Source organism: Pempheris klunzingeri, chromosome 8 (genome assembly GCF_042242105.1).
Source record: "Pempheris klunzingeri isolate RE-2024b chromosome 8, fPemKlu1.hap1, whole genome shotgun sequence".
Lineage (NCBI taxonomy): Eukaryota > Metazoa > Chordata > Actinopteri > Acropomatiformes > Pempheridae > Pempheris > Pempheris klunzingeri.
Window position 1 is genome coordinate 27205765 of NC_092019.1, and position 108895 is coordinate 27314659.

Genomic DNA, 108895 nt, shown 5'->3' on the forward strand with positions numbered 1-108895 from the left:
TTCAACATAGAAACATCATTCATCATAACATCAACAGTTTCACCTCAATTAGGACATTCTGGCTAATACTTTTTTCATGTATAACCGTCATCATTTCTGAAATATTCAATGTTTTTGGGCAGTTTTACTACATTCTATTGAATGGACAGAATGTTCAAAATTTCCACTTTTCATAACTTTCAATAATTTTCAACTCTTCACTACTCATTCATACTATCAATAATAATAAGAATACATTTTATTCATAATGAACTTTTCATTTGGAATACAAATCTCAAAGTGCAACAGTTAAAGACATCCACCGTCTGAGGCGCCCTCAGGAGTTTAGTCCTGGGGGGGCAGAGGCGGTAGTTGTTAGCTAGCAGTTAGGTTTCTGGAAGAGGTTTGGAGTGTAAGGAGTTCCTTAAGGTAGTCCGTGAATGCAGTTGTAAGTGAGAAGGGAGATCTTGTATTGGGATCTGAGGAGGATGTACCAGCTACATACTCCAAACACACTTTCTTCACAATTGCAACATTCATGTAATTTTCAGTCCTGGGATGTTAGCATTAGGGTGTATGGGGTAGAATGTTCAGCGATAGAGTGGGGGACTTAAATTGGACTCACATTACACGAGTTTTAGATTTCCCTTCCCTTCCCTTCCTTCCCAACAACTGGAGAGCTGCCCTAAAGTTTCAAACATATTTGATATTTAGGATTCCAAATCTGGATAATTATGTCACCACTTTCCCAGCCAGACTACAACAGCCAATGAAAGACAAGTCTGTAAGTCCTGAAGCAGCTGACAGCATTATGAAACAACTAACCCTTGAGGCTAAGGTTAGCTTGCCTACTGCTACTGACAGATATTTAAACTGACTGTTAAAATCTCACCTCCAGTTTTTGCTAAAGCACGGATAACCCTGTGTTGGCTGTTAATCATATCCTCAGGAGTGTGATGCATCATTAATTTCAAATATTTTCAGTGTATGTATGTTTGAGAGGAAAGGAACATCTGTTCATATTCTTCAAAATCTGTTCAGATTTTAAAACTTCCCGTGGTGTGAGACTGGCTTTGGAGTTAGAGTGCAGAGGAGGTGAAATAATATAATAATATTCTCTTAAACTTGCTCTTACTCCCACAGTTGTCACTCGATATAAATAATTTATGCATTTAAGAGTTGGAAAATGTGTGTGATAGTAAAATTGTGACTATAAAAACAAATACACTTGTTTTGACTGAATGAGCCTCGAAGCGACAGGAATGACAACCACCTGCTGTACGGCCTCCCATGTTAACTAGGAGCACACATTTTTTTGGAAATAGCTCCAACTCTCACACTTTTGACGCTACAGACATCAAAACTACATCAATGTGTTCAGCACTTTGGTATCAACATTCAGGCAATAAGACTCACAGCGTTAGAGCTATGAGCTGGACTTCCACAGTTGCACATGAGCTAAACTCTCTCTGAGATCAATTCTGTGAGACAGAAATCACTGCACTTACAAATCACCATAGCAACCTTTGAATGTAGCTGATGACACACAGCTGATTCAGATTCAGACGAGATAATTAGTGTAGTTTGTCTTATCTGCTCATTCACATTTTCAGCTACAAACTCCAGTCTAACTTTGAAATGTTCGACATCTTTCATGAATTCTAGGTGTTATTCAACTTTCAAATCCCATTACAACTTTTCAAAGTATTCAACTTTCTTTGAACATTAATTATGATGGAGGTCAATTAGTAAAAACCACTCATTTCCAACCTCTTCCCACTCCTTTCATTCATTCATGCAGAAACTCTACTGTCTATCACATCGATAAAGCATCTCTTGTATCCCGAGACTGAGATAAAGCCTGTTGCCTCAACTTGACAGCTACAACCATATTTGACAGTACACCAAAAACGGTTTTATATCTAGATATGCAGACTCAAAGAGTCGAATGTGTTCTTGCTACTGTCTGAAAAGTAGCAGCTGTAAAATGTAGTGTAATGGAGTGTGACTCCTTGAGTCAGCTGTCCATTACCTGCTGTGTGCTGCTGTTTCCATATGTTGTATTAATTTGAACTGTGACAGAGCAGAGAACGTGGTAGATTCTCTCAGTGAGGCCTGTATCTATAATAATTGTGGATGTTTTTACGCCTCAGATGTTCTCAGTATTGTGTTTTAGATTTTACCGGGATTCTTCACCTGATATTAAACCCTTTATAAGGGTTGATCAACTGTTTTGGAGAAGTGTTTTTCTGTCTCAAGAACCATGTGTTCTCGTTTGCTCTATACATGCCTGATATCACAAATGCTATCCCTAACCTCCCTTTTGAAACCCAGGACCTCAAAACAGCAGAGGCCTGCGCTGCACATAATCTATGTGTTTGACAGGAATGCTGCCCCAGTAAGACCATATAGACTCTCCAGCTGGTCCAGAATGCTGCTGCTTGGAGAACTAAGAGAAGAGACCATATTTCTCCTGTACTGGCTTCTCTTCATTGGCTTCCAGTAAAATGTAGAATAGAGTTTAAAATCCTTCTGCTCACCTACAAGGTTCTTAATGGTCAGGCTCTGTCATATCTTTTGGGTTCGGGGGGTCAGACACCCTCTCTACATTTAAGAGTAGACTAAAAACCTTCCTTAGTGATAAAGCCTATAGTTTAGGGCTGGATCAGGTCTTGGACCAGCCCCTAGTTATACTGCTATAGGCTCAGACTGCCGGGGGACTCCCATGATGCACTGGGGCTCCTCTCTCCTCCTCTTCCTCTCCATCCTGATGCTTCATGTCTCTTTAATGTCTGTTACTAACTTGGTATCTTCCCCCGGAGCCTTTCTGTGCTTTTCTCATCTCTCAGGTTCCTGTGGATCCTGGTCCTGGTTCTCCTGCTGTGGTTCTCTGGTTCCTGTGGATCCTGGTCCTGGTTCTCCTGCTGTGGTTCTCTGGTTCCTGTGGATCCTGGTCCTGGTTCTCCTGCTGTGAGTTACAAAAAAAGTTACAAATTAAATATGAGTATTTGTATTTAAATATAACTCCTTTGTGTTGATTCCTCATTAATTCTGTGATTTTACATTTAAATATTCACAAGTACAAGAAAAAAACGTGATCAATTGTGATAAACTACAGCAAACATCTGACAGCCCTAACAGTAACACAGTGTCTAATGGCTAAACAGTGAATTTGGCAAACTGATAGCGGACTGGCTTGGCTCAGTCATGAGGAGCAGAGGGGCTCTAAGCAGGCCATGATGATTAGAGTACTTATTGAACACAAATGTGAACCTACTGAATGATATCACATCTGACAAACAGTGCATCCACCCTTTAATATCTTATGTTAGTTTAGCCATGGCATGCTGATGTTGACAAAGCCAGATTAATCAGTGGAGCAGCAAACATCGCTGTTTGACCCATAAATAGCTCATTCACTGGCAGGTTGAGTTCCGTTAAATAGCGCCAAGAGAAATCTCATCCATGCCTCACGTGCCACACTATTCCCCTTACCGTAAATATCGTGTACCTCCGCCGCAAACACGTAAAGTAGGGCGGCAGGAATTTGACATCCGGTGAGAGTTCAGCTGAGGTCACTCGGATCACCACATTTTTAATTGCACATTAACAACAGGAAGCATCAGTAAACGAAGCCAAGAATGACGTTATATTCAACCAAATAATAGACCAAATATGAACCGAAGATACTGTTAAGTCTATTATTTGCTCTGCTGAGTAGATTAGTACAACTGTATAACTTAGTTAGGTGTCTACATGTCATCCTGCCAGTTACACTTTTGAATTTACAATAGAAAAGTTAGAAGAGTACAAACATGCTGTACTTGCCTGAACTGACTCCCTGAGGCTGAACTGAAGCTCCAGGAGCTAGCTGGGAGCTCTGATCTGCACTTAATTACATTTTAAAACAAAGTCACAGTGGAGCCGCGGTGCTGACAACACGACAAGCGGAGGGATATCAACTCCAAACACATGATGTCGCCATCAGCCATTCCTACTTCAAAGCTCGCCTTCCACCAACTCCGCGCGGAGGATTTGATTGGTCCGAGTGGAGCGGATAGGTCGCTCCCATTGGGCCGTGCTCCTGTCAATCATACAGCAATGCCACAGGATAGATTAGGCACCATTTGCCACAACTAGTTACCTTGTACATCAAGTAGGGAGAATTGTTTTAATTGGTGGCCAACCGTGGTCGGCGGAGAGTTACTGGTCGGCCTCGTTGAAACCTTCCGCACGTTTTGAATGCAACAAAGTGTGACGTTTGAACCTCCCGTCTCATCAAACAGATGAGGATCCACTGGCCGGGTAAGTCACTCCTCACTAGGTTGTATCCGCATTTGCCACATTTGTTGTTCGCCCCTTCCTGCCTGCCCTCCTGCCTGCCTGCCCGCCCGCCCTCCTGCCCTCCTGCCTTCCTGCCTTCGGACACTTGTGACAGTGTGTCCAGACGCTTGTGGATGGATTTGGCACGGTTGGCACAGAGTTAGCGCGAGCGGCGCAGTGTGGTGTGTGAGGAGGCAGAGCTCGGTGCTCCACGGAGAGCCTCCGTCTGCCTCCGTCTGCCTCCGTGTGTTGTGTCAAGGACACGCCGTGCATCACATGCAGTTCGCTAAGTTAATATTAGTTTAGCAGTGAAATCTCTCTTTTCACTGTCATTTTCTTTTGCCCTCGCGCACACCTTCAGGAAACACTAGGTCGCAGCCGGTGGGTTTGAACCCTGTGCCCAGCAGTAACAGCCTCCATCAGGAGCTGTCAGAAACCACTCAGGACAAGCAGCCTGGTGTTTCACTCGATCTTTCTTTATTTCTGCAAATGAATTTAATCTGTGAGAAAAGCGCGTCCAGTTTATTGGCAACTTTTATCGCGTCATTGATCAGGCTGAGGCGTGAATGACAGGTTTGATAGAGGCGGACACTGCAGGTGAAGAGAGAACCCAGCTTTCTGGATACTTTTTCTTACATCCTTAAACTACTGTGTCTGTCCAGTGTCTCTTTCATGAGCCCGTTTCCGACCATTGTGCTCTCATTGCTGTTTCTCCTGAGAGAGTCTCATCAAACTTCGGATTTCTCCCTCAAACCCAGAAACCATTTTGCTCCTGGAAGCAGCCATGTAATGATGACATCAATAAACCCAAATAAAGCTCCTGTTAAGTTAGTGCTGACATTTATACAATCTTACATGTCTTCTCTATCAATATTTCCACATCCAGCATTGGTTTGGCAGAATCTCAGAGTGGCAGGTGTCACCTCACTGTTGTCTATTACATCATTATCTATGGCAGCAGAGGGATGCGCTGCAACATGGACAGATGAGTGTTTCAGTTACGCCTGCAGCTAAAGTCCAGGCTGCCAAAAAGGTGTCATGGGATCTTGAGGCGGTCCAGATAAGGGTGATGGGCCGTGCTGGTGAGTGTCTCAGTCGTCAGAGGAGAGCAGAGTGTTCGCCTGATCAGCTCAGTGTTACCACATGTGAGTTTGTCCAGCTAAGACGGGTAATATAGAGATGCAGGGGTAAACTGGCTGATGCATAACAAACTCGAACTGAATTTTATTGGCAAGGTGGTTGCGTGGTTTAGGGGAAGGTTGAAATTTGGGCTGTAACACTATGAAATATACTGTAACACTCAGTGTACTGCAGAATTGCAGAATCAATCAGTTGAAGCAGCATCAGTTAAGAGAGCAGCAGATACCCAAACTGTAAATATTAATTGAAGACATGTTCAAGAATCCTATGTTAAGATAAACCTCAATCTCGGTAAGTAACAGATTAGAGGTCAGAAGTGAAATCGGAGCTGTCACCTAGAGTCAGAACACTTTCCAGAAAAAATGAACACTTGCCAACATCAGATTCCTTCCCTCAGCCCTCTGCTTTCCTTTGGTGTCAAGCTCAACATTTTCAAACTGTCTGTTTGAAGCAACCAATACTTGCTAGTTGCACTAGAAGCACTGGTGAAATTGCAGCCTCACAATAAATACTCGTGAGCTATGTCACATTTCACTATGGAGACACGTTTGTGTCAATAGTTTGTTTGTTTGTTTCAGCGAGTGTGTGTTTGGCTGACAACTGAACTCTCACCCCTGCCACACACACTCATACACACTCACACCCACAAACACACATTATCTTTTCCCTCCCACCACTTTGAGGTGTGAACATGCCGACTCCTGTATTGTTGCATTATTGCAGGTCTAAATCACTGTCATCATCTTTGTAAGTTGGTTGTTGATAGGATGTAAGAAATGTTGATGGTGCATGTTAGTTTAAGATCTGATCACTCTCCTTACATTACATTCATGCAGTGGAGTCTCTGGAGGGCTCGTCCCTTCACTTGTACTCACACAGGAACACAATACAGAAATTGAACAAAATATTGTAACTGGATGTGTTTAATGAAAAGGGCTTTAAGCTGCAGATAACTTATGGGCTCAGCTCCAGTAATGGGCTTTTGTGTCCCTGAGAACCATGACTGCTGGCAAAGCTGCACACTGCTCTCATCGACAGAGTTAAGCTCCATGCCAGGACAAAACTTAAGGAGACAGTTCTTATTGTGAAAATACACTCTCAATTAATCCTCCTGAACATCTACCAAATTCACAAAGTCAAGAGTTTGTTAGGAAACAGGACAGGTCTCTCTCTCTCTCTCTGTCCAACCTCCACCCAACACAGACCCTAACCCTAACCCTCAGAGGGGGATTGGATTGATTGATTGACAGAATTTGGGTGTGTTTTACTGAAGGGGAGGGGGGAGAAACCTTCTCTCTCTCTCCTTGCTTCTGTTAAATTTGAGAAAGTAGAACCTCTCTCTAATTAAAGAGATTGGTCTAGACCTGCTCTTTATGTAAAGCGTCTTCTGTTAACGTTGTTGTGAATTGGCGCTATATAAATAAAGATTGATTGATTGATTGAAACTCACAGTCACACCTACGGGCAATTTAGAATCACAGATTAACCTAACCTGCGTGTTGGACTGTGAGAGGAAGCCGGAGTACCTGGAGAAAACCCACGCAAGCACAGGGAGAACATGAGAACTCCACACTGAAAGGTTCAAATGACAAACTTGCCAGCCAGTGGATTCAGACCTCGAACTGTCTTGCTGTGTGGCAAGAATGCTAGCCAAATACCTAATATATAATAATACAATAATAATTGATGATTTATTTTTATTGTTGGAAATCATAAGACATCACCTTGTGATCAACATTTTCACTATTCTCTGACATATTAAACAATAAATGCCATCAAACACCAGCTTTAAATATTGCTGTTACTTTTATGAAAGCTGACAGTAGTGCAGAGATGGTCTTAAGAGAGCAGAACAAGGTCCAGAACCCAGGATTTGGCGTGCAGTGTAACTTTAGCTGGGGTTCATTTTTTTTAACTAATCAGTTTATTTGTTGTCTAGGGTGAGTATTGATGGACTTATATCACTGCTGAAGCCCGGGTTGCATTATCCAGAGCAGAAAGCAGAAAATGACAGCACTATGTGGAAGTTGCTTTATATTCTAACACCAAGGAAACTGAACAGGAAGGAGGTAAGAAGGAGTCAGCTTATAGGTGAGCTTAGCTACTTTAGCCACTATGTTGTGGAGAGTCTCCTGCTACCACATTGATTTGGCTGTTTTCATCTCAGCCTCAGTGTTGTACAATAGAACAGTTATAGTGGACATGTGTTTTCCATGTGCTCACCTGCAGCTGACCCATGCTCTCATCCCACAATGGCAGAAATGCACTTCTTGTGAGCCAGGTTAGACAAGCATGCCCCTTTCACTGCTGTGAAACTGAAAGCCACACACCACAAGCCGGGCTCCTTTTCGAACAGATGCTTTCAGCAGAAAGGAGCTATTACTACCTGCTCTGGTCGTGCTGCTTCAGGAGCTTCTTTTGCGTGCTGATTCAAGGGTAGATTTTGTCTGTGGCTGTTCCCACACTAAGTGAGGAGAACAGGAAGAACTCAGCCACTCTCAGCTGGTTTCAAAATGGCCTCCCTTCTGTGCTTGGAGAGGCACTACACGGGGTGGAGGAACGAGACTGGGTGAGATTTGCCTCTGCTGATCACACCTACTGCTTGTTTTCTTTGGCCTGAACCAGAGTGGAAAAGATCAGTGTGGTTCAGTTTCATTTTCACTTATTACATGCCTAGATTAGCTGCACAGCAAAGCAGAGCTTGTTAACAAAAGTCTCACGACATGATGAATTCATCCATCCATCCATCCATCCATGATCTACACCGCTTATCTGTCAGGGTCTGTCAGGCAATCCCAGCTGACTTTTGGGCGAGAGGCGGGGTACACCCTGGACTGGTCGCCAGCCAATCACAGGGCCAACACACAGAGACAGACAACCACTCACGCTCACATACCTACGGGCAATTTAGAGTCACCAATTAACCTAACCTGCATGTCTTTGGACTGAGAGAGTACCCGGAGAAAACCCACTCAAGCACAGGGAGAACATGTGAACTCCAGACCCCACCACCACCAACCCTGCTTATTAGCACACGAGAATTTCATATCCTCACTGTCTCTTTTTCATGGATCTGACAGTCCATATTGCTGTTCTCCATATACCTGCTCACCAAATCTTTGCTCTGCATTCCATCAGAAAAGTTAATGCCGTGGATATGAAGATATTTGCATACAGAGCAGGGAAGTGAGATCTGATCACAAGTAGTTACTCAAATGATCTCATGTGGAGATGCATTTTAATTTCAGGTGTAAACAGGACCTAAAGGCCAAATCCAAGATGGCTACAGACAAGGAAGCCATGTGATTGTAGGGACAAATGAACTACAAGGATTGAGAATCGAAATGACTACAGTCAAGATGACCGTCACTCAGACCCTGTGGTGTGTGGGTCAGAGGTAGACAAAGGTACAGACCCATGTGATGACTGAGCCATGTGTGGCTGTTAGCTTTGTCTCTTGGTAAAGGTTTAGGCTCATTTATGTAGATGCGCATGCGAGTGTAAGTATAATAGTGCCAGGTTAGGAAAGGATTGGTTAGTTTGCATGCTAACCAAATGAACATTAAAACAGTCAAACAAGGAGGGTGGACGCCATCTTCCTGCAGCTCCAAACTGGCTACCTGCCTGCACACAGTGCTGAAAAGAGCCCAATCAGTCAATCTTAATTTATATAGCTCCAATTCATAACAAGCATTATCTCAAGACACTTTCCATAAAGAGCAGGTCTAGACCAAACTCTTTAATTTAGAGAGACACAACGATTCAAGAATTCAAGATTAAGGATAAAAGAATCCCCACATGAGCAGCAACAGTGGCGAGGAAGCCAGAGAACCACAGCCAGGAGAACTGTGACCAGGATCCACAGGAGCCTGAAAGATGAGAAAAGCACAAAAATGCTCTGGGGAAGATGCCAAGTTAGTAGCAGATATTAGAGGGACATGGAGGAGAGAGGAGCCCATTGCATCACCTTCGGCAGTCTAAGCCTATAGCAGCATAACTACGGGCTGGTCCAAGGCCTAAGCCAGCCCTAAACTATAGGCTTTATCAAAAAGGAAGGTCTCTTAAAAGTATAGAGGGTGTCTGCCCCCCAAACCCAAACTGGAAAGAGATTCCACAGGAGAGGAGCCTGATAGCTGAAAACTCTCTGTTACACACAAGGAACTACATGGTTGTGCACTTGCGCACACTCAGTCACTTCATCGTGCCTCTGATAGACATCAATGCTCTGTATAGTCTCTGGAGAGCACCTTGACTCTGCCTCCATCACTACTTTAGAGGACTTAAGGAACCACCAGTAGGTCTGCGCTCACTCACTAGAGCACACTGTTCTAGTGGGGTAGTTCTTTAAGATATGATGGAGCCTGACCTTTAAGGACCTTGTAGGTGAGGAGAAGGATTTTAAACTCTATTCTAGATTTTACTGGAAGCCAATGACGAGAAGTCCATACAGGAGAAATATAAACTGCATCAATCATAGATGGCATGATTTTAGCAATGTTACGAAGATGGAAAAAGGCAGTCCTGGCCTGAGCAAAGATTCCTTACATTCCTTGGTGCTGGGAGCCAGAGTAATGCCATCCAGAGTAGCTATATTGTTAGAAAATGTGTCCTTAAGGTGTTTAGCCAAGCACCATAACGTCAGTTTTGTCTGAGTTTAGCAGCAAAAAGGTGCTGGTCATCCAGAACTTTATTTCCTTAAGGCAGACTTGGAGTTTAGTGAACTGATTGGAGTGTTTTCTGATGATATTACCCAGATTAAGCATATATAAGGTGGATAAAATTGGTCCAAGCACCGAACCTTGTGGAACTCCATGTCTAACTTTAGTGTGGACAGAGGACTCATTGTTAACATGTACAAACTGCATGAAGCTCATTTGAGTCCTTTTAACAGATCGATTTCAGTTTCTTTTATGCCAATGAAGTGTTCCAGTCTCTGTAACAGGATGTGATGGTCAATGGTGTCAAAAGCAGCACTCAGACCAGTACAGAGAGAAGTCCTCTGTTTGATGCCATAAGGAGGTCGTTTGTAACCTTCACCAGTGCTGTCTCTGTGCTATGGTACGCTCTAAAACCTGACTGAAAATCCTCAAATAGGATCTTTGAGAGAAAGGGAAGGTTGGATATAGGGCTATAGTTGGCTTTTCCTGCTTTCCCTGACTGCACATCCCTGTGTGTTTGTTGGACAAACACATCTACTACAGTCCACAGTCTGGGTGAGCTCCCTGGCTGCTGTGCGACAGCCAGGATGTTTCCTAGATGATTTTTCTAGTAGACAAATTAATTCTTTAGTTGATGTGAACCTTTATAGGTGTTATTGTTGATATTACACCTCTGTCTGGCTGTGCACACATTAGAGAAGTGTAAGGATTATTAGAGAAGTTAATGAGATCTATGATGTCTCTGTGTAGTCATTTCTGTCACAAAATGATATTTTACCAAAATGATAGTCAATGAAACATGAAAGAAATGCCCATGAAAAGTACCCAGAGCCCAAAATGATGAATTCTGATGTCCTGTTTTGTCCTATCAACAGTCGAAATACTCCAAAATTCACTGTATAAAATCTAAAGATTACAAACAAACTGTTAGATTTGAGAGGCTGGATTTTGAATGGCCCATTTCCGTCCACTGGTTAGTGTGAATGGTCTGTCTCTGTGTGTCAGCCAAGTGATTGACCAGTCCAGGGTGTACCCCGCCTCTTGCCCAGTGTCAGCTGAGATGGTATAGTAAATTAATGAATGAATAATGATTTATCAAATTTGTTGTACATCTAGTTTTAGCAGCATTCAGTAATTGTAGTTATTAGATTTTGATGAGTTACAATTTTTTATATTGCTATTGATACAGTATAATCATTGTGCAACCTTTTCTAATCACATTTTCATTCATATCAATATTTTCTTAGGGTTATGGTCCTAATTAATTTCATTACGAAATATTTTTTTCCAGTGTATATATTTTTTGAAGCTGCAGTGAAAGAAAGATGTATTTGTTTCTCATTTATTTAAAATAACCAGAAGATCTGCAGGCAGCATAGTCTTTGTGGTTGAAGTGACAGAAAAAAGCATCAATTACAGAAACCTAAACTTCATGAAAAGAAAATCTAAAGTCTGCCCACACAGTTTGACTGACAGGCGATATCTGAAAGTACACATTAGCAGCAGTGGGTGCTGTGCGACTAAGATGGGGAAAAAATTAAAACACAATCTTCATAGTTATCCTTGCTCAAAGTTTTTGAGGAAATTTATGATTATGTCTTAAAAGTATTTTGTGCAAACTAATCATATTTGTCTGTAAGGAGGGATAGTTTTAAGACGTCTGTCTGTCATCTGTCCCCTGAGAGTGCTACTAAGCTGGTTTATTTAAATGGACAGTGGGGATAAGTAAGAGAATCGTCAGAGAGCCTCTGGGATGTTTTTGTGTGATAGCAGAAGCCACCATTTGATGAAATCTTAATAATTATCTGAGATCATCATTAGTGATACCACTTTGAGTTTTAATGCTGAAATACACTGCAGTCTGTCTTTCAGCTTCACTGTAATGATTTGAGAGAAATTGCTTTATCAGTATCTACATAAAATGTCAGTGTGTATCTATTTGAAACACTTTTGCTATGTTGATTTCATCATTCAATATTTAAAAACACAGATAATTCAATCTTTAAATGCACTTAAACTGTTTTATACACAGAGTTCTTAAAATTTTAGATTTAATAGAATCCCAAAATATGTTTCACTTTCATATCAGCAGCCATCATATCTTTCTTTTACTCTTTTATTCATTTTGGCCGCTTGTATCCGTGATCTCATTCTTTCGGTCATGACCCAAAGCTCATGACCATAGGTGAGGGTAGGAACGTAGATCGACCGGTAAATCGAGAGCTTTGCCTTTCGGCTCAGCTCCCTCTTCACCACAACGGACCGATACAATGACCGCATCACTGCAGACGCTGCACCGATCCGCCTGTCGATCTCACGCTCCATCTTTCCCCCACTCATGAACAAGACCCCGAGATACTTGAACTCCTCCACTTGAGGCAAGGACTCTCCACCTACCCGGAGAGGGCAAACCACCTTTTTCCGGTTGAGAACCATGGCCTCGGACTTGGAGGTGCTGCCCCAACCGCCCCAGTGCACACTGGAGGTCTCGGCTCGATGAAGCCAACATGACAACATCATCCACAAAAAGCAGAGATGCTATCATGAGGTCCCCAAACCGGACCCCCTCCGGCCCTTGGCTGCACCTAGAAATTCGGTCCATAACAATAATGAACAGAACCGGTGACAAAGGGCAGCCCTGCCGGAGTCCAACATGCACCGGGAACAGGTTTGACTTAGTGCCGGCAATACGAACCAGACTCCTACTCCGGTCGTACAGGGACCGGACAGCCCTTAACAAAGGGCCCCGGACCCCATACTCCCGAAGCACCCCCCACAAGATGCCACGAGGGACACAGTCGAATGCCTTCTCCAAGTCCACAAAGCACATGTGGACTGGTTGGGCGAACTCCCATGAACCCTCGAGCACCCGATGGAGAGTGTGGAGCTGGTCCAGTGTTCCGTGACCGGGACGGAACCCGCATTGTTCCTCCTGAATCCGAGGTTCGACTATCGGCCGTATCCTCCTCTCCAGTACCCTGGAATAAACTTTCCCGGGGAGGCTGAGGAGTGTGATCCCCCTATAGTTGGAACACACCCTCCGGTACCCCTTCTTAAAAAGAGGGACCACCACCCCGGTCTGCCATTCCAGAGGCACTGTCCCTGACTTCCAGGCGATGTTACACAGACTTGTCAACCAAGACAGTCCCTGCACATCCAGAGATTTGAGGTATTCAGGGCGGATCGCATCCACCCCCGGTGCCCTGCCACCGAGGAGCTTTCTGACCACCTCGGTGACTTCGGCTTGAGTGATGGACGAGTCCACTTCTGAGTCCCCAGCCTCTGCCTCCTCAACAGAAGATCTGGCGGTGGGATTGAGGAGATCCTTGAAGTATTCCTCCACCGCCCGACGACATCCCCAGTTGAGGTCAACAGCTCCCCACCCGCACTGTAAACAGTGTTTGTGGAGCACTGCTTCCCCCTCCTGAGGCGCTGGACGGTTTGCCAGAATTTCCTCAAGGCCAACCGGTAGTCCTCCTCCATGGCCTCCGTGAACTCCTCCCAGGCCCGAGTTTTTCCCTCCACTAACGCCCGAGCTGCAGCCTGCTTGGCCTGCCAGTACCCGTCAGCTGCCTCAGGAGTTCCACGAGCCAACAAGGTAGGACTCCTTCTTCAGCTTGAGGGCATCCCTTACTTCCAGCGTCCACCACCAGGTTCGGGGGTTGCCGCCACAACAGGCACCAGAGACCTTACGACCACAGCTTCGAGCGGCCGCGCCGACAATGGAGGTGGAGAACATGGTGCACTCGGACTCAATATCTCCAACCTCCTCCGGGATCTGTGAGAAGCTCTCCCGGAGGTGGGAGTTGAAAACCGCGGCGACAGCGGGTTCCGCCAGACGTACCCACCAGACCCTCACGATACGCTTGGGCCTGCCAAGTCACTCCGGTTTCCTCCCCTGCAAGCGGATCCAACTCACCACCAGGTGGTTACCAGTTGACAGCCCAGCCCCTCTCCTCACCAGTGTCCAAAACACACGGATGGAGGTCAGATGACACGACAACAAAGTCGATCATCGACCTCCGGCCTAGGACGTCCTGGTGCCACGTGCACCAATGGACGCCCTTGTGTTCGAACATGGTGTTCGTTATGGACAATCTGTGGCTAGCACAGAAGTCCAACAACAGAACACCGCTCGGGTTCAGATCGGGGAGGCCATTCCTCCCAATCACGCCCCTCCAGGTCTCACTGTCGCTGCCCATGTGAGCGTTGAAGTCCCCCAGTAGAACAATGGAGTCCCCAGTCGGAGCCCCATCCAGCACCCCTCCCAGGGACTCCAAGAAGGGCGGGTACTCTGTACTGCTGTGGCGCAGGGACGCGACCCTCTCGTTCACCGGGGTAAACTCCAACACATCGCGGCTGAGTTGTGGGGCTATAAGCAAGCCCACACCAGCCCGTCGCCGCACACCTCGGGCTACGCCAGTGAAATGGATAGTCCAGCCCCTCTCGAGGAGCTGGGCTCCAGAGCCCAAGCTGTGAGTGGAGGTGAGCCCGACTATATCTAGCGGTTCCTCTCAACCTCCCGCACAAGCTTCCCCCCTAGCGAGGTGACATTCCATGTCCCTACAGCTAGAGGCTGTTTCCGAAGCCCGGGTCGTCGGGGCCCTCCGCCTCGACCGTCGCATAATGCATAATGTGCATTGATTACTGTAGTGATCCACCATTAATATGATTGCTACTTTATTATTGTTATTATCATGATTATTATTATCAGACCATGAGAAACAAAATTCTCTGGTCTGATGAAACCAAGATTGAACTCTTTGGCCTGAATGCCAAGCGTCATGTCTTGAGGAAACCAGGCACCGCTCATCACCTGGCCCTACAGTGAAGCATGGTGGTGGCAGCATCATGCTGTGGGGATGTTTTTCAGCGGCAGGAACTGGGAGACTAGTCAGGATCAAGGGAAAGATGAATGCAGCAAAGTACAGAGAGATCCTTGACAAAAACCTGCTCCAGAAAGACCTGAAAATACACTCCCCTCGAAAAGTATTGGAACAGTGAGGCCAATTCCTTTATTTTTGCTGTAGACTGAAAACATTTGGGTTTGACATCAAAAGATGGATATGAAACAAGAGATCAACATTTCAGCTTTTATTTCCAGGTATTTACATCTGGATCTGATACACAACTCAGAAGTTAGCACCTTTTCTTTGAACCCACCCATTTTTCATGTGAGCAAAAGTATTGGAATTTTTTTTTTTTTTTTTTCCTTCCCGAAGAAGGAGGGTCATAAAGGGCAGGCGATGCCTCGGACTGATCCATTGGCCTCATCGACTGCTGGACTCTTTATTAGATTGTTTGTTCGCTTACACTTGTCTATTTCAGTGAACTTTGTAAAGCACTATGAGACACTCTGTTGTGATATTGGGCTATACAAATAAAACTGAAAATTGAATTGAATTGGAACATGTGACTGACAGGTGTGTTTTGTGGCCCTGGTGTGTCCTGTTACATTGATTATTCAAACAATAAATAGCGCTGAATGTCTACGTTCAGTTTCAGATTTGGGTTTTGCCTGTGCAGACTGCATTTATAGTTAGAGGCGTAACCAACAAGAAAACCAGAGAGCTGTCCATGGGTGAAAAACAAGCAATTGTGAAGCTGAGTCATTGCACAAACATTGGCCATAGCCAGTACAACCATTTGGAATGTCCTGAAGAAGAAAGAAACCACTGGTGTACTAAGTAACAGACGTCGAACGGGTAGACCAAGGAAAACAGCAGCAGTTGATGACAGAAACATTGTGAGAGCTGTAAAGAAAGACCCTAAAACAACTGTTTGTGACATCAGCATCAACCTCTAGAGAGCAGGAGAGAAGATGTCACAGTCTACTGTTCGCAGAAGACTTCATGAACAAAAGTACAGAGGCCACACCAGAAGATGCAAACCACTCATTAGCAAGAAGAATAGGAAGGCCAGGCTGGAATTTGCCAAAAAGTCCATAGACAAGCCTAAAAATTCTGGGACAAAGTTTTATGGACTGATGAGACAAAGATGAACCTTTACCAAAGTGATGGAAAGGCTAAAGTTTGGAGAAAGAGAGGATCTGCTCATGATCCCAAACATACAAGCTCATCTGTGAAACACAGTGGAAGTAATGTCATGGCTTGGGCTTGCATGGCTTCTTCTGGGATGGGCTCATTCATCTTCACTGATGATGTAACACATGATGGCAGCAGCAAAATGAACTCAGAAGTCTACAGAAACATTTTGTCTGCCAATTTAAAGAAAGCAAGATAATGATTCAAAACACACTGCCAAAACAACAAAGGAGTTCATGAGGGGCAAGAAGTGGGAGGTTTTAGACTGGCCAAGTCAATCTCTAGACTTCAACCCTGTAGAGCATGCATTTTACCTGCTAGAGAGCAGACTGAAGGGAGAAACCCCCCAAAACAAACCACAACTGAAAGAGGCTGCGGTGAAAGCCTGGAAAAGCATCACAAAAGCAGGATGCAAAAGTTTGGTGATGTCAATGGGTCACAGGCTTGATGCTTGCTTGTTTTTCACCCATGGACAGCTCTCTGGTTTTCTTGTTGGTTACGCCTCTAACTATAAATGCAGTCTGCACAGGCAAAACCCAAATCTGAAACTGAACGTAGACATTCAGCGCTATTTATTGTTTGAATAATCAATGTAACAGGACACACCAGGGCAACAAAACACACCTGTCAGTCACATGTTCCAATACTTTTGCTCACATGAAAAATGGGTGGGTTCAAACAAAAGGTGCTAACTTCTAAGTTGTGTATCAGATCCAGATGTAAATACCTGGAAATAAAAGCTGAAATGTTGATCTCTCGTTTCATATCCATCTTTTGATGTCAAACCCAAATGTTTTCATATATATTTCAATACTTTTGGAGGGGAGTGTAACTGTGCACCGATGCTCCCTATCCAACCTCATTGAGCTTGAGAGGATGTGCAAAAGAATCCAGGTGTGCCACACTTGTAGCATCATACCCAAGAAGACTGGAGGCTGTAATTGCTGCCAAAGGTGATACACATGATGTACGCAGCCTCTCTATGGTGGTCAGGAAAATTCAGGCCATGTCGGTCAAACTGCAGTAGTAGCTGTAGACACATCCCGACTTCAATGCTGCTTGCAGCTTTAATTTAGAGTTGATACCTACATACCGAATTCAATGTATAATAGTGATAATAGTAATCATAATAAATGATGATATTTCTTTATTTATAAGAGCAATTTCACATCTAGCCAATCATAAAAACAAATTCCGCAAACAAAATGAAACCAATTACAGTGAGGCTAGCAAAGGGGCAGTCAATAAAATCAACTTAAAATAGAAAAAGTTCCCCCATAAAAGTATGCTTTAAGATGAGATTTATAAGAGGTCTATGATTCTGCTGATTTCCTCTGGCAGCTTGTTCCGTAGGTTTAGGATCTCTGACTGCCAATGCTTGGTCACTAGTTTTCAGCTGTGCCTTGGGAACAGAAAAAGATCTCAGGCTAGGTACTGACTTGTATGTAACTGAGTGGTCAGATATATAGCATGGAGAGATGCCATGAAGACCTTTAAAAGTCGACAGTAAGATCTTGGGCATAGTCAGTTTTTCAGAGTTGCTGTGAGCTGGCTGTGTAGTCCAGGTCTTGTGTGTCGACAACAGTGTGTCACGGTCTCACCTTCTGCCCCATCCCCTCCGTGGCTATTGATCCGTCCTCCTCTCCTCGATCGATGATGTCGCCACCCAGCCGGTAGCTGATTCCATCAGTGGAGCTGACGATGGGGGTGGCTGTGCTGTAACCTGAGCAGTCCACCGCTGTGCCCCTTCGGCTGTATTACAAGTACTTGTGTTTGTCTATAAGCTGATTATAAATAGATTATCTGATTTCTGTAAGCTTTAGTTATAAGCATGTGGTTAAATTTTACAGGGACACTCGTTTTGGTTGGGATTGGGCAGTGGTTTAGTAAAGCAAAGGTTTTTTGTTTTTCTTACTACTGCACCTTCACATATTTTTTATTTTTTCCTGTATAGCACATTAGGATAAGGGTGGCGGTCACAAATGTATTTTTGTTTAGTATTAATGATATGCTAGTGCAGCTTAGACTTTGTTCCGTCTTTTTGTTTCTGCGTTTGCTTTGTTGTTGTTTTTGGCACCACCTGCAGCCCTCCACCCCTACCAACCCAGCTGATACTGCTGAGGTCTGATTGTCTTTGGTTCGTGGTTTGTATTATTCATTTGATTTGTCCACTTGTACAATAAATGGTGACTATCCGCCTACCTACACCGGTGTTTTATGTTCCTCCCCTCCTTAGACACACAGGGATGTAACAGCTCTTAAACTCAATTATGAAACATGCATACGTATTTGAGCAAAAAGGAGTAAATTGGTCACTTCCCTTAGATCTTTTCCAGTATATTCAGGCAATTTTTGTCACCTTCATTTTGAACACATACGTTTGTTTTTGACCATGCAAACAGGTTGGACAAAAATATCCTCCTACCTCCTACTGACTGACATCTGCTGAAGACCACAGAAATAGTATTTTTCTTTCTTTTGGAGCTTTTAAAAAGGTCTTAGAAGTCATTAAATTTGTGCTCAAAGTGTGCAGATACCGTGATGGCTCTTAAAAGAGCTGCTAAAATCCATTTCTCTGCTCTGATATACAAAACCAGCTCACAGCGTCAGCGAGGAGTATTTTTGCAAAGAAAGGCACAGCTGTGTTTTCAGTCGATAGAGATTGTACTTGTTGTTTGTCGGGCCGTGTCAGTGCAGGCATTAGATAACGTTTTATTTGATGGTGATCAAGGGCTGACTGGTCCTCACCTCTCGCACAGGCCTCTTCTGCTCTCCAGCCCACACGCGCTTGCATGTAAAACCAAATGCACAGACATCCACCCACTGACTGTGTACACTCACTCACACACACTCCCTCTCTCTGCATCCTTCCTGTGGATGATTCTGGTTGTTTGTTATTGAGCTGGTTATCACATTACAGCTGGAACACCACCAGGCTCAGAGAGAAAGAGTCCTCCCGCTTCCTCGAGAAAGGCAAAGAGGGTGCGATTGGGAAAAACAAGTGCAGAGGGAATGCTAGATAAGAACATGTTAAACCGCTTTTGCACAGCACTCATCAGCATCATCAGGCTTCTTTGCTTTTGTGTGAACAGTAGAAAACCACACATAGTCTGATCCTTACATAGCAGTGTTAATCACATTTATTGGTGGTTGGAGAACAATTCCTCTACACTACAAAACAAAATAGGTTGTTGGTTATTGACAGGAGGACATTGATTATCATTACCTTCCAAAAGGCCACCACTATGTTTAAGGTTTGGTTTAGTTTAGGAAAACAATTTTACTTGGTTATGTCTTCAGAAAGGTTGTGGTCATGGTTTAAAGAAACAGTTAAAATCAGAAGATTTGTTAGCCAGCTCTGTAAGACATTATGGTGCTAAAATAGTGTCAGAAAAAAAGGGATGACACATGTTCCTTTTAAATGTTTGACCAACCCAGTGTTGTTGTTTTTCTTATGTGGACAGTCTTTGCTTTTAAACTAGTCTAACCCCTTACATCAAATTGGCTTGGGGCCACTGACAGTATTGTTATCTTACAGGAGGGCCACTACAAAATTCAAGTACTAGAAAAAATTCTGCAAATGTACTTTTTATTTCCACAATTTATAATTTGTCATTTTAAACAAACATTTGTTTTCAACTTCTAGTACAGGTCTTTTGTTCTTGTTTTTTTTTTTTTTTAACTAAAATAACAACAGTTTATAGACATATCCAAACTCCTTTTTGGCTTTGTGGAACTTTGCAGACAGGAGACAGGAGTCCTTTGTGTAGCTGTGTGACTTCTCGTCTCCCTGGTACTTCTCATATTGATCTCTGTGTTTAGTCCTGTAGCGTGAGGTTATATTCCTGTCCTTATGTGCGTGTCCATTGAACTCCACAAATAAATACTGAAATGTCCATCTTTCTTGAAACTGTCTGTGTTGCTGTGACATTTTTACTGCTCACAGCCAAACAATGACGCATTCGCACCACCAGCTCTCCCTCATTGCGAACCTGTCTGGACATGAGCGGGCACCTTTGTCCTTTGACTTTTGCTACCTCGTCAAAATACGTTATTGTAGAATGATTTATTTTTTTAATTTGATATGAACAGGTAGTGTGCAATGGTTTAAGCATCACAAAAAAAACATTAAATTAAAAAGTATTTCGCGGGCTGGATTGCATTGTGTTTTTGACATTCGGAGGGTGGGGGCCAGCGGGCCATAAGCCCTCTGCCTTACATGAAGGCAAAATAAAGATGCTACCTTTTGAATATATAAATCGGCTGGTTCAGTTGCTACACAACAAATCTAAACCACGTTTGGGTTTATATAACCTTATCTAAATAGTTTTTGTGCCTTAACCAAACCTTAACTACAGCAGTGTAAGATCAGAAAACTGTTTTGGAGTGCACAGAAAAAGTATGATGCTGCCCATAGGGGCGTCATTTCAGAAAACTATCTGACCTTCCAGGTATTTATTTGTGGCTCTCTGGAGGGCAGTTAAAAACAATGTATATTATCGTTTACCTTGGAGAATTTTGGAGAGTTGAATGAAAATCCCTCCTACCCAGTCTTAATCCGCAGGTTTACTAAAATAAAGCCATGTGGTTGCATTGTCTTATACAGATGTTAATGTTATTGTGTCCGCACTGTCCACCTCCTATCTGACATTTATCATGATCTTAACAGATCGTAATAAATGCTATCGTCTTGGTCTACCATGGAAACTGCGAAATTAGTATCAATAGCTTTATAGAGCATTGAACCCTTAACCCTTGTACCATTTAATGCCTTGTTCTAGGAAGAGAATACAACCCTTAGCCCCGTTTCCACCAACATTTCCAGGAACTTTTATTAGCAGGAATTTACCTGGGTAAAAGAATTCCTGGTAATCTGTTTGGTTGATTTGTGTTTCCACTTCACCTCAAAGTTCCAGAACATTTATTCAAATCAGGCTGATGACGTATGGGGGACATATAGTACTGCGTCTGTTGTGGTCCTTCAGCTTCTTATAATCTTGCTTAAGTTTCCTCTTTTTTGCGAATTTGTTTCGGCGTGTGCCCTACATTTAGCTCCACCAGCTTGTCGGCTATTCTTCCACAGACTCGGTCGTGTCGAGTCGCCGACTCGAAGTCCTGCTGAATTTCTTCTTCAAATATGCTGAAAACAGCCTGGACCTCGTCGTCCGTCCACTTCTTGTAGCGTGGTACAGAGAGCAGAGGAGAATTGTAAACGCTCCACCATGTAGACCATGGTGCCGTTGGGGGGCGAGGCGCCCCCCTAATATAATGGTTGGGAAACACTGATTAAAATAAAAACAAAGTGAAGCTTGTAGAAATGAAATAAACAAGTTTGCAGCCACACTGGCTTAAACACAGAAGTGCGGAACGTTGCAAGTGTGTTTCACCAATCAGCGTTCTTCAGCATACAGCCCCACCCCTCAAGAATTCTGGGTAATCTGAAAAGTTCCTCCTCGCTACTAGGAACTTTCTTCAGGGAAAGTTTGGGGTTGACGGAAAGTTTTCCCCCGGATAATTTTGGTGGAAACGCGCCGAGGTTTTTCAAAATCCTGGGTAAATGAAAAAAGTTCCTGCGGTGGAAAAGGGGCTCTTAACAGTGCTGTGCTTCTTTTAGCTGAGCTTCTGAAAGAGCTTGCAGAAAACATGTTCTGTCTATTGAGTCAAACCACAAAACTTAAATGAATGCAGAATTTTCTCGGTCACAACAAGCAGCATGTTAGTGGTGCCCTGTGAATGATGACAGAGAGCGACCAGATTTGGTGGTTAAAAAGTTATGGAATCTTCTGTTCTATCCTGTTTTGCACACCCAGCAAGAATAGATAATCGAAAGATGTTTTTTTCCTTTCACCCCATGGTTTTCTCATCCAATCCAAAGGAGTGCTGTGTTTTCAAATCCCCTCTCTTCTTCCCAGCTTTGCTCCTTTTTACAAACAGATACTCGTCACCCTAAATATCCTGCCTGTGCTGCACCACAGTTTACTTCGCAGTGATCTGCCAAAAGTGCTCAGAGATTCTGCATCGAGTCACCTTGGGTCATTCTACAGGTCTATTATTTTCTCGCTCAAACATGACCCCAGGATTTTAAGATTCACATATGGTCAAACTGACATTATGACTGTACACTGTTGATTGTGAAGTGAAAGTGAAAACCTGGGTATTGTGGGGTTAAATGTTTTTATTCTTGGATTATAGATTAACATTGCAGCATGGTTTTCTCCTTGCTGCAATGCATGGCCGTGCTTTTGGCCTGTAGTTCTGGTGTATGGTTGCATCTGTTATTACTGCCAGACAGCATACGCACTCCCAAGCCACTCAAAACACATGCTGGAGGGTCATAAAGCCCTTTTTTTTTTAATGTACTGGGTGTGTGAGTAGGTGGGTGATACAGTATGAAGGAAGGACAATTCTTTTGGAGTCACAACAGGTGTGTGTGTGTGTGTCTGTGTGTCTCTCTGTGTGTCTCTGTGTGTGTGTCTGTGTGTCTGTGTGTGTGTGTGTGTATGTGTGTGTTGCTCCGGGGAATTATGAGCCAGGCACTAAAAGGAGGAGGAGGGGTGAATGGCTTATGAAGGGTCCCCACTACCCCACCTGTAGCATGTCAGCTGTTGTAAGCCTGTTAAAATGTCAGCTGCTTCTGAGGAGAAGTGTGTGTGTGAGGGTGTCTGTTAGTTAATGTCAGGGAGCTTGTGGGAGTTAGGAGTGGAGGGCTGGCTCTGTATTGCCCTCACCGCCCTATTGCACATCAAACACCTAGTTGCATTTGTGGATTTGTTCGTGCAAAACATGACTGCGTCAAGAGAAATTATGGTCTAATCTTGCCTCTTTCCTGCTCATGTCTTTCCTCTTCTGTCAAACTGCTTAGTAGACCTCCCCCCGACTGAAAAAGTGGACACAAACAAGTTAGAAGATAAAATCTCAAGGACGGTCAAGAATAGAATTTTAGCTACTCCTCGTTCATCTTACTTTCGTTATCAATGATTTTCTTGATCATTTCTTTCTTCTATAAATGTGTGAAATGCCCATTGTATTTTTCCAAAGCCTAAGGTGACATCTTCAAATGACTTTTTTAATCTGACCAACAGTCAAAGAACAAGATGTTGTTAGTATCAATTTCCTATCATTTTGACGGTGAAATTATTCTCAACCTTTTTGGCTGGTAAGCCCGTAAAATTGCATTGTCTGCTCATGACCCTTCCTGTTTATGGCCTTCTCAAAACACAAGTTATGAGAAACTAAAGAGTTATTTTTACTTCCTAGATTGTTTAATTTGAAGAGGTTTTAGAAGGGTGAAGAGGTGGCAATACCATTTTTTTCCACCTCCTCTTCTCTTTTTGCCTGTGATTTGTAGCCGACATGGTACCAAACTGTACTTTTTTTGCCAGATCTATTTGACTTGCTGAACGCATCTGAGCTAATGTAAAACAAACTAATTTGAATCAGGAACCATCTGATCCGAGAATAAGTAAACAAGTCTACACATCTAACCTGACATCCCTTGTCAGTACCCAATACACTATGTATTGAGGTTCAATTCCAGTCACACAGTGTCGTGGAATAATCCTCTTTGTATTTGGCAAATAGGATTGTAATACCTCAAACACTTCATCAGTCCATTGCAAGGCTATCATGACAACATGAATGAGTTTTTCAGCAAGCACACTACTTTTTAGTCTTGTGGTATTTAGCTTCAGAGGCGGTTTATATTCACTTTTGGCCATGGAATAATTTTTTTTCCCCAATAGCACTTCAAATGAGATGCTTTAAAGGAATTTTTTTTCTTCACACAACTTCTTAATCCAAACAACTCTTTGAAATTAACGGCGATGAATATTTGAAACCAGACGTCTGCTCTTATTTTTCTATGTTTGCTAAACATCTCTCCGCTCTCCAGGCACTGGTGTGGGAGTCACAGGTGTTGAGTTATTTATGGCTTTGATTTACATGATAGATTAAATATAATATAGCAACAAGCAGAGAGCATTAATTATGATAACACAGCCAGGTCCTTTTCCCCAAAAGTTGCTTGGCAGGAAGACAGAACAAGCTTGCTACTACACTTAACACATCATGATAATATACTGGGGAGATGTGTATTAAGTTGAAAGAGAGTTGTTCCCAGAGAAATCAATGGGAATTTATTTATTCCATATTAAAGCAACCTTTTTAATATTAATGAAATGAGTAAATTAGTATTTATGGGCATTCTGGTAGAATCATTGTGGTCTTTATAAACATGATACATCAGATCTTCCTCATTTAACAAATCATATTTCCATTAATTTTATTACTATTGAATGGTACAAAAACCATATTGACCTGATATAAGCTTATCAGAAACTGAACAACTCAGTCTGTTAGAGCATTTAACAACTTTTGCTTCAGCTAAAATCTACAGCAAACAAGAACATTCCATTTTTAATAATGCAGAGGCTGTGGATTTGCCTTATTCCTTCCATATACTAGAAGACTTTGAAAAGACTCAAGTCTGACACCCTCTCACATCTAAAGACAGAGTGTGTCACATATCAGAGTTTTTAGTCACTGACATAAGCTTTTGTTAAGACCTTGCATGGTCTCTATTTACAAGACTACAACTAAACTGCTTTTGAGATTTTCCATTATTTCCCAAGTTTATCACATCACCTGTTTTGTTTAAACAGTGAAATTATATAAAACCTTTGTGAGAGAACATGATATATTTCTGTGTTATCTCTGGACCCGTACTACTAAATTTTAAAATGACCAAAACTCTCCTTTAAATTGTGTAAATACAGTATAAAACGCAAAGTAGCAAAGCTGTAACTTTTCTATAAACTGTCCACATCATGTTCTCAGTTCAGATAAAGGGTCTCAGTATACTGAAGTGTGAACTTGTGATGGAGCTCTCTGTTTGCCATGACACTGCTGGCTGCTATGGTGTCTTCAGGTTGTCACCTGAAAGAGACACACAGTTGGTTGGAGGGAGGAGCCCAAGGATCACCTCAGCTGCATCAGGTCACTCAGATGATCTGTAAACCAAGATTCAGTGCTACTTTTAAGGCAAATACATAGCAATATTACAGCACAAGTACAACTACTGAAGGTTGCAGCAGGTCACTGTAGCTCAAAGTAGTCCTGATATATCAGGCCACAAAGCTGCACATCTGATGTGAGGCTTAAGATGCATCGCTGAATCCAGCAGTGGAGAGAGGAGCACTGCAGCAGGAACGCTGAGTAGACCTGCAGTTATGTGTTTGGGTCCAAGACCATTTATTACTTTGTGAGCAAATAATAAGATTTTCAAAGTGGACGGATTTAAGAACCGCTGTGATGTGCGCCACCTTCTAGGTGTGAGAAGTGAGGACTCTGGCTGCTGCATTCTGATCAAGCTGCAGTTTTCTAATTGATTTTTTATTAAGACCCCTGAACACAATAGTGTATTGTAATAGTCCAGCCTGCTGAAGATAAATGTGTGAATAAGTTTTTATCTCTATCTTGTTAAGACAAACATCTTTCAATTCTGGCTATATTTTTAAGGTGGTAGTAGGCTGATTTGATTATGTTTTTATGCAGGAAATTTTGGTCCATTATAACACCAAGATTTCTGGCTTGATAAGTGGGTTTTAATTTCATGGAGTTGAGATGACTTAATCTTTAATTTTTGGGGCCAAAAACGATTATTTCTGTTTTATCTGTGTTTAATTGTAGGAAATTCTGGCACATCCACTCATTGATGTGTTTGATACATTATGATGAAGTATGATACGAGATGTTCTAAGATTCAATGATCCGAGCAAGGGGAAGTGTATGAACATTAAAAAGAAGAGGTCCGAGAATGGACCCTTGAGGAACTCCATGTTATTTTTGTTCGGTCAGATTTGGCATTACCAATTGACACAAAGTAGTCTCTATCGTATAAGATTTTAACCAGTTTAACAGGGTGCCAGACAGTCCCGTCGACTTTCCTAATTAGTCCAATGGTGTTTCATGTATCAAATGCAGCACTGACATTAGAACTGAGATTTTCGATGCATTGCTACTGAGATGGATGTCATTTAATACTTTAACAAGTGCAGTCTCAGTTCTGTGGTGTAAAATCAGACTGAAAGAGATTGATGGAATTATTTTGCACCAGGAAGGTGTTAAGATGCACAAAAACAACCCTTCCAATGACCTTTCCCAGAAAAGGCAAGTTTGATATTTGTCTGTAGTTATTTATCACTGAGGCATCTAGATTAGGCTTTTTCAAGAGAGGTTTAATAACTGCTAGACAGCAGTTATTAAACCTAAGGGCCCGAGGAAAAATGCCTGACTGAAGAGAACTCTAGACAATTTGCAAGACTGTATATCTCTAGTTATGTCTAGCTTGCTCCCTCCAAGCATTAGGCCTAGATTTATAATCTGTTTGACTCCTTTGTTAGAAAAATTAAGTTGAGGATTTTCTTTCTTGTTGCCATTTGAAAATAGGCAACATGCAGAACTGCCTCGTGCTCTCTTTAAAGCAACATAGCATCGCAGCATGCAACTGGACGTCCCACCAAAATTGATGAAAAGACGAGAAGAAAACTGGTCAGGGAGGCTGACAAGAGGCCTGGCTATGAAGAAAAAATCAAAATTTTGCAAAAACACATTTGAAGTCTCCCAAAAACATGTGGGAAAATGTGTTATGGTCTGATGAAACCAAGGTTGAACTTTTTTGCCATAATTCCAAAAGGTATGTTTGGCGCTAAAACCACACTGCACATCACCTAAAGAACACCATATCCACAGTGAAGCACTAAGTATTAGTTTAAGGGTGTGCAATCACATTATTTTAGTTTTTTATTTTTACCCCCCCCCTTTAGCAGACTGCAAAAACCCTGTATTGATCTTGGATTGAAACGTTTTTGATGGTACAGATTTAAATGGACATCAGTGGGTGAAAATGGACTGTGAGTTGGTTTAATCTGGTAAAGATGCAGAGGGACAGCTGTTATCTCAGAGGACCAAAAACCATCTGAATGGTTTGAAATCATTAGATATTAAACATGAGTGCAAGTTAAACAGATTTAATCCGAATGCTGGCACAAATAATGTGGAGTGCTGACAGATGCTGTGAATTTTTTCTCAAAAATGTTCTTCTTGAGAGCTGTATTATGCTGTGTGATTTGTCAAGAGTGTGACAAAAATGTGAAGAATTGCTCAATAATGTAGGTCACAAACGAGAGAAAAACTCAGATCAGAGCCACATCGGAGAAAAGCTTTGTCATTTTTTTAATTCACCCCATCCCCAGGAGGGAGGTAGATTTGCATAATCAGGGTATTCACTGTCAAACCCATGAAAGCATATCATGTTTATTCACAAACCTATTAGTCACTTTGAACAAAGACAAAGTACCAAACAAGCTTGTCTTCAACAAAACCTCTTTAGTTTTTCTTTGTGATAGGATATCATTCAGGTGGCAAAGCTTTCACATGGAGCAAAACACCAAAACATATCATTGCCTTGTCTGCAACTGTTCCAAGTATTTGCAGCTACATGTATGGATGTTTATCATTGCCAGAGTTCTTGCTTATACACTTTTGTGTTTCCTTTCAACACAAATACAGTTGCCTCTGGGCAAAGAAGCTGCTTCCTCTCACCACTCTGTTGATGGAGGAGAGAGAATAAATATCCTTTCTCTCAGTGTTTGTGCCTCCGCCACCTCTCCTCGGTGCTCTACCCCCACCACATGTAACCTACACCACACAGTCTTTGTGAACGCCCACGTTTGTCTCAGAGTAGAGGTAAGCTCATAGACCCCAATTTTAGTATTTAGGCTAACACCCTCTGTTCAATATAGAGGGCTCCCAGGCAGCCATGTACATGGACGATAAATGTGGATGGCAAGCAGAGCAGAGAGAAACTGGAAAATGGGCAGGGAGATAAAGTCTAAGTACTAAGCACTTTTGTGTGTTGTTTGTGGAAGTAATTGTGTCCTTAATGCTGTGACATTAGCATTGTTGTGTTTAGTGGGGGTATATATTTTTCCCATCCATGGGCAGATTTCCTGCTCCTGATAGACGAAGGGAGTTCATTTTTTCTGCTCTCCCCTTTCAGATTTGTCCATGTGACTGTTTCAAGATAAAAATGGCCTTTGGAATTTCTGCCCCTGGTATAATCCATTCGGCTCTGGGCACAAATGGGCCTGCATCCATACATACATTCCCTGCGTTGTGTGGAAACTCAATGACACAACTGTGTCCAGACTCCTGGCCTCCCGTTTCCCACACCCTCCAAGCCCCATCGGAGATTTCAAGGTCAGGAAAGGCCAGAGCCTGAGACTTATTCCTTGGGAAGTGGAGTCACTGTTGCAAACGGACACAGACACAGACCTTTTACAGTTCTTTCTGTGGTCATCTAGCTGGATCTCAAGTTCGGATCTGTGAGGATTTGATTATCACAGCTTTGGACATTGTGTCAGATCATAGCCACCAGCAATAGGCTTTATCAGAACTAATAGGGAGGGGGGATGTGTTGGTGCAGCCAGCGTTTGACAGCAGCAGAGTCATTTTAGAATCAAGTGTAGAGAGTTTGGGCTGAGTAGCACGAGACATTACCAGTGGGTTGAGGTCTCCAACAGCTGAGCATGCAAGTGTGTGTGTGTGTGTGTGTGTGTGTGTGTGTGTGTGGATTTCTGGGTGCGGCGGCCCTGAAGGGTCCAGTGGAACAAAAGGTATGTAGGCAGCTGCTGTCCCACAGCTAGTAGCTCATGATCCAAATGGAGTATCTACACACAAATGTGCACGAAGGAGAGACTGTTGTGCAACAAGGATTTGACACGCTCGCTAGTTAGGCAGCTTGTGAGTCACACAAACACAGACACACACACAGTGTTGTTTTCAAGCTTTTGCTCCGTATCATGTACAAACTACGTTTTGTTGAAAAGTTTCAAATGAATGCCATAGTTGCAGTTTCTATGCAGGCCATATTTGTTGACCAGACAGCTATTTGTTTCCATTCATCTCCTTACAATCTAGAAAAAAACCATATGTGCACTGTAATCTACCAAAGCACGGCTACAACTAATGGCTATTGTCATTACAGATTATTCTGTCAATAATCTTTTTCAAATAATCAGAGTACAAGGCTGAACCTTTGATGCTTTCATTTGTCTGTAAAAATCCTGAAAATATAAATTTTATGGTGATACAAAACAGAAAAGTAGCAAATCCTCACATTTTAGAAGCTGAACCAGAGAATGTTTTGTGATTTTGCTTGCATTTGTATAAAATAATTAAGAGATGAATTGAATAATAAGACTCTAGTCAGCCTATTCTTTGGGAATGTTTAATGGATGTTTTCTCCTTTTTTCTGACATTTTGTCAACCAACTCGACTGATTAATTAAAAAAACATTTACAGATTATTCAGTGATTGAAAAAATTGTTAGTTGCAGCCCTGAAGTATATCAGATTGGCAGTAAATTGCATGAAATGTGCAAAAATAGTGGAACGTTACTTTAAAGAGCCAAATAAGCACCTCAATTGCCAGTGCAGACTATGATGGATTGGTGACAGTTGTTGAAGGCATATAAGAGCAAGGAGGGGGTTGAGTTGAGTGCACTAAGAGAGGGGGGGCTGGAGGGTGTCCAGTGAGAAAGATAATTTGGGGCGTCCGACATGAGTCGTCCCACTAGCAGTTGTCATTTCAGCAGTCGATGGCACATGTGCTGTTTGAGTTGGACCCTCTCTCTCTTCAGGACTGTATCCCTCTGTGATCTCTGGCTTGGACTTTCTCATACTAGAAGCTCATTTCAAAATTAACTGGCCTCAGTCCAGAATCCATGCTTTTTTTCCCTGTTTGTGTCAAAGCACTTCCAGACCGCCTTTTGGAATCTTAAAGCTTTGACGGTAAGTGCAACTAATAGAGATTTTGCAGCTGTGTGGGTGTTCTCTGATGTAATTTGTTTAAATTGATATGAACGCCACTTCACTCAAAACCATTATCATTTAAGAGAAAATGTCATTCTCGATGAATGTTTTTAAGTGTTCACATTACCTCTCATCCGGGTAGAACTAACATTTTTCAACATATATGCGTGATTAAAGCTCAAGTGCTAGAGATGATTTCAAAAATGTTCAGAGCTTTCTGAGCTCTCTAATCAGTTCAGGAGGCCATAGATAGTGTTGTAGATAGCAAGGAGTGTGAGGCGACTTACGGTGTGGCCTGTTCTCCTTCATCAGCCAGTGTGCTGACACCTTCCCCAGGCTGAAATTTGCGGGGATGAGGGGATCTAGATTGCAAAGGTTCTGCTGTGAAGATATATGGTTGATAGCTTGAGTTCTTGTGCTGCTCATAACATCACACATGTTCTTTTTCTTTCTTAATGTTGTGTTCCTTTAAGTACACACACATATAATACTTCGAAGGTATGTATTGATTTGACTTTGTCTGCTGTATCTTGTTTTTTTCAAAGCCAAGTGAGTCAAACAGAAGGTAAAGAGCGGGAAGGTATTTATTCATGGTCAGTAGCCTAAAGGTATTTTTTAGAGCTAGAGCGTATCATTTAGAGCTACCTTATTTTGATGTTCTTACATAAAAAAACATCACTAAAATATCACTTTTACAAACTAGAGATATGTGAGATATATTAAGATGAATCTTCTGAGTGGCTGCTGTTGTCTCTTCAAGAGACCAGCATTTAATTTTGAGATGATGACAGAAAATGAGTTTTCCTGAGGCAAGTTGATCACTCAGTATGGTAATAATATTGTTACATGCACCTGTTGTTGCCTGCCTCATTTTGACCTCTCAGAAGAAGAGTGCATGGGCTCGTGGGTCTTCAAGCAGTTGCTCAATGCTTGTTTTGAAGGGTATCTTAACAACAAAGCCAACCTGGCTTGATCTCCTGTGGCCAGATTCAAATATGTCTCTGATGACCATTTGTATTAACAGTTGTGACAGTCATTCTGTGTCCCCAGCAAAAGACCTGTTTTCTTCAGGAGTTAATCTATTGAAAAGATTGCAGCTCACCTCTCAAAGCAGTAGTGTGTATGCCAGACTCTCTGCTTATTATTTACGAGTGCCTTCAGCATACCTCACATTTCATGGTTAATGATGGATAAATCACTTAAAATAGGCAGGTATTGTGCCTAAAACAGCAGCCCTCCTCCCACTCATCGGCATTCATGAAAATAAACCTTATAGTACTTGTGATAAGAGGCTATATTTAAGTGTCAGACTGCTGTCTTGATCTTGTCTGACTGGCTCTTGTCCGAGGCCTCACTGATGAGAACGTGTTCAACAGGTGATGACACCCTTTTGTACGCACACTGTCCTTAATGTGCACACCCTTTGTCCTCGAGTGTCACATTGATGTCAGCAGTGTTTTGTCTAGAGGGCATAGACCCTTTGTTGCTCAGCAGCAGATTTAAGATGATGGGAAAAACTGAGTGAGGAAACCTGCAAACAGTCTTAGAAAACTCACTGTACGTGTATTCCAAAAATGTATGTGTTTGAAAACATGGTTCAGTTCTTCACGAGTAATACTTCATGAATACAGTAGTATCGTATGAGCAATTTTCACTTTTATGAAATTGTTGGTATTAATCAATCAATCAATGAATCTTTATTTATATAGCGCCAATTCACAACAGCGTTATCTCAAGATGCTTTACATAAAGAGCAGGTCTAGACCCAACGATTCAAGAATTCCCACATGAGCAGCATCAGATATTATATTGAGCAACAGTGGCAGGAAGAACTCCCCTTTAACGAAAAGAAACCTGGAACAGACCCAGGCTCAATGTGGGTGGCTTGCCAAATTGTTGGTGTGTAATTTACTGTGATTAGATGATGCTGTTACTTGGAGCTAACTTAGTTTAGGACTGCTACTAAGGATCTGATTTCACATACAATCAATTATTATATAAAAGGGTTAAGAAATAGTGAAAAAGGCTCACTGCAATTTCCCAGAGCCTGAATGAGTATCAGGACTGAGAGTTTGGAGTATGTTGGGTCCAAATAACAAACCATTTTTTGCTTTTAAGTGGCTTAAACGGTTATTAACAATTACAGTTTTGCTGAATACTCTTCTGTAAATTAATTAACTAATTATTGAAGCAATAGATGGGTTGACTGAATTGATAGTTTAGTTTAGTTTTTCTCAACTAGTTGAGAAACTAGTAGTTGTGAGCAGTTTTTATCAAAAAATGAACATTGAGTGCTTGGGTTTAATGGAATAGAATGAAGTGGCAATCAATCAGAGCCATTTTTGTATGTATTCTGTTGATCTCTGGTGATTTCTGCTTTATATTTTACAATTTCGCTGTGAGCTTTAGCACTGAAAAGATCAGTTGATCAACGTAAAGTAACTATTAACAATTGTGGGGATTTGCTGCCTTCTCTGTTTGATATCATTGTAAATTCAATGATTTGGGGTTTGGGGCCTTTAAAGATGTCATCTTGAGCTCTGAGAACTTGTGGATGTTTTTATGCTGGCCACAGACATGGCTGGAGGTATTGTGTTTTTGGGTTGTCAGTCTGGCTGTCCCATTCTCATGAATGCCTCAAGGGAATTCCTTCAAATGCTGCACAAATGTCCACTTGAACCCAAGAATGAATTGATTAGATTTTGGCGGTTAAAGGTCAAGGTCACTGTTGCCTCAAAACACGTTTTTGGCCATATCTCAAATGGGTTCATATGCTACTTATGACAACATTTCATACAAATGTCCAAGAAGATGAAATGAAGTGATTTTTATATCCGGAAGATTAAAGGTCAACTTCACTGTCACATCATAATGTTCTGCAAAAACACTCCTCTCGCCATTATTCAACGCCACAACTCAGGCGCTGAATAATTCCTGTAATTCTGAATACTGATAAATACTGAATCTGTGACACTAATCTTGGACTTGACGACATGGATGTAAACTGCAACTTAAGTGGTTTATGGCGTCATACAACCAAGATGCAATAATTCTAGTTCATTATTCAATCACATTTTATTTGTTCAACTACATTTGAAGTCCTACTCTGGATTACACAACTGTACAGACTTAATGGGAACCAATGGCCGTTTGGAGGAGACAAAACAAACCGTTTGAAGATGTCAAATTGTAGTGGGCATGTATTACATTTTATACACTAATGATAATTGATAGTAGTAACACCCTTAATGAGCTCATCTGATGTTTTTCTTATAAGCATATTTTATTACAGTGCTATTAGTTTATTTTTTAGCATGGGTTGGTTTAAATCAGTTCCTGAACAGTTTACAGGTGAACTGCTTTGATGCCATTAAATTATCGTAAAAGGAGGAATCTTCTCCTAACTCTAAAATATCTCCCTCCCACTGTTCTACTAGATTGTCTAATCACCACATAACTTTGAGGGAAGGGTGTGCCTCTTGTGTTAAGTGTGTTTACCTTTGACAGTGATGTAACCTGACAGGTCAAACCACATAGTCCACACTGGTGAAGCAGTGACAGGCAAGTCTCAGACTCAACAATAGAATAAAACCACACTAAACGTATTGTGTGACCTGCCAACAAGTCCACTCTGCTCCACATGCTTTCTGAGGTAAAAGACATCTTTGTGTGTCTGTGTACTGAAAAGTACATAGATGAGTTTATGATGGGTATCATCAGGGTATTCTTGTATTCAGGCCATAGGCTGTGAGCATAAAGAGTACATCTGTGAAAATTAGGGAGCCTTGTGTCAATTGCGTGGGTGTGTTTTTTTTCCTGTGTGAGTGTGTACAGTTGTTCTTTTTTACGTATGTGTTTGAGAGTTTGTGTGTACGTGCTCATTAGGCTGCAGTATTGACAGCAGCCTGGTAGTGTGGGTGTGACTCACAAGCCGAGAGGCACAGATCTCTTCACTGCCCATCCCCCAAACCACCAACACCACCTCAGAAGTGCTGCCCTTGCACTGCATCAGCCTCTCTCTCCCCTACCTCTACAAAGACTTAACCATGATTGGTTAAAAAGAGGAGGGGGAAGGGTTAGATCATATTCCACTGCCAGGGTTGGCTGCTTTCACGCACAGGCACAATCGCAGTCACAAGCCAGGCTTCAGATAAAAGGCCAGCAGCTTCTTCCTCTATCTCCTTCCCCTCCTCCACTATTTGTCACAATGCCCCTTTCACTCCCCCTGCAGATGCTTCTGCCATAAAATCAGCCATAGGGTTATGTTGATATAGCAAAGACGCATGTTTGGTGACTGGAGCCTGAGTGTGGTGGGAGCCACACACATGTCCATTGGTTGCCTGGGAACATGTAGCAACAGGCTGTAAATATCCCACAGCTGGTGCTGGCAGAACACACTCAAGGTTGGGCTGCAAACTGAGCCTTGCGGATCAGATGAGGGAATTCAGCAGCCCAGTTAGACGCCAACTCCCCCGTCCCTCCAACCTCGACCCCATCGGCAGTTTTGTTTGTGCCCCAATGAGGAAAGAGCCCATTATACAACACCCCATCTTCCTCCCTCGCCTCTAAAACCCTATTCATGCTTACACTGCATCTTGGTGCTGGCAAACTACATATGAACCTTGGCAGTAATAGCCTCATGATGACGGACGCTACATGCAGATATCTACACTGTAAAGGGTTACTCCAGCAATTTAGTATTGCACTTTTATTGCACCCCAAGTTGGGGGTGTTCAAAAGAGACAGAATGGAAGCAGCAAAGGCTAACAAATCCGAAAATTAACAGATGCTCAGACATTGCTTTTGTTGCTCTGATCACAAAAAATTTAAATATGGAACTCACTACCAGGAATATGTTTCTACATGTAATTAATCGTCCAATGCAGCACCTTGCCAGATGACATTCTATTGTGTTGCTGCAAAAACGGAGCCAGGTTCAACATTTTTGCCATTTAAAGGATTGAGGGGGTTTTCGCCTGTGTTGCAGTTGTCTGTCTGTATGTGACCTCAGTGGCTAATATGGCTCAAGTTCCAAAAGATCCTTGATGCTATGTAATGCAACTCAAGAGCATCATTAACATGTCATGTCATGTTGTCATGACAGCATGGACATTTTGTAATGCAGGCTCTCTGTTTAAAACTAGTTGTCCAACTTAAGATACCCAATTACAATGCTAGGGGCTATTTTCAACTTGAAACAAAATCACATCATTTATACATTCAAATTAAATCAAATGATCATTGAATGTTGCTTGTGGCAGGCTTAGGCAGCAAATGTATGTATGTGGGGTGTACCAGAAAAATATGGCACTATACTCTTGCTACAGCTAACAATTATTACTGACCAACACTCCAAATTAGGACTGTTGCGATAACTTTAATATTGCAATGGTGTGCAAGGTTGACAAGCCAACCACGGTGGATGTTAAGCTACTGCTACTGTTTTTTCCAAATACTGTATGTGGCAGTGGCACTACTGATGAACGCTGACCAGGCCCTGGAGCAGGAGCTGACACTCAGCTGCAGTGACTTGACGGCTGTGGCCATCAGGGAAGCACAGCAGAACTTCAGCTCGATATTAGTGAGAGCCACAGCGTAAAAATGTTAGCCCAAGTAAAGATAACATGATGGATGAGGGCTGAGGAGCACTTACTTACAACAAGAAATGGCACAGTTTTAAATAGATAGGCCTACACAAGCACTCTCTTGTCATTTAGAAAGAAACCATATGTCTGTGTATTCAGGTTGCACTATTGAGCCACGCTAAATCACTAATCTTTTCGCAGTTTTGTTCAGAAAAATTATGAAATTGATTAATTAAAGAATTAAATCTTTGGTCACCCAACTAGTAATAACCAATGAAGTATCAACTAATTGTTTTAGCTCTATCTGGCAAGTTCCCCTAACCAGTACGTGCACATTTCAGCTTCTTGAACATATTGTGATTTGGGAGCATACAGTCATGTTGATCACTCGCTCCTGTCTGCTCTAGCCCTGCTCTACTATCCGCTACCTTTCTGTGCAATCTGCTCAGAGAAGCCTAAGCTTGAGACTGATCAGCACACCACAACCTCCGTCTGGAGGTGTGCTTGGGGTCATTGTGCATTGTGTTGATGGTAGCACTAAGCACAAACCAGATGGGATGGCTTGCTTCTGCAGAATGCTGTGGTAGCCATGCTGGTTAAGTATGCCTTAAATTTAGAATAAATCACCAACAGTGTCACCAGCAAAGTATCCCCACACCATCACACCTCCTCCTCCATGCTTCACGGTGGGAATCACACCATCTACTCACCTTTTCTGCTTCTCACAAAGACATGGCGGGTGGAACTAAAAATCTCACATTTGGACTCATCAGACCAAAGTACAGATTTCTGGTCTAATGTCCATTCATCGTGTTTCTTGGTCCAAGCAGTTCTCTTCTTGTTGTTCTTCCTCAGTAGTTTCTTCTTTGTGTGAATCATGCCTTCATGATTGAATTGCAGCAGTCTCCTCTAGACTACTACTACTTATCTAAATAAGTGGACGACACTGCACTAGTGCCACTGTTGTATAGAGGTTGATTCTTATTTATTCTTTATATTTTTTCTATCTTCTGTCTTTGTTTTACTTGTTATTTATATATTTATATATTTGTTAAGGCGAGAGAGAAACGGTATTTTGATTCTTCTGTTTGTCCTCGTACATACAGGAAAATTGACAATAAAAATCCTTTGAATCCTTTGACTCCTTGAACAGCTGATGCTGAGATGTGTCTGCTACTTGAACTCTGTGAAGCATTTCTGTGGCTCTAATCCGAGGTGCTGTTCATTTGTGGTTTCTGAGGCTGGACATTCTAATGAACTTATCCTCTGCAGCAGAGCTTGGTCTTCCTTTCCTGGGGTCCTGGGATTTCATCATAGCGTTTGATGATTTTTGTGACTGTACTTTAGGATAAATTCTTGAAATTTTTCATCACTGCCTTTCATGTCTTAAAGTAGTAGTTGTAGTAGTTTCTCTGTACTTGGTTGTGTGTCTCTTTCCATGATATGGATTAGAACAATAGTTGAATAGAGCTATTCACTGTATAGAACTATGTACCAATCCTACCTCTGTACACAACTGATGGTCTCAGACGAATGCAAGAAATTCCACAAATTCACTTCACAAGGCACACGAGTTAATTGAAACCATTCCAGGTGACTACCTGATTGAGCGAATGCCAAGAGTGTGCTACGGTGTCATTAAAGCACAATAAGACAATGTGTCAGACAATATCTGCAGCATTTGCACTATCCTCCATCCATTAAATCTACTGGATCAGATTAAACCAGGTTGTGGTAATCGCAGTTGGGCTACTGTGGAGCTGGTCACGCTCAGCCTTGGCAGATTTTGTTGCAGAATGGGAAAAGTTAAGGATTTCTTAGCAGACCTCTGGGACAGCAGCTGAGAATCATCTTCATCTCCTCCCTCCTGCTGCTGACTGGTATCTCTCTGCTCCAGGCTGCTCTGCTGCCACTTAACACACCAGGGCGACAACAAGACACGTGTGCAAGCAACCATATTTAGATAACATGCTGAAGCCTCATCATTATATATTATGTTGCTACATTTTCTGTACATTTTTTGGCATTTGTTTGCCTTAGACCAGAGTTTCTCAAAGTACATTTATTTATATATTTATGTCAAGGCCTGGCATAAAAATATTTATAGAAATAAACCATGGAAAATGTGTAATATTAGTCTATTTAAGATTTTGTTCTGCTCTTATTATCACTTGTGTCTAATCCAAATATTACGCTGTGTCAGTCAGACACACACACGTCTGGTTACATCACATCTTTTCTTGTAAAAGCCAAGAGAATGCTGTGTAGACTCAAATACTGCCTAACTCAAACACACCAGTCTCCTGCTGCATTTTGTGGAATGTAAGTAGTTTATTTTCTGTGTCATGACTCACCGGCCTACGCGCCTTCCCTGCAGGCCCTGACACATTCAGCCTGTGGCAGAAACATTGCTAGTGATGTATCAGTAATATTGAGGGCAACATTAGCCCAGAGGACAGCAAGGCAGGTTGTCAGGAGAAAGGTTACCAGTTAACACACCTGGAGCGGCTGGGAAACAGGGTAACATTCCCTTTAGCAAGGCACTTAACCCGTGATTGCCCAAGGGAAGATTGCTATTTGCCAACTGTTGTAGAAGTGGTTGTACTTGCAAGCTTCCAGCTGCAACTGCGTATAATTATGAAGCATGTTATTTTTTGAAAAAAACAGCCTTATATTAGCTTTCTCTTCATGGGTAAATGTCAAAATCATGATATTGCCCTTGCAGCATGTGGCTATCCACGCATCGTTGTAGTAGAAGACTGAAGCTTTGAAGTGCTTAACAGCAACAGATGTCAGGGATAATGATGCGATTTTCTAACTGATCTTTTATGGACTAATTTTTGTTGCAGGCTGCCATGAGGCTATGACCCGATGTGCCCTATTTAAAGCCTAGTGGACACAGTAATGGTCTTTCTATTTTTTTTTAAATATGATTTCAAATGCGCAGTTAAAGCACTTTATTTTCTTGCCTGTGTTTGGTTTTTGTTGGTTGTCTTTTCCTGGGTTCCTTTTTTAAAAATCTTTCTGAAGTGATATGTCTGATTAGTCGTACTTCACCTGCACTCTTTCATGTCAAACAGTTATTGCAAATTTATATTTGTCAGATTTTGAAATGACAATTCAAAATAGATGCATTCTAGAAATGTACTGAAATGATGGAAGCTTTTTACTTATCCTACACTAATGTGCATGAACAAAATTTCACATCAGAAGGGGGAAATCCATCATAAGATTTAGCTTCATCGAGAAAGAGTTGCCCACTTTATCCACAGCAGTGATCAAATTGGACAGCTGTAATGTTCTTTCATTTATACTTAAAAACTGTAAAAATGTAGTGGATTCAGCAGCTGTTTGTGATTTTATGTCCATACTGCAGAGTCCCACTGATATGAAAGGTAAAGAAAGAGCTTGTCATTCACCCCCTTTGGAATAAAAGGTATAAATATTTCTAGGTATTTCCCTGGATTCAATCTGGGTCTGCTGTAGAGTCCTAATTTTCCCCCTTACTCTTTTCATTGTCCAGATCCTCTCTTGCTTTTGTCTGGTCAACGAGGCAGCAGACACACTCAAGGCCCTCTGCTTCCCGTGTGAGAGCAAATTCTGCCTGACATCATACATGGAAAGTTAGCTCCGGTAGCATAAAGGGTAAAAGGTCGAGACTTAACCACCCCAGGCAGATTAAGCAGCCTTTTCATGTGTGACCAGCCCACAGCCTACAGACAAATCCCACAATGCACTGTCTTTGAACTTCACTGCAACTGAAGCAAGTTCCTGACTTGCTCAGTGGCTAATGAAGATTGAGAGAATTTGAACACACTCTTGTGTTACCAGTACTTCTACTCTGTGTAATCTGAAGCCGAATAAAATGAATGAATGTACAACATATTGGGAACATCTGCTTTTCTCAAGAAGTGCTCTAATGAGGTGATCCAGGTAAAATTCATTATGCTTTACTCATCTCTCTTTTTTGAAATCTGGGCCAATCAAAAGAGAGGAGATGCAGAGTAGCACAGGACCTAAACATTAGAAAATATTTGTGCTAAAGGGGCTGGAACTAAATATTAGACAGATGTTGTGTGTATTCAGCTCCTGCATCTCACTTGTAAATGTTCCATGTAGAAACCAGGCTCTTGCAGCTAGTTCTTCATCAAGCCCTTTTACAAAACAATTATGACTCACACTGTTATTCTTCAACTCCCCTCATCTCTCTCCCATCAGTGCATATAAGCAACTCATCACCAAAGCAAAGCCAATGGCATCCACCCTAAACGAGCATGCAGTGCAGCGCCCACAGCAACACAAAAGGAATGTCAGACAGACAGACTTCATGACAGACTATTCTACATTTTTTGTTTCATAAGAGTGGTTGTAAATAGAGGGCGTTCTCCTGCTGCTGCTCTTCCAGGTAGAGGGAATGCAAACAATGCTAGAGAGCTGGTGTCGTTTCTGTACTCATGGCTTTCCACATGCTCCAGCTCTGTAATGCTGCCACTTGGCTCCCACTGTCGTGGATGTGTGCTGTACTATGTGCACTGTGTGTACACACAGTCTGTATGTATATATAGAGCGCTATTTTTAAAGCTGAACCACAAATAGTAGAAATGGGGCCTAAAATGGTCCTCTTCTCTGCTGCTGCTGGGACATTCTCAGTCATACATGAGTTTGAATGAATTTGTGGAAATACTCCAGGCTTTCGTTCTCTGCTTTTCTCCTTTTTGAAATTTATATCTATATATTTGAAATGTATTTAGAATACATTTTTAATGGACGCAAAACTGTACAGGCCAACTTGTCATTAAATGCCAACTTGTCATCAGTGGCAAACTGCCCCCTCATATCTGGCTTGCAGTCATGTCTGGGCTCATCCTGATAGTGTGAAACATCACAAAAAAATATGAGAAGTTGTTTTTCAGACTCATGTGTTCAGGTGTTTTGTGTAGTTGAATGTAGAATATTTTCCATCTACGTACACAGACTCAGTGGCTTCTCTCTGCTCTCCCTTCGATTTGGGGATCACATTCTGTGCGTTAGGCAGCCCCGGACAGCAGCCGGTTGCCGCTGGCGACCAGCAGATCAGTGATGTGGCGGTGATGCCTCTAATGAAGCTGACACAGCACAGTCTCCCTCCTTACAGACCCCTGAAGGCCTTCTGCTCTGCATGTAGTGCCACAAACACTCCTACTCACCCCCCCTTTCCTTCATGTTTCAGCCCAATGTGCTTCTTATTTGATGGTAGCACAAATACATTGCTACATCATGTATTCTGTATGTGAGAGGTCAAGGCAAATACAGTGTTTGTAGTGGCTAAAGTGGGTCACAGTATAGAAACAAAGCCTCTCTTTCCTGTTCAGAGTCTTTCTCTCAGTCTGATGAATGCCACTGTGTTGTTTTTCAGGAGCTGACTAGCTGAGGTAAAGGGGAGGGCAGAGGACCCCAGTTCAGCCTGAGTGTGGATGATCTGTGCCCAGAAACAGGACCATGATCTGAAGAAGGCACTGCAGACTGAACCCTGTTCTTCCTCTCCTCCTTCTCCCCATATTTTTTGTTTTTTTTTTCTCTTTTTTTTTTAAAGTCTTCCTGCTCAGCTGCTTCCAACAGAGTTAGCGTGCACGGAGAGGACAAACAAAAGAAGACCAGACATTTCAAGGACAAACAACCACGACAACCATCCGTGACCTCTGACCTTGTGATCCCCCCTTGTCTCTCCCATTGCAATACCGGAAACATGGGGAGGAAAAAGATTCAGATTCAGAGGATCACTGACGAACGCAACAGACAGGTTAGCACCAGTAAAGTGAGCCAACAATGTCTGAATGTGTAAGAACTTCTTGATTTAACTCTGTGATCAGCAGTCTGATGTGGGGTGGTCAGCGTCAGTAACACAAATACATGTGACAAGTTAAAAGAAAAACCTAAATTAACTCATGTATTAAAAATGAATGCTGATGCTTCCACACAGGACACAAGAGAACCATGAGAACAGGAGTTAAACTAGCAAATGATGGTTAACAGAGTAATTCTTTATTGATAAGGGGTGGATATGCAGTTATATCTTTGGAAGAGCAGGTCATTTTATGTACCATAATTTCCGGACTATTGAGCGCACCTGAATATAAGCCGCACCCACTAAATTTAAAAAGAAAAAAAAAATTGTACATATATAGTCTGCACTTGTCTATAAGCCGCAAGTGTCCATGTTGTAACATGAGATATTTACACAGAAAGATTTTTTTAATTAAATAAATGCCTTTTTTCCGAACAGTGCCTGTAACACAGCAGTAAAATGACAGTAAAACGGCAGTAACACGGCTGGTTAAAAAAATAAAAAATACCGTATCCTACCTGAAAAGTCATTGACTGGTATCTTCATCTTCCTCCTGCGCACTAAAACCACTGAAGTCGTTTTCTTCTTCTTCATGAAGCGCAAAATAACTGTTCAAAACACAATCAAACTAACGTCTTCCTTGGCGCATTATCTCTTCCATCTGTCGGTCTCGCTCTTGCGCTTCCTGCTAGAGCGCCCCCTGGAGGCCGTTAGCCCGTAGAAATCTAAAAATTTGCCGCATCATTGTTTAGGCCGCAGGGTTCAAAGCGTGTGAAAAAAGTAGCAGCTTATAGTCCGGAAATTACAGTATATATATTAGTAATTGCTCATCTAGAGAACATGAAAATATTTGATGCCAATGTCTTCTACAATGTTGATCTTGTCGTGTATCTTCCAAACACTGTGCATTCTCCACTTTAGTTGCACCGCAACCATCCAAATAGTAAAAAATATTTATTAGAATAATACTTTGAAAGAGTTTACCACCATCAACTTTGTGGCCAAGGTGATGCAAACACATCAGACACGGCCTCTTATTAGCTGTTAATCTTATTAGAATGAATACCATATACCCCATCCACCTGTACATCACACCACCAACCCCCTCCACCAACCTGTTAAAGAACCATGGCTTATAAAGCTTAAATCAGCATTGCTGTGTGTGACACTGCATTCGTACTTCCTACAAGGGGTTAACTGCAGTTGATTTATTGTTCAGAGTCAGATTTCTTTTGTTTATCACCATGGGAGGGTTTGCCTTGCCTCATAACTGAATAATTACCTTCTTCAGCTTGCTTGATGTTGCCTCCAGTTTTGTCAATCACCACCGGCATCAGAAAACACAAGCAGCCCAAGCTGACCAATCACAGTTCTTGTTGTCCTCATCTGCTATTTCTGGTAGTTAGTCTTTTGGGAAGGCCCACAACAGCTATGACATAAGCTATTAATACACAACTAGAAATCCCTTAAGACAACATGTACAAACATAGTTCGGTACTGTGCAACAGCACAAATACATTTACATAAAAAGACAGTTTTAGGTTTCATCATGATAGCATACATTGTTGAGCTTGAAATGACAGGCATCCAGGAAATCTACTCTTTAACTGGCTTAAACTCCTTGTATAACTAAAAAGTCCTCTAGTCTGTCATGCTCAGATCTCATCTTGCAGCTTAATTCCCACTCTTCTATGATGGAGTTCTCTTAAGATGACGAACTATAACTCACGCATAACTCATGCAATAACACACTCCCACAGGGATCTTTGCTCTTTTCACGTCGCATGTAGCATGAACAACAAGGTGGCTGTTCTTTCAGCAGTGCCACAACAGAACAATATATTAGCATTGTGTTTTAACAGGATCACATGACTCTGCAGAGCAATCATAAGATTTCTTGGACCGCCCAGCCCCCTCCACCCTACAGTGGAAAAAGAGCAAAAAAGTACAACATTCTCCTTTTTAAAAACCGCTTCAGCCCCTCCACTTATATCAGTGGCATTGTCAGAGAGGATACAAGGCTAAATGATCCATCTGAAATGAGTCAACTGGTAAATGGGCTCTGCTCCATTGAACAGATTGAGTAATGGATGTGACGTAGAGGTAGAGGAACGAGGTGCTTGCCTGAATAACACCTGAGCAGTGTGAGAGTGGGCTGGCTGTAGGGTTTGGAAAATCACGCTCAGTTTCCTCATCAGTCTTTTTTCATTAAGGACAACAAATGGTGCCTGCAGGGGATCAGCAGGGTATGATGGTGTGTTATTTATCAGTACACCATTGGACAAAAAGTAGTGTGGGGGGTATGGGGGTACACCTATTTCAAGTCTGGGAGGCTCTGGTTAATGGAGCCAGCGTTGTTTCAGGTGTCGAGCAGTTTGTCAATAAGGTGAAGTGCTCTGTGGTAACGCATAGCGTCAGAACCGGAGTACTCACTGACCGTGATCTGGCAATTAACAAGCAGCAAATGGTTTCTTAATCACTGTGGAAAATGTGATGCCTGTATTGAATCAAACTCAGCATTTGCATTTTCTCTCCGTTTAGCCGATACTTTTATCCAGATCAATTTACACTGGATTCTTCTGGTTCTTTTATCAGGAACATTCAGAACAGGTCTTTGTTTGAAGTGGAACAGGGCATTAAGCTGGTGAAGAAACAAGTGGTTTTTATACACTTGCTCAGTGTCGCTTCAGCTAATGAAAAGTGAAGGAAATCAAATGAATTTTGAAGGATTTGCAGCCCATCACCCTCCTACGTTTTGATTCAGAGATGTTGCCCAAGCTTCACAAACTAAACAGCATTTAGAGTGGGGGCCCCTCCTGGAATCATGACCACATTTCCTATGTAGACAAAGATGCATGAGAAATAACAAGGAGCAGGACGGATATATTTTTATTTTTGGGTAATGTTTGCACCAGAGGTAATAGAACAGGTTTACTGTTCATTGACTCTTTGACCCTTTTAGCTGGAGGAGGTGAGAGGAAAAAAGGCCTGTGCCAAATAAAATCTATAAATAATAAATAAAATCTAAAACCCAGCGGAATGCAGAACTTAATGTGTGAGGAGTTATTTCAGGAATCTTGGGTTTCAGCATTAAAAGTTAGTTCATTTCCTGTATAGACAAATGATAGACAATATATCTTTCTTTCATAAAAAAAAAAAATACAGGACTGGAATCACACTGCTGATTATACATTTAACAGTTTAAATCAGTTCACAATTAAAACTGGTTACACCAGATGATTTAAACTGGATTCTAGGTCAGTTTTAGATGACCACCATTCCAAATGGGGAAAAGCCATAGTTCCTCAAACTATCACAATTGCAACATTAACCAATAATATTGTGGAGTTATCTAGAGGAAGCCTGTGTTTCTATAGAGGTGCAGTTGGAGGAGCTGCTTGTTCACCTTTCTGAATGATCATTTTTCCAGGATAATATAACACTACTATACGTTTTTTTTCTGGCTTCGTTGTGACCACAAGTTTTACATCTGATGACTTTGAATTCTGCTGGTGGCGACACCAAACACCATCAGAAGTCAAGTAAATTGAAAGTACGTAGTTGTTGCAGTGGGGAACATAGCATAGCACTATTGCTGAATTCATGTGAAATTGACCTGGAAACTGAACATGAACTGATTAATGCTGAACATTGTGTTATCAGCTTTCTACAAGGTGTAATATTTAGAAAGTCCATGGCACAGGTAACATCATTTTAAGCTGATTGTGGTTCTTTATGCACATTGCAAGTCATCACTAACTCGTCTTGCTCATTTTTATGTCCACAGGCTTGTATCTTTTAACTCTTTCAGACATATTTTGAACAGAGATGTTATTTTTTACTGATGATTCAACCAGCTTCATGGCCATCCAAGCCTGGAAATGCCAGTCACTGTCAGTCACCTAACATGGGCTATGTGAAAATGGACAGAATTTTACTTCTGAATTATGGATATCATTAAAAGAATGTTGAGATGGGAACGCACACCTGGGAAAAACTCTTCCTTTCACTTTGGATTTCTCCCCTCCCTATAACAAATCAGATTCAACAAATCAGTAAGATTTGCTAGCTGGGTCAGATTTCAGAGAAAAATAAGACTAGAAGACAGGCAGCCTTCAAAAGGTAGACTGTATCATCGAGCAGAGTTTATGTCAGTTTATCATGAGTTGTGCATTCTTTAACACTAATTCCTACAAATCGGTCCAAAAAGCATTGTGTTATTGATCAGTGTCTAGTTTTCACTGTTCAGACCTGATTGTGAGGGAGGGAGACTGTAAGCTAGCAAATGAGAGGGTTTTAGCTACAGGATACAGCAAGGAGTCTGTGGTTGTCAGTGGTGGTTTCCTCGTCCATCTGCCACACAACCACAAGCTCGCCAAGACACACACACACACACACACACACACACAGACAAATAAAACCACTCGCCCCCTTTCTTTCATTCTTTCTCTCCTCACTGGATGTCGTATTCTTCAGTTGCCATTGGTTACCTGGCAATTCTGTTCTTTATGTCAATTACCTTCAGCTTGTTTATCCTTTGTGGCAAACACCAGGATCGACACAGTTGCTGCCTCGCTGTCCATTTCTTCTAAGAAAAGAAGAGGAAAAATATCAGAGGCTTAATTGGGATGTTTGGAGTTGTATTGTTTGTTTTCAGGGCTGGTGGATGACCTTATAATGTGTTAGGAGAGCAGCTGTTGTTTGCAGTGGCTTGTCTCTTCATCACCAACCACTCTAGTCATCCTACATAGCCGTAATTTCCTCTCTTTTCAACATCGCCACAGAATTTATCTGCTCATTCTCTGAGAGAGAGGAGGAGAGAAGGGGAGATGGATATGTAGATAGATGGAGATAAAAATGGGAGGAAGGAGGGAGCCAGAGAGGCAAGATGATGGTAGCGGTGTGTGATGAGGTGAGAAATGGGGGGGGGTAGAGGGGAGGCAGGAGGGGGAGTTGGTTGCCCAGGGATACGACCCCGGTATAATTTGATTTGTGGCAGTAGGAAGCAATGATTGAGTGATCGCAAAAGGAGGGAGAGGCAGGGTGCAGGTGACAGGGAGGCTGTGAAAGCAGAAGAGGAAGAGAAAGCGAGGGTGAGAAAATATGAAGACAAAAGAAGACGAGAGAAAAAGAGAAGAAGGGATGAGAGACTCAAACATAGGAAACTGTAGAAACAGGGAACAAGAGAAATGAAGTGATTGTGAGAAAGAGAGAGGTTTAAGAGCTCACATGGCTGCTTGTCTGGCTTTCATCCTTCATGTCTCGATCTTATCTCTTTCCTTGCTATCTTTTTCTCTCTTCCTTTCCTTATTCAATTCATTTCAGTTACATTCAGTTCAAACCTTTGCTGTTGGCAGAGCAGCCTGCAGGCAAAGAAACTCAGTCTGTATCAGGGCAGGTAAACCATTGTAGTAATGACAAGCACTAGAATCATTCTATCATTGGTACCTTGATTTGTTTGACAGTGAGTGCAGTAGTATTATTAACATGTAATTCTTTTTTTTAAAGAATCAAACAGGCCATTTAGAGTTTAGAGGCCTATGAACCCTGACAGTCTTTTCTGTTTATGGTAAAGGGAAACGTGAACAGGGATTTGACCACATACTGTAGTGCAGAAAGCTGCTGAAACTTTCAACAATGTTGCACTTCAGGTCACAACCCCCAATCAGTGATACATCTACCGGAAAATGTGTTGATGACATTGTTGGTGTAGCCTGAAGGGCAGCACAAGAAACCTTTCGGACCCTTTTAATACCTTCTATAAAGTCCAACATGCAATATCAAACAGGAGATATTGTAGCGGTACCTGAAGCTCCTTCTGTCTGTTGTCGTAATCTTTTCCTCCCTGTGTGTGTTGTTGTTTGTGGAATCCTGTGTGTTTAATCCAAACCAAGCAAAATCTCCCTAGACTGTAAATACCAGTTGGATACAGCAGGAAAGCACTTCTAAAGCCAAAAAGCAGACAACAAGAGACCCTGCGCTTCAGCAGCACTCCCAGTTCTGTTCTGCTTGTTCTCAACTGAGGGGGCTCATACAAGTGTCTGTGTGTGAGAAATGTTGAGAAATAGCATGTGACAGAAGGCGAGTGTGGAACAGAGAGTGTGTGTGACAGAAAGAGAGCATGGAAAAGAGCACAAGAGTGTGAAAATGATGAGGAGAATGAGTGTGATGGTGGAAATAAGTGTGTGGAGGGAAGAAAAAAGCCTCTGTTTTTGTCCAAAATACAAAGTGAGGACTCTAAAGAGGGCAGGTGTAGACACTGTTTCCTAAATTACAGAGTGCTTTCATACACAATCCAGTTTTCACCCCAAATACCCTCTATTAGCCTTAATGCTCAGCTATAAAACAGCAAAAACACATATTTCCCAAAATGCTGAACTATTCCTTAAAGGTGTTACTTCAGATCATCCTCAACCAGACGCCGCTAAGCTAAATCACTTTCTTTCCAAAGCTGAGATTGAGAGTCCCAGTGAGTTTGATGGCAAGACCTTAGAAAGGCAGCCATGTATTTTATCAATTTTTTCAGCTAACTCTGGCAAGAAAGTGAACAAGTCCAAGTCTAACTATTGCTTTAAATCCAGTTCTTGTAAATCTATGGCCTTGTCTTTTTCAGATTTAGTTTTTAACCAAAAACATCCATGTCAATGTCAAAAGTCAAACATGTCCACATATTAAAATTTGGCTGTGATTCTGGCTGCAAGTTGACACTGTAATGTTTTTATTGTGTTATTTATTTCTTTTATTTTCACCAGTGTCTTTCTATCTATATGGACCTATGTAGACACCCATTGTATTATCAATGGACTCATGTCCACTGTTGTCAGCATCTCTTTTGGAATACATCAGTAACCTAATTGAAGCTGACTGGGCTCAGACCATCTAGCATTAAGCGCAAAGGTGAAGCTTCAGACATATTCTTGCAATGAGTATCAATATTATCAAACATTACAGGGTAAGGCAGATTGCTGCACTAGAAAATGACATAAATGATTGTAGGTCATTTATTTTAAATTAGATTCTTTTCTTTTCCACCACTCCCTTTCCTCTCCTCTCCTCTTCTTACACCAGGTGACGTTCACCAAGCGGAAATTCGGTCTGATGAAGAAGGCGTACGAGCTGAGTGTCCTGTGTGACTGCGAGATCGCTCTCATCATCTTCAACCACTCCAACAAGCTGTTCCAGTATGCCAGCACCGACATGGACAAGGTCCTCCTGAAATACACGGAGTACAATGAGCCGCATGAGAGCCGGACCAATGCCGACATCATTGAGGTAAAGCATGGGTGAAACTATGGGAAGTACTGTGTCCTTACCCTCCTCTAAAGGTCCAAATTGTGTCAACGTGACACAGTGACATTGATTTTACCAAGTCCACTTCACACTCTTTTTAAAGGTTTTCATTTATAGGTTGTCATATTTACATGTGAGAAAGTTGGTGTATTCTTGGTTACTGTTTATCCTGGTCTTTGTTTGTGTGCCCTGTTGGATCATTTAAGACTGAGCCTAAACTAATCCCATCTCCCCTCCAGACTCATTCAGACTTAATTAAGTGTTGTCCAGTCTATAAAGGCCAGATGAGAAGGAAGTGCTTCTTCATGTCTTTGGCCTGGGATGACCTAATATCCAAACTAAAGTCCAGCCTGGTCCTGTACAGCTGTGGCTTCCTTTTTTTTTTTTTTGTTTTTTCTTGTGTTTATCAAAACGATTTTTAAAAAGCAGCTCACAGACTGAAACTGATTTCTACCTGATTATGGTAGCTTTGGACAGGGTCTATAGAAACTACAAATCACTGCGCAGCATATTATATTTTTGTCTCTTTTCCTGATTATTATTTTTTTAAATCAATTTATGTACAGAATTGAATTTCATTTCCTTTCAAGACTGAAAATGTTGAGGTCCTTGCACTAACCTGACTTGACTGTAGTACACCGTATTTTAGTCAATTCTTGTCTTGCCTCGTCCAGTCCAGTGTAGTGGACTGCTGAGTCCAGTGTTGCTCATGGCTGCACTGGTTACCCAGAGACCTCCACTACAGCAACAAGGCAAAGTATAAAGCCTGGAACCAATCTGAAACCATATGTGCTCAAATTGACCACTAGATAGAATAAGAACCTGTCGAGAGTGTGAAAAATAATATCTGTTCATTTGCATATTGACTGGAAGAGGACAGTGAAGAGGTTAGGAGAGAAGGTGTGAGGGCAATCATTTAGCTCCGTTTTTATGTTTTTGTAATAGCAATACATTTTGGTCTTAACATCTTTCCTCCCTGTGGGGAAAGAGCTTCATTGGAGCTTGTCAGGCAAACACGGTACACATTCACAAGCTTTCCTGACCCTTTTATACATAATGGTCCACTCAAATTGAACACGAGATGGTTAGGTAAGACTCAGCGAGCCGCGTACTCTGCAGTACAGCACTTAGGCTTCATGTGGAGAGTGGACTTAAAGCTGAATGTAGCTTGGCTTTGATCATTTTTCCCACTTGTTTTTAGACGCCTTGCTGCATAAGTTCATAAGTCAACCACAAACACTGTCTACATGAAGACACCACAGCATATTTATTACCATAAGTCATATTTCAACAAGAACACACAAAGAAAAGCAGAAAAAGTCTCCAAAATGAGATAGCCAGCTTGTGAATGGACTTTGGCCAAATAAATGAGCACTGGCATGAAAGATGAAACTCAAAGTTAAAAGTCAACAGTCCCGATCTGTTTCCTTGAGAATCATGTGTATTTTTTAATTATCAGGAATTTCAGTTTGGGAAACGTAGCAAATTAGCCACATTATTTTGGATTAAATGCATTATTTGTATTTCTGTAGACAGGGCCGAGTTGCAATAACTAGTATTGCGTCTAAAATGGGAACAGAGGAGAAATAATGATTGTAGTGGTAGTAAATCATCCCCAGGAATCGCTGCTCCTAAACTCCTGTGTGATAGCTATGCTCAAAAAGTGAGAACATTCAAACAGAATTAAATATCAACGCTAATATGTTATGGGAAGAAAACTTTGAGTTTGATTCATCTCATGGGAGGATTCTCCAAACTTTAACAGTTGGTTTAAGGCATCATGCTCTTCAAAGTCATCTGAAACCATCCACAAACATCGAAATCAATTGTGTGCTTGTCCCCTTCCACTGCAACTTTTTCAGGAGCCTATGTAGGAGTTGAAGTACGTAACCGAACCGTCCTGGGTTTTCTTTAAATGACTGTTATCTTATCTATATAAAGTAAACAACAGAACCTAAAAGTTCCATTTTCACTTTGGCTATACATACATGCCATACATGCCAGAAAACTTACAGGCTAAATTAAGTTCCTGTCCCCCAAAAAGTACTTGCTGTGGGAGTATTACAATTATACAGGAACTATCATGGAGTTTACTGGTGTCAGTGATTGGTCAAACAAACATAATACCACAAGGTGGGCATTACTTGTACAGCTTTGATTCTCACACAAACCAGGCTCTGGTTTCCAGTAATATCAATGTTAAGAAATGGCTGTTGCATAGCGATAATGTTCATTGACAAAACTTGATGACTGTTGTTTTGTCAAATTACTTACTGGACTAATTGCCTTAACCTTCACAGTTCTTTAGGAAGTGGAAACAAGAATGTACAGAAAGGACTTTTAGTTCCTAATTTAGTTCCTGGGACGAAAAGAGACTTGAAGTTTGGGGGACCAGAGCCAAAATACATCCAATGAGATTTAATCCAATAATGGATAAAGTGCAATAAGGACTGAAATTTCAGTAAAAGTGTCAGTGTTGCAGTTTTGTATTGGAGTGTGCAATAGGTAAGACTGAGGTGGCACAGTTTACTGCCACAGATTGCCACTTTCTTTCTTCCTTTCAGCCTAGTTTCTCTATTTCCTTCCTCCTAATATCCTCATTAACTCGGTCACGACCATTCCTTCCTCCTTTTCTTCTCCTTCTCTCTCTGGCTGTTGCAGAGTGTCAGTAAAGCCTTTCTGTAGGCTGTATCTCCAGATGCAGATGGCTTTTAAGTGTGTGTGTGTGTGTGTGTGTGTGTGTGTGTGTGTGTGTGTGTGTGTGTGTGTGTGTGTGTGTGTGTGTGTGTGTGTGTGTGTGTGTGTGTGAGATGTGACAGGGCGTTGGGCAGCTTCGGGCCACATTAGCTCAAGCTCCACCGGCCTTGTTTGTGTGCGTACATGTGTTTGTGTTTTCAAGTGTGTCACTCTGTCTCTTTCTCTCACTTTACTTGTATTCGTGTGTGTGTGTGTGTGCATAAGTCCACCTCTCTTGCTGTTTGCACGCTCTGCAGTGGCCCATGAGAACACCTTATACAATATTCAGGGCTGGTGAGCCTCTCAGTTGTGTGTGTGTCCTACATGGGAGCGTCCCTCCGACACCGGCCTGTATACTGCCTGCCCTGCCCCTCCTCATCTATCCTCTCAGTAGGCTATGAGGCATTTTACAAGTTTCTCCTGCATTTGTCCTCAACCGTCCGCTTTGCCAGATGTGCTGGAGGACACATCCATAGAATACTTGAGTAGAGTATGTCCTTCCTTTATTCACCTCAACTAAAAACAGAGCCAGGCCTTTTTGAGACTAGCTTTTACTCAGATTATTATTGGATACTATCCATTTTGCTCTAGTTCCAGCTCAATTTGTTTTAGACGTGTAGGCGGGTATAATACCTTCACTTCCCTGGAAGACCTATACTGCAAAACATTTGCTTCAGTTTCATTAATTCTTGCTCAACATTGAGAAAGAGTGAAAGAATCTAGAGAGAGAGAGAGAGAGAGAGAGAATAATTGGATAGTCCCAAAATGTGCCCATTTGCGGTCTGCCTCTGAGTCTCTCCAAGCAAGTCCTTTTGAGTTTTAAATTATGAATTGTGGATACAGTCATGCAGATGCACACACTCACACATGCACACTCATCATGGTTTGTGTTCTGTCATCCTGCATGCATGCAGTAATGTCCCTGTATGCTCGTGTGTGGGTGTAAGCAAGCACGAACACCATCACATGGTCAGACATTCCCTCACTTCAGTGCAAGGCTGAGAGGCAATACATATGCACACACACTGCCTCTCTCTGAGATATGTGTGTGTGTGTGTGTGTGTGTGTGTGTGTGTGTGTGTGTGTGTGTGTGTGTGTGTGTGTGTGGCGGGGCAGCCTGTCTGCCAGAATGTGTTAATCCGCTTGACTGCAGATCCCAATCAGGCCAAGGGAAGGAAGAGAGCAAGGGACAGAGGGAACACGAGCGAATGAAATGCTTAAAGAGCGGTAAAAAATAGGCGAGGAGAGAAAGCAAGATGGATGGAGAGGAGGGATGCCCTTTTCTTCTTTAGGCAGCTCAAGGAAGGCAGATCTCAGCGGTGAGTCTCACTGCAGGGGCTTAAGGACTTTGAGCAACGCCCCGATCCTCCAGCGTCACAGCCAGGGGAGACTCGCATATCTCAAAACACCACTTGACAGGATTCTGTTTGCCACCATGATAGCCTCAACAGTGCCAACAAAAAGTATATGACTCCAAAGCAAGGGTGTTTTCATGTTAACCCAGACTCCATCAATCCCCTGGTCCCTCACCCACCGCAAGCACACACACAGGTTGGAGGTGATGCCTGTTTTTTTCCTCAGCTAATCCTGCTTTGCTGTTAGAACTCTGAGGACCTCCTCCTAACACCTGTTGTATCCTGAGGTCCTAATCTGGACTGGACAAGGTCACTGGAAGGCCTGTCCTCACACATGCATGATTGGTCAGCTGAAGTCAGCTGATCAATTTCATTAGGAACTGCTTAAATTAAGTTTGTTTGAGCAGTCCTTTTTAACAGAACCTAACAAAGACAAGCCTGACTAGCTCTAATTAATAAACACTATATCACTAAATAAAATGAGCCACAGATACAGTGTCCATGTCTTCAGTTATATTATGAGAAATGTATGCTATTACATGTTATCATAAGGAGTTTTACAATTAGACACATATTACACATGTTAGGTTTATGAAGGCAGATTTTGATATTTATCATTGCCGCATACTAAATTAAAAAACTGACGTGATTTGTGCTGTGGAACTTAAAAATTTGGATTCATGAAAATAAGAAAAGACATGCTGGCATATATAAAAGGGGCCTAAAAAACGTACCCGAATCTATCCAACACCACCAACCAGATAAAGTTACATACGACAATTAAGAAATCACACACACAAGGATGGCATTTGATGTCAACATTTTAGAAAAGATGGGAAGTCTGCTTTTTTAAACATCTCAACTTGTTATTTCTGAGCTTTGCTGCATTTACACAGTTCAACACAAAGCTGGCGCATCATTGCCTCATAACGGAGCATGAAGGGTTATTTGCTGGTGATTGTATCACAACAGCATTTCTGCAGCAGTTCAAGGTCAAAGAATAGTCCTAAAGATATTATCTATGGTGGCATCATTGTGCCACACATTCTGTTCACAAATCAAATCGTGACCCTAATTGGAAAATGATTAATGGAGAAAACCGGTGAAACAGGGCTGTGATTCCACTAAAAAGATATTAAATAGTTGTTCTTGATCGTCTTTCTTGAAATGTTACGATATTTACCACGACTGACACATTTCAGTAGGTACCAAAAAAGTGCTAATTAACCTAAGAAGACAGAAAGCGACTGATAACAAGAACGGGGCGGAGAGAGAAAGAAGGACAGAAAATATGATGTAGTCGCTCTTGGAACAGGTCGAGAGAAAGAGCAGGGAAAAAGATGACAGAGAGAGAGAGTGAGTGAGTGGTGGGAAAAAGACTAAACAAGATGAGAGAGGGAGGATGAGAGGAAATGGGCAGCCTGGGACACTTGCATATGGAAGGAGAGATGTTAAGGGCAGAAAACAGAGAATGGTAAGTGTGAGACTTTTCTGTGAGAGGGTGAGAGCTCCATTAAAGGTAGTGGGCTGAGAGATAAGGCAGTGTCTCATGGAGAGCTGGAAACAGAGGTCGGGCAGATAGGCGGGTGGGTGAGTGAGTGAGCGAGCCAGAGAGGAAGGGAGGGAGGCAGGGGTGGGTCTTGTCAGCAGCCGCAGCCAGTCAGAAACTGCCATGGTGCTCTGCGGGGTGAGTCTTACCCTGGCAACGAGAACAAATGGCTGAATGACTGAGAGACAAGCTGATCAGTGGACTTTAGAGTGTGTGTATGAGAGAGAGGGAGAGAGAGAGAGAGAGGGAGAATGTGAAGATACTGAAAAAAATTTACTGTACAAAGATAAAATGATGACCCACGTTATCAATTGTGAACGTCGATCACAGTTCAGTATGGATGTTTTAAGGGAAGGGCCATTTTGAATGATGTGTACTGCAATACCAACTGTAGCCACAACATCAAATTCACCTCACAGCCCTGTGCTGGGTGCTAGGTTTGGGTTAGAGAACATCGCTACCAGATAGGGTTGGGTATCGTTCTGCTTTTATCTATAAGAATATTGATATAGATACTGTACTTACTCTACAGATACTGTACTTACTATATAGGTACTGTACTTACTCTACAGATACTGTACATACTATACAGATACTGTACTTAATTGATACCGTTATTAATACCAATCAGCAAAATGTAATGTAAAAGTACTGGTAGTGCAGTAAAATGCTTCCTGTCAGTCTGCCAATGTTTAACTGACATCTGATGTCTCTAGATTGATGTTACTGCTGCATTAATGAGCATGTGGCATTGTACTGCTGGAGCTGTTTAAGCATCATGATCTATATCCTATGTTGAGTCGTTAATTTGTAAAGTAACCAAAGCACAAGGACAATTATAGTAAAGTAAAAAAATGCACCATTCCCCCTGAGATGTAGAGGAGTAGAAAGTGGCATGAAATGGAAACACTCAAGTAAAATAAAAGTATCTCAGTTTTGTACTTAATACAGTACTTGAGTGAAATACATTACATTCCACCACTGACTATTGAGCAAGCCTAAACCAACTAGACCCCACTGTAGTGAAGGGCTGCATATCTCTCATGACAGCTCTATGACATTCTGTTGTTTGATCCTGTGTCATTTTCCCACATCTAGCAGTGGAAAATCGTTTTTTTGAATTGGATATCTGGTTCTTCCTGTCCAATGATGAGGCTGGGACTGCTGCTTGACAGAACTTAAAACCAATAGTGACTGTTGCCTGTGTTTAACTATGGACTTTTATGCTCTGCTCCAAAAAATGGAACACTTATCATCACAGTATAACAACAAATCAATTAAACTAAAGGGATATCAGTCTGTCCTGTTAGGAAGCATAAACGTTTGTGAGTAAATTTTTTCACCTGTTCTGGTGCAAATGAAAGTGACAACAGGTGCATTATCCTTATCCTTATATCCTTATCCTTCCTGATTGATTCTTCTCTAGTTTTGCGTTTTGCTAGTGTCCTTGTCACTACTGGTAGCATGAGGCCGTACCTGCAGCCCATTCAGGCTGCACAGGTAGTCCATCCATACATGCCGTCGCAAGAAGGTTTGCTGTGTCTCCCGGCACAGTCTCAAGAGCATGGAGGAAATACCAGGAGACAGGCCGTTACATGAGGAGAGCTGGACAGGGCTGTAGAGGGGCATCACCCCAGCAGCAGGACCGGTATCTGCTCCTTTGTGCAAGGAGGAACAGGAGGAGCACTGCCAGAGCCCTACAAAATCTCCAGCAGGTTACAGGTGTGCATGTTTCTGACCAAACTGTCAGAAACAGACCCCAGGAGGGTGGCATGAGGGCCCAACGTCCTCTGGTGGGACCTGTGCTCACAGCCCAGCACCGTGCAGCTCGATTGGCATTCGCCAGAAAACAGCAGAATTGGCAGGTCCACCATTGGTGCCCCATTCTCACACAGATGAGAGCAGGTTCACACTGAGCACATGTGACAGACGTAAAGGAGTCTGGAAACACCATGGTGAATGTTATGCTGCCTGCAACATCATCCAGCACGATGGTTTGGTGGTGGGTCAGTGATGGTCTGGGGAGGCATATCCTTGGAGGGTCACACAGACCTCCACATGCTAGCCAACGGTACCCTGACTGCTGTTAGGTACCGGGATGGAGTCCTCAGAGCCATTATTCCTCCTGGTGCAGGACAATTCCCGGTCTCATGTGGCCAGTGTAGGCAGTTCCTGGATGAGAAGGCATTGATGCCACCAAGTAGCGCCACGGACTGTCCAGGAGCTCACGGATGCCCTGATCCAGGTCTAAGAGGAGCTCCCCTAGGACACCATCCGCTGTCTCACGAGGAGCCCAGACATTGTAGGGAGTGTATACTGGTACGTGGGGGCCAAACACACTACTGAGTCACATTATGATTTGCTGTGATGAAATTAATGGAAGTTGGATCAGCCTGTGATTGAAATTTTCTACTCTACTGGTTTGGTCATTTTGTTTTGAGATCTGATGTGTGATTTAAGTGTTCCCTTGATTTTTTTTTTGAGCAGTGAAGTGTTACCTTGACTTGACGAGGTTAAGACTGTCGCGTGTTAAGTCCTCAGCGAAGCCTCCCGGCTCAGATGCTAAACGCTAATGTTAGTTGCAGCAGCCGCTTTGCATTCAGATCCAGTGCACTGCTTCAGACTTAGCAAAGTGAGCCCAGCATGTGAAAATGTCAGCTATGTTGGAATGAATTATTGGTGCATAAATAATCGATAACAGCACCATTTGTCTAGAGCTTATATTTATTTCAGTACTAAAATAGTTGGGGACAGGAGGTCCATGCCTCGATCACATCCTCCACACAGCCCTCTGTCACATGCTGGTGCATGTTATTTTATTATTCATTTAAATTTTTTCTTTGTTCCCTTGATTTTTAGGTCAGACCACATACACACATCCACACGTTAACTGCCACAGCATAGTCTGTTTTCTATGAACTGTGGGCAACAAAGTCTGTGATCATGACTCTTGTGTGTTAAATTTGCATTAAGCTGCAGATCAGAGTAGACTTGTTCTGGTGAGGCTGAACAGCTGAATCAGGTGACTGTCACCGTGAACAAATCTGTGGGTAGATAAAACACAGCTTTGACACCACAATAATAAAAATGGCTTTGAGTCTTAATGAGATTCATATCAAAGAGCACTGTTGGTATTAAAACTGAAAGTCACTTTACTGGCATCATTACTCTGTTGCCCTCACCTGTTTTGAGGGCTTAAGGCTGATTCATCCAAAATGAAAAGAAGCTCTGTCACTGCCTTCACTCACACTTGACACAGCATAAATAATTTAAGAATTTATATGGGATGTGTGAAGTATTGAATATGATCAGTATTTTGTTTCTTATGGATAATATCTGAAATGATTCATTGTAACTGAGCCCTTAAATAACCAACCCAGTGTTGATGTTGTTGATGATGGTTTTAGTTTTTTTAGATTTTTTACATTTTAGAAATGTATTCACCTGAATATACATTTTTGGACAGTATGGAAATCAAATGAACTCACCTTGTGTAGAGTTGTGTAGGCCCACAAAATACTTCAAGTACTTCATGCCTCTTTCATGTTATTGTTTTGGTTTTACTGGAATTTACTGTGGGCCAGCTTCCAGGTTTAAAGTCAGATTTGAACCTGGCTGCTGGCCCACGGGGTGGGGGTTTTTTTCCATTAGTTTGCACGTTCTCCCTGTGCTTGCGTGGGTTTCTGGGTACTCTGGCTTCCTCCCACAGTCCAAAGACATCCATCCATCCATCCATTGCTCACCCTAATTTGCATGTAGGTGTTAGTGTGAGCGTGAGTGGTTGTCTGTCTCTGTGTGTCAGCGCTGTGATTGGCTGGCGACCAGTCCAGTTTGTACCCCACCTCTCACCCAAAGTCAGCTGGGATTGGCTCCAGCCCCCCCGCAACCCTGATGGATAAGCGGTGTAGATAATGGATGGATGGATGGATGGTGAAGAAAGCAGAACATCTGATCAATGCCACATACTTTTTGAATTGATGGACCAAACCAGAGGTAAAAGGAGATTGAATATTTGACTCCCGCCTGGAATTCATAGGGCAGGGATGCACTATGACAAGTCTGCCGTAGTATGCCAGCAGCAAAGTGCATCTATTACAATCAACTAAAGCTGCTACACTGACCATAAATGTTGCGCGCACTTATGCTGCTCATCTCTATTTTTTTGTACATATGGCTATGCAGCCCTTAACAGATAAAAACTTCATGGAACTGTGTAAAAAATTAGAACCGCGTGTTTAAAAATGATTAAAATAAATAATAAAAAACAGTGTATCAGAGGCAGTGCCACACAACATAGCAACCTTGGAGATGTTTTTTACACTTCTCATTAAAATAAATCAATCAAATCAGCATGTATCCATGATCCTGTAGTTGAAACAAGTTAATTGTTAAATTAAGTACCAGTTTTCATTCAGTAATCCATATAATATATTATAAATCATACCAAGTACTGCTGCCATAAGTGAAGAGACTGCCAATAGATAAACAAAGTACATAAATAAATAGAGGCCAATGTCATCATATCACTTATATGGCTATTTAAAATAGTATTTTCTTTATAACTAATTAAAAATATCTGATCATTAGATTCTTCTTTACAATACAAATCAAGCTTCATCTTTCATGAAGTGCATCAAGTGATGGACATTTCTGGAAAGTTAGTGAAAAAAGTTGAAGTCTATTTGAGACGTGATGTAACATTCTTCTTCTGCACTGGACAGGTGTTTTCATTAGTTTTAAGGGCTCAGTTACTGGTGTAAATGACTTGATGAGCTTTTGCTTTTACTGATGGATTTAAAGGCAAGGTTTTTTCCTCTTCCTCTTCATCCCACACCTCTCGGGGCTACAACTTGGAATTGGGCCACTGAAGGCTCCGTAGCTATAGTCTTAGACCCATTTTGCTGCAAGGATCTATGTGTTTGGCTGTGTGTTTAAGGGCCCACCAGGCAAAGCTACTTAACTGCAAATCTTGTTTAGCGGAATCCTCTCAAAATAAGAGCGTCTACCCAGCCCTCACCGTCCGCTCTCCCTCTTTCTCTTCTCGCCTTTCATACTTCCCGCACTTCCTGACACACCCTTTAACCTTTTGCTTGCTTAACCACTTTACTCAGCACTAACCTTGACACCAATTAGTTACACTATTGATTAGCTGGTGTGTAGGATGATGTATGCCTCAGTGTGTCTTTTCATGTGCAGCTCAGGGTTATACATGTTTTCTCACCATGCAACAATGTCATGGGCAGCTACAGTAGATGCTGTACACTTGGTAAAGATGTGAATGCTTGTTTTCTGCGCCACATCCTTGTGATTTCAAAGCTCTCTCCATTTCAAATTTCAGTCAGTAGTCTCTTCACCCTTTTAACCCATGACTTCCCGAGACCACCTGCTGGGTGAGCGAGTGCATATTCAGTGGTAATAATTTGCTTTCACGTGGGTGGCAGATGCTATGAACACTGACCTCACGAATTGATTGAGGATTATCAGAGGTTGAGGATGGGATTTCTATAATGCCATTTTTCTTCTTCTTGAAGATGAACAATGAACAGTGTGGGAGTCAGCAGATGTGGTGCATTCAAGATGCTCAGTTGTGTTTGTGTAAAATAAAAATGGCTTTACGAAGTGTGTGAAATCCCAAAATGCACATGAAAAAAATGAAATGAAAATGTGCCTTCTCCTCCTCTATCCCTCTCTGACCGCTTCAGACATTGCGAAAGAAAGGCTTTAATGGCTGCAACAGCCCTGAGCCCGATGGCGATGACTCTATCGACCAAAGCCCACTAAACGAAGACAAGTACCGCAAGACCGAGGACCTGGACAGCCTCTTCAAACGCTACGGCGTGAGTACCATCACACATTTGTCACGTTATCTAACCTACCGTTTGTCCTCTTCTCTCTCTCTCTATCTACCTCTCTTTCTCTTTGTCTGCCCTCATCCCCTTTTGTTTGGGGAACGAAGGCTCTGAACAAGAAAGAGCACCGGGACTCTGAAAGCCCAGACACCGAGGAGCCCTTCTCCCTCACCCCCTGCACTGAGGAGAAATACAAAAAAATTGACGAGGAGTTTGATAAAATGATGCAGAACTATAGGCTGTCAGTGAGTACCGCCCCCCCCAACTGTGTAACCAACCCTCCCCCCTCCTCATGCTGGTACAACACTGTTGCTGGAGGTTTTCCAACTGCTGATGGCGGCCTGACTACTCACAGAGCTCCTGCATTCATGCATTCACATTTCCCCAGCCCTTGACCTCCTTCACTTCACCTCTTACCAAAGCAAACCCCCCACCCCCCACCCCCCCCTCATCCACCAAATCACTACCCACAATCCTGATGGTGTGTCACTGAGCAAGATCAGGGAGGCCAAGCTGAGGGCAGACTTTTGCAACTAGAGCTGCAACTAACAATGATCTTTATCATTATTCTATCACGTAATGGTTTAGTCCATAAAATGCTGTAAAATTATGAAAAAAGGTTTATCACAAGTTCTCAGGGCCCAAGGTGACATCTTCAAATGTCTGGCTTTATCCATCCAAGAAACCAAAACTCTAAGATATTCAGTTTACTGGCAGCCTCACATTTCAGAAGCTGGAGTACTGTTCAGCATGTTTGAAAAATAACTATTTTAAAAAGATTAGCAAACTAATTGTATGTCATTTGAATAACTTATTTAAGCTTTAATTTAAATTCTTAATCATTGCAAAAATCATTATCTTAAAGGTGTCAGTTTTACAAACAGCTTGTTTCCACCTGTTTCTGCATTGTGTTATGTGCAGTGGAAAGTGTTTGAAATAGCCCCCCTGTCTGCTGACAGATGTCATATCTTGTTAAATAATAGCACTCAAAAACACAAAACGTCAATTTCTCTGGAAGTGCTTCAGCTATAATTTGTTTTGAGTAAGGAATCCCTGGCTCAGTAACATCATATAGGGCATTGGTTATTGTGATTATTCATCAGAAGTTACAGTCATTGCAGTGAAGAGTTTTATGTATTTAGTACACTATTTCAGCTGCCTAATGTACAGGAATAAACAAAAGGAGAGGAATGCTAACGAGGGCCCTAGTTTTCACAAAAGTTGGCATAACATCCGATATCACAAGGGGAAATCACGCTTTATAGTAACAATCAACAGGTTTGGAACATGACTTTGAGCAGTGGGACTGCTTGGCTGAAAGTACAATTGTAATTGTGTAATACTTTGCAACATTTAAGAAACAAGTGTGCAATTGCAAGTCACGCTGTGTGCACCAGTCTGTTCCTGACGTTACGCAGGTGAGACAGACGAAGCCTGGGTACAGTCGTCATTTACAGTATTACTGAGGTCATTTTAGTCCAGGCACAGTCCTGTGCTCCTGACATAATCCAGGTTCTGCCTCCTGACGGGCACTCTGCCAGACGCTTTCAACGCTCCACTCCTGTGCAAATTTCTCTGTGATTCATTTTTCTTCTGTGCTCAATAATGACATTAGTGTCATTTTAATGAGAAGCACTCAATTTACAGCCCCTCTCCCTGCTGCTTGGATTGGTCACTTGGGATGGGACAAGTCATGTAGAGGCACTGTATTAAAGTTAAGCAGCACTTATTTTGAAATGACGTGTTGATGTGTCAGTCAGTGTTTTAACACATTGGGTTGTATTTTGATCAAATAATAACTTCATTTTTTAACTTAATTGTTGCAATCTGGAAACACAATTAGAAAGACAACAGGTTGTAAACGACCTCTACCACCCACTGTTCAGCCTGGGGACACAGGCACCACGGTGAACTTTCAGGGACCGCTAGTACATCGATATGTACATAGAGATGATGCATCAATGAAAACAATGGCCTGTTGTTAAAGTAATACAGTGGATGGCGGAAACCTTAAAACAACTGAAACCTTCGTGATTTGATGATTGACGAATGTTAGCGGATAGCATCTCCACCCCCACTACAGCACTGCCCTTCTAAGCTTGGCCAGCATACCTTTCACAGGGCACCAGCAAGTGGAAGCATACACCAGCATCACCACCCACCACTCCTCCCTTCAGCATCATAAGCCCCAGCATGATAGCTAGGGGCTGAGATATACAAGCTTAATCCCACTTGTACTAAAATACGTCCTTGGGTAGTGAGAGAGTGGCGAGGGAGAGTGGACAGGACACTTCGTGTTGCACTGGCAATGTGGTAGGCAAGAAAATCAGAGAGTCTCTGGAATGATCCTTTTTTGGTTCTGAGCTTGTATCAGGACATTGAATAAGAAATGGATTTCTTACTTTAACATCTAGCTCCGTGATGCTCTTTAGCAAGGTATTAAACATCTTGAATGTGTCCTATAGGGGCTCAGTATGAATGTGAACTGCCAAATTGTGAAAAATAAAACTATTGCTACTACTGCTACTACTAAAAGATGCAGCTCGAGGAGGTTAATCACATCTGATTTAGTTTTACATTTTTCGGCTTTCACAATGAATAATCAAGGTGTTCAGTAAAATAATGATTTTTACCTTTCATTTAAATTTTGATGACAATATATGATGGTGTAAAAATCATACAGCAGGTCAGTACTAATATTCACATAGAGATGAATGTTGCTGTAATACAAACATTCATTCAAATCACATAAATAACCTTGAGTATGATATGATTTATTGAGGTGATTCTCCAAGGCATTGCATTTGTGTTTTGCGTGATTCTAATGCTCATTTTGTAAACATTCTTTTTAATAGTTGTATTTGCAGCTTCGATAAAACTTTCTTTGAATTTTAGCAGTCAGTCATTTCCTGTCCTTCTTTGTTCTTTATACAAATAGTAATAAAGTTGGATAATGTAATACAGTGAGGCAAACTAAAACCTAATGTATTGGTCAACTGTGTCCTGTGACATCTAAAGATAGCTGAAACACTTATCTGATGTTGCCTCTGTGTTCAGGTTCACGCTGCTAACAAATGCGTTGCAACAATGCTGAAGTTGAAAAAAGAAAAAAGAAAAAAAACTTTAAAGGGCTTCTAGGAGAAGAGAGAGGGAAAGTGAAAGTAGGCCATGAGTGAAATTCATTTTGATTTACCCTTGCATCCAGGTAACTCACCCTTGTTGAGTTCCTCTGAGGGAAAATAGGTTAGTTTTTTCTCCCCTCTTTTTGTTTCTTTTCACTCGGAAGAGGCCTTAAGCTTCCTCACATGAGCCTTCAGAAAAGCTCTCAGTCAATAATTTACAGGTTCTTTGCCTCTGTTAAATCTGTAGGATGACTGGCAGCGCACAATTAACCCTCCTGTCTGCTATTAAGTGCATCGGTATTGAATGGAGTTGGAGTGGGAATATTCACTAATTTGACATTCACTTGTATTCACTTTTAATTAACCAAAACCGTGGATTAATGCTCATTGGAGCACAGTACAGAGCAGGATGAGAACATGTTTGAAAGTCATATTTAGAGACAAATTGAAGAGGTTTTTTAGTTATGTCACCAATCTCAAGTAGAAGCAACAGAAGCTGGCAACATGCTGGAGGTCCTGTTATGGCCATTACAGACTGGCAATGACAAGAGAGGCATCGAAAGAAGAAGTTTTAGACAAGTAATTCACCAGCAGGAAATCCTTTTCAAATCATTTGATGTCAACATGCATCTATCCTGACACAAGTATAAGTTTAAGGAGAGGCTGATTAGAATCCTCACAGAATTAGTTTAATGCTACCATGGCCATAGCCAGTATTTTAGAGGTTGTAGAGGTCATAAATCAAATTCCTCCAAGAAATGTTTGACTAGCCACCAACCAAACTCTGTAAGATTAAGTATTTAAAATGAATCGATAATTTCACCTCTGTTCATTAAATTATGATGTGTGTTATTTTAAAAAATATTATTTTAAAATAAAATAAGTTTGTCTTCAGTTTGGAGGATTGTCTAAACAAAAGATCTTTGCTGAAAGGCATTTGATAGAACATGAGGGAATCCTGTTTGAAAGTCACTCCAGGTAAGAGCGCAAGACCTTAATAGTGATGTGTTAGTCTTTAGACAAACCACCTCAGCCCTGTCGGGATGAATCTTCTCCAGAGCTATATGCTCCGTGTTTACACACTTTCATTCCCTTTGCACTAACCCTTTACCCCCTCATCCATCCCTCCATTTAGCCACCCCTTCCTTTACCCCCTGCTTATCCAGTGTGCAGTGATGCAGTGCTGTTAGCTGCTAACGCCACCCGCCCCGGTCAGCACTCTATATACAGCTCTGTCTATGCAATATCTTTACAAATGTCCTCTTTAGAAAGTAAGACGAGTCAGGGTTGTCTTTGATTACTGGTTGCAAGGTCAGACTGATTTTGTTTGCTAGTTTGATCTCACTTTCCGGTTTCTACTTGATCAGACAAGATCAAAGCAATAAAATATCATAAAATATACATTTGGGCCCTTAAAATTGCATAGGATAGGCTCTGCATCAGCTCAGTCAGCCCGGGTTCTTACTCAAGTTTTCATTTTTTTGCTCTCTTTTCTCTCCTTTCTCCCATCAAAATGCAAAAGTTACAAACCATTGCAGAGGGAAAAGAGGCAGAGATCGAGGGCAGGAAGGTGTCCTCGTCCTCCTCTGCGTTAAACTGGGTCTCATGCAGTTTGAATACAGTACAGTGCAGCACTGGCCCATATTCTATATATAGATGTCCTTTTTTCAGATTGAGTTGGAACAAGGTGAAATGGGTCAGATAACTGGACAGCCCGATGTCTTTGCCCTTGATTTTTCCAGGACCCTGGGCTGTCTGGTTGTCTATTTTTGGATGTCAACTCAGATGACGAGGTAGCCAGTTTAGAAAATGAAAAAGAATGAAAACAACTAATAGAGAAAGTAGTTTCCTCCTAAGAAATATCAGGCGTGTTAGATGTGTTGGAGTAGCACAAGATGTTGAGATATAAGTGTGATCTCACACACAGAAGGATATATACTAATATGAGAAGACGCCAGGTTGGTGGGATGTAGCTGGAATGCATGCTATGAAATGTCACCATTAACCTGGTGATGCAATAACCTGCTGCTGCGACAAGAGAATTAACCTGGCATGAGATGTAGAAGGCGACACAGCTTCTTGACCTTTCCAACAAGCCACTTCGCATGCTAAAACTAATCATGTGTGTGTTTTTGTGTGTGTATGTGTTTGTGTGTGTGTTGGAAAGAGATTTGACGTGTGTTTGCCTCAAGTATTAATATCCAAAACACTCTTCTTACATTTTGCATCAAATTTTTTTATGTGAAGGGACTTTCCACAGTTTTTGCTAATTTTATCCCATTGCAAATAAACTGCAAATGCTTAGGATCCCGTTCCTGATAGTGTTGCCACCATTTTAGCCACTGAGATCCTCAAAACTACAAAAACTAAGTCATTTTTGTCCTTTAAACACAATTTTCTTAAAAAAGTAATTACCAAAGAAAATAATAGTTCAACATATCTCCAATGCAAATCAAGTTTCAAGGGTTTGTTTTACTCTTGTGCTACTCTTGTGTTATTCTTTAAAAACAACTTAATTTCTGTTGGAAACAGGTTGAAATAATCTCATACATGCTGTTTTTGCAGTTGTGAAACCAGGATACCATATCAGAGTAGTAGTGTTGCACAGATGTGTCGTGACATAAATGTATAAAGTCTTGTCTGTTTTGGAAAGACTCGTGAAAAATTATGTTGGTGTGATTGTGCGTTTTTCACCTGTGGCCTCACTTGCAATGCTGCAGATCACTAACTGATTACTTGTTCATTACCATATACTGCACATGTACGTGTGTGTCGGGAGGCACACATCACCACGGTCTGAGTCCCGCCATCTTTCTTTGTCTAGTCTACAGTCCCACAGCCCACCTTCTCCATGCCAGTCACTGTGCCAGTATCCAATCAGAGCGCAGCAGCGGCAGCCCTCCAGTTCAGCAACAATCCCAGCAGCGCCCTGGTCACCACCACCTCCTTTGTCACCTCCAGCCTCACAGACCCCCGTCTCCTGTCGCCACATCAACCTGCTCTGCAGAGGAACACTGTGTCGCCAGGGTTACCACAGCGACCTGCAAGTGCAGGTAAGAGACTCTCTCTGTCAAAACTGTTTCTCTGCAGCTCGCCAGCATGTTTGTGGTTGTGTAAAGCAATAGTTTTTGGTATTTACGTATAAATAAATGTCCAGTTTCAATATTCTCAGCTGCTGATCAATGCAACTAGTATATTACAGCTTTATAAGTGATCTGGTAGCGTGAGTTTAGCATTTCTTCAAATAGCAATAGCAGTAAATTGAAGAAGAAAAACTCTTAACTTCTACATACAAAGATTGAAGGACAAAGACTGCCGTCCAAACTGGTGTAGTACAGAAACAGCAAACTGGAGACATTTTTTTCTAAAAAAAAGATTAAACTAAAAGATTTCCATTTAAATTCAGTCAAGTTTGTCCCCCTACAATGACAGTGCTTCAGAGAGAAATCTCTGTGCTGCCAGGATTGACCACGACAACTGAAGAGGCCTCACTGGTAACACTACAGAGCCACAGTGCTCCAGGTAGTAGGCGGGAACTGCTCAGAGCTCCTGGGAGATCATAAGCTAGCACGCTTCTGAAACCTTGGGCATCAGGCAGGACCATGGAGTTGCCGGATGCTGGCTCATGATCTCCGTGGAGCCTTGAGTCTCCTGCCAGCTGCTGGCTGGCAATCTCCCCGTTGTTCTTCTGGAGTTTCCCCCAATTTATCCACTCACATGATAAAATTTAAAAAGCTCATCCACTACTCTTGTTAGAAATAGACTAGTATTAGTGCTGTTTGTGATTGTGATTTTTAAATTATGGACATATTCCATTTACAGTCAGGTCCATAAATATTTGGACATTGACCATTCACCTGATTTGGATGTAAATACCCTCAAATTAAAGCTGAAAGTGTGCACTTAAAGCACATTTGATTGTTTCATTTCAAATCCATTGTGGTGGTGTACAGAGCCGAAATGCTGAAAATTGTGTCGATGTCCAAATATTTATGGACCTGACTGTATTTGTCTATTGTGTCTAAACAGAGAATGAAGGAGATGACACACACAGACAAACACACACAAGCAGACAGACAGGCAGAGACTGATAAACTGATAAAGATCAGCTCTACGAGTGATTATAAAGGCGCAGAGAAGCTGTGAATCGGCTAACACAGCGCCTCGCCGTGCCTCCACCTCCTGTGTATCCATGGAGTGGGAACGAAACACAAACTGTACTCCACACAGCTGCTGGTTGTTTCTTAGCCACAGTGTCTGCAAACTTCCTCCTGAAGCTGCCGCTGAAGACACTGAGCTTGACTGAGTTAGAGCATGTGCACGGGAGATGGAGTGGGGGATCAGTACACAAACAATTATAGACACAGTGTTAGACTCCTCCTGGCTGTGATTGGTTGTTTTTGTTCAGGCATAGTGGATTGTTGCACTAGGAGGGGCCAGAGGAAGAACAGTACAAATCTCATGTACTGCCATCAGGATACAGTTTCAGCAAATATGACAAAAATACATTTTTCTTTATAAAAGTTACCAACTGCTGCTTTAATGAGCCAGACAAAACTTGCCAAACTGTATTACATCACTATTTCCTACACCACAATGATCTATTGCACTCAGTCTGAGCAAACACTTAATATTAAAGTAACTAAATGACCCCTGCAAACTCTGCTATAAGTAGAGCTCATACTTTGTTGAATGCTAATTAGTAGCATCTGTCAACCCTCTGTGTTGTATATATGTGCCTGACATCCCTGTTTAAGACTGGGACTGCTGTTCCTCTCTGTCAATGCACTTGTCCTGGGTTTGTCCTACTTTTGTAGTTTGTTGACGCCTCTCACACAATAAATAATTCTATTTTTTTCTGACTAGTGCACAGTTTGGAGACCAATTGTTGACATCTTCTGAACAGGTCAAATGTTTCTTATCACTGGAGTTATTTGAGTGTCTCTTATAGACTTTTTTCACAAGGTGTAATGGGTACTATTTTTCTGCGCCCTTAATGTAGGATCACACTTTATGTATAGAGAATCTTCTGAGTCAACAAGTAGCAAAATGGCTTAAGGAGTAAGCCTGTGTCAGTGTATGTCCAGTCTCCATGCTCAGTTACCCGTCAGTAAAATCTGTCTGAATAAATCCTGCTTTGTGCATAGCACCTTATAATGACAGAAATCTATCATTTCCTTGATTGTGGTTGGTAGGCTCCTGTGTGCCTGCTGCCTCTGTGTGGCAAAGCAATCCTTCACCCTCTGACTAAAAGGATTTGTGCCCCATTTTTGCGACTCAGACAAGGTTACTTATCAAGCTTTGTTCTGACCAGCGTAATCTCATTGTAAGTCAGAATTAGGTGATGTAACGCGCAACAAATGCATTACAGCATCTTTCATAACATGCCGTTCTCCAAGGCAAGAGGGTTTTACATAGCACTAATGGATGCCCCCTCCCCTCTCTCCTCCTCCTCATAACCTCAGCAGTGCAAATACTCTCCTCTACCCTGCTATGTATTCCACATTACCAAAGATGTATTGGGCTCATTGTGTTTGCTTACTATTGTTTTTCCGTGTGTCAATGCAGCCACATATGTGTCGGTTGTTCTTATTGCCTTTGAGTTTCTGCCTTTTTTGAGCCACAAACTGAATCTGCACCACAACAGGGAAAATAACTGTCATTGCAGTAAAATGCTTTCAGCTAATTTGATGGGAAATGCTTGTTAGAATGCAGATAAAAGTATTAAGACATACTGTATAAAAAATGTTTGTTGTTTAGGGACAGAGCACATTCACCTGCACTGACATTTTAAAGGAGTTTCTTTTTATAATTCACTAATCTGATTAACGAATCTTTCATCATGTCATTTTGTTTTTTCAAAGTTCTCCGTTGGTGGCAGACCTTGTTCAACAGTGGGAACACAGCTTCCCTTTCATTCCCTCAACCACCTTCTTGAAAAGTGTGGCGTTGCGATATTTGCATATATCCAAAAACCTGTTGAGAATCAAGTCTTTCAAAATGTTTCTCCTTCCAACCAGAAATATAGGCTTTTCTTTTCTGCATGCATCTCTCTCCCAGCAAACTGTTCTGTAGTGGGTCTGTTACAACACAAAGAGTTGACTGTAAACCAGAAAGAAGCCTCATGTGGTTAAAAACCACAACTTATGCTGACCTTTCATCATTTCACAGATTTTACAAGCAATTTCACTCTCACAAACAAATTTAACAATATCTCAAGAAAATCAGGAGTTTTGGTAGAGTTGGAATGCGCTCTCATCATTTTGATCGTTTGGTGTGAGGTGGTCGTAAAACTCAGTCTGACAGTTTTTTTTTTCTTGTCTTCATGTTCCAATAAAATCAAACATGTTTAATATTAGACGTTTTTAGTCTTGGCTAAAGCAAATTGAAAACGATGTGACCATTGTGAACAGTCAGTAGGCGTTTTGGTTTTGGTGTAGCTGGTAAACATGAAGGGGACTCTGGGGTGAACAACTCTCTGCTTTCTTGGAGGAGAAACTGGGATTGTGGAGTGACGAAGATTGCCTCTTTGATGTGTCCTCCCATTTGTAAAAGGACAAATGGAGATGGAAAAAAATGGACAGAAATTGCTGCAGGCCACAAAATCACCAGTGAGTATGCTATAACATTAAGCTATATAGCTAGCAAGTTAACCACTGTCCTAACAGGATGTTACTTGCAGGCTAACATTAGCCTGTGAATCTTTGCAATTAGCTTACAAGCTAAGCGTACATTTCAGCTGAAGATTTCTTGCATGATCGCTATAAGTCTGCCTGCAGTGCTTCCTCTCTTCACTGCTGGACTCAGCAGTGCGTATTTAGCCTCACAGCAGAAGTGTAGCTTTGGAGCCTGGAAAATTCTGACTACTTTGAGCTACAGTGAACTTTTGAAGCCTTCAGTAGTTGTACTTATGCTCTAATAGTTCTATGTATTTGTTTGAAAATTAGCACTGAATCTCTGTTTTACAGATCATTTGAGTGAAGAGATGAAGCTCAGCTAAAACTTGGACACCCCACCCCCCTTCCAGGAGGAAGTTATTATCGGACAGTTGTGTGTCTGTCAAGTGACCACCTGAAGACACCACGCAGCCAGCAGCGTCATGACGACCTGCTGACAGTGTGACCCTTTATCACACTTGAGAACATGATCTGGACAGTTTATATAAAGGTTATGGCTTTGCTACTCTGTGTTTTGTACTGGGTTTACACAATGTATATATCCATTTCACTGGCTTTCAATAAAGTGCTTTATTTTTAAAGGCAGTTTTGCTCATTTTTAAATTTAGTGGTAAGGGTCTGTGGTATTGGAGAAATATATCATGTTCTCTCACAAAGGCTTAATGTAATTTCGCTGTTAAAACAGGAGATGTGAAAATCCTGGGAAATATGGAAAATCTTTAAAAGAGTTGTAGTCCTGCAAACAGTGACCATGCAAGATCCCCAATCTTTACAAAATCTTAGTCTTTGACTAAAAACTTAGTCTTTGACATATGACCTGTCATCTTTAGATGTCAGAGGGTGTCAGACTTTGGTCTTTTAAAAGTCTTTCAAAAGTCGTCTTGTGTATGGAAGTCATTAGACCCATATTCCAAATGAGCTGTATGCTCTATAATTCTCCTGATAAACAAATCAGCATATCACACTAAATATGCATGGCTCATATCAAATTCAGAATATTCTGAATGATAGTTGAATATCAGTGTGCATGTAAACATAGACACTGTTTGCTTCCAAAAATGCCTCCACCACACCAACCCCCTCTTCCTGATGTGATTGAGTGTTCATGTACATTTACAGCAGTCTGTGCATGTATACTGTTATGTACCCACATAACAGCTATATAAGCTTTATCCCAGCAGAATCCTTGTTGCTGCTATCAAAGAGTGGAGCCTTTTGAGACAAACTGTGCAACCATTGGCTAGAGGCAGTAAATCCTATGATATTAAGTGTCTGCCTGAACTAAGGCATCAAAATAAATCTTTTTTTCTTTTTGGTATCTGTCCCAAAACACCGGTATTGTAGTGGCACTGATACATAGATTTTTCAAATGATACCCAGCACTAGTTCCAACACAAAGAATAACACACCATAGAAACTTAACAACGTATTTAGTTTTGCAATATTCATAAAATATCTCAATCTTCTGTAGTATTACGTATTATATGCCTGTGCATGCGCAAACAGAAATTCTACAGCGCGAGTTTCACCTTGAAAGGTTTGGCCTGCAGCAGTAGTTGTCTATTAGCTATACCATGCTAATCGCCTTAGCCCAGTTAGTTACAGCAAAAATGGATAACGATTAGTGTCAAACTGTATGTCAACATTGTTTAGTCAGATATGTCTGTGGAGATACTTCAAACATGTAATTTACGACCACAGCACTGAAATGTGTCGATAAGCGGAACAAAACAAAAACAGACTGGAACACTGTGGGTGGAGACTCCCCAAGCAGCCTCTCACTGCAGATTCAGACTGTCCCAAAGTAAAAGTAATCATATACGATTTGCGACCATACTTGGTCGTAGAGAAAATGTAACCATGTGGTGAAAGTGATGGAGTTCCGCTACAATCTGCATTTACATGTGCATTTCAATCAGTCCATTGTGCCAGCCATGTGTAGGAGCACAAGTGGCAACTGAGGCCTTTATCATGGATCAAAAACTGACATCAATATAAAAGTTTGGTCTTGTTTTGAAGCAGATCATCTGCAGAATAATTCCATATGTATTTATGTTATGATCCACTACAGTTATGTTAGGGACATGAATGAGTCCCTTTTTCTGTTATCTCCAACACTGTCATGTTTTTTATTTCTTATTTTATTGAAACAGTAACAGTATACAGCAAGTTTATGTGTGTATATTTTGAGTCTACAAACTTTACAAGCATGCCAGGAGGATCCAATGTTGTATTAGAAAATAATAATAAAGATAAAAAGGTTAGCATCTTGTTCAGTTTGTGTTAGGTCATGGCTAGGCCTAGCAGAGATACGCACTCTACTGAGTGGACTTTTGTAGTTAGGGTCCAAACCCCGAAGGGGTCGAACCACAATAACTGGAAATGATTGTATTCGATTCCTAAGAAACATGAGCCCGGTTAGCCCCATGCTGGAGGTGTAATTAAAAAAAAACATGATTTTGGAAAGCCCACACCCATCACACGATTGATGATTGACTCAAAATTTGACACACAAGTCCAGCTCAGTGTCCTATACAAAAAAGCCAATCATCATGAAACTTGGTAGATAACTTGTGAGGCAAGATAGCTTTCAGTGCATTTTGAGCCTGACCCATAGGTGCCACAAATACCACAAATGTGTACCTCAAAATCAAACCTCACCAAATTTGATGTGCATGCTCTGGAGGCTAGTATTAGCCTATGGCAAAAAGCCTGAATCCCAACATTGCCGCTTGCAGCTACATATATGTTTGTAATATTGTGATAATATGGTATTATGGGACTTTTTAACATGATTATATAGTACCTTTAGCTTTTCGTATCTTTACATCCCTATAAAGTCATGATAAGAATTAGATAAAAGCTTTCTTTCTCAAAACATGACACAAATACCCATGAACAGGTGAAACAGGCACTTAAAAATTAACAGGTAATGCAGAACTGAAACCAATTATGGACTTTCATGGGGCGAAGTGAGTGCCAATAGCAGGAGCATTTTTTTAATGACCTACTCAATTTAGTGATATTTCAAAATGGATTATGCATCATTTTAGATTAGTGGATTAACTGTTTCATATGAAATAATCTTAATGGTGTTATATTTAATGGTCATGGTGTGCTCTCTGTCCAAGGTGCTCTGTTAGGAGGAGATCTGGGGAATGGAAATGGAACGTGTCCGAGTCCAGTCCGTAAGTCGTCTACGTTTTTGTATGTAATAAAGTTTTACTGATACAAATGTACACTTAAGTATATCATCCACATTGCACCATCCTGTTTTCTATACTTTAGCTGGACTGTTTATTAGACGCAAATGAATCCGATGTATAGACGGAGCAATGCAGAATATTTATGTGTAGCTGCAGGTGGTCATGTGTGCACTACTCAAACTCACAGACACACACACAAACACAAAAACACTTGTTGACTGGGGACAGCTGAAGAAACAGAGGAGAGAAGAAGAAACAGGAGGAGAGAGTTTGAAAAGAGGAACAAAAACTCACATAAAAACTCTTATGAAGCTCCTCAGCTGTTCTTGTGTTGGTACTGTGTCCAGAAATGTTACTGGGAAACTAGAGCGAAGTTGAATCAGTATTGCTGACCTGGTATGATGTGCCAATGGGCTCAGATTCCTCGGGAACGCTGTCAGAACCTGGTGTCTGGCTGTGCATCACGTTAGCAGCAGGTCAGAACAGCAAAAGGGCGCTCTGCTAAGTACTAAAGATGCTTGTCACCAAGGGGTTGAATAGTTTTGAGACTGCAGGAGTCAGTAAAAGTGGAATATTGTGTTGAATTTGGAGAAACCACCTGTAATATTAGTTGTGTTTAGCTACTTCAATTGTTCTTTGAGTTGCTCATTGAACACAGCTGGAAGTTTGTCCATTTTTCCAATACAATTTTGAGTGCAACTGCATGGATCCCACTGATGTTATTTTCAGTCGACACTGACAAGAGTACTGTGATAGCGGTTGGTAGTAGAAACCCTTAAAGTATTTCTCCACAACATTTGATTATCATGGCTAAATAAAAAGAAATCAAAGTTAAAAACACATGTCTGTATTATTTATAAAGAATTTTAATGTAATGTCCAACCAGTGGAGACAGCTGTCAGTGAACAATGACGCCTATTTAAATCATTCAATTGTTGAAAATTAATGTTTAATTAAGGTTTAATGTTTCACACGAAACCAACTGGTTGAGGTTGATCACAAATATCAGACAGCATTATCATAGTTTTACTGTAACAATGGTATATTAGAAACCCTTGGATCCTAACAGCAGTCTGCTCAACGCTCCTCAGCTTCACTCTTTCTCATCTTCACCCACTTATCTTCCCCCTTCATCTCTCCATCTACACCCCTCCCTCCCCCTTTCATCCTGTCTCTCTCAGCTGTTCCCACTCGTCTTCTCTCTGGAATTATACCCTCCCCCGCAACTGTCCCTTATGTTGGCATAGGACTCTCCTCAAAGGTGACTTTGAGACCGGCCAGAGCTCTCCCCTTATTAGCCAGGATACATACTTCCACCCAGCCTGTAGTAACGGATATGATGGGAAGGTGTTTTTATTTTGTTCCTATATTTAATTGATAAACATTTTGTCTCAGGGTAATGTGGGCCAAAAGAAATCAATACATTTATATTATATTACCTTTTCTGCACCGTATCAGAGGAATATACCAAAGCCAAGTTCAGAACTGATTTTAGTGTTTCAGTGCTATAAATGAAAGACCACATGCATTCTATGAAACAGTGTTTTTAAAATTTGTCCTCAGTCGATGCACAAGTGTTGTCGAAAGATTAGTTTTGTGTGGTAATTCATCAAACAGATGAAGTACATATTGTAAGATTACAAGCTCAAATCATCACTTTTGGAATATGATATGAAATAACAATCGCAATATAAAGTGTAAATAGAAATGTAAATATGAAGTGAGTTCATTTGTTGCCTTGAGTTTGTCTATAATTGGAAAAATGCATCAAGGACCCATCTGTCATATTCTATGGCAACTGTGTCTGAAACTGTTAAAAACAAAGACTATTCTTTACAAGCAAAAGTGATGAAACCACTTTTGAATTCAACCATTTACTCACCATAAACAGCATGAAAGTAAATGCTTATCATATCAAAAGTCCTAACCTTATGATGTTACTAGTTGTTACTTTTAGCATTAGTTGACAACTTGCCCTTAACATGTTGCTGCAGGTCCTCAGATTGTGTCCCAACATATGCAGCCTTTCAACAAATATCATTTGAGATATTTGTTCTTGTAGGTTTCAAAGAAATGTTGTAGGTTTAAAAGTTTTACACTCCAAATAATCGCACCATATTTAATTATTGGTCCTGAAGATCACATTTGTAGTGAATCATAGTGGCTTTCAGCAGCTGATGATATTTGGCAGTGGGTAGCTTTCCATCTGCAGGTAACGTTTTAATGTAGCCCCTTCTTCTCTTTCTGCCCTTCTTCTTTAATGACTTCTCATTCTCTTCCCCACTTTCTCTTTCTCTCAGTCCTTCACCTCATCCACTTACTATTATTCTCAACTTTTATGGTCCTAACTTCTCCTTTTTGTCCACTGAACTCCCCTCACCTCTCCTCCCTTCTTCCCCTCTCCTTTCGCCCTGTTCTTCTCATCACTTGCATCTGTCGTTCTCAGCTGTTGTCCAGGCACTCAGGGCTTTGGTAATGTCACCATTGACGTCACCCAGCATTCCAAACATTCCCACGCCCGGCCATGTGTAATCTGAGAAATCACAGACTCTGTGTAAACATCACACACATTCACACACATGCACACACAGTTTAATGACACAGGCTCCACAGCTCAATAAGCTTCTAATATTTTAGTTTCTAATTTTTAGCTTCTAATTATTTAGTATTTTCATTCAGTATTCTTTCTTCTAGGTTTCAGTGTAAAATACAAATACTGCAATCTCTAAAATGAGAAAAATGAAATGGATATTTTCCTTCATGAAAATAAAGTCAAGAGCTAATATCTGCGCTTGGTGGGGGTAACCTCCTAACACCCTGAAGTTATCAAGCTATTTGAGAGTCTGACCACTCATGTAGTAGTATACTAGTAGTAGTATAGTTTTGATAGTTTGTCCAGGTTTTTAAATATTTGATCTGAGATTTCTGTCCACACCACCACAATGTAGTTGAATGGGATTTTGTTTCTGGTATCCACACCATAAAGAGTTGCATTCTAAATATGAACATTGACCCCTCTCTCCACAAACAGTGTTATTCCAGATAATCCACAGATGTCACAGCCTGTTACAGGACACTTTAAATTGTGTTCTAAATTCCATTTACCTCCACTGCATTGGGGTGGTAGCAGAAATCTCAGCAGATAAAACCAAAACTATCTGCTTTGCAACTGGGACTACTGGAACTGCCACTAGAAGTAACTGAAAAAAAAGTTTTTTGTCATTTTGGTGAACTTCAGATTTGATTTTTGACTTTTGAGGGTTGGAAACTTCGGGGGGGTTGGAAAGTATATACATTTAAGTCATATTGCACTCCATTTACATCATATTGCACTCCATACTGCATATTGTCACATGTTTGTGTCACAAGAATGCATCTGGGCTCCAGTAAAAATGACTTTAGGGAACAGAGCAACACACAAACATACATAAAAAATATGCATCTGTAAATTCCATCTAAAACATGTGCACACACACACAAAGATGCCAGCCCCCCTAGGCTAACTCTGTGTGGGGATTTGGTGTTGGCCTGAGGAGCAGCAAATAAACTTACATTTCAGTTATATACACAAAGAATCTCACTTTTCACTTGTGTGTTTGTGTATAATTCTCATAACCCTGGGTCACCACAAACCCGCCATCATTTTCCTTTACCCACAAACATGAACACAACGCAACCAGCGTTCCTACCCTCTGCTTTTTTTTCTTTCTATATTTCTCTCTCATGCCTTTCTTTCCCTTTTCTTATTTTCCCATCCTTCCCTACCCACTACTCTTGTTCTCCACGTCCTTTCTTTCCTATTATATTTCCTCCATCTCATTCTCCACTTTTCTGTCCTTTACACCCTCTCGATAACCTTTTGATTTTTCTCGACCACTTTTCTTACTGCCCTTCCCTTTGCTTCCCCTTTGCTACCTCCTTCTGTCATTCTCCACTTCCTCTTTTCCCTTTTTCTTACCTTCTCCTTTCCCTTCCATCTTTAAGACATTCCCTACATCCTTTCTTGTAGTCTGCTCCTTTTTTCTTATTTTCCTCTCCCTTCTCGTTACCTCCTCTCTTACTCTCATTTCTTACCTCCTCAGTTTTGCCTAAATCCTTTCTCCATCCTTCTTCCTTCCCTACCTCCTCTGTCATTCCCCTACCTGCTTTCTTCTTTTCCTTCTTTCCCAATTTACCTTACCTTTCTTTTCTTGCCTACCTCCTCTCTTGTTCCCTAACTACTTTTTTATTTTCGGCCTTCTCCTAGTAGTTAACTAACCAGTAACTTCAAACATTCAACATTCTGTTGTGTTTTCTTTCTTCACCTTCCCTCCAGCGTCCTCAAACTTGTTCCTCCTCCTGCCTCCTTTCACCCTTTCCTACCCCACCACTTCCATCACCCCTCTTTTCACTCACTGTTTTTTTTCCTCCATGTCACTTTTCTTTCCCATGTTCCTCCCATTAAGCTGTTAGAGAGGTGGGTTTCATTTGCTGTTGTTTTCACATGTAGTTCACGGGCTGTGTGTGTCTGTGTCTCCTTGGAGTGTGTGTGACTGAGATGAAGCAGAGTCACATGCCACTGTTGTGTGGAGGTGTCGAGGCGAACTGCTAACTGCTATCACACACATCACATGTGTGTGTCTGAGTGTGTAAGGAAGAAAGAGAGAGAGAGAGATGCACAGTAAACAACAACTATAATAATAGTAACTATATTACTGATAATAGGAATATGAATAATAATGAAAAACATGACAATAATTGATCAGAATAATAATGTGACTAATAATAGTAATGAGTGGCAGCGGCCAATGACCCACAGCAGTGATCCATGAAGCCAGAGAACCACAGCAGGAGATCCACAGGAACCTGAGAGATGAGAAAAGCACAAAAAGGCTCAGGGGAAGATACCAAGTTAGTAACAGACATTAGGAGGAGAGAGGAGCCCGGTGCATCATGGGAAGTCCCCCGACAGTCTATGCCTATAGCAGCATAAGTAGGGGCTGGTCCAAGGCCTGAGCCAGCCCTAAACTATAGGCTTTATCAAAAAGGAGGCTTTTAAGCTTACCCTTTAACGTAGAGAGGGTGTCTGCCTCTTGGGCCCAAACTGGAAGAAGTATCCCCAGGAGAGGAGCCTGATAGCTGAAAGCTCTTTCTCCCATTCTACTTTTGAAGACTTTAGGAACCACCAGTAGGCCTGCATTCTGGAAGTTCAGTGCTTTAGTGGGATAGTACGGTACTATGAGTTCTTTAAGATATGATGGAGCATGACCATTAGGTGAGATGAAGGATTTTAAATTGCATTCTATACTTTACTGAAAACCCGTGCAGAGAAGCTATAATAGGAGAAATATGATCTCTCCTCCTAGTTCTCTTCAGTACACATGCAGCAGCATTTTGGACCAACTGGGGTAGTCTGATAATGGGGAATTTCAATAGTCCAACCTGGAAGTGACAAATGCTAGGACTAGTTTTCCAGCATCGTTCATAGACAGGATGGGCCTGATTTTAGCGATGTTACGTAGATGGAAAAAATGCTGTCCTGGAAATTTGATTTATGTGGAGCTGGAGGCCATAGCAATGCCATCCAGATAAGCTATATTATTAGAAAATGTGTCTCTAAGCACTCTCCAAGCACAATAACCTCAGTTTTGTCTGAGTTTAGCAGCAGAAAATTGCCAGTCATCCAAGACTTAATCTGCTCAAGGCAGGCTTGAAGTTTAGTCAGCTGACTGGATTGGCTTTATTGGTAAGTATAATTGGTTTATCATCTGCATAACAGAGGAAATTAATGGAGTGTTTCCTGATAATATTACCCAGAGGAAGCATGTATAAGGTAAATAGAATTGGTCTAAGTACTGAACTCCATGTCTAACTTTAGTGTACAAACTGAAATCGATCTGATAAATAGGACTTAAACCAACTTAATGCGGTTCCTTTTATGCCAATTAAGTGATCCAGTCTCTGTAATAGGATGTGATGGTCAATGGTATCAAAGGCAGCACTCAGATCTAACAAGAAAAGTACTGAGAGAAGTCCTCTGTGTAATGCCAGACAAAGGACAGAAGCAAGATGTCAAGAGAGTGGAAATAAAATAGGTCAGGAGAGAGAGTCGTGTGATTTCGATGTGGTGGAGCTACAAAAAAATCAGAGTGCCACCAAAAAACACTGTTTGAGATGCAGGAACAATGGTGCGATAGACACACACAGGCAGACCTCAAAGACACACACACATATCAGGCAGAGTTCACAGGTAGATACAGATGCTAAAAACATCAAAACAGACAAACACACAACCTCCTCCTTCCCTCCCTCTTTACTAAATCTCTTTCTCTCTCTCTGTGGTTCTCCAGCTAATGGATACATTAGTGCCAGGGCCTCCCCGGGCCTTCTCTCTGTATCCAATGGCAACAGCCTGGGTAAAGTTGTTCCGGCTAAATCGTCACCTCCACCCAGCCCTGAGATGGTCAACAGCCACAAGCCGGACCTGAGGGTCATCACCTCACAGAGCGGCAAGAGCCTCATGCAGCTGGTGAGGAGAGCACAACTATTGCAGCCACACAGGGACGAACAATGGGCCCAAACTGACAAGTGACAGGATGTCGCCAGAGCTGAATGTCAAGTGTACTTCAATTCAAAATAAGTCAAGATTTGGTTGTTTCTTTATGGCTTTAAGCAGTAGAGAAAAAAATTGTGGCCTGTCATACAAGATAAGCACAGGTAGTGTTTATTGCTCCACAACAAAACACTTGTTTGACATGAGATTTGCAATGCTGTAATATGAATGAATTTGGTTTGAATGCTTAAAAAAAATCAATAGTTGTACAGTAGGATAATTCTGCATTGGGATCTTTATGCAGGCAGCTGTCCAGGGGATCATCCACTGTTGCACCCAACAGTATAACCTCGTGGAATGTATTTACGTGACTGTCTCGTCCCCTTGACTGCCTCACATTTTAGTCTTGGACCAATTTTCTTTAGTGAGGTGTGACTTCATGCCAAGCCATTCCATCTGTTTTTCTGTCACAGTACGGATTTGTGATGTCTCAGCTTTGACAGCTGTGGTAATGTACACAACAGGTCAATATATATGGAAATTAAAGTGCATTTATGCTAATAATGAGATCATACAGAAGCACAATCAGCAATTAACAGCTGGCATTTATCAATAAGCAAGTTACAGCATGTCTGTGCAGGTAGAGCTGCATGAGTCCTATCATGTAAAACCTACTGGATTTCAGTAGATACCCTGTGCCCATTCCATCCATTTATTTCTCAATTTTACATTAGTTTTCCTATTTTTGGCCTTACTTATCCAATGTAAAGATCACTAAAAGGAATGTCACTATGAAAAACATTGTCCACTTAAGTTTAAGGATGAAACCTAAGCTAAATCTCTAAAGCCTTTTGAAGTTAAGTTCTGTATCGGCATGTAGCATACAGCAAAGTTGGTACTAGTTACATTACATTCATAGACAAATCCTAAGCAGACTTCTTTAGGAAGTTTAGAAAACATCTCACATCTAAATGTTACAGCGATGTCAGCATTCCTCCCCTCTTTCAACATTCAACATCTCGATCCAATCATTCTCTTTCAGCCATCAGTCGCTTTGGCTGCATTTTGACATGATAGACATTGAGTTCAACTTCAGTCAACTGTGCAACACTGCTTCATAACCTGTTTCAGTAACATACATGCAAAAGTATCACTATAAGCATAATTGCCAACCACACTCTTCTAAACTTAAAATGTAGTTTTTTTTAAGTATATTCACATTTTGCTCCAGTTAGTTGTTGTTGTAGAAATATAACGTCCTGTTTTTGTCACTCTGTCACGCCCTTCTCCTCAACCTGCCGTGCAGTCAGAGGAAGAGCTGGAGTTGGTGAGTGAGGTGAAAATACTTCTAGCCTCATGGATGTGGTGTCAAACTCTGTGTGATCTCACTGAGCATGAGTGTGTCAGCAAGTGCATCCCATCAGGATTGACTCAGTGGCACCAGTTCATTGACGAGACTAGAAGAAAAGCATTTAGAGCGCCAAAGCAAGAGCATCAGAGCTGCCTCACCTGCCTGCACTTGTTCTTGCACGATTTGGATGATTGCCTTCAGGGTTCCTAACAGTTTGAGTTTGAGTTTTTATTTCATGCCCACTGGAGTCCCATCCGAGCTGTAGAATTGAGTCAATTCACTAACATGAGAACTTGCTACACACCCAACTCCCCAAAGACTTGGCTTGAACTTCAAAGTAGTTTTAAGACTGTCCTTGGCAAACATAAAATAAATAAGAGAAGCAGGGCTTGCATGGCCACACACCTTGCATTTTGAATTGTTAGGTCTCTGCTGTGAAGGTACTTTTCAATTATGCAGAGGAATACACTGATCACCAATTAACACGTTCATTTCACTTTCATCTGTCTCGTTTGTTTAGTCAATACAAAAAATGAAGTGTAGAAATGGCAGTGTAGCATACAGACATTGTTTTAGAAGTACATTATTTTAGACACACAATGCACATAAAAATGTTGGATTCCAAACAGTCTATAGAAGGGAACTGGAGCAACCAGCTGACTCTCTACTCTGTGTGAAAACTGCTCAGCATGTGCATGTTTGATTTCATCTGTGCAGTCTCTGGAGCCTGGAACACAGGTGGACACATTGGAGTCCAACCTTGGATATCTCTGCACACATTTACGAGCACAGTTTTTCTAATGCAAACACAATATTACATACACCTTGTTCCTCACTCATCTCCCGAGTCACCCTTGTTGATGCATGCGTTCTTGTAAGCATGATTATCTAGCACAGCAGTGTCTCTCATAACACCTTCCACCGTGACGCTACATAACACAAGCACCAGGCCCTGGTGACAGTGTTGCAGTGCCAAAGCCACCTTGAGATGCAAGACACTTCTCATCCTGCACGCAGATGTTAAAGTGTCATAGAAAAGTCTGTCTAAATGTCTCAGAGAGAACTGACTTGCTTGGGTTTTCTCTCTGGGTGCAAAAACTCCTCTCTGTGGCACAGTGAATAAAATGCAGCCCTGCACAAGCAAACTGAAAAAATGCAATAGATGTAAATGTGTGTATGTGTATTATGACCTATTTTAGTTATTAGTGCTGTGTTTGATTTGTTTTTTTTTTTTTAAATATTTCTCTTAATATAGTCTGCTTTAATCTTTAAATGTGGTAGGAAAACTGAGGGTTGATTAGTTAAGTTAATTAATAAGAGTTGCTGCACTCCAGATGTGAAAAACAATTAAATCACAGGATACTGTATTTGTTTTTATTTCAACTAGAAGTAGAACAAACTGTGTGTATAGTGGAAGCACATGGTAACCATTATCATAATTACTTTTAAAAACGGATGAAGTTATCTGCCACGAACCCGTACACTCAGCTCATATAAGGAGAAAAAGGTACGATTCATTGTGGAACTGGAGCAGGTTTTCACGATACTCAGCTACAACACTGTGTCCAAAATCCAAGACAGAAAGAGTTTGGTTGTAAATCTTAAATGGATGTTTAACCATCTTTTGCCAGAATATTTATACAGTTAAAAACTGGAGACCCCACCTAGAACCATCCTCTGGCCCCTTGATTGCTCCCTGACCCCGTTTTTACTGTAGCAGTAATTGCCTGTTCCACTTTCAGTGTCTCAATGTTCAACTTCCTCCATCTGTCTCTCTGTCTTCTCAGAATGCTCAGCGACTAGGTGGCTCCCAGGTGGCACAGCCACTCGCCACACCAGTGGTCTCTGTGGCAACACCCAGTCTCTTAGGGCCCTTCTCCAGCATGCAGACAGCCTACAACACTGGTAAGTCAGCAAAGACAGCGCTGCCTCCCTGCAGCGAGACAGGACATTTTAACAGCTTAAACTGAATGTCTGTTTACATCAAGGAACAAAAGGCACTACCACATCCACTAGGACTGAATTTAGAAAATTGGAAAAGCTAACACATCAAGCCAATTCAAAGATATAGTCTGCATTATGTCATTAAGAATCTTGAGTGTCATGTAGCAAAACGTGAAAACGTTGCTGTGTGATGCCACAAGATGCTATGAATATTCACTTTGTTCATTATGTGAGAGCTTCTGGAATGATTCCACTTCAAAGGTCTCCATTAATATGGATTAGCCCTGATTAATATTGATATCCCAGAAAGTTGTATGATGTGGAACAATCCCCCTCACCCCTCCTTCTACCTCCTTTCTTCTTTTTTTTTTTCCCTCTGCGTCTTCCCCTCCGTCCCATAACCTCAGAGTATCAGCTGACGAGTGCAGATCTCACAGCGCTCCAGACGTTCACACCACCAGGACTAGTGCCTGGCAACATGGCTGCCTGGCAACAGCAACCAACAGTCTCCCAGCAACAGCAGCAACAACAGCAACAGCCACAGCAGCTGAGCTTGGCGTCGCTCAGTAACTTGGTGTAAGGTCCTTGTTCTTCATTCAACAAACTCATAAATTTGATTGATTTTGTAATTTCCTGACCTTTGACCTTTCCCCTTAAACAGCCAAACAGAAGACATGTATTAGTCTCCCAGGTCAGCAGATTCAGTGCACCACACAGACTTAAAACACTTGAAGCACCTCTTCCATATGAAGCTACGGCTGATTCATCTTTGTCACTCTAACTCCCACTGGAGTTCCACTCTAATTTAGCTCCTGGTATCAGGGCTTGGCTGTAAGGTTTGTCTTCCGGCACACAAGACACACAGAGTTTGAAACTGTAAAAGCTGGACTGGCTCGCAACCTCCAAAAAAAGTTCAGTACTCCTCTCGATTGGCCAGTAGGCCAGTAAACTAAGCGTTTGTCAATGTAGGGTACGAACGCATCCATGGCACTTTGAAGTTCAGCTCTGGAGTCAAAACTCCACGACAGTGTGCTATTGTACAATTTTAAAAATGACCCTTCAGACAAATCAATTTGGTGTTAATAAGTGTTAGATTTAGACTCGACTTTTGTCTTTACTAAGCATATTACATGTTATGGTTGAATACTTAGGGAGAAATCATGAGTTTGCGTTGAGCTTGATGATACAAAACAAAAATGATGATGGATGTTGACGTGAATCTTGATGATGTTTTTTGCTGTTCCAAAAATGTCAAACTAAACTTTCAAATAGGAATTATGTAGGGATTGTTTTGATAAACTGATTACATGCTAGAAATCTAAAATTCACATTGAACACTCATTTGATTTCAGGTTAGACTTTACCCATACCCAACCTTTCAATAGTCACACGTTCGAGCAAATATTTGAAAATAAATACTGAAATTATTTAAAAAAAAATGGTAGCAGGGTTGAAATTACAGTAACAGGGTGGCACCAAGTAACAGGGTTGAATGGATACATTACTTGTGATTGTAGGTGATGACAAATCTGCTGAATAACAGCTCAAGAAGACAGGAGTGTTGTTTTAGGTTTCATGTATCTTTTCAATGAAGGAGCAACAGGGTGAGTACTTTTTTCGTAGGCCATTTTTTTGTTGGCTACTCTTTCACACTGCTGTCTCTGTCCTTTCCTCTTCCCTGTTCCTACATCTTTCCTCCACTTCTCTCTCTCATTACCATCACGTCTGGCACAGTAGTGCTTCTGCTTTTCAGCAGAACTCATTTGTGTCCAAGAACTCTGTGCAGATCAATTAAAATTTTTAAAGAAATGATTTTTTGGTGGTGCGGTGGTTAGTACTGTTGCCTCACAGCAAGAAGGTTTCAGGTTCAAATCTGTGCAGTTTGCATGTTCTCCCCAAGCTTATGTGGGTTTTCTCCGGGTACTCCGGCTTCCTCCCATAATCCAAAGACATGCAGGTTAATTGTTGACTCTAAATTGCCCGTAGGTGTGAGTGTGAGCGTGAGTGGTTGTCTGTCTCTGTGTGTGGCCCTGTGGTTGGCTGGGTACCAGTCCTGGGTGTACCCTGCCTCTCCCCCAAAAGTCAGCTGAGATAGGCTCCAGCTCCCCCACGACCCTGACGGATAAGCTGGGTAGATAATGGATGGATGATAAATTGCCCCTTCTGAGTGAACTGAAACAGATGCAGCCCTGTTAATGTGGTGCTTTCCTGTATTGTAATTATATTAACAGGGTTGCAGGTAACAGGATTGCAAATCAATGCCAATATTAGCTTTTTCCCAGGATTTTATGTTAGCTGAGGAATGCAATGTTGCTGTCAGGGCAAGGACAAACATAGTTATATAAATAAAAAAAGAAAAGTTTGACATTTATTTGTCTTATGTTGCATTGGTTAGAGTGACACAGTCAATCATGGCTGAAATGATTGGAAAAATATGAAAAATAGAAGAGAAGACTTAATTTTCTTCTCCCATGGTGTTGGAAATAGGCTTGATGACGTAATTTCCTTTGTGTCATGTGGCCCACAGTTTTCTCTCTTCCTGTGCCAGGCTAAAGAGGCGTTGGTAACAGAGTTGTGCACATAACATCATGTGCATAATTACTACTATTTAAATTATGTTAATGATTACAATTACAAGAGACATTATCAACAAAATCATACCAAGAATAGTAGATTTTAAGCTTATTTTGATATTTGACATGCAAGTTGGTCATCAAGACAAGACAAACATGACATTTTATGGGGTGTTCAAGAGAGATTTGGTATTTTAAATCTTGTCTCATAACCGCTTCTTCTACAAGTGTATTTACATTTTGACAGAGGACAAGTTTAATTTACACAACAAGTGCATGTTTCAGAGTTTTGTGCACAAGTTATTTGATTATTTCATAGGAAGGACAGCAATGTCCTCCAATTCTGAAATGTCCCTTTTAGATATGGTAAGAAGATTCAGAACAACTGTGTGGCTGTGCATGGCCATAAGTGTTCACTTTAGCCTGTGCTGACCCTTGTTTTTCTAATTAGCCTGGGAACCATAATGTTTTGGTTATCTGGTTAAATTAAATGGGAGGCGCCTCAAGTCAGTCTGTGCAGCTTTTCTGCATTTTCAGCGAGTAACATACAGGAAACGGATGGATTAATGAAACCATACACTGAAAAAAATCTTAACTTTGAAGTGATTCAAAAAACAATTACCGCTGGATAGGTGAGCCATTTTCATGAATTTTAAGAGTGTTTCCTGTTTTGATAGATAGACTGTGATTTGGATGACTTTTCCCCTCTACAACTTCTGTCAATGAGGTGTTCACATTATTTTGTCTACTGTCTGTTAGCTACCTTCAGTAAATTTCCAAAAATGTTTCAACACTATTTTTATCTTGGCTATCATTGCTGGTGGGAGCATTTCTGTCACAGCAGTTTAGCCATCAGCGCTAAGTGACCATGTGTGTGACCATTGTGGCTGTGTGAGGCTGACCTGTGGATGAGGGAGCAGCTTGTAACTGCCTCTTGTTTTGTCCTCCCTCCCCCCTTTTCTCCACAGCATGTGGGGTGCAGAGAAACAGAGTGCGGAGATGGTTAACTGCATCTCCAATTTTGCTGCTAACCTAAGGTGAATAACATCTAGTGCTACGCAGCTCTGCCATGCATTTTATTTGTGAAGTTATGTTACTACTCATAACTCAGTTCTGGGCCAAAATAACTCTTTCACAATTACAGAATAGATGCAGTTACATGACGAGCATGATACTAAACCATATTTTCTATCCGTTTATATGTTGAATGTGATGTTGTTGCTTCTCTGTGTGCCTACGTTATTGCTCTGTCAGTTCTGAAGAGGCACTTTTTCCCAGAGATGGTCATTTACCTTGTGTGGTTGTGTGTGATTTTTACATGTCACCTGAAGCTTAGATCGGAAGCGCTTTGGAAGTGTCACGAACAAAGAGGCAGATGCTACAGTGGCAGAAGCAGTTCCTCGCTAGTTTCTCAGCTGAAAGGAGTCTCTTGATGCTTCTTTAAGTTCCAAACACTAGCCCACAGCTGCACAGCCGTGGCCACTGACATGCTTACAGCATAAAAATGTTAGTTTTTAACCATTTAGCTATCATCATCAACTGATTCCTCAGATCCATGTAGGCCTGAAATGCCTACAGCAGCCTAGATAGAGAACATCAAATGCAATGCAATCTGGAATTTGATGGAGTTTGATCATTAGTAGCTTGTATTGCTCTTGGATCTGATCTAATTTTGGTTTACATACCAACACAATAACTAACACAATTCATATTGATATCATTTTGCTCTGAAACATCTCAGCTACAAATGTATCTTACTATTATTGAAATATTATTGAAATAACGACCACTAATCTAAACTAAATGATTAATTTGATAGATAATTGTCTCAGGGTTATATTACATAAAGAAATCACATGTACATGTACATAAATTGAAAGTCCTCCATCAATACTTCCATGTTTTATTTAAATAATGTTCCCTAACCCTAACCCTGCACAACTCTACTGGTCTTACTGGCATGGATGAAGGAAGCATTGAAAATGTGGGTGGAACAATCTAATAAAGGCCAGGGTGGATGTTACTTCCAGTATTGTGGTGCTTTCTAACAAGTGGTTTGATGATTCTATCTGGCTCCACGAGCATGAGAAATGGCAAGAATACATTTTGTAATTTCATCCAGAGGAACTGGTTGACCTCATATCACATATTTGAAGGTGTTAAAAAGCTCAATGTACAGGAAGTGATTCATTAACTACTTCAGAGCCATCTTTGGCAACAACTACTCATTGTTCATTTAAAATGGACGATCTCTTTATGCTTGAATGCTACAATTTCTGTACTCATTGATTTAATAACATTAAAGTGGAGAGGTCAACTGTAATTTAATTTCATTCATAAATTTCACAACTTCATAAACTCCATTCACCTTCACCATTTCTACTACTCTGAAGAATCACCAGGACCTCAGGCCTGTGTCTCAAAGCTAGATTATGTTGTTTCTTTGTGGCTTTCCGCACATTTTATCCACATAACACTGCTACAGAGAAGCGTCCACATATTTAGGGCAACACTTCATGACAAGAAGCATCAATACAACAACCATTACCACCTCTAATTAAAAACAATAGTCTTGAATGCACAAGTGGCATAAGTTTAAGGAGTGTGTGAGAGCAAATCGATCAAGTCAGCTGGTTGACATCAGTAGCTTTGTGGCACAGGAACTGACGTATACTTATTTTATACCTACTAATATATTTATATACTTTGGCTAAAATGAAACAGTGTAGCTGCTGTCTATCAGTAACTGTTTGTAACAAAATATGAGTGTTAAGTTGAATGTCAATCTTTGATTTTTAGTAAGTATTCAGTTTCCTGAACATTTTGTGGTCACATTGTGAGTTACAAGTGATGCGCCAGTCAGAGTTTAATAATATCCCCACCCACCCGTTATAAGAGCCAGAGAACTTGAATTCATAATAGAATATCGAATTTATCTAGTCTGTCTTTCACACCCTATCTCTGCCTTTCCGTCTCTCAGCTCTCTCTTAGCTGTGGTTTAAAAGGGGAACTTGCAGACACATTGAACACATTGATAAGTTGCTTACAGACACACTGTTTGTCGGCAGGGCTCAGTGCACGCATGCTATGAGATGCTGTTCACTAATACCTGCTCACAGGAATCAGTGTTTCCCCTGACTGCACATTAGAAACCAGTGTAAAAGCTAGCAGCGGCTTCATTTTGTTTCCTGCTACAAGGAAAACGGTACTTCTGATTTATTTAGCAGCAAACATATTGTCTATGCAGACATTACAGTACAAGATGGTTACATGTTACTTTGTTTCATATTGATATCAGACTTTGCATGCAGCTATCAAGAGCTGGGTATCAAAAATCTCTACTTACTCATACTAAGCTGGATTGTGGCACTGATGGTCCAAACATGTTACATACAAATGATAATTTACTGTCGTTTCTCAACAAATACAGGTATAGAATGTTTGAAGGAATAAAGTCTGAGAGAAAAAAAGTGGGAGAACCTAAATTAGCAGTACCCAATAATGGCTGTCATGTTAAATTCTGCAAATTCACTCAGAAAAAGTTTAGCCTGACTGAAATACACTATTTGAGAATTCACAGTATGTCCCTTTAATGATACCACACTCAGCTCTGCCTCTGACAACATTGTAGTATGACTGAAGAAGCTGTTGAGACTTGTTTTGTAGTAACCATGTCTGGACTGGCCATGATCCCACTGTTTCCCTGTTGTTTTTAGCTTTACTAAGCTTGCTTGTCTCTTTTTCCACCTCCCTCCACAGCTTGGTCTCTCAGTCCAACATGCTGTTTGGCAGGGACGAGGGCCTCAGCTGGTACTGTACTCTCTACACTTCAGCCACACAGCTACAACACCCTGTTCTCTCAGAATATCTGCAGCACGAAGGCACCTGCGCACAGTTTCAAAACTAAAATTGCGAAGTTTGCCACTGAAATGAAGTGATGTTCACTGTGTTGTTGAAAAAAACAGTTAAACATTAATGATTGCTATGTGGAAATCAGCTAAAGCAACATTTAATTAGGCTCAAATTGATAGACTGATCAAAACTAATTATGTTATGGAGAACTGTATGACCGGACGTACACATTTATCACAGCATTAATCAAATGTGCTAAATAATACCGTTATCCATTCCTTCTCTTTCCTTCTAAAAGGTTCGTCCTTTTATGGACAAATGACTAGAGTGTAATCTATCGGCACACACATGACATGGTCATATTTCTGTATGTTTTCATAGTGTTGGCAGTGAAAATGCTTCATAATGCTTGTGTCCTACAGTTGCACTCAAAACCCCCACTGCAAATTACAGTGCCGTGAAAAAGTATTTGCCCCCTTCCCGATTTCTGTGTTTTTTGCATATTTATCACACACAAAGGTTTCAGATCATCAAACCAATTTTAGTGTCACACAGAGACAACCCAAGGAAATACAAAATGCAGTTTCTAAATGATGATTCAATTCATTAAGGCACAAAAAAAAATCCAAACCTATCTGGCCCCATGTGAAAAAGTAATTGCCCCCGGAACCTAATAGCGAGTTGTGCCACCTTTGGCAGCAATAACTGAAATCAAGCGTTTGCGATAATTGGTGATGAGTCTTACACACCGCTGTGGAGGAATTTTGGCCCACTCTTCTTTGCAGAATTGTTTCAACTCTGCCATATTGGAGGGTTTTCTAGCATGAACTGCCCGTTTAAGGTCACACCACAGCATCTCAATTAGATTTAAATCCGGACTTTGACTTGGCCACTCCAAAACCTTAATTTTGTTTTTTTTGAGCCATTCAGAGGTGGACTTGCTGGTGTGTTTCGGATTGTTGTCCTGCTGCATGATCCAAGAGCGCTTGAGTTTGAGGGCACAAACTGATGACCAGACGTTCTCCTTCAGGATCTTCTGGTAAACAGCAGAATTCATTTTTCCGTCAATCACAGCAAGTTGTCCTGGACCTGAGGCAGCAAAGCAGCCCCAGACCATCACACTGCCACCACCATGCTTTACTGTTGGCATCATGTTCTTTTTATCAAATGCGGTGCCATTTTTACGCCAGATGTAACGGGCTGCACACCTTCCAAAAAGTTCAATTTTTGACTCATCAGTCCACAGAATGTTTCTCCAAAAGTCTTGAGGATCATCAGGATGCTTTTTGGCAAATGTGAGACGAGCCTTTGTGTTCTTTTGTGACAGCAGTGGTTTTCGCCTGGGAACTCTCCCATGGATGCCATTTTTGGCCAGTGTCTTTCTTATAGTGGAGTTGTGAACACTGACCTTAACTGAGGCCAGCGAGGCCTGCAGTTCTTTGGATGTTTTTCTAGGTTCTTTTGTGACCTCCTGGATGAGTCGTCGTCGCACTCTTGGAGTAATCTTAGTTGGTCAACCACTCCTGGAAAGGTTTGCCACTGTTCCCAGTTTTCTCCATTTGTGGATAATGGCTCTGACAGTGGTTCGCTGGAGCCCCAGAGCCTTGGAAATGGCTTTGTAACCTTTTCCAGACTGATAGATTTCAATCACTTTTTTTCTCATTTCTTCTTGAATTCCTTTTGATCGTGGCATGATGTGTTTGTTCTTGAGATTTTGTAGCCTACTTCACTTTGTCTAACAGATTCTATTTAAGTGATTTCTTGATTCAACAAAGGTGGTGGCAATCAGGTTTGGGTGTGGCCTGTGAAATTGAACTCAGCTTTCCCAAAACTGTGGTTAGTCACAGTTACTTTCTGATTTAACAAGGGGGGGCAATCTGAGTGGTCCTCAGAAATGGATAATTTTGAGACTAAAGTAGTCATCAAGAGTGGCATTCTGTGTTCAGATTTGTTCAAATAGTTGTGTTGAGCTGTTTAAATTGTTCTTGTTTGAGTTGTTCATTGCACACAACTGAAAGTTTGTAGATTTTGCCAATACACCTAGTTTGCAATGTGGGTTGAATAATTTTGAGTGTAACTGTATGACCGGAGCAATGAGTGTTTCCATGTTAAATAACAACTACACATAAACCATAAAATTGAAATCATTACAGTGCATTTCAGTGAAGTTAATCCTATTTAGCCTATTAACCCTCTGCTCATATTTACTATACTTAGTATATGACATTGAGTAGACATAATTAAAAGTACTTTTTAAGTTCAATATAGTTGGGGATTTTAAAAAGGGGCTGAGTTAACCTGACTAGTATGGATAAGGGTCCAAAGTATATAAATTATGTATATTAGTGTCCCCATGTGTTAGTACTAATGACATGACCAGGGTTATTGTCTCAGACTTTACAAAGCTCAATAGAAGAAAGAGAGCAGAAGACATTAAACAACTATTTTAACAACTATTGTAGTACCAACCATGACTAGTAAACTAATCTACAACTAGATTAAGTCTTAACAACAAACAGTATTGACTTTCATTTGTTAAATTTAGTAACAAACTGTTAATTAACACATAGTTGTGGAAATGAATACTTCCATAAATCTAAATAAAAGAGCATTTTAGGAAACATGACTGTATCTTATCACACCATACTGCAACCAAGTGTCTGCTTCTGGCTGTGCTCACTGTGTTGTTAGTGCTGGGGGGTAGCCTGCTGCTCTCGCCTTCATCACTGTCACTGGCCCGCTGACTCTGCCGTTTTTACTCGCCGTAGCAACGGCACCCTGTGGCACCACCATCCATCTACCTGCACCGGCCTAAGCCACGACGTGCAGGTTTGATGAAGTGGGTATGGCAAGAGACAGAGTGGGCCTTGCCATATGTGTGTGTGGGGGGAGAATATGAGGGATGGAGCATTTGTATGTCAGCAAGAGTCTATGAGTTTAAGTGCGTAAGAGATAGAGCAAGGCAGTGAGCACATTTTAGTGATGCAGAGGCATATCGCTTGAAGGAGTTAAATTCCCTTCCTAGTCTGTTAGTAATTGAGGCAATTTTAGAGATACAGTGTTGCAGATGGCTCATGATATGACATATTAGAACACACTTGAGGGGCGAAACGCAGTAATTGGGAGCTTCAAATTCAGATAGACTGTGTCAGGCTAGGGGAGAGAGAAAGAGAAAACAGGCACTATCCAAAAAATCCTGTCGACGCTGTCAAAGAAGCGAGCCACAGTGCAGCGTCAACAGCAGGTGCCATCCTCATTGACACATTCAACTTGGCCTTCAGCTTGTGGAGGAGGAGGAGGAGCTAAAAGCTGAGCGTGAGAGTGGAGGGGCTAATAAAGGGTTGTGGCAGGTAGAAGCACAGAGACTGAGGTGTAATTTTTTTGACAAATAACTCTGTCCCAAGCATCTTATGGCATGTGCAGAGGTATCATGTTTAGAGCAGCTTAAGTGTGTTCTGCTTCAGATCATGATTCTATTTGTTTGTTGTGTCACTGTGGTCAATTTGAAATGTTTTACAATATTTAGTGAAATACAGACAGACTTTGGTAATTGCAATTGTGGAGACAGAGAATAAGACTCAAAATGGCATACCCTGTGTCAAATTTCATAGTTTGGTAGCTGTAGTCACATCATGTATAAGCAACTATTGGAAAGAACTCCAAATGCAATAGGTTATTAAAGGTAGAAGAAGCAGCCAGATGTAGATCTTGATATCCAGCTGGAAAAGCCAAACGAACTGGAAATGGAACTTGCAGCAAAGAGAGTTGCTCTTAAAAGGAATGCTACAAGAACCTCTAACCTGCAAGTTTGAAAGTTACCAATGCAACCTACTTGTGATTCCATTTAACTTATTTTACAAGCTCCTATTTGCATGTAGTTGCAATGTGAACCTTAACAGACCAAATCCACAATACAAGGATGTTTTGGCTGCATGGCTTATGAACTGTGCTTTTATGTAGCCTCAAATGTAGTCCCGTTTGTTTCGTTAGTCTTTGTCCACCTGAGCCTACATTGCCTGGTTTATAGCAGTGTCTTGGGTCTTTGGCTGGCATATCCTTATAACAGCCCAGTTTCTGTTTATCTGCCTATGGTGATGCATGCATTTGACTCCAACCATTCCTTGAATCTTTTGCAATATTGGCTGATCTGTATGTTTCATCCCTGCAAACCTTCTTATGAAGGTACGCTCTCATGTAATGTTCAAGGGTAATACAGGTAGTTCTATTATTACTTTCTTGATGCTGTTGGTCTCACTCTTTTTGTTTCCCCTTGTTCTCCTTTCATCTCTCTTTACTTTTCTTTCTGTCTCTTTCTCCATCTGTGCAGGCCAGTGGGCCAAATACCCCAGGGTGCTGCACTGACAGTCAACACCAACCCCAACGTCAGCATCAAGTCCGAACCTGTCTCACCAAATCGTGATCGCTGCACTCCCAGCTCCACCTGTGGGGGAGGTGGAGGCCAGGATCAAGTCCTTGGACAAGGTCTGGTCACGGTCGCCTACCCAAGTACTCTGCGTCTGGAAGCAGGGGGTCAAGGTTGCTCGCCAGTTGACAGCCTCAGCAGCAATGGCAGCTCGTATGAGGGCAGCGACCGGGATGATGGCACCCAGGGACGAGGCGGGGGTCTGGACTTCCACCACCAGGCCAGCGCCGGGGCCCAGCAGCCTACTATGGTCCTCCTGCGACCTTCTTCGGCCGAGCCCCAGGAGCAGGATGGGACCAACGTCAAGAGAATGAGACTGGATACCTGGGTCACATGAAGAGGTGATTGGAAAGGGACAGACAGGGGGTGGCTGTGGCTCAGAGGTAGAGTGGATCGTCCCTCAATCGGAAGGTTGCTGGTCGATCCCCGGCTCCTCTAAGTCAGCATGTCGAAGTGTCCTTTGGCACTGAACCCCAAATTGTGAATGTGTGTGAAAGAATAGTCTCCTCCAGCTTAGATCCCTCCTGAGTAAATGATGTGTGAATGGGTGAATGAGGATGTGATGTAAAAGCAGTTTGAGTAGTCTTTATGACTAGAAAGGCGCTCTACAAATACAGACCATTTACCATTTACAGATGGAAGATGGAGATGGAGATGTGTACTTGTGGCTTGTGTACCTGTCCCCACCAGCTCTGATGCCCCTGATCTCCTTCCCCATGCATACACAAACACACACACACACACACACACACACGTAACTGTCATCCAACTACTAACCTATTGTCCATACAGGAAACACTGACCTCACACACATGCAAACACAACAGAAGCATGCTAACACACTCGTGTCACACATATGGACACGCACTTGTATGGCAATGTGCATACACGTGAACTCTGATGTACTTTCATATCCACACAAAACCCCAAGGGGTTGAGCTACAGAACCAGGGATTCATTGTGCAAATAATTACAATGTTGGACTTACTTCAGCTGTATTTGAAAAGAACTAAATGAGTTAGTTAATCATGCCATCGTGGCTTGTAAAACCCTAAATCTGGCCAATAGGAGTATTCCAGCTGACATGTTGACAGCCACTGGCAGAGCAGACAAACATGGTTTTTTACCTGGTGGTATTCACACCCGTGAGTCCTTATTTTTTAGCCACAATAGGTTATGGTCAAACATGACCACACTGTATTAAGTCAGTGCCACCAAATAAGTCCACATCTTTGTACACATGGTCCTGACCATGGTTGTTTTACTACTGCTCTGGATTCTTGTTTCTTTTCTAAGAGCCTGGGCCATTTTGCTACTTTTAAAGCGTGGAGTTTTGTCCTTCTGTCTTGACTGTTGATCTTTATAGTTTGGATGCGTTTCTGTTTTGAATATGAAGACACTAAGAGAAAAACTCATCTCCCTCCCCAGCCGAGCCGATGGCACAGTCAACAGGCCCTTTACAAGACTGATGGCGCCCAGGTCTTTATTTAATATGAACCATGCAGATTAGCTGTCAAATGAGGAACATGGTTCAGTTTCAAGGTAAAAGACTGCTTTTCTTTGAGTCAGGGAAGAGCTGCAACAGCTCAACAACATATGATGCAGACACTTACCTCAACTGGTCGTTTTTTAACAAAGTGATTTGGTTAAATTTTCATTCTCAATTTCGTCCACCTGCAGTGCACACAGCTGGAATTATTTTTGTGAACCAACTAATGTTTTGAATACATAGCTGATTTCAAAGGGGAAATTCATGAGGTACCATGTAGATAAGCAATCTGTAAACATTTGTTGCTTTTTTGTGACAGGGATATGGTGTTTTGAAGGTTAAAAAATAGATCATATACAAGTATATATTTAAATAGCTTCAGGCGGTAACAAGGGCAGCTTTGCATCTGGGGCAGGAGACAACATTAGACAACAAGGATTGTATATATTAACTATATATCCGGCAGGATGTCCCATAAAGAAACCGAAAAAAAGCAACGACATTGATTCTCAGTGGACTCACTGGACACACACAGACTTAACATTTGCTTTAAGATTAAGCTGATAAATCTGGCTGGTTGTAAGGTTTTTCTTAGCAATCTGATATTTAACGGATACAAATGCTTTTGTGTACTTTTTGTTTCATCTTTTGAATTCTCTTTTGTTGTAGTTTATCTAATGTAATTTATTACTGCACATGAAGCAATCAAAGCTCCCTTTACAGCACTGTGGACCATCTTACATTTTTATTATGGCACACTGACTGCCTCTTTGAAATTAATTGAGGTAATTAATTTGATTAAATTGATTTGTTGAATATTTTTCAAAAATGATGAATAATGATTCATCATTCATTCATCATTTTATTATGGTTTTACTCTGGTTCTCTTCTTATACCAGCTAGTTTGTAATCATCATTAACATAATGAGATACTTGATACATTGAAGGTGATCAAACCCTATTTTGCCATTCTGTCTACATTTAGAAGTATACAAAAGTAGAGCATTTGCAGCATTAGTAAAAAAAACAAAAAAAAGCCAGTATTATCTGTCACAAGTGTTTCAGTCAAGCTCTGAAGCAAGTGAGCCAAGGATCACCCCTGACCCCTTTTTTGTTTTAGGGATTTACTTTTTCCTCTTGTTGAAAGAGCCGTCCTTCTCCCGTCACTGGTTGGCTGTATTTTTATATTACTTAGAGGTAAAGAGACTATGAAAGTAAAAGAAATGTGAAGGATGTCATTTTTATACTCTATGAAAGTGGCAAAGGTCGTTTAGGGTTTAGTAAATAGATTTTTAAAAACAGTGGTCAGGAGTGCAAATGCATGTCTTTTTTTTGTAAAAGCACTCTCGGCCTTTGTCCATTTGCTTGTTAAAAGCTTTGGAGGCAGAATTTAGGTATTGTTTCCCGCTAAGCTGAAGGTTTCAGAATGAGTATCTTTTAATGACTACCTCCCAAATCCAATGCAGACTTGTCGACTTTGGGTTTTTACGACATTGACACACACAAACACATATACACCTTTTATATTGCACTACTTTTTTTTCTTACTTTTTACTGTTTACTCTGTCCAGACAGCGGTTGTCAAACAAGTCAAATTAATTTTGGCTCATATCCATGGGTAACACCCACCCAGACAGCACATCACATTGCCCATTTTTTTCTTTCTTCGTTTGTCACTCACTCTCACACCCTCATTCACACATTGATATGTCTTAGTGCTTTTCTGAGCATTTGGTGAACAAATGGACATAAATTCCCCAGAGTGTAAACACTTTGACTGTTAAGACTGTTGTACGCTGAGCTTTGAACAAAAAAAACATGACACTGCGTAAAAGGCTGCAAGCCATAGGTTTGTCAAAAAAAAAGAACAATATGGCGTGGGGGTTTTTTTATTTTATTTTTTTTAGAACAGTACTATGGGGTCGCTGTAATCACAAAACAGAAAGACAATCGTGTTGAAGTGGTTTAAAAAAGTGCCCTACCCAGAAAAATTGCTCCTGTATAATGATGTTCAGAGGTCTCACTCACTTTCCAGTGTCTGTTTTTAGATGTTCTCTGAGAATTTATATGATTATCATCATCATCATGACCACAGCGTTCACTGATGGTAGCTGTCATGATGATGTAGAAATCTGCGTTTTTTTTGTGTAGGTGAGAGATTTTGTTTTATGTGGAATTTTATTTTATTATATAAAAATGTTCTATAAGTCTATTTTTTGTTTTCTGTTTTTTGGTTTTGTTTTGTTTTTTTCTTCAAAAAGGGTGTTACTAATATTGCAAGAATTTCTGACATCAAACACACACAAGTGTAGTGATATTAGTACATGTGTGCTTCTGGATGGAGGCACCGAAGAAGCAACAAACCGTTTCAATGCTGTAACTTAGAGTCCAATCTACAAACCTCTCAGTCCACACATGTTAACATGGGGGGGCAGCTTGGCACGTCTAACTTATTTCTGACCAGACACAATGATGTCAGTGCATGGGCGTTTAAATCGAGTGAAACATGTTACAGGAAAGAAAGTGTAATATCGACACAAATATACATCACACAGAAAAACATTTAAGAAAAAAATAAATTAAAGAAAAAATATAAAAATGAATTATAGCTAATATATTGTGTTTGACTAGTCTGCTTTTGTTTGTTGTAAAGATAATTTTTGTTGTTTTTGGAGAATGAAATACAATTTGTGTATATTTTCATAAATAAAGTATGCACTGATATGTTATTACAAATTCTATACTGCTTTTACAAAAAAAGTGTTTGTTATTGTACCAAAGTATCCATTGGTCCCCTCTTACCCGCCTCCCCTTTTGCGTATGTTTTACCGTATTTTATATATTAAATAGACAAGTTGACCTACATAAAAGTTTGAGTTTGTGTTTCACTTTGTCTTGCTGCAGTACCCTGTTGTTACCACTAGATGGCATTCTAATGATTGGTGTGATGCTTTGTAGTTGTGTGACACATGTTGCAAAATGTCAACTGGTTTTTAAGAAAACCTTCTTTTGTTTAGTGTGAAGTATTTTCATCTGTTTATTTTCTGAAAAGCCTTTTTCCAAAGAAGGTGAAAGAATTCTTAACCCTTCATTTTACAGCATGCCATTGCTGGAGACTTTAACATGAAAATTGATTAAAATGTTTTTATTAAATGCTCAAATCTATATTTTTAGACTATAACTTAAACTTTGTACTTCAGTGGCACTGCAGTTGAGGAACTTTCAAAAATGCCAAAATAAGAAATTTCTGGAAAAATAAACATTAAATAATTAAAATGGTGAGAAGTAGGAGTAATCACACAAAGGGTACGTTTTTGACTTATATTGATGTTTTTTGATATTTGGAGTATTTTGAGAGAGAAACTCATTGAAAGTCTTCAGTATATAGTCTTCCATATATAAAGAAACGTTCATTCGCATGCAAAATAATCTGTGTTAATTCTAATAAAAAGGAATGGTAACTTCATTATTCAGAACCTTTACATGTGTTATTTAGCTGATGTTTGCTCATTGAACCTCTTTATATGCACGTCAAGGTCATGTGGCTGAAGTGAAGCCACCCTGCCTCCAAGCAACTAAAATAAAAAACAGTGTGAATAGAAGAATATGATTTCAAAAGCACTATCATAAAACACAACCTACACGTGTGTGCATACTATGGTGAGAGAGGACAAATCATTTTAAAAATGTTTAAAATGTTGTAAATAGATTCAGACTTCAACATAACAAGTTTGTTTCCTGCTCATCATACTAACTAGTATTCCTTCATTCACACATCACTTGTCAAAGAGAGAAAGGCTGTCAAAAATCAAAATGAAAGAATAATTATTTTATGACAATGGGTAAATATGGCTTTACAGTAAGTGACAAATTATTTTGTGATCGCAGGAAAAGACATTGTATGTCAACTGAACTGATCAGAAAATGAGTGAAGAGAAATAGCCCCACGCACAGATGCTTTGAGAATGGTTCCAAAGACAATAATCAGCTATTTATTCCACCACTTCTAGTCATATAGAAACTAGTCAACGCTATTAAGAATAGTTTGAATTAGTTCCACCCCAACCATGCTGCTTCCACACAGCAATGCCATTATTATTACCACCATACTAATGTAACACTGACAGGGTGCAATTCTGCATTATGGCTAATTTTACATTCAGTTCAGATCAGAATTTCTACTTGCTACTCTAGTCAGTATTTTTATATTAACAATCGATCACATGACTACAGGTGAACGGGGTAATAATCCCTGATCTCTTTTTAGTGTCTTTTATTGCCTGTTTTGGTTTAGTGTCACGGCTCTTGTCGACACACACAGTTAGAGACTAGCTGAGGAGTGTTCAAAGAAGCACATTCAACATATCAAGACTTTCTTTGCATGAGCCGGCTCGACAAACCCTAAACCCAAAGTCAGAGATAGCAGGTATCACAAAGGTGGTTCTCAATTTTCTCTGAGGGGCATTTGATGTGTCATTTTACTTTTCTTTCGCACAAATTGGCTGAATATCTTCTTAAATTAAAGAATTAAAAGACAGGAAAAAAAAATAGAAGCAATCAACAACATCCATGAAGAGGAATGTGTCGTTATAATGGAGAACTATCTAGAATATTAAAACCGTTGTAGATGGTATGAATGTGAAATGTGTGTCTGTTTGCTAACAGGTTTTGGAACATGGTTCCAAAAGTGGAGACCATTTTGAAGGTTTGACTAAAGACTGGATTGTGTGGAGTTGACTTCCATTAAGTGCAATGAACGTTAAATGTAAAACTTGGGTAGTATGTCCACTTTGAATGAGGAAAAGGACCAATTACTGTGAATATAAAGCATAACATAATGACATGATGACTTAAGAAGTTCACCTGTTTCCAAAGATCACTTGACCTTTTATTCATTTAACCCCAAGTACTGGACTGCAGAGAGAAGGCAGACAGGGAGTAAAATTGGGGGTTGCGGTGGGTGGCAGTGAAGGGGCACCTATGCTATTTGGTTGCCCAACCCACCCAGGACGGACTGAGCTGACAGCAGGCGGTCAGCTGCCACAGTCAGATGGGAACACGTCTCAGACAGATAGACACACTCCTGACTCAACAGGCAGCTAATAATAACATTTTCTGTCCAACAGTCACCTCTTTCCTGCCAGTGAGAGATGAATGCAGCCATTTCTCTGAGGGTAACGTCTTTGTACATTTCATCAGTTGAAAAATCTTCAGAATGACTCAAATGTCTTTAAAGCATCATTATTTCAATGTATGTGTTTAAAAGCTTGGCAGTGGCATCAGTGTAGTAGCCAAAGGAAGTCTGTGTATGATTGAATAGTTTCTGTTTTCTGGGCGTGAATGTGGTTTCTGGTTGCTGACAGACAGAGAAGTTGAGGATAGGATGTGAGTCTTCGTCTTCCCTTCTGTTCTGTGTATTCATGGGTGTGCCAGCGCACATCTAACTTTATTTCCATGCATTGATTGGATTATTGTGAGGGCATCTGCTGGCAGACACAGCAACAGAGGAACTAACCCGTCTCCTCTGCTTAAGCCATGTTTACAACTGAATTTATCATGCTGATATCAGCGACAGTTAGAACACATGGACACGCTTCTTATGGAGGACAGCGTTATTTTTCCTTTATCCAGGAGATGAAATAGCCAACTAAAAAAAAAACCACATTCTCACCAGACTCATACAGGGATCAGCATTCCTGTGGGAATGCTGCAGAACCCGTTCTCACCCCCAGCAAAAGGGTAGATTTTAAACATTCACCCTCCTCCCTACTGAGGACAGTGGGTCAAAGTGGGTGCCAAATTAAAGGATGTGTTCAAGGGACATGCTATTAATTTACCTGAAGAAATCAGAAGTTTTCTCTAAGATGTCTGAAGAACAATTGAATAACTTGAAAACCGTCCAAGTGGGCAGCAGCATTAATGATCTGTCATGCAAGAGAATGTGACAGGAAGTACAGGTGAAGTTCAGCAGTCCGAGTACGTTTTATTTACAGCAATAAAGTCTCATGCAGATATTTATCATATTTTCATGACACCAAGAATATATTAACTGTGTGACTGAGCAAATGAGTATATGCTGATTTATTACCCTGTAGGATAAGATATCCAACTAAATGGACAGGGCGGCTGTGTTTGTCATGTCTGTGTACTTTAGGGCACTACCTTTTGATACTAATGAACAACCCACGCTACAACCTGGAAATAGAGAAGATGCTCAAATGACCACAAAACATCTGAAATTGCTGTGCTTGTGTGCTCTCTCTCTCTCTCTCTCTCTCTGCCTCCTTTCCTGTGTCGCTCTGCTTTCCATTACCTGCTCCCTGCCTCTCATATTCTCTTGTCTCTCTGCCTTGAACATTCATTTCTCTCCATTTCTATCTCCATCCTCAACTCTTCTCTCTCTGCCTCTGTATTCACTGCCTGTTCCTTCCTCTTTCACTCCTCAATTGTGTCCATCCATCCATCCATTATCTCCACCACTTTACCCATCAGGGTCGCGGGGGAGCTGGAGCCAATCTTTGGGCGAGAGGCGGGGTCACCCTGGACTGGTCGCCAGCCAATCACAGGGCCAACACACAGAGACAGACAAGCTCGCACTTAATCTGTGATTCTAAATTGCCCGTAGGTGTAACCTGCGTGTCTTTGGACTGTGGGAGGAAGCCGGAGAACCCGAAGAAAACCCATTCAAGCACAGGGAGAACATGAGAACTCCACACAGAAAGATCCCCAGGTTCCAACCTGTGAGGCAACAGTGCTAACCACAGCAAAGTGAATTAAAGATGATTTAGTAAAATTATATACAACTTCTTTATTTCATCTTTGTGTTTGAGTTTGCATCATTTTGGATTTGAATTATAAAAATGTGTCTCAAACAGTACATAATCATAAGCAGCATTTCTGTTATACAATAATGCTTAGTTATTACAATATGATTATGCTAGGTGCAACGGCTGGGAAACCACAAGCAGGTGGACTCAATAGCACGACTCGAAGGTAAAAGTCTTTACTAGCAGGGGTGGAGACACAATCAGTGGTGGCTGGAAAACACACAATGGGAGGAAGTGAATCTCCCAGAAACGAGGGGAACGGGTAAGAAACCCAAATAAAACAGGAAATAAAGAAGCAAGAAGGATAAACAGCAACATCCAAGGACGGGTCATGACAGTAGGTCTTTGTGCTATAGCTAAATTGAGCCTGTACAGTGGGGCAAAAAAGTATTTAGTCAGCCACCAATTGTGCAAGTTCTCCCACTTAAAAAGATGAGAGAGGCCTGTAATTTTCATCATAAGTATACCTCAACTATGTGAGACAAAATGAGAAAATCAAATTTTAAGAATTTAAAGAATTTATTTGCAAATTATGGTGGAAAATAAGTATTTGGTCAATAGCAAAAGTTCATCTCAATACTTTGTTATATACCCTTTGTTGGCAATGACAGAGGTCAAACGCTTTCTGTAAGTCTTCACAAGGTTTTCACACACTGTTGCTGGTATTTTGGCCCATTCCTCCATGCAGATCTCCTCTAGAGCAGTGATGTTTTGGGGCGGTCGCTGGGCAACACGGACTTTCAACTCCCTCCAAAGATTTTCTATGGGGTTGAGATCTGGAGACTGGCTAGGCCACTCCAGGACCTTGAAATGCTTCTTACGAAGCCACTCCTTCGTTGCCCGGGCGGTGTGTTTGGGATCACTGTCATGCTGAAAGACCCAGCCACGTTTCATCTTCAATGCCCTTGCTGATGGAAGGAGGTTTTCACTCAAAATCTCACGATACATGGCCCCATTCATTCTTTCCTTTACACAGATCAGTCGTCCTGGTCCCTTTGCAGAAAAACAGCCCCAAAGCATGTTTCCACCCCCATGCTTCACAGTAGGTATGGTGTTCTTTGGATGCAACTCAGCATTCTTTCTCTTCCAAACACGACAAGTTGAGTTTTTACCAAAAAGTTCTATTTTGGTTTCATCTGACCATATGACATTCTCCCAATCATCTTCTGGATCATCCAAATGCTCTCTAGCAAACTTCAGATGGGCCTGGACATGTACTGGCTTAAGCAGGGGGACACGTCTGGCACTGCAGGATTTGAGTCCCTGGCGGCGTAGTGTGTTACTGATGGTAGCCTTTGTTACTTTGGTCCCAGCTCTCAGCAGGTCATTCACTAGGTCCCCCCATGTGGTTCTGGGATTTTTGCTCACCGTTCTTGTGATCATTTTGACCCCACAGGGTGAGATCTTGCGTGGAGCCCCAGATCAAGGGAGATTATCAGTGGTCTTGTATGTCTTCCATTTTCTAAGAATTGCTCCCACAGTTGATTTCTTCACACCAAGCTGCTTACCTATTGCAGATTCAGTCTTCCCAGCCTGGTACAATTTGGTTTCTGGTGTCCTTTGACAGCTCTTTGGTCTTGGCCATAGTGGAGTTTGGAGTGTGACTGTTTGAGGTTGTGGACAGGTGTCTTTTATACTGATAACGAGTTCAAACAAGTGCCATTAATACAGGTAACGAGTGAAGGACAGAGGAGCCTCTTAAAGAAGAAGTTACAGGTCTGTGAGAGCCAGAAATCTTGCTTGTTTGTAGGTGACCAAATACTTATTTTACCAAGGAATTTACCAATTAATTCATTAAAAATCCTACAATGTGATTTCCTGGATTCTTTCCCCCCATTCTGTCTCTCATAGTTGAAGTGTATCTATGATGAAAATTACAGGCCTCTCTCATCTTTTTAAGTGGGAGAACTTGCACAATTGGTGGCTGACTAAATACTTTTTTGCCCCACTGTATGTTCCACTGTGATTACCCAGGAGCATATTTCTGTGCTAATGTTGCTAAGGGTGAGATGGCAACAGACCTCAATAATGATATATACCACTATACCACTATACCAGCCAGCGGGAATAGTGGAAATGACGGACAATGCAATTGTAGCAAAACACTACAATTGTTATATTACGGGATGTAGTTTTGAGACTTTTATGCAAGTTTATAGTTTTCAAATTTCAAATCTATGGTCGATTTGACAACATGCACCCTACTTGAACATTTTTATAAAAAAATCTTTTAAATGTTGGTTTGGCTTTTAAAGCGGAAACAAACGAGGCAGCATTGTGTTTAATATATTTCGTTTTATTGTAAATGTGTATTTTAATGGTAATAACCATAGTTATAGTAGAGTAGATACGTATTGATAGCTGAGATGATGACGTCACCAAGTCCGCTGCCATTCCAAATGCGGAGTGACCGTCCTGCGTGCTCTGGAGTCTGTACTTCCTAATCTAAGCTGGAGGAGACTGTTCTTTCACACACATTCACTCACTGAAGCTGCTTCAGGAGCAAGTTGGGGTTCAGTGTCTTACCCAAGGACACTTGGACACGCTGACTCATAACCAGATAGAAGTAAATTTTATCCAGACTTGCTAAAATGTTTAAAAATGTTTAAAAATATACAACTAGCTGATTGCTGTGAAGCTTAGCTCAAGTTCAACCAGGTAGACTAGTGTCATGATCACTCCTTATGTTCACTCTCTCACTCACCCTCTTCCCACTCCTCAGCTGATTGAACCAAATACTTGATCTAACCCACATGAGCCAATTGTCAATTAGATGTCTACGTTTAAATCTGTCCCTCTCTTTATGAACTGTCAGCTGTTATTTTAGGCATTTGATTTGGCATCTTATCCTACTTCATCTCTTTCTAATACAGCCTCATCTAAAACCTAAACCCTGCAGCTAAAGATAAGATAAACCTTTATTCCCACATTGGGGAAATTAGCAAATTTGCTGCAGCAAAGAACAAGAGTGCAAAGATAAGTTAAACAACAGGTGTTGTCAAGTAGAATATAATATACAGTAGAATAAAAAAGCTATGCAGTATATACAAATATAACAAAGAGAAAGCCTTTCCGAATTTTGCTTACGGTTGTGGGTCTGGGAATTATACCAAGGAACTAATCATCTTCTCTTTTAGAGGGGTGATGGAGTTGAGTGCCATTTGCAGGGAGCCTGCAGCGCCATTGACCAGGTAATTGATTTGGGAGGGGCTAAGATTAGCATAGCGGTCTTCTAATGTATTGAGACGTGGCATTAGCTTAATTAGTGAAGGAATCACTTCCTTAAACTTGGCAGCAGCACTATCAGACAGGCATCTAGAGAGGACATTTTTGTCATATGGCGCACAGTCCAGTAATAAGAAATCAGACATTATCAGGTAATGGTCCGAAAGAATAGAGTTTTGTGGAAAGACTGTTAACTGTTCAATTTCAATGCCATATGCCAGAACAAGGTCAAAGTTGTGGTTAAAGCAGTGAGTGGGTTCATTTACTCTCTGAGAGAAGCCAATTGAATCCAATAATGAGATGAAAGCAGTGCTCAGACCATCGTTATCATCGTCCACATAAATATCAAAGTCACCTACTATAATTACTTTATCTGCGCTAAGGGCTAAATTTGATAGAAACTCTGATAACTCAGTTTATGGGCCAGAAGGGCAGTACACTGTAAATAATAAGACTGGCTTTAGTGTTTTCCAGGTTAGATATGAGAGACTAAGAACAAGGTTTCAAATGAATTATAGTTAAGTTTATATGGGCTTGATTAATAAGCTAGAATTGAAAATGGCCCATCACAGGATTAAATGACTACAGGTCCGTCACCCTGACGTCCATAGTCATTCGAGAGACTGGTGTCGAAACACCTGAAAGACATAACAGCCCCCCTGTAATGCCAGAGCCGCCTACTACTCCTCATTAATAGAAAAATATAAAAACAGCCCTTGATTTCTGTTCAGCACAATAGCCAGGCTGACAAAGAGCCAGAACTCCACTGATCCTTGTGATCCTTTAGAGCTCAGTAGCAACGACTTCATGAGCTTCTTTAATGATAAAATTCTAACTATTAGAGACTAAATTCATCACCTCCTGCCACCAACAGGCTCTGATTCAACCTCTAACTCAGGAATCATGGAAATAGCTGTTGGGCGTAATGTGCATTTGGACTGTTTTTCTCCAATTGATCTTCCTGAATTGGCTTCAATAATCTCCTCATCCAAACTGTCAACTTGTCTCCTAGACCCCATTCCTACTGGGCTACTTAAGTCCTGCCCTTAATTAACACATCCTTACGATGACAAATCAGTCTTTACTAACAGGATATGTACCACAGTCCTTGAAAGTAGCAGTAATTAAACCTCTCCTGAAAAAGCTTACTCTTGATTCAGGTGTATTAGCCAATTATAGACCTATATCCAACCTTCCCTTTCTCTCCAAGATCCTGGAGAAAGCAGCAGCCAACCAGCTGTGTAATTTTCTAAATTCTAAATTCTAGGATTTTCAGTCAGGTTTTAGAGCGAACCATAGCACAGAGACAGCACTGGTGAAGGTTACAAACCACCTCCTTATGGCATCAGACAGAGGACTTGTACTGTACTGTACTGTACTGTACTGTTAATAAGTAGGCCTGCAGTCTGGGAGCGCAGTGCTCTAGTGGGGTAGTACGGTACTATGAGTTCTTTAAGATATGATGGAGCCTGACCATTAAGAACCTTGTAGGTAAGGAGAAGGATTTTAAACTCTATTCTAGATTTTACTGGAAGCCAGAATGCAGGCCTACTGGTGGTTCCTAAAATCCTCTAAAGTAGTGCAGGAGTCAGAGCTTTCAGCTATCAGGCTCCTCTCCTGTGGAACCTCTTTCCAGTTTGGGTTCGGGGGGCAGACACCCTCTCTACATTTAAGAGTAGACTAAAAACCTTCCTTTTTGATAAAGCTTATAGTTTAGGGCTGGCTCAGGCCTTTGAGCAGCCCCTAGTTGTGCTGCTATAGGCTTAGACTGCCGGGGGACTCCCATGATGCACTGGGCTCCTCTCTCCTCCTCTTCCTCTCCATCATTATGCTTCATGTCTCTTTAATGTCTGTTACTAACTTGATATCTTCCCTGGAGCCTTTCTGTGCTTTTCTCATCTCTCTGGTTCCTGTGGATCCTGGTCCTGGTTCTCCTGCTGTGGTTCTCTGGTTCCTGTGGATCCTGGTCCTGGTTCTCCTGCTGTGGCTCTCAGGTTCCTGTGGATCCTGGTCCTGGTTCTCCTGCTTCATGAATCACTGCTGCAGATCGTCAACCACTCATCATGTATTTCAATATTACCATATTGCTAATTTATTAGTCACATTCCTATTGTCAGTGCGATAGCTGCTGTTAGTATGTTGTTTGTTGTTTGTTTTCTCTCTCTCTCTCTCTCTCTCTCTGTCTCTCTCTGTCCAACCTCCACCCAACACGGACCCCGATAGAAAGCCACCCACATTGAGCCTGGTTCTGTTCCAGGTTTCTTCCTGTTAAAGGGGAGTTCTTCCTGCCACTGTTTCCTAATATAATATCTGATGCTGCTCATGTGGGGATTCTTGAAGCCTTAATTATCAATTCCTGAATTGTTGGGTCTCTCTCTTAATTAAAGAGTTTGGTCTAGACCTGCTCTTTATGTAAAGCGTCTTCTGTTAACGCTGTTGTGAATTGGCACTATATAAATAAAGATTGATTGATTGATTGATTGATTGATTGATTGATTGATTGATCCAGTTCTACATTGCAGACATCCAATCTGTTTTCTATACTTCCATCACTGTCTGGTTTTGGACAGCAGGACAGGAACACAACTGTCAGGACTACAAAGAAAATCATCATTGCAAACCTGTCCTTCATCCAGGACTTATACAGGGAATGGACCTGCCAGTTTCCTGACTTGGGCCGTTTTTGTCTGATTATGTGTAAGTACCCAAGAGCAGTGGAAAACCTGAAGTCATATTCCTTGAATGTGTTCACATCCTTGGCCAATGAAGCTGATTTTAATTCTGATAAGTAGTATGCAGTATGTCGGTGTTCCATTCCGAACCCAGCCTTAGTTTTTCCAGAGTCTGTAGGTTTTCACAGCTGTGTTTGAACTGCACCCCTGGACACAGCTTTTAGCTACCATCGATCAATGTGTGGCTTATGACCCCTGACATCGTCAGATCAATAGAAGCAGAGCTCAGTCCATTATTCTCTTTCTTTATCATGGATCTCTGAACCTTCTTCTCCTGGACCCGGAAAGAGCAATGTAATTTGATACCTACTATAGGAAAAGATATATTTTTTTGAAAGAGGAGCTCCATTTAAACCCAAGTAAACAATTCATTATCTATTTTTGGAAACATAATTTTTTATTCATGTTCTATTCTTGACTGCTGAAACCTACCAATAAATTGAAGTGCAGTAAATTACACAAGTTTTTCAAGGACACTGATGGACCTATAGGATAAACTGTTACCTTTGTTGTGATGCGATAATATGACATTACATATCTTGTATAGCATTGAAAGAATTGATGGATTCAGGCCCTGGCTGAGTTGCCAACATGTTTCTTTTCTAAGGAAAGAATAAAATGAAATAATAAAGAATGAAATAATAAAATTAAATGTATTTACTTTCTGTTTAAATCTAATTTCGTTATGTTTATGTAAATGGTCTGTATTTGTATAGCGCCTTTATAGTCATTTCGACTA

At 41.3% G+C, this 108895-nt stretch overlaps 1 protein-coding gene and 1 long non-coding RNA gene across 3 annotated transcripts; one reads left to right on the forward strand and one right to left on the reverse strand.

The window, feature by feature from the left end:
• The first annotated feature begins 4105 nt into the window (after window positions 1-4105).
• Window positions 4106-94435, forward strand: mef2d (myocyte enhancer factor 2d). 2 transcript variants are annotated; one of them, XM_070835393.1, is made up of 12 exons: window positions 4106-4284; window positions 40996-41379; window positions 48493-48696; window positions 60057-60191; window positions 66150-66378; window positions 73134-73190; window positions 79538-79716; window positions 81047-81067; window positions 82879-82996; window positions 83443-83611; window positions 86577-86645; window positions 93788-94435. In XM_070835393.1, the coding sequence occupies exons 2-12, from the start codon at window positions 41326-41328 to the stop codon at window positions 94218-94220; spliced, it is 1668 nt and encodes a 555-aa protein (XP_070691494.1). In that variant the 5' UTR covers window positions 4106-4284; window positions 40996-41325; the 3' UTR covers window positions 94221-94435. The 2 variants fall into 2 exon arrangements, with proteins under 2 accessions (XP_070691494.1, XP_070691495.1); XM_070835394.1 differs by lacking the exons at window positions 60057-60191; window positions 86577-86645 and adding an exon at window positions 60311-60448.
• LOC139205238 (uncharacterized) lies at window positions 90363-91112 on the reverse strand. Its single transcript, XR_011584457.1, has 2 exons — window positions 90763-91112; window positions 90363-90424 (listed from the first exon to the last, which is right to left on the reverse strand). It is a non-coding gene; the product is annotated as an uncharacterized lncRNA (long non-coding RNA).
• Window positions 94436-108895: the final 14460 nt, after the last annotated feature.

Excerpts from the sequence above, each read along its gene's own strand:
- mef2d (XM_070835393.1), top strand. The coding sequence starts at position 41,326 with ATGGGGAGGAAAAAGATTCAGATTCAGAGGATCACTGACGAACGCAAC. Across the intron at positions 66,379-73,133 it reads ACAGCGACCTGCAAGTGCAG|GTGCTCTGTTAGGAGGAGAT; the intron begins GTAAGAGACTCT and ends TCTCTGTCCAAG. Across the intron at positions 81,068-82,878 it reads CAGAGGAAGAGCTGGAGTTG|AATGCTCAGCGACTAGGTGG; the intron begins GTGAGTGAGGTG and ends CTGTCTTCTCAG.